This window comes from Lampris incognitus, chromosome 15 (assembly GCF_029633865.1).
Source record: "Lampris incognitus isolate fLamInc1 chromosome 15, fLamInc1.hap2, whole genome shotgun sequence".
Lineage (NCBI taxonomy): Eukaryota > Metazoa > Chordata > Actinopteri > Lampriformes > Lampridae > Lampris > Lampris incognitus.
In genome coordinates this window covers 22,909,881-23,043,565 of record NC_079225.1, presented here as the reverse complement: position 1 = coordinate 23,043,565, position 133,685 = coordinate 22,909,881, and the positions used below count along the sequence as shown (strand labels likewise).

The window sequence follows — 133,685 nt, the reverse complement described above, 5'->3', positions numbered from 1 at the left end:
TGTTACATGGCCATGAACTCGTTTTTTCTGTATTTCATATTTTCCAAACTCAGTTGTTAAAGCAATAGTCTCCGACTGGTCTACATAGAATTTGTGTACTGTATATTGTGTGAAATTGCACTGAGCGGGAGGAGATTGTCAAACATATTCTAATATTCGTCCTCAATCTCACCGAATCTGTACCCGCTATGGGTATGCGAGATTCTCAAGTTCCTCGTAAAATATTTACCTCGTAGTAGCTTCGTCAATTCAGCTGTTATAGTCAACTTGGTGCTTACAGGAAGAAGATGTTTGGCTATAAAGCATTAGCTCACAGAGCATCTGGACTCTATAACAATGTGGCAATAATGGGTTTTTGTACTTGCAAGCTCTGTTTGTCTGTCAGTGATTACTGTTTATGGAAAACTAACACCAAACCCCCTCACCCCTCGGCCCCACCCCACTTTCATTCTCTCCCTTTCTCTTTGTCTCTCTGTCTCTCTTTTTCTGTCTCTGTGTGCAGAGTGTGGGCCATATTCAGTGTGCTCCTGAAACACTGGCAGCTAAAAGGGCCGTAAAGAATACATCCCAAATGATGAGCTATATTAGATTTATGATGACATATAATTGTGGAAATATATCCTTGTTACGTGGTTTATCAGTATATGTAAGATACAGTATTCTCAAAAGACAAGTGTCACTACTTTTGGTCACCATAGATGCTAATGGCATCCTTCCTCCCATTTATTTTGGGTCGTATTTCACCATGTCCACATGGGTCGTTCAAGTACAGCTAAACCAAGTCAGTGAATTTTCTTTTTAATTCTTTCTCAAAACTTTATTTGAGGCTCTTATATCTCGATTGTAATTTTTTTTAAGCGATCACAGAAAGTTGATTGAATCAGTTCATACAGGCACAACGTTTATTGAGAGAACTGTTTCATCACTCATCTGACCTCTTCAGTCTAAACTGGCTGCAGGTATCCCCACCCTTATAAACAATACAGTGGCATAACGACCGAAAACAACGACCAGTTTCATATACAGATTGCTGTGACCATTAATTAAGAGTTACAATGGCCATGTGTACTACTCACAGAGGATTGGGGTATATGTCTGTGAATGTTCTCATTCATCCAGGTCACTGTTATCCAAAGGAATTGAATCAAGTGCAACTGGACTTGGTATATATCCATGAATATAAACCATATATATACCAAGTCCAGTTGCACTTGATTGGGGTATAGTTGCAATCACAGCATCGTAAGATGGAGGCAGATGTACACTCCCCCCCCCCCCCCCTGGTTCAGGGATGTCGTTCCCTCTTCAGATAGATGGCCTCTTTGACTTCCTGTTCAAACCAGCGTTCCTCCCTATTAAGGATGTGCACATCCTCATCCTTGAAAGAGTGGCCTGTAGATGGGTGTAGACTGGAGTCCTGACCTGATGTGTTAGCTCTCCCGTGTTGTGCCAGCGTCTGTTTGGTTTCCCCGATGGACATGTGTCGCCATCTTACAATGTTGTGATTGCAACTATTCTCCAAATCCTCTGTGAATAGTACACATGGCCATTGTAACTCTAGTTATTTCTCACAGTAATTAGCATAGAAACCGATCGTTGTTTTCTGTCGTTATGCCACCGTATTGTTTATTAGGGTGGGGATACCTGCAGTCAGTTGGGACTGAAAAGGTCACTTAGATGAGCGATGAAACGTTTCTCTCACAATAAAACTTGTGTCCAGATGAACTGGTTCAGCTTTCTGGGATTTCCTTCCCTTTATTATTGAGCATGCATAAATACATTTTTTTAAGATAGTGTTATATTCATTGTTGTTTTTACTTTTTTATTAGTCCAGACAACGTGATTGGCTAAAGACATAGACACTGAGAGAAAAGAAAACTAGAATTTTAGAAATTTTAATTCAAATTACCCCTTTTTCCATCCAAGACTCAGAAAGAAACAAAATCACAGCCTGATCAACGGTGGTCAATTTTGCAGTTAAATGAGTCATACCTGTTGCGGCCCATATTACAATTTGTTTTATCATAGATATTTATTGTCTGATGAACATCAAAACAGCTGACTATTTTTATTAATCTGATGATTTGATTTGATTATTTTTAGTAATTGAGTGTTTAATTCCCTAGTTCTCGTCCCTAGTTGCTTTTGATTTAATATAACACCTTTTCAATTTATTTGGGTTGAATTTACTTGTACTTCATATGTGCAGCAATAATTATGACACTTGTCATTTTGAGAATAATCAATCAATTATAAACTAAAACTCTCGCTCAGTAATAACTATTGAAAAGGGTGTAGCATAGAATATGGCTAATTATAGCTCTAATACAGTGTTTTTGGTCATTTTTATTGGTGGTGCTACAAATAATAGAGACTGGCACCTTATGGGCATTTCACTGTAAATTGACCCATGGACACTGACTGAGGTACCCAAACTAACCTTATACATCCAGATATTTAACCCATAATTTACAGTAGGATTATAGAGCATAATGTCTAATCTTTAAACCACGTGCCAAAATATTCTCCAAAAAAAGCAGTCCGGACAAAGTGATTATTATCAATAACTGTGGCTTGAAGTAAGTCACGATAACCTGAGCAGGCTAGATAGATGGTATTATAAGATCCAAACGATACGCCAGTAGCCGCTTTTAGGATTCCCCCCCCCCCACACACACACACACATTGTCCCTTATGAACGCGTTTAAGTGTCAAGTGCCATTAGACTCCTGTTGCCAGAAAGTGTAGACAACCAACGTAAAAACGGGCAATTTAAAAACTATAGACTCAGACCAATTTCCCCACTTTATCCCGTCCCCACAGGAGGAGACCTGGAACATATTGACTCACTGTAATGTAATGCATAGATAATTATAACTCAATACAGTAGAGGATACAGTTCCCACAATGCACCTCCCCTAAGGTGTAACCAGCTAATCCGTCCCCGTCTGGAATTAGGGATGTCGTCACCTCTGTACATTAGCAAACCAAACCATTGTCTCCAAGCACTGTTGCAATGAAAGGCAGTCGAAAATGTGAGTGAGAACTCCTTGCTAGTAATTCCGAGAAAAGACTTGGATATAAATATATGTGGTGTTTTCAGCCAGCCGTCGAATTTAACGTCTCTTTCAGCATTGTGAATATGTAACGTCATTTATATTAATTCTACTAACTAGCATGGTTGGAGCGTCATCCTGCTGAGCGCCTAATTTCGTTTTTATTGAATCCACTGTCTTGATAGCTTTTATCTGCTACGTTCAGTCAGTATTTGCATTGATTGAGCGTTGACCATCTGTTTTCTTGTCGATATCAGATACCGTGTGAAGTCTCATCCTCTTCCTGATAGCTGAAACAAGTTAGCGTCAAACGGCTCCGTTGTAGCCTGACATCTGCAAACACAAGCTAGCACAAGCTAGCATGTCAGTGTGCTCCATCAGCCGACGTTAACCGATGGTGGCTCCGAGTGAGACATACAACAAATATGTTGAAAACTGTGGAGAAAAACAAAACCAAACAAACATTGAAAACAAAATGCAAACTAAAACGGGGAAAAAAACCATAAAAGTCCTACCTCTGCAGTTAGCTCACACATACTCTGCTCATTTAGAAGTGACAGCAGATAATTGTTTCCCAACTTCCCCTTCACTCAAATTAATATAAGAAAATAAAAGGAAAATGCTTAATTTATTTTAAGAGCCTAAAATGGCTCTAATACATCCAATTAATTCTAATTGTCTCCTAAGTTGAAATTCTCAATAGAAATGGAGCAATTAAATTTCTGCATTGGCTCTACCTTGGGGACAAGAGACATTTTAGTTCGGTTGAGGGTGGGGAGGGTTTGTCTAAGCTGTTACAAAGGCGATTTCACGCGTTGTCTTTAACAGTTTCAAAACAGAATGATCACTGGGCTATGCAAGGCAAACATGTCCATCTATGTACCTTGTGTTTGTGGAGCATCTGAGAGAGATTTCACTTGCGCTTTGTTTACACTGTGGACATAGTGCTGATACTTTGGCAAATGTATTGTGCATTTTTCACCATACTATCCTGTAGCTGCTGGGCATTTATACGATTATGGTCTGAAATTGAACTTTTACTTTTCTTTGAAGGTGTTTTAACTTATCTGATTCTTTGTTGGCAAAATGAGCATAAGTGAAACCCAGGGCCCGCCTGAGCCCCTTCATAATTTCAACCACTTTCCTTGAATGAAAAGGGTGATTAAACAAGTGGCCATAAGTCAATTATATTTTGTACAAATGGAGCGAGTGAGCTCCACTTGAACCGTCATGGGTTTTTTTTTTTTTTTTTTTTTTTTGGTTGGTTGGTTGGTTGGTTGGTTTTGTATGTTCTTACTTGTCTCAAAATGCTGGACGATATGCTTTGTCTTATAGATTTTGGTTGGAGCAGCAGGACGTATACAAAGAGAAGTAGTCTAGACCCTATACCTCACTTCATATTTTGAAAATTACACTGGGTTTGGAAGCGGGCCACGGGGCTCCCTTGGGAATCAGTGACACAGAAATAAAGTGACATCACTGACTGGGTATTAAAAAAAAATGTAGATGAACCTTCTGCAATTGGGGAACACATTCCTCGGAGGAGAAAGCTGCTTATTCGCTGTTCCATTTGTGGACTTATCTTATCTCTGCGCTCTCTGAGATGACGAGATTTACATAAAACATGGAGGAACCTCCCTGGCCACTGTGGTCCACGGTGTATAAAGGAACCAGCTAGGTACATGCGCCACAGACATTTGATTACCCAAGAGGTTTACGCCCCTCCAAAGCAATATGTTAACAGTTGTGATATATGAATCAAGTTAAAAGGTAGCTTTGGTTCGTTTTAATTATGAACTTGCCCAGTTCTCGGAAAAGAGCGGGGTAGCTATGCACACACATCCGCCGCTCTTTAGGAAAACAAATGGAATAATGTGAATATGTTGGAACTAGAACCAGTGATGGTTGGCTCCTATTTGACAGTATTATGTGGCATTTTCTTGTGTTTTGTTTGTTGTGTTCTTGCCTACTGTATGTGTAAATATATGCTTTTTTTTGGAGTGGGTCGATCTAACAGTACACTGAATGTACAGTGACAATAAAATCACATGGTTTATGTAATCACACTGCATTTTTCTTGCCATCTACAGAAAACGAACTACACAGCGATGATGTCATGAAATCAGGTTGAAACCAAGTCTTAACCACTCGTTTTTGGTCCAGTATAGTCTAGTTAATGAGACTAAAGAGGAATGAGCAATAGATGAAATTATTGGATCAATTACTTACAGTTTAATGAGAGTTTATGGATTACTGTAATTGCTGTACTTGGTTTAGAGTTTTTGAACATCACCTGCTAGAACAAGTTGGAAAAAAAACTGCTATAGCATAATTATATTTTTTGGTAAAGTAGGCGCCATACACAGTTTAACAGTTTATTTTAAGGTAATGTGGTTTTTAAGAGTATAAATGGGCAGGCCTTGAGCGCCTATTGGGAATATGTTGAGAAATATACTGTGTGTGTGTGTGTGTGTGTGTGTGTGTGTGTGTGTGTGTGTGTGTGTGTGTGTGTGTGTGTGTTAGACTGAGAGTGTATTTGTATGTCTAGCAAGACAGTGCCTTAAGGGTGTAACGGCATCCTCCTGCCCTGACTGTCAGCTGGTTAGCTGTCTACACAATGTCCCGTTTGACCTTGCAGTGGCTGGAGCACAGGTTGAATGCACATCTGACGCACTCCCTTCCTTTGTGGTGCAATCCTGTGGAAGTCATTTCATTTAGCGGGCTTTCAGCTTCAGCCAAAATGGGGGAGGCGAGTGGGTCTATGTTTAATCAGCATACCACAAACCCTTCCCCCAAATAAAATCCACTATGATGTCCAGCGAGAAGTTCTCTTTGAAACAAAAGATTGAAAAAAAAATCCCGAAGGATGGCTTCACTCACTCCATACGCCACTGTCGCCATACCATCACAGAAAATTACAACTCTGCATCAATGTGCGGGTACGATTATAATGAACGTGGTGTTAGGATGTTCTTTTGTTTAAGACAGCCACTGAAAAACTGTTTATGAATAACAGTGAAATGATCACTTATGACAGTAGCAGCTTGCACAGTGAATGATGCACAAAAATGGAAAAGCCATTGGAACGGACGTTTTTATCATCGACTTTGCCGGTCGCTGCTGAGTGCAAGCTTGTGTTCACTCTGTTGTGTATGCATAGAGGAGATTTAGGACATGACCCACTGTCCTCAGTATGTCCACCCAGCTTATAAACTACTCTTTTTATATATATATATATATATATAATTCTCGTTAAATCATCATCGGTTGTCAGGTCTATCTATGCTTTGGAGTGGCACTGACTTGTGGTCCGGTAATTAGGGGTTGCAACCTTGGGCTTTTCACCACTGGGTTCAGCTACAGCTCGCGCGGCCACGCCGCCTCAGTAGAGTAGATGAGGCTTATTTAGTAGCTGAGGTGAAAGTCCGGCGAGAATAGGCTGTAAAGTGTCAGTCATGGTTTGCTAGAGTGGTGTTGTCTCGGACGATGTAACTGGGTGAAACTGAGTGAGGGAGATAGGAAACCATCAATATGCTCCCTGTGTAAATTGAAGAAGGTCATGATTTATGGCTCCCAGCTACAGCACCACATACATGCTGAATCTACTTTTTTTTTCTCCCTTTCCCTCGCCTGGCTCAAGGACAGGTAAGGGTGCCTTTCCCCCCAGCCCATCCCTACTGAGCAGTCAGTGGCGCTTAGTGATGGACAGCCTCAAAAAAAAAAGGGGCCTGTGTTTTTCAAAATGAGTTGAGTGCCATCTATGGGTAGCCTGACACTATATGAGAAAGCTCAGCTGTGTGCACTGTATGTAACACGCTAAGCTAAAGTTGTACAAGACGCTGAGAGTGCATACAGCACCGTCATCTAAGAACGAAGGAACGAAAAATTATTTTCTGAATTGAAATGAATGGAGTTTACCTTTGATGACAGCCTCTTATGCTTTTTCTTCACCCCATCAATCAAATTGGTCTCTGTGTCTCTGTTTACTGGGGCACCGAGATAGAGACGGGGCAGCTGTGGGTTTTCTAAGGTTCCGCAACAGCTGCAAAAATGCATGGCATTGCATCTGCTGTAGTCCTGTTGCACTGCGGCCTGTATCTCGAGAGAGGAAGTCGAGTTACAGTTCTTGATGGCGTCCTCACTTGTCTTACCCTATCAACCAGTGGGCAGATGGAGAATATATGGCGGCAGACTGGGCTTGAAAATGGACTTGCAAACACCTTCCTGTCACCAGCGGGCACTTAGAAATAGGACAAACTTAAGAAGAAAAAAAAGAAAAGAGGTGCGCTTGAGAGAAATTGGGACTTGGTTATAAAGTCGCACCAGGTGGCACACACACAGCATTCAGTGAAATGCTCTTTCAAACTTTTTTTTTAATTAATAAAATTTTTATTTAATTTTTGTAATTCAATTTCATTTTAAAGTTTTAATTTTTAAATATTTAAAAAAAAACTTTTTTTCATTTATCAAGTTTATTTATTTTGAAGATTTATTATGGCCGGCTGCCTCCGATGTTGTTACTTTGCCATTTGAAGAAGCCATACAGTGACAAATGGAGCTTGCATTAGCATTTGACCCCTACATCGTGCGTTGTTTACTTGCCTTTCCTCACCTCTATATCTCCTCAGACAAAATGGGGGCCCTCACAGAAGGCTGGGAGCGTGACACAGTTTTGCTACTGGGCGGTAAGTAACACATTTGCATTTCGAAATCTCTCAAACATTTTGAGCGTGCAGAAACAAGGTGCCGGGGGGGGGGCTGAGGTGGGGGGGGGTGCTCGACTCCTTTGGGACATCACCAGTCGCAGACACTGCTGTCTAAGGCTCTTGAGTCCTGACAGCTGCTCAGCTCCCCAGAGATGATCGAAAGAAATATGAACAAAAGTTGCGTTGAAGTCACAGGCACTTTCTATTATTCTGGGTAAAAGAGGGCGTTGCTGTGTCAAAGCTGAGGTTGTCTACCACTAATCGTTAGAGTCAGATAAACTATGGTCCTTGGTGCATCATATTACATTTCTCATGTAAGTTAATTTTGCTTCGTCTGGTAAAAGGTTTTTGTTTCCTCCCTCTCTCTCTCTCTCTCTCTCTCCCTCACTCTTCCTCTCTCCCTCTCCCTCTGTCTCTCTCCCTCTCTCACTCTCTCCCTCCTTCCCTCTCTCTCTCGCTCTCTCTCTCTCTCTCTCTCTCTCAGTACTTTTGTAGTGTCCCTCAGATCACAGGGAGTCCTTCATCCCAGTCATACATGAGCAGCAACACACAAAGGGTCAGTGTCGCACAGTAACAGTGTCGTTACCAGTTCAAACTCTTTTTGCATTTTCTTTACAGATTTTTACGTCTCAGAATTTTATCGTCTTTTTGAATCATGAAGATTCATTTCAGTTGTAAGACTCCAATTACCTAATGTGTTCGAATGGTAGGGACAATAAAAATGAATGTAGAATTTGTTTTTTTGTTTTTTTTGTAAGGTTTCATGGGTAGACGGGTTGTGCATGAACCATCGAGGAACACAAATGCAGTTGATTCTTACCTATGTTATGGTTTAAAGGGACAGTTCACCCCAAGAACAAAAATACATGTTTTTCCTCTTACCTGTAGTGCTATTTATTCATCTAGATCGTTTTGGTGTGAGTTGCCGAGTTTTGGAGATATCAGCTGTAGAGATGTCTGCCTTCTCTCCAATACAATGGAACTGGAGGGCACTCGGCTTTTGTTGCTTAAAGCAGCAAATAAATACATTTTTAAAAACTCAACAGCAATCATGACCCGGTTACTCAAGATAATCCACAGACCTTGTTGTGCGCAGTTTCATGTAGGTGTAGTTCGGTCTAAGAAAATAGTTCCTACATGAAACTGCTCCCAACAAGGTCTGTGGATTATCTTGAGTAACCGGGTCATGATTTCTGGAAAGAGACATTGTTGTTGAGTATAAAAAAAAAAAGGCATTTGGAGCAACTCAAGCCGAGTGCTATCTAGTTCCATTGTATTGGAGAGAAGGCAGACATCTACTATACGGACGATATCTCCAAAACTCTGCAACTTGCACCAAAATGACCTGATGGTAAATACCACTACAGGTGAGAGGAAAAACAGGTATTTTTCATTTTGGGGTGAAACGTCCCTTTAGATTAAACCACACACCCCAGACACATATATTTCATATGAACCTGTGAATAATGGAGCTTTCTTGAATGCTCACCGTGTCCCTTCATTTGAGAAAACACATCATGCACCTTTTACCCTGTGTTCTTGAGTGTTTGCAGCAATCTTAGATATCTATAAAATGTCTTTATAAAAGGAGAGCTTGCCATTATTTGATTAAAAGCCAAAACTTCCCTAATATTTAAAGTCTCACAATTTATACTACTTTACTTCCTGGATAACCTGTAAATTACGCAGCAGTGACTTGTGCAAGAAAGAGCATATTTACTATGCATTGTGGCACTTAGCTTGCCACAAAACCTAGCCAGATGATGAAATTTGTTTTATTTTTCCTTGCTTTTGAGTAGGACATTCTGAAACAAGTTAAAATCAACCAACCAATTAATCAATCAGTCAGACAATCAGCTTGATATCATTTCACTGCTGTTGCTTGAACACATTAAAAGGCTCAGCTACGCATTCTCCTTGGCTAGAGAGGTCAAAATATTCAGCACGGGTGACTCAGTGAATATACAAACAGGAATCCATACAGAGGGATCTGAATTTCCAGCTGGACTAATTTCGCGTCTGACTTTCCCTCTGCAATTACCACTTCAACAATACGCTTTAGTTTCAGAGAAGCTTGTCAAGTGCTAAGGAATATGCGGTATTTGTTACAGTGTCAAGCAAGGAACTACAGTTGTAAAGAGGAATTTTGCATGAAAACTGATCTGTGTGCAACTTGTGATGGCTTTATGCTTGCCTTCCCTTCCATCGCTTGGGATTTTGGTAATTCTGGTATTAAACATTGATTCTGCTTTTACATTCAATGTAAGTCACCCTGAATAAGAAAAGTCAGCCTATAATGTTTAAAATGTAAACTCTCTATGCAAATCTTTAAAGTTGCATTACGTGTTAACTACTTCCTCTTTTTTATTCTTTTATAAATACGGTAGACAGTTAAAGCTTAAATGACACTCTAAACAGTATTTAAATCATACATTTTTGAGTTGACAAAGAGGTGAGCTGACAGGTACATTGTAAATACCGTTCTGCTTCTTTCTGATAACATTTCATATCTTAGTGCAGGAGATTGTTCCTCTTTCAAGCGGCACGGTGGCCCAGTGGTTAGGACTGTTGCCTCACAGCAAGAAGGTCCTGGGTTCGAACCCCAGGCCATCCCAGGTCCTTTCTGTGTAGAGTTTGCATGTTCTCTGTGTCTCTGCATGGGTTTGCTCCGGGGGCTCCGGTTTCCCCCACCATCAAAAAGACATGCATGTTAGGGTTAATACTCCTGTCTGTGCCCCTGAGCAAGGCAATGGAAAGAAGAACTGGAGTTGGTCCCTAGGTGCTGCAACTGCCCACTGCTCCTATACAATAGGATGGGTTAAATGCAGAGAACAAATTCATTGTAACCTGTACAATGACAAAATTAAATGCCTTTCTTTCAAGTCAAGTCAAGTCAATTTTATTTGTGTAGCCCAATATTACAAATTACAAATTTGCCTCAAGGAACTGAACAGAATTATAATTCTTTTTTTCTTCTCTTCTTTCTTCAAAAAAATGTCTTGACGCATGCTCAATAATCCAGGTAAGGAAATCACAGAAAGGTGAATCAGTTCATCTGGACACAATGTTTATTGAGAGAAACATCTTGGTGGATGCTCAATAATCCGGGTAAGAAAATCAAAGAAGGGGCGTACGGGTAGCATAGCAGTCTATTCCGTTGCCTACCAACATGGGGATCTTCAGTTCGAATACCTCTGGCTTGGTCGGGCGTCTCTACAGACACAATTGGCTGTGTCTGCGGGTGGGAAGCCTGATGTGGGTATGTGTTCTGGTCGCTGCACTAGCGCCTCCTCTGGTCGGTCAGGGCGCCCGTTCAGGGGTAAGGGGGAACTGGGGGAAATAGTGTGATCCTCCCATGTGCTTTGTCCCCCTGGTGAAACCCCTCACTGTCAGGTGATAAGAAGCGGCTGGCGACTCCACATGTATGGGAGGAGGCATGTGGTAGTCTGCAGCCCTCCCCAGATTGGCAGAGGGCGTGGAGCAGCGACCGGGATGGCTCGGAAGAGTGGGGTAATTGGCCAGGTACAATTGGGGAGAAAAAGGAGAAAAATCCACAAAAAAAAAATCAAAGAAGGTTGAATCATATCATGTATCCAGATGAACTGATTGAATCTTTTTTGATTGAGAGAAACGTTAAATCACTCATCTAAGTGACCTCTTCAGTCTCAACTGCCTGCAGGTATCCCCACCCCTTATAAACAGCACAGTGGCATAACAACCGAAACCAACAATCAGTTTCATATGCAAATAGGCATGACCATGACCATTAACTACAGTTTCAATAGCCATGTGTACTATTCACAGAGGGTTGGGGAATAGTTGCAGTCAGAGCATTGTGAGGAGGTGACAGATGTACTCTTAGCCCCCCTCGGTTCAGGGATGGTCGTTCCCTCTTCACATAGATGGCCTCTTTGACTCCCCGTTCAAACCAGCATTCCTCCCTATCAAGGATGTGCACATCCTCATCCTTGAAAGAGTGGCCACTGGCCTGTAGATAGGTATAGACTGTGGAGTCCTGGCCTAGCGTGTTAGCTCTCCTGTGTTGTTTATCCTCTTGGCCAGCATCTGTTTGGTTTCCCCGATGTACAAGTCACGGCAATCCTCCTGGCACTTAGCAGCGTACACTATATTGCTCTGTTTGTGCCGGGGGACCTGGTCCTTGGGGTGCACCAATTTTTGGCACAGCATGTTTTGGGGCTTGAAACAACTGAGATATGGTGTTTGGCCATTGAGATGCGTCTCAACTGTTCCGACACTCCCGCCACATACGCATCACCACTGGTTTATGCTTAGGCAGCTGTTGTCTTTCTCTCTTCAATCGGCTGGTGCACTGTTTGGGCATCCTCCTGGCTTTGACAAATTCCCAATTAGGATCACTGGGCTGATCCTAACTGCATTTACTACTGTGTACTATTCACAGAGGATTGGTGAATAGTTCCAATAACAGCATTGTAAGATGGCGACATGTACATCGGAGAAACCAAACAGATGCTGGCCAAGACGATGGCACAACACAGAAGAGCTAACGCATTAGGCCAGGACTCCGCAGTCTACACCCATCTACAGACCAGTGGCCACTCTTTCAAGGATGAGGATGTGCACCTTGATAGGGAGGAACACTGGTTTGAATGGGGAGTCAAATCTATGTGAAGAGGGAACAACCATCCCTGAACTTGGGGGTGGGGGGGGGGCTAAGAGTACATTTGTCACCATCGTACAATGCTGTGATTGCAAACATTCCCAAATCCTCTGTGGATAGTACACATGGCTATTGAAACGCTAGTTAATGGTCACGCCTTTGTTTGCATATGAAACTGGTCGTTGGTTTCGGTCATTATGCCACTGTATGGTTTATAAGGGTAGAGATACCTGCAGTCAGTTTAGACTGAAGAGGTCACTTAGGTGAGTGATGAAACATATCTGTCCATAAGCGCGGTGTCCAGGTGAACTCATTCAACTTTATTTCAAAAAAGTTTTGTTATTTTTAAATCGTAGTGATTGTGCAGGGGGAAGCCCTACACAGATGAATGTTCAGTTCAGTGGAAATAATTCTTCATTGCATTGTGTGTGTGCACTTGCATGTGTCTGATTATCATCAAGAACTGTATCTAGATGTACCTGCTCCTGTACAGCCACAGGAAGTTGCCACTTGATGCTTAAAAACTAAAACCTGAGTCCGCGGTGGTGTAGCAGTCTAAGCATTGGCTTTGTGTCAATGCAGTTGCCCACTGGGGACTAGGGTTCGCACTCCGGTCTCATCAGATCCGACTATGGCCGGACTCGATGAAGCAGCAATAATTGGCAACGCTGTCTTCGGGAGTGGGGCGGAGTCAGCTTGTGTTCATCAAATGAATGCGTCTCTGGGTGTGTCGGAAAAAGCAGTGGTTCGGCCTGGATTCGCCTTGTCACAAAAGTGGCGAGGCGTCTCCTTCGAGACTGCCGGCCGGAGAGATGCAGTTGGCGAATGCATGCAGTTCGAGGGTGGGTGTTTGAAGTAAAATAGGGATTGATTGGCCACTAAATTGGGAGAAAATCAGAAATAAATTAAAAAAAAAAAAAAAACTAAAACTTGATGCCAATTCCTGATCCTCAAAACAGCCTCGATGTAGTCTAAATATGGGATTCCAGTTAACATCTCTTCTTGAAATTGTCATTTCTCCTTGGTTATATTCCTATCAATTTCACCAACTACATTTTCAACTGAGAGACTCCAAACCTCCTTTTTTCCAAATGTATTGACAGCAATCAATACTAGACTCGATCAGATCCTACCACAGCAGGCAGGCACCATCAATGGGCGAAGCATCCTCATCGGTAGGATCTATGGTCTCTATTTAAACAGTCCATCCTCTTTAAACTGTGCTATTGATCTTGGCCTAGGTCATAGAGCTTTGGCATTGGGGTCAGGGAAGGGCTAGGGAGGGCTTGGAAAAAAAAGAAGGGGGGACGGAGACAAGGGAGGAGAAGGACAGAGAAGAAGAAGCTTCCTCTTCATGTCCCATGGTGCCAGTTTCCTCTTATTTAGCATTTGACCCTGGTCTTGGCTTTACTACTCAAAGCAGCTGGCCTTCTTTCCAGCATATAGTCAATGGCTGCCAATACTTTAAAATGTATTCAATGGAGGCTTGTCACTGGTTATCGGCCCGAGCTTTAAAGTTCTGTAAACAAACAGATTTTTTCCATTCAAGGACAGGGGCTTGATAGATGCAAGCCACTCTATTCTTTACAGATTACCTTCAGAACTGGCTGACAAATTGTTGACGAGGGACTTTGAATTCGATATTCAATGTTTGTTTTTTTCCCATCATTGGCATTTTATTCCTTTTTACATGAACAACAGGAAACCTCCCTTTCAAGTAGGTTGTCCTTGTGTGTGTGTGTGTGTGTGTGTGTGTGTGTGTGTGTGTGTGTGTGTGTGTGTGTGTGTGTGTGTGTGTGTGTGTGTGTGTGTGATGACACAACTTTTCACGGTGTGACAGGTGCTCTGTACCTCCACAATTACTTTTCAATTAGTGCAATGAGCATTTCTCGTCGTTGCCTGCTGCCGATGTTGCTCGAGTGCTCCATACTTTAGCCCATTAGCGACACCACAGCCGGAGCGGAGGCGATAAACCATCTGGCCGGGCTCCCTGAAAAAGATAGCACCCACTTAATGGAGTGAAAAAGTAAAAGCAATTAATGTCACATTAGCACATCACTAATAAGGCCTGCCCTCCAGTATGCTGCTGCAAGAAGAATCAGGTGGTTGTGGCTGAGACGCATCCCACCGATACTGACGGCTGGCAGCACTGACGAAGAGCTTAGAGAATGTTTTTTTTTTCCTAAGTTGTGTTGACCCATATGAAAAACATCATGATCAGCTCATTTGGACAGCCTGCAGAAATATGATGGGATTACGTGCTGTAATGTTGACACTTAAGTATGCCGCTGCAAAATAAAGACAACCAACTGCACAAATCAAATTTCTGGATTCGGGGACGTCTGGGTGCCGTAGCGATCTATTCCGTTGCCTACCAACATGGGGATCGCCGGTTCGAATCCCCGTGTTACCTCCGGCTTGGTCGGGCATCCCTGCAGACACAATTGGCTATGTCTGCGGGTGGGAAGCCGGTTGTGGGTATGTGTCCTGGTTGCTGCACTAGCGCCTCCTCTGGTTGGTCGGGGCGCCTGTTAGGGGGCGAGGTGGAACTAGGGGGAATAGCGTGATCCTCCCACGCGTTACGTCCCCCTGGCGAAACTCTTCACTGTCAGGTGAAAAGAAGCGGCTGGCGACTCCACATGTATCGGAGGAGGGATGTGGTAGTCTGCAGCCCTCCCCGGATCGGCAGAGGGGGTGGAGCAGCGACCAGGGCAACTAGGAAGAGTGGGGTAATTGGCCAAGTACAATTGGGGAGGAAAAGGGGGGGAAATCCAAAAACGACAACAACAAAAAAATTTTAGATTTGGTGCCGGTGACGTGTGCCTAAAGTTTTCTCCAGCTCCGTGTGTCAATGTTGCTCATCGATCTCCAAGTAGCGCATAATGTTCACACCATTAAAGCTTGCAATGTTTTTTTGTTTTTTCAGTTCCACGGACCCAACAAGGCCTTTGGGACTCAGTGGATCCCAGGCGTTGCTTGCATGACCTCTCTCACTTTCAGCTCTTTGCTTTGAACTTTTTTCCATCTGTTTTACAGCAGCAACAGCCTCAAGAGATTATTCCAAAACAATGCATGCCCGTTCTGGCTAGAACGGGGCCGGGGTTTTAAAATCTGGCTTAGTTGTTGCCTTCTCAAGTGTTTAATCATTAAAGTACCAAAGCACTGTCACTCCTGCTTTCTAATTCCACTACGTTCCGCTAATTACGTTGTGTTAATTGAGGTTTTTCTATTATGGCGTCACACTCATTAACTTAGCGGTGACACCAGCCTTGATTGCGTAAGAGGTCATTAAGTCAGTTTTTTTCCCCCCTTTGATTAAAGTTATTCCTTCCTGATAAACATCAACCCTGACAACAGCTGGTTATAAAGACACAACACACAACATAAGTCACCGCATGCGGACCGGATGAACTGCCCTTCCCCTCCAGAGCAATGATGCATTCTGGGACACATCAGTGGGCTGTGAAGTACTGAGTCAAGCTAGGACAACGCCGGTGATATTTCCAAATTTCTGAGTTTGCCTCACTGTACATTCTCTGCACTGTACGTTCAAACTCCAGCCCCAACGAAAATCATTGGTTTAGATACAGTATGGCCAGATACCCCCACCCCCACCACCAACAACAACAACAACAACACAAGTTTACTGTCATGACTTGACTTATTTTCTATCAAGGGAGAGGTACCACTAACTATAGTGTATTCTGTTGTTGCAAATACAGCCCGAGTCTGCAGGTTTAATAAGCATCAGTCTGAGGAGAGAAGCTCCACAAACCTTTGAAATGTCAGACACTGCAGTATCATCACTCACTCTAAATGGGTTTCTTCTTTGGTCTCTCGCTTTGTCTTTTTTTTTTTTTTTTTTGGTGTGTGATTCTCTTGGGTCTTAGGCACAGCAGTGATGCTGGGAACTGATATGCAATTATTTAAAGCAGGTTGCAAAATACAACCCTGGCTATTTTTCCTCCTCATTTCAACTGAAAGAAAGAGGAAGAGATGACTCTTTTAGTGACCGATTTGGTTACTGTTGTGTGACAGAAATTCAAAACTTTTTTCTTTTTTTTTTTGCAGTTGCATTGTACAGCTTTAAGCAATCCCATCTTAAAAGTTGAACCAGCTCAGGCCCTAAAACCAGACGAACCATTCTGGTTTCAGTCCAACCTGTGTGACACACACTCTGTACAGCCCAACGTTAACGTTTAGCAGATCTCCATTTAACATCAGGCCCAAAATAGACAGAAAAAAGACTGACACCACCCCTGCCTTCCAATCCTCAATACCCCTGTTCCCACACCCAAACATGCCCTCAATTACCCTATGAGCACCACATGTGCAACACATTAATAAGATCCACTAATAATTGCGGTGGGCTTCATTGGTCGTGAGTGCGATTTAACTAATTACTGTAATTGTATTGGAGTCATGCTCATTAAATATGAAAATTGTGTCCTGTGAAATGACTGGGTTTTCATGATCAATCTTGTATGAACAGGAAGGAAATAAATTAGAGAACAATTTCTCATTGTGCAACTAACTACACACCTCACAAGCACGAGCACTTACCAGACTCGGGTGTGTGTGTGTGTGTGTGTGTGTGTGTGTGTGTGTGTGTGTGTGTGTGTGAGAAAGAGAGAGAAAGAAAGAGTTTGTGTGTGTGTGTGTGTGTGTGTGTGTGAGAGAGATGGCGAGAAAGCGAGCGAGAGTATGTGTGTGTGTGTGTGTGTGTGAGAGATGGCGAGAAAGCGAGAGAGAGAGAGAGTGTGTGTGTGTCTGAGAGAGAGAGAGAGAGAGAGAGGGGCAGAGAGTGAAAGGGGGGGGGTAATTACACCTGTTTACCATTGCTTGTTGCTTATGAAGGAAGAATGGATTTAGGCTGTAGGCTATTTTAATGCGTGAAAACTGTGCAGTGTCTGCATGCTACCTCAGCTGCAGAGGTTTAGTCATAGTGTAGTCCAAATCTATGGTATTACCATAAAAAGTATTTCTTTACAAATGGGTCCAATATATTTTAGGTTTTTTATTTGCATAGACCATTTGAACAGATTACACCGGGGTCCAGTTTCCGGGACAGAGCTCACACTTGACCTTTGTGCAGAGAATTTCCATTCAACGTGCAGTTTGACAGAGGCCTGAGTTTCATGTGTGTCCGGGAAACCGACACAAAGCCACGCAGCATTTCGGCATCGTTCTTGTTGTTTTGCTTTCAAAAGGAAAACAATATTCTCCGACACTTGTGTGCCTTGTATTTCAGACTGCACAGCTTTAAACATAGAATGTACACAAAATTTATGATGCCGCTTATCTCAAGATGCGTGACAGCTCACATGTTTTTGGTCTGTATATGAATCCACTGCCACCTCTTTACGTTTCATGCAACAACACAATCCGGTAAACTTGGAGTCAGCCATTAATCAAGCGGTCAACTTCTCTTCATCACAAAGAGAAAATGGTCATACCTGCTTTTTTTTTATCAGTCTCTCCGTTAGCAGGGACTTTACATTGACACTCATGGTGGGACAAACTCTAAAATATTGTCTTCATCATATCAAATGATAATTTCTTCTTCATGGGGATCGTTTATAACCAGAGGACAGCTTGTTGCGTGAGGAAATCGGCTTGTGGGATCTTCCCCTTTATGTATCTTGCATTTACACATGGTTATGTGTATTTGTTTCCAGCAACTCATATATACACACACACACACACACACTCATACATATACGTACATACACACACATATATATACACACACACATACATATATACGTGTATATATATGTGTGTGTGTGTGTGTGTATATATATATATATATATATATATTTGTAGTTGTTGTAGTGACAACGAATTTAGAAATAATATTTCAGGCGTGCAAGGCAATGACTGCTATATTGTCATATGGCTGTGTTTGTATAATAGTAATGCACAAGTTACTGTTAACCGGGCGGTCAGTTACTGTATCAAAAATAGATATTATACAGCGTCCTGGTGGCATAGTGGTCTATTCCGTTGCCTACCAACACGGGGATCGCCGGTTCGGACCCCCATGTTACCTCCGGCTTGTTCGGGTCCCTACAGACACAATTGGCCGTGTCTGTGGGTGGGAAGCCGGATGTGGGTATGTGTCCTGGTCGCTGCACTAGCGCCTCCTCTGGTCGGTCGGGGCACCTGTTCGAGGGGGATGGGGAATTGGGGGGGAATAGCCTGATCCTCCCACGTGCTACGTCCCCCTGGCGAAACTCCTCACTGTCAGGTGAAAAGCAGCTGCCGACTCCACATGTATGGGAGGAGGCATGTGGTAGTCTGCAGCCCTCCCCAGATCGGCAGAGGGGGTGGCACAGTGACCGGGACGGCTTGGAAGAGTGGGATAATTGGCCAAGTACAATTGGGCGAAAAAAAATGGGTGGGGGGGGGTAAAAAATATTATATAGATACTATAATTGCAACAGTAAGTAAAAAAATTTAAAAAGTAAAAATAACATTTAGCTGGAAAAAATCCCCGCATCCATTTTACGATCTAATATTTACATCAAAAACTTTGCATATGTCCCTCTATGTGGTGTATTTCACATCATGTGGCCTGTGAAAAACATTCAGATAAGAGATGCATTTTCAAATGCAAGAAATGTTATGTTATGTTATGCTATGTTATCAATTAAGTGTGCATGTTTGCATGCTTTTGACAACGCTGCAGTGCATTCTTTAAAGGTATAACGGGTAAAATTTGACATTATGACAGACCTCAGCACTGTACACTACACCCTTTAATTTGGGACGCCTTTTTGATTCATTAATTAATATTCGTCTCTCAAGGTCTTTTTATAAACCTCATCATTAATAAAAGCAGACATTCAATTAGCACCAAAATTTGATTGCCAATTTTACTACAACAGTCTCCCTTTCTCTGCCTTTTTTTTTTCCTTCTTGGGTTCGTTATAGTTGGAAGTATGGTGTGGGTAGGAAAAATTAACTAATTTCATTAATCTAATTGTCATCACTTTCACCCATCCCACTAATAAGTACAAATTAATATGATTAATCAACTTGACGACATAAACTCATTCAATTACAGTTTTTCAAAGGCGAGTGGGTGTGTTGGGGTGATAGGGAGGTGCGTCATGAGAAGGGAGGTGGGCAGTGGAGCAGCTTGCTCTGTGCAGAATCCAGCCCACCGATTTGAAGTCAAGTCAGGCAATTAGTCATTGTGAATGATAAATAAATGGTGATGACATGCAGAGGGCAGATACAGCACTGCCCATAGGGCTTATTTTGATTCACCGAAGTCTGTTAATTTTTGAAAATAACTGACCTACTCACTGTTAATGCACTGGTCCAACAAACTATATATATGTGTGTGTGTATATATGTATATATATATATGTGTGTGTGTGTGTGTGTGTATATCATTATATATTCAGTATATGTGTGTGTATGTCATTATATATATATCCATCCATCCATCCATGAGCCATGCCACTTATCCCAATTGGGGTCGCGGGATGCTGGAGCCTATACCAGCAGTCATTGGGCGGCAGGCGGAGAGACTCTCTGGACAGGCCGCCAGTCCATCAAAGCGCCCACACACACACACACATTCACACCTAGGAACAATTTAGTATGGCCGATTCACCTGACCTACATGTCTTTAGACTGTGGGAGGAAACCGGAGCACCCAGAGGAAACTCACGCAGACACGGGGAGAACATGCAAACTCCACACAGAGGAGGACCTGGGATGACCCTCAAGGTATATATATATATATAAGTGCAACTTTGTTACACAGTATAACAGATTTAATCAGAGACTTCATCACCTCAACAACTAGCCACTGCAGCTCATATTAGAAAAGCATCACAGCTGATGAAATACTCTATAACTAGTATTCTCCATTCAGACCTGTCAAGGACATGAATCTCTATTTCTTTTGGTGTTTATCTCAAGTTAAGGTCCATGACTAGATTATTTGAGAAGTACGAATTTGAGTAGTAAGACAGGCTGGACTAAGCTGAGGGTTATGACCTAAACTGGTGGTCTGAAGTCCGCCTACTTTGTGCAGCTCCTGCAGCTCTGATGTGCATAGTTCACATCTTGTCTGCTGAGGGGAGATGTGCTGGCACGGCGATACGGGTGATGTCCTTTAATTCATTTCATCTTATCAAGCCAGCACCGACCTGTTCAAACCAACGTTTGATTAGTTGTGTGTTTTTGTTTGGGCTTTACGCGGGGAATAGTTTCCAGAGACAACCTTCTCTAATTTGTGAAGTGGGGTATTACAGAGGAGACAATTAGACTCAAGTTCGATTGGCGTATAGAGGCTTGGATGCTGACAGTCAAGAGAAGGCTTTCAAATGTCATACCAATTAATCTATCCAGCCATCAAACAATATTCTGAAAACAAAGTCAGGGGGGGCGATCAATCCGCATCACTTTTCCCCTCACCGGGTTATGGGAAAATTGATTTGTCAAACAAAGCATTTTGGAAGCCGCGCATGGACTTGTTCGCAATCCATTAGCCTCCATTGAGCATTTTGTTTAACATAGGATTTTCATCACAGAGAAAACGCAATGTCCTCAATATTGTCGGCTACAACTTTACGATTTCTGATTTCTTTTTTCTTGCTTGGATAACTTTAGAAAGTGCTGATCAAGATCAAAAAAGGTGACCTTCTAATGTAGTTGACTGACACTGTTAAGGTCATTTTTTTTCCATCTGTGACGTGTGGATATTTTTAGTAAAACAAAAAAACAAAAAAACAAAACTTATTAGTATCACTGTGGGGTATGCCCACCATCCCTACCAAAGCAGGTGTCTTGATGGCAGAAAATAGGCCTACTCTGCTATGACAACAAACACTTTATTCCTCGCCTAATGTATTTTAGTGATATACCAAATAAACATAAGGTTTATTCTGTAGCCTACTGATGCAGGGAACGATCGATTTCAGCCCTCCCATCAACAAAGCACGAGGCATTAGGGCCCTAGTACCAGTGTTATTGCACGCTATGGGGCTATTCTGCCATGCTATACAGAATAGTTGCCTTAAACTGTACCATGCAATTCCCCATGCAGTGTATTGTTCTAAGACAGAACTGTATCACATTGTGCCCGTCATGCTGTTTTAGAGGGGCGAGAGCTTCCTCTATGGGATTTCTCCCACCCCCATCCCCCTGATAATGTATCTCTCCCTAAAGGCTAGGCCTTTGTGACCTTGTCTTATTCAGTTAGGGCGTCTTGAGCAAAAGCTGAATCCTGAATGGGCCATTTCCCCCCTTTTAACACCCCTTTAATGTCATCAGTGAAATATGAAGTCATTAGGCGATATTAAAACACTGCTGACAAACTAATTAACGGGAGACATTAAACAGGACGGGCTTGATTAATCCGCTTTAACGATTCTTTTTAAGTGGTTCTGGTCAAAATTAATACAGATTTACTGGTGATCTTAAGGGAAAAAAAATACTCTTATGTGTACCAGACCTCAAGGGCACTCTAAAGTCGTTGGCCTTTTACCTCCCAAATGTTCTTACTCCCTGACCATGCATTCTTTGTCGCCAGGATCGCTGACAAAGTCTTGTCATACAGTTAAGAACTCACACAGTTGGTTATTGGTTATCTGATAACATGCCACTATAGATGGTAAATATGGTATCTCTTGTGATCATTATATTAATCAAATTCTAAAATATATTACAATGTCATTTTGGGGGTATCAAGTTGGAATGGCAACTTTTTAGTACGACGGTAAGTACTGCAATCAAACTTACATTACTATTGTTAATATTGGCAGTAGTAGTAGTAATAGTAGTGGTGGTTGTAGTAAGAGTTTTAAAAGTAGTGATAGTAGTGGTAGCTGCGATGGCAAAAGCATTTCAATTGGGATAGTGAAATCTATGAAGCAGAGACGCTTCGATGTTAACTGAAAATGTCTTTATATATGTCTCCCTCTTGTGAATAGTAATGGTATTACAGAAGGGTGGTCTACAACATCCCCAGTCAGACGGATGGGACGCAAATCTCAGAACCCAGAAGCCAAATTGGCATTTATCATAAGATCTCTTCTGTGCGATCTTCTTAATGTCACTGTCATCACGAAAGATGTACTGTAAAGCAGGGTAAATTCGCCTTGCCCCCCCCTCACAATTTTTGTTAAACAGTTCGTCCACCCATTGAAGATAATATAAAAAATGACATAAATTCATAATGTGAGAGATACTGGGAAGTATACAACTAATACGAGTGATAAAACAATTTTGTTCATCTTTTCAAATTGTTTTTTTATTATCTATTAATGTTCTTAGTTCCAAAAGTTTTACTCTAGACCTACAGATAAATATGTACATACAACTTCCAGTGGCAAAGCAAATTCGCATCTTGGCTTTGCAAAGAGTTCAACTTTCCCACAGTGCTACCGCCTGAAATGAGTAACTGTCCCTCTTATTTAAACAAATCCCCAGAAGAACTCTAAAGGCAGAGAGGGATAAGATGAGGAAGTACAACAGCCGGGTACTGACAGTAGAAAAGGAATCTTTTACGCCCCTTATATATGGCACCTATGGCGAATGGGGTCCTCCTCCAGCTACTAAGTATAAGCGTCTGGCAGAACTCCTATCGAAGAAGCGCAGTGAGGAGTACGCAAAAGTTCTGAGCCATATGAGGACCAGAATACGGTTCTCAATACTTCGCAGCATATGGATTTCAGTGAGAGGTGAACGTGGGAGAAGACCACCACCAGCAAAGCCTCTTTCGGAGATATCGTTCAATCTGATCCCGGAAGCAATGCAATATGAATGTTGTTAAAACATTGGAGGTAGCTATACGTTTAATGATTTTTGATTGTGGTGTGTTTGTATTGATTATTTTATTTGATTGTTTTTATTGATTCTGTGTTATATATTATTGTAAATGAAGTTCCTTTTCAATTCTGGTAATACGTAACTGAAATGTGCGTTTCAAGCAGGGATGGGCAGCATGATCCAGAAAGGGCCAGTATGGGTGCAGGTCTTTGTTCCAGCCAAGCAGTTATACACCTGAGTCTACAAATCAAGGTGCTTAGAAAAGACTATTGGTTGACTAATAGAATCAGGTGTGTAGCTGCTTGGTTGGAACAAAGACCTGCACCTGCACCCACACCGGCCCTTCCTGGAACATGTTGCCCATCCCTGGTTTATAGCGTACTTCAACATAAAAATTGGGCGTCCGGGGGGCGTGGCGGTCTATTCCGTCGTCTACCAGCACGTGGCTCCTCGGTTCGAAGCCACGTGTTACCTCCGGCTTGGTCGGGCGCCCCTACAGACAGTTGGCCGTGTCTGCGGTCGGGAAGTTGAATGAGTATGTGTCCTGGTCGCTGCACTAGCGCCTCCTCTGGTCGGTCGTGGTGCCTGTTCGGGGAGGACGGGTGGGACTTGGGGGAATACTGTGATCCTCCCATTTTATTGGTTGCTATGTAGGCTACAATGCATTTTATTTGTGTTGCAATGTACCCTTTGATTGGATTAAAATGTGAATGTGTGCTTTACTTGACCTAATTTCTTACGGTGGACGGGAACGATTGAAACGTCTTTTTACCGTAAGTGTTGTAATATAGCAAGAGTAGCTGGCTGCAGACAAAATGGCGGACCTCCGCAAGAGGCACCTCCGCAGTTGACAGGAGCATGCGCAGCCAGATGCATCTCCAATATAGGGGCATTAATGGGGATACAGGGATTCCTGACTTTAACAAAATGTGGAAAGAGGGTAAAAGTGTGTGTGGGGGAGAATTGCCCCCTGCCCCCCCCCCCATTCTGACACCCCTGGTGTCACCAGGTCGACAGAGGGGGTCGGGCAGCGACCGGGACGGCTCGGAAGAGTGGGGTGATTGGCCAAGTACAATTGGGGAGAAAAACGGGAAATATCCACAAAAAAGGGAAAAAATACAGTATAATGGGCGTCTTCCTCAATGGTATGTTTGGTTTTTATTTCTCCTAGCCTACATACACATAAATTACACATATAACATTAGCAATAAAACTCTTTTCGCCAGGCTCTTACTTGGAGAGCCTTGAAAAGAAATCAGAAAAACAAGCCTCGCGTTTTTCCTCCCCCAAATCGAGGATAGGGGTGCCATACATTGCTGTTCATTCTATTAATCTGTTGGTGTGTGAAATAACGTTTTAAGGGCCGATATGACTACTTTATTATCTACTACTACTACTACTACTACTACTTTCGTCTGCTCCCGTTAGGGGTCGCCACAGTGGACCATCTGTTTCCATCTCTTCCTGGCCTCTGCTTCTACCTCTGTAACACCAGCCACCTGCATGTCCTCCCTCACTACATCCATAAACCTCCTCTTTGGCCTTCCCCTTTTCCTCTTCCCTGGCAGCTCCATATTCAGCACCCTTCTCCCAATATACCCAGCATCTCTCCTCCACACATGTCCAAGCCATCTCAATCTTGCCTCTATTGCTTTGTCTCCAAACCACCCAACCTGAGCTGTCCCTCTAATATACTCATTCCTAATCCTGTCCTTCTTCGTCACTCCCAACGAAGTTCTTAGCATCTTCAACGCTGCCACCCTTAGCTCCACCTCCCGTCTTTTCGTCAGTGCCACTGTCTCTAAACCATAGAACATAGCTGGTCTCACTACCATCTTGTAAGACATCCCTTTAACTCTTGCTGGTACCCTTCTGTCGCAAATCACTCCTGACACTCTTCTCCACCCACTCCACCCTGACTGCACTCTCTTCTTTACCTCTCTTCCGCACTCCCCGTTACTTTTAACAGTTGACCCCAAATATTTATTTAAACACCTACACCTTCGTCACCTCCACTTTTATCCTCACCATTCCGCTGTGCTCCCTGTCATTCACACATATGTATTCAATCTTGCTCCTTCTGACTTTCATTCCTCTTCTCTCTAGTGCATACCTCCACCTCTCCAGGCTCTCCTCAACCTGCTCCCTACTCTCGCTACGAATCCCAATGTCATCCATGAACATCATAGTCCACGGAGATTCCTGCATGATATTGTCCATCAACTTGTCCATCACCACTACAAACAAAAATCAGCTCAGAGCCGATCCTTGATGTAATCCCACCTCCACTTTGAACCCATCCGTCACTCCTACCAGACACCTACCACTGTCACACTGCCCTCATACATATCCTGCACCACTCCTACATACTTCTCTGCCACTCCCGACTTCCTCATACAATACCACACCTCCTCTCTCGGCACCCTGTCATATGCTTTCTCTAAATCTACAAAGACACAATGTAACTCCTTCTGGCCTTCTCTATATTTCTCAATCAACATTCTCAAAGCAAACATTGCATCTGTAGTGCTCTTTCATGGCATGAAACCATACTGCTGCTCATTAATCATCACCTCTCTTCTTAACCCTGCTTCTATTACTCTTTCCCAAATCTTCATGCTATGGCTGATCAACTTTATACCTCTGTAGTTACTACAGCTCTGCACATCACTCTTATTCTTGATAAATTGGCACCAGTATGCGTCTTCTCCACTCTTCAGGAATCCTCTCACTGTACAAAATTGTGTTGAACAATCTAGCTGAAAACTCCACTGCCATCTCTCCTAAGCACCTCCATCCCTCCACAGGTATCTCATCTGGACCAACTGCTTTTCCACTCTTCATCCTTTTCATAGCTGCCCTCACGTCTTCCTTGCTAATCTACCACACTTCCAAATTCATTATCCCCTCATCAACCAACCTTCTCTCTCTCTCATTATCTTCATTCATCAGCCCTTCAAAGTACTCCTTCCACTTTCTCAACACACTCTCCTTGCTTGTCAGCACATTTCCATCTCTATCCTTGATCATTCTAACCTGCTACCTACACATCCTTCCCAGCTCAGGCCCTCTGCCTAGTCAATTGGTACAAGTCCTTTTCTCCTTCCTTTCTGTCTAACCTCTCATACAACTTATCATACGCCTTTTCTTTTGCCTTCGCCACCTCTCTCTTCACTTTATGCCACATCTCCTTGTACTCCTGTCTACTTTCTTCATCTCTGACTATTCCACTTCTTCTTTGCCAGTGTCTCTCTCTGTATATTTTGCTGTACATCCTCATTTCACCACCAAGTCTCCTTGTCTTCCTTCCTCTGTCTGGATGACACACCAAGTGCCTTCCTAGCTGTCTCCCTTGCAGTAGTTGCTCAGTCATCCGGCAACTCTTCACTACCACCCAGTAACTGTCTTAACTCCTCCGTGAACGCCACACAATAGTCTTCCTTCTTCAACTTCCACCATTTGATCCTTGACTCTGCCTTCACTCTCTTCCTCTTCTTGGTCTCCAAAGTCATCCTACAGACCACCATCCAATGCTGCCTAGCTACTTTCCCCCCTGTCACCACCTTGCAGTCTCCAATCCCTTTCAGATCGTGCCTCCTACATAAGTTATAGTCCACCTGTGTGCACTTTCCTCCACTCTTATACATCATCCTGTGTTCCTCCCTCTTCTTTAAGTATGTATTTACTACAGCCATTTCCATCCTATTTGCAAAATCCAGCACCATCTGTCCTTCCATTCCTCTTCTTAACACCATACCTGCCCATCACCTCCTCATCACCTCTGGTCCTTTCACCAGCATGCCCATTGAAGTCCACTCCAATCACCACTCTCTCCTCCTTGGGTACACTCTCCACCACTTCATCCACCTCATTCAAAATCGTCTTTCTCTTCCATCTCACACCCACATCTCACACCCGATTTACAGCTTCATACTAATCACTCTGTCCGACACTCTCTTCACCTCCAATACACTCTTGACATACTCTTCCTTCAGAATTACCCCTACCCCATTTCTCCTCCCATTCACACCATGGTAGAAGAGTTAGAACCCACCTCCAATGCCCCTGGCCTTACTCCCACTCAACATGGTCTCTTACACACAGTATAACTACCTTCCTTCTCTCCATCATATCAGCCAGATCTCTGCCTTTGCCAGTCATTAGTGTCAACATTCAAAGTTACAAGTCTCACCTCCACACTCCTACCCTTCCTCCTCTCCTGCTGCCTCTGCACATGCCTTCCCCAATAGTAGCATAGTTTCCACTGGCACCCAGCTGGCCAACAATACCGGTGGGGGTCGTTGGTAACTCGGGCCTCGACCGATCCGGTATGGAAATCTGATTTATGAGCCACATATTTGATTTGGCAAAGGTTTAACACCGGATGCCCTTCCCAATGCAACCCTCCCCATTTATCCGGGTTTTGGATTGACGCTAAGAACGCACTGGTTTGTGCATCCTCAGTGGCTGGGTTGTGTGGGAGAATTTCTTCTCAGCACTGTTCAAAGTCAGTCACTCAATGTCCAATGCAATTACCCAATGTCAAATGCCTTTAAGTCTGATGTAATTAGGTTTATTGTATTAGCACACAAAAGGTACATCAACAAACCAAGCTGGTCCTAAGAGCAACTGAAGCAACCTGTCCAAAGCACACTCATTTATAAGTAACTTAACCCCAACTATTGTGAAGCTTATCCTTAGACCACACCTTTGACTCTAGATCACGTCCCACTCTACACCATTATTTTCTTATCAAGACATTGTTTTGGTTTCCAGAATCTAATGGCGTCTCAATTCTTTTAGGTAATGTGACCTCATGTGGCCCTTTAAACAGACTGCCATCTAGTGGTATTAACTGTATACAACAATCCTTGCTGCTGTAACCGGGCGTTATGAGTGCGCCTTTACTTATTAAAATGGGAAAATAATAACATGGAGTTTCCGAAGACTGAACCAGAACGGCATGTGTATTGCTCTCACATTACACATTGTCCACTCCCTGCATGAGACGCCACTTCAGTTTATACCCTTCACAATAAGAGCCCCTGACTTAGAGGTAACAATATGTAACCCTAATTTCTGCACTGGTAGCGTTCGGACTCTCCAGTCTCTCCGGGGGAAGGTGGTGAATTCCGGGAGAGTGAAGGGATACTCTGTACTGTCTTGCCGTGTTGGTGTAAGTCGAAGATATTGAATAAAATACAGAAAAATAAATTGTAGCCCGCATATTAACCACACGCCAGGAGAACTGGGGGAAAAAAGAAAATAAGGGTTACAAATAAAATGTTTTACACATATCTAATACAAATAAGATATGTTTTACACATATCTAATAACAAAAACTGATTGCCTGCAATAGTTACCATTTTAATCCAGCATCTCATTCTTGGTTAATAAAAATTAATCATACATTATATAGAAATAACTATTGATCCTCAACAATAAAACTAATTATTTTCCACCGTTGACTACTGTATTATGGACTATGCAAATAAATAAATTCACAAATAAAACTGACTTGTCTAGCATTAAGGTGGGAATTGTTGAACTGTTGTGTGATCGCCTGTTTTTAAACTACCCATCTAATAGCACGTTCTCTACACATTATAGGCGCTTAACTTTATATTTTCATTCATTCCCAGCGCGACGGAACCTTTACCGGAAGTGACGGTATATCTCAATTCCTATTCGTGTGTGCCCTCATCTAACGCTGGAGAGGAAACCACTTCGCGTTGTTATCCCAGACAATTTCTCCCCCTTATTATTTACCAAACAGTTTAATAATTGTGTCACACACAGGTAATCTCAATAATATTTATTTACGTGCTACCTGGTCATCTGACGAAAATATATTGCATTTTATGAAAGGTAGGTCAACTTTAGCTGACTAGCTTAGCTTTGTTGGGCACGTAGGCCCGTCCGTATGTGAGCACAAAGGCCTTTCAGGCCGCTTTTTCAAGCATGTATCCCTCTTGGGGAAACTATGGAGGCCATCAACCGCAGAATTTTAGCGGCCCCGGTCCCCGAAAGCAACAGATCGGCGGTGCGACGCCTCCGACGGGCGGCTTCGGGGGGTTCGATGCTCCTGCGGGCGGCTCCCTTTTTTCCAGTTTGCAGGAGCAGCACCGCCAGCAGATGCAGCAACTGCAGATGCTCCATCAAAAACAGCTCCAGTCGGTGTTGCATCACAACAACACAGCGAGAGAGTTTAGCGGCGGAGCCGCGGGCGGACCGTTCCCTGGATCGTCATGGAAGCCCGAGGGACCCGGCAGCACAGACGCTGGTTTCGGTGCTCCATCGTACTTCAAACAGGGCGATGCTCAGCCTTTACGAGGCCCGCAGGCCCCTCAATCCGACCAGCCACCTCCCCCTCCGCCGCAGCCCAAGGACGCGCAGCCGAAACCTCCCCCGCCAGAATCGGCCTCGGCTAAGACGTCCCCGGGTGATGGTACTCCGAAATCAAAAGAGGTAAACGAGTTAACCCTGGAGAACGAAAAGTCCTTTATGTGTAAAATGTGAACTGTTTGCTATTGATATGTTGTTACACGTGCTGCTGTAAAAGTATTTTATTTACCAAATCAGAATTGATAAACCCTGTTTGTTTAAAATCCCACTCTAGGCATGCAAGACTAAATACTGTATCTTCATTAATGCCTCTGAGCTTAAGTGAAATGTGATCAGGTTTAACCAGCTTGATTCTAAAACATGGAATGCAGTACCAATTTTTGCGACCCCTTTTCTGGCAAATGCAATTCGAGATTTACTGATTGTCTTTAACTTTAGGCAGACTTTTAGTTATGAGACTGGTCTAAATGTGAAACCTTTTTTTATTCAATCTCACAACATTTGACTATGTCATCTCAGATCGATAATTTCTCATTTTCTATTCATGGGAATTAAAAGTAAGCATTTATGAATGAAGAGCAAACTGTCCTTGTTTGGAAGGAACATTTTGTTTCATGTAGCTCACTGTAATCCGCTTTGAACTCCGTACATGTATTTGAAAAACTAAATGACCCATCATAACCAGGCATTACTTACATCTATAGTAGCTATTATTGGATAATAATCTATGAAGATTAGGCAAATAAGTACTGATGTATGAAAAAGCAGACTAGACCAATTTCTCTGTCTGGTTATTCTGTTCTTCTCCTACTCAAACATTTGGATGATTGTGAGAACAAAGATAGCTTGATATTGGGTGGCATTTGCCCCGAACTCTAAAAGCTGTTTTCAATGGAGTTTAGTTTAGTTTTTTCCTTATGACAACAGACAGGTGACGACAGATCGTGCAAAAATGTTTGTGAGCAGAGCAGTACATCACAACACAAACACAGTACCTTTTAATTATTAATTAGGGAAATATGCTCAGTATATCAAAGAAGTGTGAATCAGTTCATCTGGATACGACATTTATTGAAGGATACATTTCATCACTTGGGGCGGCATGGCTCAGGAAGTAGAGCGTGTCGTCTAATAATTGGAAGGTCGCTAGTTTGATCCCCGGCTCCTGCGGAGAGCATGTCAAAGTGTCCTTGCAAGACTTGGAACCCTTAACTGCTCCTGATGAGCAGGTTGGCATCTTGCATGACAGCCTCTGCCATCAGTGCATGAATGAATGGGTGAATGTGAGGCATACACTGTAAAGCGCTTTGAGTGGTCAGTAGACTAGAAAGCGCTTTAAATATGCAGTACATTTTACCATTTACTCATCTAAATGACCTCTTCAGTCTAAAGGCCCTGACACACCAGGCCGACGGTGAGTGTCTGTGACCCTAGTTTTTGTGGTGTGTCCCGCACCGTCGGCACTAATTGGAACCCTGTCGGCAGCTTTTTGGCCGATTCAGCATGTTGAATCGGTGGAGCCCGTCAGTGAGAGAGAGAGAGCACTCTGATTGGCTGTTCAGCTTAGCGAATCAGTGCAGAACGTACATGCTAGTTAGCCGTCGGCTGTAGTCTTTGCGGTGTGTTCAAGTACTACTTTTTGGCCCAGACGGCAGGCGACGTAAGGAGACGCAAAAGTCGGCCTTCGTCACCGCTAGTTGGTTTGGTGTGTATAGGCCCTAAACTGACTGCAGGTAGCCCCACCCTTATAAACAATACAGTTGCATAACGACCGAAACCAACGACCAGTTTCATATGCAAATATGGGCGTGACCATTAACTGCAGTTTCAATGGCCATGTGTACTTTCGCAGAGGATTTTGAAATGACTTAATGCATGCTCAATAACCCAGGTAAAATCAAAGAAGGTTGAATCAATTCATGTGCGTACAATGTTTATTGACAGATACGTTTCGTCTCTCAACTAAGTGACGTCTTAAATCTAAACTGACAGGTCAGTCAAAACTGGCCCATATTTACATATGAAACTGGTCATTGGTTTCGGTGGTTATGCATCTGTTGCCATCTTACAATGCTGTCATTGCAAACGTTCCCAAATCCTCTGTAAATAATACACATGGCCATTGAAACCATTTAAGTAATGGGGAGTGCAGTAGAGAGGTAAAGAAGAGAGTGCAGGCAGGGTGGAGTGGGTGGAGAAGAGTGTCAGGAGTGATTTGCAACAGAAGGGTACCAGCAGGAGTTAAAGGGAAGGTTTACAAGATGGTTGTGAGACCAGCTATGTTATATGGTTTGGAGACAGTGGCACTGACGGACAGACAGGAGGCGGAGCTGGAAGTGGCAGAGTTGAAGATGCTTAGATTTTCACTGGGTGTGACGAAGAAGGACAGGATTAGGAATGATTATATTAGAGGGACCGCTCAAGTTGGATGGTTTGGAGACAAAGCAATAGAGGCAAGATTGAGATGGCTTGGACATGTGTGGAGGAGAGATGCTGGGTATATTGGGAGAAGGATGCTGAATATGGAGCTGCCAGGAAAGAGGAAAAGAGGAAGGCCAAAGAGGAGGTTTATGGATGTGGTGAGGGAGGACATGCAGGTGGCTGGTGTTACAGAGGAAGACGCAGAAGATAGGAAGAAATGGAAACGGATGATCCGCTGTGGCAACCCCCATATTTACATATGAAACTGGTCATTGGTTCTGGTCGTTATGCAGCTGTATTGTTTATAAGGGGTGGGGTACCTGCAGTCAGTTTGGACTGAAGATGTCACTTAGTTGATTGATGAATCCAGATGAATTGATTCAACCTTACTGAATTTTCTTACCTGGATTATTGAGCATGCATCAAGACATGAAACGTATCTGTTAGTGAATGTGTCCAGATGAATTGATTCAACGTTCTTTGAGGATTTGGGAATGTTTTCAATCACAGCATTGTAAGATGGCGACAGATGTACTCTAGGAAACAAAAATCAAACAACCTCCCCAGGCTGAACAATCACACACGAGTCCTTAAAAGACTGTAGAAAATCTGAACAAAGATGGAAGGTCAAACAAGTCCGGAATAGCACATAACACCCTTAGAAACCACATGTTAATATACCAGAAAGCAGTTAAGGATGCGAGATAATCTTAGTTCTTTGAATTGATATGTAGAAATAACCACAATCCTAAAGTTCTCTTAAGGGTAATTGATTCTGTCATTAATGGTCCATCCACTTCTTTTTTTGAACCTGATGTTGAGCTGTCTGAAAAATCTCACTCTTTTTGTAAATAAGGTAGAAAATATCAGGTCCCAAATCCAGCCTGACCCTTGCATTCTTTGCATTCCCCATGTTAATTCTGCCTCTTTTACCCAGTTTCAACCCATTACAATTTCACCGTTGAGACTACACGCTCCCATATGAACTCTTCCTCCTTTATCTTAGACATCATCTCCACTTAGCTGCTCAATGAAGTATTTTCTACTGTTTGCCCTGTTATTCTGCAAATTCTTAATAATTCTCTGGCCTCTGGTTCTTTTCCAGGCAGTCTTAATTATGCCATTGTTCACACATTACTAAAGAAACCTAATTTGGATCCCCTGTCCTTAAGTAAGGCGGCACGGTGGCGCAGTGGTTAATGCGGTCGCCTCACAGCAAAAAGGTCTTGGGTTCGAGCCCCGGGGTAGTTCAACCTTGGTTGGTCATCCCGGGTTGTCTTCTGTGTGGGGTTTGCATGTTCTCCCCATGCCTGCATGGGTTTCCTCCGGGGGCTCCAGTTTCCTCCCACAGTCCAAAGACATGTAAGTCAGGTGAATTGGCCATACTAAATTGCCCCTAAGAATGTGTGTGTGTGTGTGTGTGTGTGTGTGTGTGTGTGTGTGTGTGTGTGTGTGTGTGTGTGTGTGTGTGTGTGTGTGTGTGTGTGTGTGTGTGTGTGTGTGTGTGTGTGTGTGTGTGTGTGTGTGTGTGTGTGTGAGAGAGTGTGTGAGAGTGAGAGCCCTGTGATGGCCTGGCAGCCTGTCCAGGGTGTCTCCCCACCTGCCACCCAATGACTGCTGGGATAGGCTCCAGCATCCCCGTGACCCTGAGAGCAGGATAAGCGGCTAGATAATGAATGGATGTCCTTAAGTAATTCCAGACCAATCTTCAAATTGTCTTTTCATTTTTATCCAAGTTAATCGAAAAAGTAATTTCATCAGAATTGATATCTTTTATGAATACTAATAGTTTTTTTTTTTTTAAAGAATTTCCAGTCTGGTTTTAGAGCACTTCATAGTGCCGATTACCCTGTCGCTCAGAGGCCCCTGCTGCCGATCGACCTGGTCACGGCTCTTTCCTGTCCTGGCCCCACAGTGGTGGAATGAACTCCCCACTGATGTCAGGACAGCGGAGTCGCTGCCCATCTTTCGGCACAGGTTGAAAACTCACCTCTTCAAGAACTACTACCCTGTTACTTGCTCTTAGCACTTATTGTGTTCACTCATTTAAAAAACAAAAAAAAATCTCTTTCTTGCACTTTTACTTTAGCACTGGTTTTGCTCTTAGATGCTTGTTTAGATGCAATTATGACCTCTGATGACTAGTAGTTTTCCTGATTTCCTATGTTAAATGCACTTATTGTAAGTCGCTTTGGATAAAAGCATCGGCTAAATGACTGTAATGTGATGTAATGTAATGTACTGAGACAGCTCTAGTTAAGGTTATGAATGACCTACTGCTGATTGCAGACAGAGGTGACTGCATGATTTTAGTTCTTTTAGACTTAAGTGCTGCCTTTGACACAGTCGATCACAGCATCCCCTTATATCACTTCAAGATCTGGGTTGGCATCAAGGGCTCGGCTCTTTGCTTATTACGCTCTTACCTCACCAACAGAACTTTTTCTGTTGTTCTGAATAACTACTTCCTCGATGACTCAGTTGAGTTGTGGTGTCCCTCAAGCCCTTCAGTTCTCTATATACATGCTTCCTCTTGGCCAGGTTATTTATAATCATGTGTTTTACCATTCTAATGCTGAACATACTCGGTTATACATGCCACTAAAACCCAAAGATCCTAGCGCCCTAGCAAATCTCACAACTTGGCTCTCTGATATTAAATACTGGATTTCCCAGAATTTTCTCAAATTTAATGATAAGTCTGAGGTTATTCTGTTTGGTTCCCCAAATTCCATCAGTCCTTTTGGTACTAATCTTGGTGGTCTGTCAAATAGTCTTAAGGAGGCTGCTAGGAATCTAGGGGTAATATTCAACGCTAACCTTTGTTTTGATAATCAAATCAAACTGTTGTTTATTCATATTTTCTCCAGTTCAAGGTAATCTCTAAAATTAGGCCATTTTTATCAATTGTTGATCTACAAAAATGTGTACATGCTTTTATCTATTCTTGGCTTGATTATTGCAACACACTTAACTCCAGTATCAGCCAGGGCTCCCTCCACCATCTGCAGTTGGTACAAAATGCCATTACTTGAATCATTACCGGGACAAAGAGGCATGATCATATTTAAAGCTCCATATTCAGAGGATAAAATGTGCTATTTAAATAAAGTTATTATCATTATTACAAAGTTATTAAGAGTTAAATACTGGCCTACTTCCTTGTTTAACACCTAATAAACTTTAATAATTACTGGTCAATTCTGTAATAGGACAATGGTATGCTAAGGCCATGAATTTAAACACACCAATTCAGATACTTGTTTTAATAATTTGTTTGAAGCTAGTGAGTCAAGCAAACGGATAGAGATAATTTGCATAGGTTTATTTCCACAATGTCTCTAGCACATTAAAAAGTTATATTTAACATTCAAATCTAGTTTTAAAAATGCAGCTGGAGATTTTTTCCCCTACTTGTATAAGTTAAAAGTTATGCTGTTTCAAATTTTGGACTGGTGAATGATTTAATGAATTTGCACAGTTTAAGAATATATAGCCTGGTTGATTTTATAAAGTAACCTACTGAACCACACATCCAAAACATATCAGTTTTACTCTTCCTCACTAATTTTCCTTCTCTGTTTGTCTTTCTCTCTTTCCCTTTGTTTCCGTTTGTCACATCTATTACAACTTTTGCCCGACTTGCAATTTTCCTATCATCTAGTCAGGCTGATAACCCAAGTATTGTCATAAGAGTTCAATAATTAAACGAAGTCCTCTCAAAATTTGGGTGCACATATCCAGTCTAATAGTTTTCTGGATCCCTGTTAATCTGGCAACATTGCTATGTTTACTTCACCATTAATGCAAAGCCAAGTATATTATGTTTTCACCTAGTCTTATCTATTATTTTACTATCCAAGGGCACGTAACATTTTAATTGTCAACTCCTCAAGTACACCACTGCCAGTTTACCATTTAATTACTAGTACCCAATCTATCTGCTATTGTCCGATTAATCCTCTTGTTTTTATGATAGGATCAACAACAATATTGGTACCATCAACACCTTCAAAATCTACAGAAGCTGAAGCATGAAAAAGCCAAACAGAATCAGGGGGATGGTCCTATGCTGCTGCCACCTCCTATCCAGCAAACTCCCCCTCCTCCAACAGAGTCTCCAAAAAGTGCCCCACCGCCACCTCCCCCTAAAGAGGAACCTCCAGTTCCACCTCCACCCCCTGAGGAGGTAATTATACCCAAAACTGCGAAAGGACATGTGAGTGTCACTGTTTTAATGTTGTTATAATCAGTAACAGAAAAATCTTCTTAACGATTCCTACGGTGTATTTCTGTCATCCTCATGTGAGTGAGATGCATTTAGAAAAAAAAACAAAAAACTACTCAACCTTCAGGGCATGTGAGGATCTCACATTAAATCACTGGTTATGTGGTTGTTTACTCTAGTTTGTCTGTGAACACACCACTCTCTCCCTGCACTTTGTGGCTCACTTTGAGTGGCGAGTGGTGAGATCGCCTGAGCTAAGGACATTTCCTTTTCTCTGTTGGCTGACTATTTTATATGTTTTTCACTTTTAACATCGTTAGCTCTGTAGTTTTTGTATGTTATGTCTTTTTAGTTAATGTGATTGTACTCCGTGTCAGAACAGCTTCTCTTATGCTAGATTTCCACTTGGAGAATAAACTCGACGGATCCCGTTCATTTAGTTGGCCGTATGGCGAGAAAAGTTGAAGATAATTTAATGCAAATGAATACCAAATTCCATCGTACTGACTAAGCTCCTATCAGTACTGTAGTCACGCCAACATCTTTGGATGAGCTATGCTAACTCTCATTATCCAACTTAAGCAGTTCTAGAAAATTCCACAATAGTCTAAGGGCATGGTCGGTAAAACAGTGCTTGTTGAACAAGTGTCACACATTTTACAAGACAAGGAGTGGACATGTAGCATTACAATGAAATCTTAAAATGTTAGATAAGTTTGACTTCAGTTAGCTCTCTTTTTTTGCCATACATGTTTGCATCCCTGAGTTCAGGTTCATGTTGGCTCATTCCTTTTTGTCTATTACATTCTGACAGATGTTGCTAATGTAACTTCACAATGTGGGGGTTCTGTGGGCATTTCGAGCTCTTTGAGGTTTGTTTGTTTGTTTGTTTGTTTGTTTGTTAGCCGGAAGTCCCTAAAGATCCAGAGGAGGCTGCCCGTCTGCAGCAGTTGCAGGCTGCAGCAGCCCAGTGGCAGCAAGTTCAACAGCAGAGGGCTGGTATGCAATACCAGGCACTCATGCAACAGCATGAAAAACTACAGCATATCCTGGAAAAGTATCAACAGTTGATTCAGCAACCAGCAAATATACAGGTATTGCAACAGTTTTTTCCTTGAATATTGTACTTGCACACACTACTACTACCTTCAGCTGCTCCCGTTAGGGGTTGCCATAGCGGCTCATCTGTTTCTATCTCTTCCTGCCCTCTGCATCTTCCTCTTGTCATGCCAGCCACCTGCATGTCCTCCCTCACCACATCCATAAACCTCCTCTTTGGCCTTCCTCTTCCTCTTCCCTGGCAGCTCCATATTCAGCACCCTTCTACCAATATATCCAGCATCTCTCCTCCACACATGTCCAACCATCTCAATCTTGCCTCTCTTGCTTTGTCTCCAACTGTCCAACCCGAGCTGCCCCTCTACTATACTTGTTTGTAATCCTGTCCTTCTTCATCACTCCCAATGAAAATCTTAGCAACATCAACTCTGCCACCTCCAGCTCCGCCTCCTGTCTTTTTGTCAGTGCCACTGTCTCTAAACCATAGAACATAGCTGGTTTCACTACCATCTTCTAAACCTTCCCTTTAACTCTTGCTGGTACCCTTCTGTTACAAATGACTTCTGACGCTCTTCTCCACCCACTCCACCCTGCCTGCACTCTCTTCTTCACCTCTCTTCTGCACTGCCCGTTACTTTGAACAGTTGACCCCAAGTATTTAAACTCTCATACGCCTTCGTCACCCCTACTCCTTGCATCCTCACCATTCCACTGTTCTCCCTCTCGTTCACACATATGTATTCCGTCCTGCTCCTACTGACTTTCATTCCTCTTATCTCCAGTACATACCTCCACCTCTCCAGGCTCTGCTCAACCTGCACTCTACTCCTGCTACAGACCACAATGTCATCCATGAACATCATAGTCCATGGAGACTCCTGCCTGATCTCGTCTGTCAACCTGTCCATCACCATTTCAAACAAGGGTTCAGAGCTGATCCTTGATGTAATCCCACCTCCACCTTGAACCCATATGTCATTCCAACCACACACCTCACCATTGTCACACTGCCCTCATGCATATCTTGCACTACTCCTATATCCTTTTCTGCCACTCCCAACTTCCTCATACAATACCACATCCCCTCCCTCGGCACGCTGTCATATGCTTTCTCTAAATCCAAATAGAAAAATTGTAACTCCTTCTGACCTTCGCTATACTTCTCCATCAACATTCTCAAAGCAAACATCGCATCTGTAGTGCTCTTCGTGGCATGAAACCATACTGCTGCTCGCTGTTCGTCACCTCTCCTCTTAACCTTGCTTCTACTACTCTTTCCCCATATCTTAACACTAGAACGACCAAGGCGGTCATTTTGACCATTTTGGGTTTTCAAAGTTTAATAACTTGTGGGGGGAAAAAGGTGCAGACCTGCCGCTCCCTGAATACTCCTAAAATTGTATATATTTGCATTAAAATGAATTTAGATCAATTGCACAAAAAAAAAGTTATGATAAGCTCTACCTAAGTTCCGGTCATTGTTTGGGGCTGTTTCAATGGGTTTTTTTTCAGTTCTTTTTATACATTTCACTTTTTATAGGCCTTGTTACGTTTGTTAGATTAGCAGATTCACTATCCCCTCATCCAACCGTTTTCTCTCTCATTTTTTTCATTCATCAGCCCTTCAAAGTACTCCTTCCACCTTCTCAACACACTCGTCTCGCTTTTCAACACATTTTCATCACTGTCCTTGATCGCCCTAACCTGCTGCACATCCTTCCCAGCTCGGTCTCTCTGTCTAGCCAATTGGTACAAGTCCTTTTCTCCTTCCTTAGTGTCTAACCTCTCATACAACTCACTATACGCCTTTTCCTTTGCCTTCGCCACCTCTCTCTTTGCTTTACGCTACATCTCCTAGAACTCCTGTCTACTTTCTTCATCTCTCTGACTATCCCACTTCTTCTTTGCCAACCTCTTCCTCTGTATACTTTGCTGTACTTCCTCATTCCACCACCAAGTCTCCTTGTCTTCCTTCCTCTGTCCAGATGACACACCAAGTACCTTCCTAGCTGTCTCCCTCACTATTTCTGCAGTGGTTGCCCAGCCATCTGGCAACTATTCACTATCACCACCCAGTAACTGTCTTAACTCCTCCTTGAACTCCACACAATAGTCTTCCTTCTTCAGTTTCCACCATTTGATCCTTGGCTCTGCCTTCACTCTCTTCCTCTTCTTGGTCTCCAAAGTCATCCTACAGACCACTATCCGATGCTGCCTAGCTACTTTCTCCCCTGTCACCACCTTGCGGTCTCAAATCCCTTTCAGATCGTGCCTCTTACATAAGATATAGTCCACCTGTGTGCACTTTCCTCCACTCTTCCATGTCACTCTGTTTTCCTCCCTCTTCTTGAAATATGTATTCACCACAGCCATTTTTATCCTCTTTACAAAATTTACCATAATCTGTCCTTCCATATTCCTCTCTTTGACACCATACCTACCCATCACCTCCTCATCACCTCTCTTCCCTTCACCAACATGCCCATTGAAGTCCGCTCCAATCACCACTCTCTCCTCCTTGGGTACACTCTCTACCACTTCATCCAACTCACTTCAGAATTCTTCTTTTTCTTCCATCTCACACCCAACTTGCAGGGCATATGCGCTGATAACATTCATCAACACATCTTCGATTTCCAGCTTCAAACTCATCACTCTGTCCGACACTCTCTTCACCTCCAACACACTCTTGACATATTCTTATATACCCCTACCCCATTTCTTCTCCCATTCGCACCACCATGGTAGAAGAGTTAGAACATACCTCCAATGCTCCTAGCCTTACTGCTCTTCTACATGGTCTCCTGCACCCGCAGTACATCTGCCTCCCTTCTCTCCATCATATTAGCCAGCTCTCTCCCTTTGCCGGTCATAGTGCCAACATTCTAAGTTCCGACTCGGATCTCCACACTCTTACCCTTCCTGCTATCCTGCTGCCTCTGGACATGCCTTCCCCCTCTCCTCCTTCACCCAACAGTTGCATAGTTTCCACCGGCATCCTGCTGGCCAACAGTACTGGTGACAGTCGTTAGTAACCTGGGCTTTGACCGATCCAGTATAGAAATCTGATTTATGATCCGTATATTTGATTTGGCAAAGGTTTAATACCGGATGCCCTTCCTGACGCAACCCTCCCCACTTAAATGGTGTTGGGACCGGCACTAGAATGCACTGGCTTGTGTCCCCAGCCCTCAGTGGCTGGGTTGCACACAGTTTTTTGTTAATTTATTTAGGTCAACTTTAAACTCGTTGGTTATCTCAATAACCCTTGTAATAAAAACCTATCATTAGGGCTGACTCGATTGGCAACAGGTATGGGCACAAGTCCATCAATACTGGGATGACATCCAGCGCTTTACCTATACCCCCGTCCATAGGGTTAGTGGTTTTGTCAGGAAGGGTATCTGACGTAAAATTAAGCCAAATCATAATGCGAATTGACAAGACCATACCGAATCGGTTGAGGCTCCATATGGGATCGGTTGAGGCTCGGGTTAACAGCGGCTGTCATTGTTGCTGTGCCCTCACAAGGGGCAGTTTTTTACAGTTTCTGATGAAAACTGTAGAAGCCGCTGTGGCGACCCTTGAGAAACAGGGAACAAGCCGAAAGAAGAAGATTAGGACTGACTTGAATGCTTTAAAGCTTTGATTCTTTTTTTTTTTGTATTGTGTATCGGAAGATTGAAACAACGATTTTCTCCTACTCACCAGAAGCTGCGTTGTAGCCAACATCACTGATGGCAACATTTTGCAAGCTATTGAACTCCATCATATTAAAAAAGAAAAAAAAACAACAGTTTAACCAGGTCTCAAGAGCTAAATCCTTATTTTGGCCAGCACAATTCATCACTGTGAATTGTGGATGACGTGGGCATTGTGGTTTTCTCTGAATGTATTCTCAGACTGCCACGACAACAAGTTTGTTTTCTATGTAAACAAGATACTGCGCATGCTCAGGAACTTGCCAGCGCACCAATATAAGAGCGAGCACTAACATAGGCAGGATTTCAGGTTACAAGTCACGCCGGCTTCACACCGACTTGATGGAGTAGCGCCTTCATGTCCTTAAACTCCACTCTGCGTCAGGCCAACGCTGTAGAGAAGTCTGGGAATATATGGATCCTTTTCCCCATGTATGACAGCTGTCCACGTTCACGGGATGCATGGATAATCAGCTCCTTCGTCTGGTAATAGTGCAGCCGCACCAGCATGGCTCTCGGAGGTTTCCCTGATGGCGGTTTGGCTGTGAGGGTGCAATGTGCTCTGTTTGTAACCGGCGAGTTGGCGAAAGTTTCCTCGCCCAGGATTTCCTTCGAAAAGGGGCCCGAGAAGGCAGTCGGGTTGGTGCCCTCTTCGCCCTCAGATAAGCCAACCACACGTATGTTCTGTCGACGGGAGCGATTTTCTTGGTCATCCACTGCGGCTTTGAGCTTGGTGTTGTCTGCAGCCTGGGCGGCACAACGCTTCTCCAGCTCTGACAGCCTGTCTGTCACTTCATTTTGGGAGGTTTCCAGGGCAGCGATTTTATTTGCGTGGTCAGTCACTGATGTCTGTAGTGAAGCTATTGTGGAACGAAGTTCTTCAACTATTTCTTTGCGCATAGTTAGAGCTGTTGCATGAAATTCAGCCATAATCTCGGCCTGTAGCGCTTTCACCTCTGTGCGGATCAATCAATCAGTCAATCAAGTCAATCAAGTTGCATTTTATATAGCGCTTTTCTAGCTGCAACAGCCACTCAAAGTGCTTTACATTTCTGGTCAAATCTGAATTTCAGACACCTGTTACAATAGAACACAAGCCGTTTTCTGTACAATTGCTACCTATTTCGTTTGCATAAGGTCACCGAAATGTGATTTACAACGATTAACTTATTCACACGTGTAAAAGATTTGACATGGGCCATTTGAGACTATTGATATTAAGCAGACCAGTGACAGACCGTAGTTGGTATGTGAAGAATGGATCGTCGATAGCAGTGGAATGGTCACCAGAAACTACAAATTTATTTTCCTGCACCTAACATTGCCATTTCCATTATTACCACGTGGGATGAATCAGAGTCTCTGAATAGCACACAGGCGTTTGCATATCAACACAGCCGAATGGGTCTCCATGTTAACTGTTCGAATAGATTTAATCATTTCAGCGCATGCCAGGCTAACCACATGCATAAACATCAGTTGTCACTCAACAAGTCAAACAGACTGACAGATGGTGGTGATCATTTCGTCCTCGGTGTTCAGGTCTGCCATTTTATCTGTTATTTAGCTAGCTAACAGAGAGCTGTCGGTCAGCTTTGTTGATTTGCTGTTTCTCATGCGGTTCTTATTTCTTCTGGACATTAAGAATTAATTAGTAGCAAATTACAGCAACAATGTGCACTGTTTCGAGAATTCAATTGCTGTATTTGTAGGAAATATATGAAAGTTCAGTGGACAGACTTTGGAACACGTCCTCACTCAGTCATGTCAAAACTGGAAGTCAGCATTTATTCTTAACCCATTGGTAGGTAGGCAGTACTGACCCTGAGGTTTCTTCCTATTTTTTTCTCCCTGTTAAAGGATTTTTTTTAGGGATTTGTTCCTTATCCGATGAGAGGATCTAAGGACAGGATGTTGTGTTGCTGTAAAGCCCACTGAGGCAAATTTATAATTTGTGATATTGGGCTATACAAATAAAATTGACTTGACTTGACATCCAGAACACTATGGATTTTGTGGATTAGGTGAGGGACATCATTAGGTGGGTGGATGAAAGAATAGTCTCGTATGATGTTATGTCCCTCTTCATGTGCGTTCCTGTTGCTGAAGCAGTGGAGATAGTCCATATGAAATTACAGGATGACCCCACCTTTAGCAACTGGACTACCCTTAACACTGACCAAGTGTGTCTGCTTTTGCAGCTGTGTCTTCAGTCCACGTACCTCACATACAGAGGACCGTACTATAGGCAGAAACATGGGTGTGCTATAGTTTCCTCAGTTTCACCTATAGTTGCCAACTTGTATTTGGAGGGGGACTCCACCTAGCCATTGGTTCAGATATGTGGAGGAGACCCGTATTAAAATTAATATCAGGAGGTACCACATTTCACTGACCACATTAACTCGGTGGACAACTACATCATTTTCTCCAGGGAGGATGTGGAAAAAAGGCTAGTCTTAGACTGAAATTGCAATTGGTGATGGGGGACATTTGATGATGTTTACTGTAAGCCAACACATACTGATCAGTACTTTATTCTAGTCAAGTCAAACTTTATTTTTAAAACACATTTCATACACAAGCAACACAATATGCTTTACATAAAGTGACAATACAGTCGAAACAATCATAAAAGTGCAAATGTAGAAAATAAATATGCACATCAAGGCAAGGCAAGGCAAGCCAAGTTTATTTGTATAGCACCTTAAAAAAAGCATAAAATAAGATAAATAAAAGTACAGGCAAATTTTATAAAAGTACAGACAAGTTTAAAACTGAGTTAGTAAAATAAATAAAAGTGCCATAAAAACTGATTAATTAAAAGTAGCAACAGTCGGGGGAGAATATATAAAAATAGCAAAATGTACGAAACATACACACACACACAAAGAACTTAGCCATAGACTGTTTTGAAAAGTAAGGTTTTTAACCTGCTTTTAAATGTGTCCAGTGTGGGGGCCTCTCTCAGGTCCTCAGGCAGGGCGTTCCATCTATTTGGGGTGTAAATACAAAATGCAGCTTCCCCTGCTCTAGACCTAGCACGAGGGATGGTTAAAAGACCGCTGCCATTGGACCTGAGAGTTCTTGCTGGTTTGTAAGTAATTAGCATGTCTTATTGTATAGTGTGGTACAAGGCCATTTAGCGCTTTGTATATAATTAACAGAATTTTAGAATTGATTCTAGTTATGACGGGGAGCCAATGCTGTGATCTAAGAACCGGTGTAATGTGTTCATACTTTTTAGTTCCAGTGAGAACACGTGCTGCCGCATTTTGAATTAACTGTAGTTGGCGCACGACTGATTTTTGGAGGCCGGTGAATAGTTCATTACAGTAGTCTAGTCTGCTTGTTATAAATTCATGGATTAATTTCTCATTCTTATTTTGATAGAAAGCCTCTTAGTTTTGAAATGTTAAGATAGTAGAAGGCTGATCTTATGATTGATGTGGCACTTAAAATTTAGATCACTGTCTATGATTACACTGAGACTTCTAGCTTCACTTTTGTACTCCAGAGACAGAGAGCTGAGATGAGCTACAATTCTCTGTCTCTTGAGTCTTTGCACCAAAAATAAGTATTTCTGTCTTTGTTCAATTGTAAAAGGTTCTTTGACATCCATAGATAATATCGTCAATATACTGAGTTAGGGAATGTATGGGATCTAGGTCATCAGGAGACAGGGATATGTAAAGTTGTGAGTCATATGCATAATTATGGTAATTTATTTTGGGTTTCTGTATAACATGTGCAAGTGGGAGCATATAGAGATTGAATAGTAATGGTCCAAGAATCAAACCTTGGGGTACCCCACGCATTATACCCACTTTGTCTGAGGAAAAGTCACCAATAGACACAAAGAACTGCCTGTCCTGTAGGTATGTTCTAAACCAGTTGAGAACCAAGCCAGAGAGGCCGACCCATTTTTCTAATCTCTCTGGCAAAATATGATCAACAGTGTCGAAGGCGGCACTGAGATCCAGGAGCACAAGAACAGATAATTTTTTTAGAATTCGTGTTCATATGCAGGTCGTTCACAACTTTGATAAGTGCTGTTTCTGTGCTATGGTGAGATCGAAAACCTGATTGATAAATGGCTAGAAGGTTGTTTGATATTAAATAGATATTAACTTGAGAATAAACTTTTTTTTCAGGTATTTTGCTGAGGAATGGTAAATTGGAGATGGGACTGTAGTTGGCAATAGCTGTCGCATCAAGGTTGCTCTTCTTCAGAAGAGGTTTAATGACAGCTGTCTTAAGTGCTGCAGGAAATATACCTGCCTGAAGAGTAGTTAATAATTTCTAAAACATCATGTTTTGTCCTTTGCATTTCCTTTGGATGGCAGGAGAAATATGCCAAGTCGAAAGTGCCAAAAAAAAAGACCAACTTTAAAGTAGTTACACCCAGATTAAAATGGCCATTTTCCTGGAAATCAATTCTCTTTTGCCTCTCTAAAACAGTAGCATACACAGCAAATTGCGCTGTGTTGCCACTGGCAACAACTGTTTTAGGGCGGCAAAGAAAAACTTGTTTCTGGTGTTATGCCGAGTTCTGCTTGTCTGCCGACAATTGCTTGCACTTCGCAAGAGCGTGAATTACTGTTTAAAAACAAACCGATATATCTTCTTTCTCAGGTTCATCAATGGTGATAAATAATCTGAAGTCTATAGTTTTTAAATGTTTAGAGTCATCAGTGTTTTATTAGACTCAGTAGTAATACGTAACATTTCCTTGATGTGATTGGTCTGAAATTTTATGTTTTTTAAGCATAGGATTTCAGATGGTTTTACTAAAATTAAGTTTTTAAAACCGGAAAAATTAATGTGGGGTGTCATTCACTCTATCAAACACGATCAAATAAATATTACGCTAATAAAACCATTTGATTCGTAACAAAATTTGATTTGAAGTGTCATTACTGAGTGTTAAGGAGTGCATGCATTATACAGCAGAACTGATTGTTGCTGCCGAGTAATGTCATTGCTGAGTGTTAAGGGGTGCATGCATTATTCAGCAGAACTGATTGTTGCTGCCGAGTAATGCATCTCCTATTATTTCAGCTTGGGTCATTATTAGACATATGAAATTCACACTGCCAAGCTAAAATGACCCAAAATATGTGCTGGTAAAACCATTTGATTCATAGATCTCCAGAAATAAATTTACAGTGTGGGTGGGTGCATTATTTGGCAGAGGTATATCCTGTGAGGTACATGCAATTCTCAGCAGGCAGACAGAAGTCGGCATTTAGTGTTAAATTAAATACCTTATTTTACTAAATTGTGGCTGCACTTGGTCCTGGGTTCGAACCCCAGGCCATCCCAGGTCCTTTCTGTGTGGAGTTTGCATGTTCTCCCCATGTCTGCGTGGGTTTATCCACGTGCTCTGGTTTTCTCCAACCATCAAAAAGACATGCATGTTAGGGTTAATACTCCTGTCTGTGCCCCTGACCAAGGCAATGGAAGGAAGAGCTGGAGTTTGTCCCCGGGCGCTGCAGCTGCCCACTGCTCACATACAGTAGGCTGGGTTAAATGCAGAATACAAATTTCATTGCAACCTACAATGACAAAATAAAGTGGCTTTCTTCTTCTTCTTCTTCTTCTTCTTCTTCTTCTTCTTCTTCTTCTTCTTCTTCTTCTTCTTCTTCTTCTTCTTCTTCTTCTTCTTCTTCTTCTTCTTCTTCTTCTTCTTCTTCTTCTTCTTCCTTAAACTTTTACTATACTATTTAAAATGGACATGTCTTTTATTTTACTAAATTGTCACTGCACTTAGTTATTTAAAAGAATTATTATTTATTTGTGTTCTTTTTCAGTGTTGTGTTGCTGTAAAGTCCCCTGAGGCAAATTTGTGATATTGAGCTGTACAAATAAAATTGACTGAATGTGATTTGACTTATGACTGACTGTCAAAACTAGATAAAGAAAGTTATTTGGCATTCATTCTCTGTATATATTTGTTTATGTTTTACAAACTGTTTAACCTGAGCCAGTAATGAAAAGAACAAATGAACAGCTCGCACACTGCTGGGCTCCAGCTTTGACTATTTATTACAACACCGCTGTGATGTTTTGAGCGCCACTGGTCTTCATCAGACTCATCTTTTCAATGTTGCTCATTTTTGGCCCAGGATCTGCCTTTTTTTTGGTTTGGATGTGCATGTACATTCCTACTTTGTCTTAATCTGAGCCAGGCCATACAACAATGATAGCAATCATCACATTCATACAGGGTTAGTATACAGCTGTTAAGATGTATATAAAATTTAATGCACTGTTATCGGATCGGTATTCGGTATCGGCCGATATGCAAGTTCAGGCATCAGAATCCATATTGGGAAGGAAAAAACGGTATTGGAATATCTCTAGATACAGCTCTGTTACCTGGTTAAATCAGTTTTTGGAATACAGTGGAGTTCAGTGGCTTGAAAAATGTCAGCATCTCTGATGTTGGCCACAACATGGCTGCTGCTGAGCAGGACAAAATCACTGTTGGTTTCAATCTTCTCGGATCATGTCAACAACACAAAAAACATGAAAATACACTGGCCTTATCCTTAAATGTTTAAATGAAGATTGCACAGTGTGTCATGAGGCTTATTAGATCAATAGTCTAAAACAAAGCTGGGAAGACCTCTTTCTGTGAAGTACTAAGATTATATATGTCAGACAGGTTTCACATTCTGAATCAAGCGTTCTAGCAGTGGTCTGCTATTCAGAAATAATGGACCGTAAAATGTTTTAATTGACCAAGCAGAATGGATTATTACAGTGTGTAATAAATAATTACTCAGATCAAATGTGAAGAAAGTCAGTTTGTCGTGCTTTTGTTTCCTGATTGAAGTATTAATTTGTTGTTCATTTATACCAAAGCTTCAACCCCCCTCCCTCCCCAAAAGCATTGAGGACAGCCCTATTTATTGTTGTTATTACTCATTATAGATATTTTAATCATCTTTATTCTACTATTTTTTTGCAGTCGATGTCTACTGAAATGCAACTCAGGCATTATGAATTGCAACAACAGCAGTTCACCCCATTGTTTCAAGATTGGGAGCACACTTTCAAGCTCTGGTATGAGCAGTTCCAAACCTATCCCCACAAGGATCAGCTTCAGGACTATGAGCTCCAATGGAAACAGTGGCAGGAACAGATGAATGCCACCCAAGCCCACTTGCAAGAGCGGGTTACCACCCTCCAAGCCATGGTACCATATCCCTCCAGCCAGTATGGTAGTGGTGTGGTGGGACAGTATGGACAGTACTCTGGACAAGACGTGCAAATGCAACAGCAGATTGCAAGTCCAGGTGTGCAGCATTCGCCAGGTGCTGTTGGTCCAAGGGCCCAAGGTCCTCGGCCTCCTGGTTTTGGGCCTCATTCAGAATCACCTGGTGGACCCCCTGTTAGAGGAAGCAGTCCTGCCGGTAGAGGAATCAGACCATTAGGCCCTCCTCCTGGCCCACCGCCGCAATATCAAGGCCCCATGGGCCCACGGTAAAGCACTACTTTAAGATTTGTAGTACTACTGTGTGGAAAAATGATGAGGATGTTTCACTTACACCTTCCCAAGCTTAGAATTTTCAAGTTTGAGAATAGTTTTATAAATGTATAGTCCTGAATTTTTTTTCCCAGCAAAAAAAATGAGCACATTCTTGAAGTTGAAGTTCAGTCTCAGTGTTTGTTTGCTATGACATAAAATTGAATCTTGATTGGTTTTCTAGTTATTGCCCACTGAAAACACTGTAACAAGTTGATTGATTGATGAAAAGTTCATTATCTCATATTGGTTGTTTTTGCGAAATCATTGGACTAAATTATATTGGCCATCTGCAAATTCCCAATTTTATGTTTCGCATGTGAACGTTCATATTCTTATGTTATGAGCGTCCTTAAAAAGTTTATTATCTTACAGGCTAGATGGTCCCAGAGGAAATAAACCAAGATTTGACGGGCCCCCAAGGTTTGATCAACCACAGCAGCGCTTTGATGGACCCCCCAGATTTGATCCACCACAGCAGCGCTTTGATGGGCCCCCCAGATTTGAGCCACCACAGCAGCGCTTTGATGCCCCCCCCAGATTTGATCACCCACAGCAACGCTTTGATAGCCCCTCCAGATTTGATAAACCCCAGCAGCGGTTTGATGGTCCCCCCAGGTTTGATCCACCACATCATCGTTTTGATGGGCCCCCTAGATTTGATCAACCACAGCATCGCTTCGATGGGCCCCCCAGATTTGATCAACCACAGCATCGCTTCGATGGGCCCCCCAGATTTGATCAGCCCCCAAGAGGGAACCAGCCTAGGTTTGGGCAACAGCCTAGATTGGAGCAACCCCATAGGCAAATCGGGCCTCCAACTCCTTTGGAATGCCCCGCTGGAGCTCAGCTAAGAGTAGAGCCAAGTCCCCAGCCTAAGACTGAACTTGTAACTACACCCCAACCATCCCATAATGATTCCAAAACACCAGTTAAACTGACTGAGCAACCGCCATCTACAAAAGAAAATGAATCAAAATTGGATAAGATAGAAGAGGACTTAGCAGATGACAACCTTGACAGCGCTGATGGCTTTTTTGTTCAGAGTGACCCCATTCCGCAAACATCACAAACAGGCGAGAAGACTGCAATACCAGATGTCAGTAATGATTCTACTAGCAAGGATAAAATTAATGAAGTGAGCATCAAACCCTCTGGAACAGTTCCCAAGCCTTTGCCTCCAAAAAGTACAGCAACAGCACAGAATATTTCAAAACCAGGTGGGCAAATGGCAAATGACAAGAATACACCTCAGCAAGGCTTAAAGTCCTCTGGAATCAAACAGGAGTCACAGCTTCCTGGGAAAGCTCAATCAAGACTAGAGCCTTCAGAGCCTCTACCTGCAGTAGCACATGGCAGGGGTCGAGGTCAGCCCCCGATACCCATCCAAGGGCGAGGACGTGGGCAGAGGGGCCGTGAAGATTTTAGGGGTCTAAGCACTTTACCACCTGCTGAAGAAATTCATGAAATGCCCTACGATTACATGCCACCACAAGATGACATGGAGACAAATGAAGAACAGGAGCAGTACCAATGGCAGGATACTTCATATGAGGAGCTAAATGACGAGGAAACAGAGGTGCACCCTGAACAAGACATCTGGTTACCAGAGGAACATCACTTCCCAACAGATGAGGAGGAGTACTATGAAGAGCCAATGATGGAAGGCATGCCAAGGGGGAGAGGTGGGCCGCCATTAGGGAGAGGCGGACCTCCTAGAGGGAGGGGTGGACCTCCTATGGGACGAGGTGGACCTCCTATGGGGAGGGGTGGACCTCCTATGGGGAGAGGAGGACCTCCTATGGGGCGGGGTGGACCTCCTATGGGGCGGGGTGGACCTCCTATGGGGTGGGGCGGACCTCCTATGGGGCGGGGCGGACCTCCTATGGGGCGGGGCGGACCTCCTATGGGGCGGGGTGGACCTCCTATGGGGCGGGGTGGACCTCCTATGGGAAGAGGTGAACCAATGGATAGGCACTGGGAAGACCCTGAGACAGCAGAATACTGGGATGAAGAGGAGCCTTATTGGGAAGAAAGGAGACCTCCAATGAGGGGTATGAGGCCCCCTTTCCCACTTGGTCGTGGTCGCCCCCCACGAGGCCATCCTGGTTTTATGCATCCAGGGCGAGGACGGCCCCCTCACCCACCTCATGGAGCTGTAGACCATGATCCAGTAGGTCCTCCAGTTGACCCAGATAACACAGAGATGGATTCAATGAAGCCCCCAGTGCATCGTGATCTTGAGCCACATGGCCATCCTATGCATCCTGATATGATAAGAGGCAGGTGGCGTCCACCACCCCCTCATGACATGGTGGATCCCATGGGGGAGCCATTGTATGATGAAGGCATGGAGAGAGAATCTGGCTGGAATCGCCCCCCCCACAGCAGAGGCCCTCCTCCCCCTCCACACGAGATATTAGAGAGGGGAGGGATGAGAAGACGACCTATGGGTCGAGTCATGGGGCGGGGGATGCGCCACCCAGGTCCACCTCATGAGGAATTTGAAGAAGCATACAGTGAGGGTTTTGTTGAGGATTATGGTCATGGAGATTACGGGTATGGCTGGCGGCCACAGCGGGACTATCCCCACGATGAATATAAAAGAGAGGACCACTGCTTTGACCTTGAGTGGGACAGGGAGCGTGCTCTGCCCGAGAGAGACTACCCTCCCCGCATTCCACCGCCAGAGCGTATCAGAGAAGAGTTGTGGTCAGAGGACAGGGAAAGAGGTCGCCCATACCTGAATGAAGATGATGGAAGAGGGGAGCTGCGGATACACGAGTATAAAGATGAGCCACCATATAGACGTGAAGGGCCACCCTACCAACCAGTCCCCACTGGATGGGATAGGCCAACCAGACCACCACCACCAAATCAGAGAGGGTATCCTTCAGATTATGAGGAACGTAGATCCTACCATGAGGATCACAGAACAGAGCCTCCCATGGATATCCCACCTCCACCAACCCTAGCAGCACCTGCTGCCAAGGCACCAGAGACTCCTGTTGATCCAGCTGCTCAAGGAGCAAGTGGAGGTAGTGTACTCGCACTCTCTCAACGTCAGCATGAGATCATCCTGAAAGCTGCTCAAGAACTTAAATTGATAAGGTAATTTACAAAACAATTTTTATGACATCAGCTCAATAACAGTTTGAAATTAACATTCAAATTTGGCTCATGTATTTCTGAATTTTAAACAAGGTTCAGTTTGAAATATAGAGTTGTTCAACCTTAGTTGAATTTGAATTTACTTTTCTGTAAATGGTAGAGAAATTTAAAGATGCACTGATTGGAATTTTCTTGGCCAATTCCCCCTTTTTTCTTTTTTTTTTTAAAGTCTGGCATGTCGATTCTGATTGCCCCCTAAAACTATAATTGAACGCATGCACAAACATTTTTGTAACAGTTCTTCAGTCAAGATTTTAATTGTATGTTTATGATAAAACATTGACTATTATAAATAACTTAACACATTTTCTCCAAAACTGCACAAGCTTACAGGACCTCCTCTCCCTCAAACAAATCTCGAAATAAAAAAATGCTCCAGGTTACTGGACAGAGCTTTTTTGTACAAATAAAATCTAACTGAAAATGAATTGCAGCATAGCCTACTTTATCTACCACATTTTACTTTCCCAAAGTAATCGACAGTTTTTGATGAATTGGACATATCTGACACTGACCAGTCAGCCACCTGTCATGGCCGATCAAGCTGAAATCAGCTGATTGCGGTCACCAGCCGATCGATCAGTGCATCTCTAGAGAAATGTTTAGTAAAGTTAAAGTAGCTGTAGACAACTTTTCAACCCCCCCCCCCGTGTTTCCAAGTGTTTTTATTGTTTGTGCCACTGTCGCAAAGACAACCACATCACTTTCAGTTTATTAGCAGCCTGGCTATCGTCCAAAGCAAGAAACAACCGTTGTTTGATCAAGGTCTTTTTATTTTTATTTTACATTATATCAAAGTCCAACAGAAAGAGAAATCTCACTAACGCCCCCCCCCATGCCAGACATATACATCTAAACATTATAAATAATCAGACATCCATAAAAAGAAAATAAATAACACAAGTAGAAGAAATGACAAAAACATAAATAAAATAATAATGGTTACATTGCCATGCTGTCAGCTTCTATATCCTCAACAAAGGTTAAAAAAGGCTGCCAAATAGTATGAAGTTTCCTAGTAGACCCTCTGACAGTACAACTAATCTTCTCCAATTTAAGATGGTACATGACTTCACTGATTCATTGAATGTATGTCGGTGGAATTGGGTCTTTCCATTTAAACAATATCAGTCTCCTGGCCAAGAGAGAGCAGAAGGCCAACATGTTGATTTCCCATCTGCTAAGAGGGGTGTCCACCGGGGCCACACAGAACAGTGCAATGAATGGAGACGGTGCTACAGATTTTCCAAATATCTTAGAGAAGGTCTGAAAGATGGTTCCCCAGAACATGTGCAGCAGAGTGGCTAGAGCCTGCCTGCATCGATGACATGTGGGATCTATGCCGGTTTTGATCTTAGAAAGTCTTAATTTAGACCAGTGCAGATGGTGTACAATTTTGAATTGAATAGCTGCATACCTAAGACATATGAAGAGGGGGAAAAAAATCCCTGTATTATGCCAAGTTGGTTCATCTAAATCTGTTTCCCATTTATTTTTAAGGAGGTCTAAAAGCGTCAAATTGTATATGTAAAGTAGTTCGTAAATTGTACTTATAGACTGTTTTGTTTTTGTTTTGTTTGGGTTTTTTTTTCTGGTTTACTGTTAAAAATTAAATCTGAGGGAGGGCATGATGGAAAGCAAGCCAAGTTTGAGGCTACAAAGTTCCGGAGCTGCAAGTACCTATAAAAGTGTGATCTAGGAAAATCACATTTTTTAACAACAATAATAATAATAATTTTATTTATATAGCACTTTTCTAAAACAATGTTAAACATGCTTTACAAAGAAATAAAACCAGACAAGGCAAAAATAAGAGATTTTCTGTACTAATTGTTCGAAGGAGGCAAAATTGTGGTCAATATAGAGATCAGGCAGAGACCATACCCCTTCTGGACCAGGTACCAAAACCTCATCAATCACTGATGCGATGAACGTGTTTGTTTCTGTTTTTTGTTTTTTTGCAATTGGTGCAGCCTGCAATAGGCCCCTAAGGGAACACGATCTTCTAAACTGATTCCAAATTTTAACTGAGTGTACAACAACTGGGTTAGAAGTGAAGCTAGAAATAGGCTGTGTGATTGGCAGTTTAGAACACATGTGATTGGCAGTTTAGAACACCGTAAGGCTGCTAAAGAAGTGGACCCAACGGACGCCATCTCCATAATTGTCCATCCAGGGACAGTGACATCGTTCCTCATCCAGTATAGTAATGCTCTTATGTTGGCTGCCCAGTCACTGGACAGCAAATTTTTTTCAAACATTTTGCATCCTGAAAAAAAATGAGAGATTATGATAGACAATGTCAAGCTGAACACAAAAATGATTTCAGACTTTTGTTGTCTCATGTAGGAATTTGGAGAAACATTAAAATAACTTTTATTGAATTTTAACATTTTTAATCGCATAATGATGCTGACACATTGTGTTAGTTCAACTTAGCTTAAAATGTTTTGCAGCTGATTTTCATTTGTACACAGCTTCTGGTGCCTCTCATGTCAGTGTATAACAATAGTCAGCCAGCATTGATGGATTCCAGTTGCCCTGATACCTCTTTTCCATGGTTGCAATGTCCTGGTGAAACCTTTCACCATGTTCGTCACTGACTGCACCAAGATCAGCAGGGAAGAAGTCCAAGTGTGGATGCAGAAAATGAATTTTCAATGACATGTTGCACTTCATGGTTTTGTATGCTTTAAGCATGTTGTCAAGCAGCTCAATGTAGTTTGTTGCTCTGTAGTTACCAAGAAAATTCTCAACAACATCCTTAAATGCCTTCCATGCTATTTTCTCTGGCCCAGATCCTCTAACTCCCTGTCATTGATGACCTGTATGATTTGTGGACCAACAAAAATGCCTTCCTTAAATCTTGGCATCAGTTATTCTTGGAAACATCGCTCTCAAATAGCAAAATCCATCACCTTCTTTGTTCATTGCTTTCACAGAATTTTTCATCAATCCGAGTTTTATATGAAGAGGAGGCAGAAATATTTTTTGTTGGGTTGACAAGTGGTTTATGCGCCACTTTTTTCAGCCCTGGAACTAAATGCTTACAGAGCGTCCAGTTCTTTTTAATGTAATGTGACTCTAGCATGGCTATCCCATTCACAAAGGAAACAGCAGTGCTTTGTATGTCTGAGCTGCATTCCTAGTAGCAGTGCCAATACTTTTAGATCACATCAGATATTCCAGTCGTAATTGTTGTACTGTATGTGTTTCAACAACAGTTCCATGTTATTGTAAGTTTCTTTCATGTGTACTGCATAGCAAATAGGTACTGAAGGGTGGATATTACCATTGTGTAACAGGGCAACTTTCAGGCTTAACTTTGACGAATCTATAAAAAGACACCGTTGTGGGTCATGCACACATGTTGCACAACAAATGTGAGGAGCCCAGAGTTTCTCTTGGTCACCAGTTTTACATCCGAAGTAGAGCTCAATAGGCTTTCTTGATAACTGCATTCATGCTGCATCTTTGAGCCTTAAGCGTATACTTGCCACAGATGTAACAGAATCTATCGAAGCTGTTGCCACATTGACGAGACATTTCTACCGTATTAAATCTTCCTGAAGACAATAAATCCTATTGTCAAGAATATGCATTATGCTATTGCCAGAAGAACATGTACATCAGCATGCGTCCAAACAGCATCTCTAAATGTTAGCAGCTTTTATAGCCTGTCTGCCAGCATCTAACCTGACTAAGCATGCCCAGCCATGCCTAATACAACATTTGCATAGCATCTACTCTGAGTGCATGCCCAGACATGCTTGGACTGACCAAACAGCTTGCTTTGTTGGCACTATACAAGTAGACTTAAAATATGATGGGAAATCCCCAAAATAGGTTATATCTACAAAACGGTATGTGATAGGAAAAATTTAAGGTAATTTTCATCATCAGCAGACCAAAATCCATAAAATACACCCAAAAGTGTTCAGGAAGCAAAATCTTCGTTGCCCAGTGACATGAAGTTTGGGGGCACCATCGCGCCGATTATACGAGGTCTCTGAAGTATACCTCTTTTAATTTGGGATGTTTTTTGTTCCAAATAAAAGTAGATATGAGGGCGCCCGGTTAGCGTAGCGGTCTATTCCATTACCTACCAATACGGGATCACCGGGTCGAATCCCCGTGTTGCCTCTGGCTTGGTTGGGCGTCCCTACAGACACAATTGGCTGTGTCTGTGGGTGGGAAGTTGGATGTGGGTATGTGTCCTGGTCGCTGCACTAGCGCCTCCTCTGGTCGGTCGGGGCGCCTCCGGATCGCCAGAGAGGGGGTGGAGCAGCGAACGGGATGGCTCAAAAAGAGCTGGGTGATTGGCCGGATACAATTTGGGGAAAGAATTGGAAGAAGAAAAAAAAGTAGATGAGTGTTTTTTTGTTCTAAATAAAAGTAGATATCTGATTATTTAGTTTGAAAAAAAAACAAGATGTTAAAAAAGACCGGAACACACTGGGATCTACTACTACTTTCAGCTGCTCCTGTAGGAGGGCGCCAAAGCGGATCATCCATTTCCATCTCTTCCTGTCCTCTGCATCTTCCTCTGTCACACCAGCCACCTGTATGTCCTCCCTCACCACATCCATAAACCTCCTCTCTGGCCTTTGTCTTTCTCTCTTCCCTGGCAGCTCCAATTCAGGATCCTTCTCCCAATATACCCAGTATCTCTCCTCCACACATTTCCAAACCATCTCTGTCTTGCCTCTCTTGCTTTGTCTCCTAACCGTCCAACCTGAGCAGTCCCTCTAATATAGTCATTCCTAATCCAACTTCGTCACTCCCAATGAAAATCTTAACATCTTCAACTCTGCCACCTCCAGCTCTGCCTCCTGTCTTTTTGTCAGTGCCACGGTCTCCAAACCATATAACATTAGCTGGTCTCACTACCATCTTGTCAACCTTCCCTTTAACTCTTGCTGGTACCCTTCTGTCGCAAATCACTCCTGATATTCTTCTCCACCCACTCCACCCTGACTGCACTCCCTTCTTCACCGCTCTTCTGCACTCCCCGTTATTTTGAACAGTTGACCCCAAGTATTTAAACTCTCATTTGCCTTCGTCACCTATACTCCTTGCATCCTCACCATTCCGCTGTCCTCCCTCTCATTCTCGCGTATGTATTCCGTCTTGCTCCTACTGACTTTCATTCCTCTTCTCTCCAGTGCATACCTCCACTTCTCCAGGCTCTACTCAGCCTGCACCTTACTCTCGCTACAGATCACAATGTCATCTGTGAACATCATAGTCCATGGAGAATCCTGCCTGATCTTGTCCGTCAACCTGTCCATCACCATTGCAAACAAGAAAGGGCTCAGAGCTGATCCTTGATGTAATTCCACCTCCACCTTGAACCCATCTGTTATTCCAACCACGCACCTCACTACTGTCACACTGCCCTCATACATACCTACATACTTCTCTGCCACTTTCAACTTCCTCCTACAATACAACACCTCCCCTCTCGGCACCCTGTTATATGCTTTCTCTAAAAACACAAAGACACAATGCAACTCTTTTCTGATCTTCTCTATACTTCTCAATCAACATTCTCAAAGCAAACATTGCATCTGTAGTGTTCTTTCGTGGCATGATACCATTGTGCTGCTCACTAATTGTCACCTCTCCTCTCACCCTAGCTTCTATTACTCTTTCCCATATCGTCATACTGTGGCTGATGAACTTTATACCACTGTAGTTGCTACAGCTCTATACATCACCCTTATTCTTGAAAAGCGGTACCAGTATGCTTCTTCTCCACTCCTCAGACATCCTCTCACTTTCCAAGATTGTGTTAAACAATCTAGTTAAAAATTCCACTGCCATCTCTTCCAAACAATCTTCCAAGCTGCCCTCACTTCCTCCTTGCTAATCCACCGCACTTCCTGATTCACTATCCCCACATCATCCAACCAGTGTTGTAGTATTCGAGTCCAGGACTTGTGACTCGACTTGGACTTGAGCACTAATGACTTGGACTTGGGCTTGGAAGTTGGAGATGAGGACTCGGACTTGTTAATTGATAAAGACTTTTTTTTTTTGTAATAGGCCCTAATAATTTGGCAAAAGATATTGATAGCTAGGGTTGAATTTCGTTTGAAAATTTTCGATACCGATGCCAAAACCAATACCTCCAATTCGATATGATACCTAAACAATACTTTTTCGATGCTATATATTATGAATACCTTATAGTATTATCAGCAAACTGCTTTTCTATACAGCAAGCACCATAATTCATTGACACATCGTGTTATTTTGGTTCTGTACTCTAGCACTTTGAGATTGAAAGTGAAGTCAGCAATGACAATGAGGTCAACATGCAGACTGACATCTTTAATGTATGTGAGCCTATTTATATACATCATCATAACCATCTTTACCTGTTTCATCATTGCTAGCAGTGGCACCAGAAGCAGGCCCGGCAGCAGACGTCCCAGAGCTAACGTTAACCTTGGTAGCAGCACGGACATTAACGTTATCAAACACAGAGCAGTTGCCCATTCGTAAATTTATCCCATGCGTGATCAGATGTTTCATCATATTCAACGTATTCCCAGACTTGCATTTGATGATCACTCTACAGCGGTTGCATTTTACAGTGTCAGGTTTGCTGTCTACTCTTACAAAGTGTAACCACGCTTTGGAACGCATAGTAGCTCACTGAATCTTGCCCGCCAGTTTTCAACTCCAATGCAGTCACGAGACACACACGCACACCAAATAGCTTCATGCTGATTTGTCGGTCAGTCGCCTGTGTACAACAACGCTGGTAGTGATTGGCTGGCTGCGATAGCGTTCACGTCGTCCACCGTAAAGCATTGAAATTTGGCAACGTTTTTTTTCCAAGTTGAACTGGGATGCGCAGTCTTCTTCTTGCAAGCAAAGCTTAACTCGGTTTTCTCTTTAGCCTTTAACATTAGCCATATTTATTCAGGCAAATACAACAGGTCTCTTGGCTCTGTACTACCGAGTACCAACTCTTATAACAAGCTTACAACACACTGTTTCACACAGAGAACGTGGCGACGTCACATCTGAATGTACTGTAAAGCCTTAGACGGAACAGTAATACGGCTGGTACCGTAATACAATGAGTAAGAGCGCCATCAAATAACAACACTTAACATCCAGACTTGCATTTGATGATCACTTTGCAGCGGTTGAATTTTACTGTGTCAGGTTTGCTGTCTATTTTTACAAAGTGTAGCCATGCTTTGGAACGCATAGTAGCTCACTGAATCTTGCCCGCCAGTTTTCAACTCCAACGCAGTCATGAGACGCACACGCATACCAAATAGCTTCATGCTAATTTGTTAGTCAGTCGCCTGTGTACAACAACACTGGTAGTGATTGGCTGGCTGTGATAGCGCTCACGTCATCTACCGTAAAGTATCGAAATTTGGCACCATTTTTTTCCAGAGAGTTTGATACTCGATAGGACCGAGATATTTCGGTCGGTGCCATATGGGCACCGTTTTCGATACCCAACTCTGTTGATAGCTATATTAATACCGTAACATTATTCAATTTTGTGCAAGGGCAGGCAAGTGTGTTCCACCTACATGCGGATTCATGTGCATACCCTCGTGTTGGAGGGTATGAGCCCATCTTCAACTCAGACTCAACCTTGATGACTGGGACTCAGGTAATGGGGACTTGACTCGGACTCTTCTTTGGGGACTTGGACTCGGACTCAAACACTGGAGACTCGACTCGGACTCGAGGTTTAGTGACTCGACTACAACAATGCATCCAACGTTCTCTCTCTCTGATTGTCTTCATTCATCAGCCCCTCAAAGTACTCCTTCCACCTTCTCAACACACTCTTCTCGCTTGTCAGCACATTTCCATCTCTATCCTTGATTGCCCTAACCTGCTGCACATCCTTCCCAGTTTAGTCCCTCTGTCTGGCGAATCAGTACAAGCCCTTTTCTCCTTCCTTAGTGTCTAACCTCTCATACAACTCACCATACACCTTTTCCTTTGCCTTTGCCACCTCTCTCTTCACTTTACGCTGCATCTCCTTGTACTCCTGTCTACTTTCCTCATCTCTCTGACTATCCCATTTCTTCTTTGCCAACCTCTTCCTCTGTATACTTTGCTGTACTTCCTCATTCCACCATGAAATTTCCTTGTCTTCCTTCCTCAGTCGGGATGACACACCAATTACCTTCCTAGCTGTCTCCCTCACTATTTCTGCAGTGGTTGACCAGCCATCCAACAACTTTTCATTACCACCACCCAGTGTCTGTCTTAACTCCTCCCTGAACTCCACACAAATCCTCCTTCTTCATTTTCTGCCATTTGATCCTTGGCTCTGCCTTCACGCTCTTCCTCTTGGTCTCCAACATTATCCTACAGACCACTATCCGATGCTGCCTAGCTACATTCTCTCCTGTCACCACCTTGTACTCTCCAATCCCTTTCAGATCGCACCTCCTACATAAGATATAGTCCACCTGTGTGCGCCTTCCTCCACTCTTATACGTCATCCTGTGTTCTTCCCTCTTGAAATATGTATGCACCCCAGCCATTTCAATCCTTTTTGCAAAATCCACCACAATCTGTCCTTCCACATTCCTCTCCTTGACACCATACCTACCCATCACCTCTGTTCCCTTCACCAACATGCCTATTGAAGTCCACTCCAATCACCTAGCTCTCCTCCTTGGGTACACTCTCCACCACTTCATCCAACTCACTTCAGAATTCTTCTTTCTCTTTCATCTCACACCCAACTTGGGGGGCATATGCGCTGATAATTCATCAACACACCTTTTATTTTCAGCTTCATACTCATCAGTCTGTCCAACACTCTCTTCACCTCCAACACACTCTTGACATACTCTTCCTTCAGAATTACCCCAACCCCGTTTCTCCTCCTATTCCCACCATGGTAGAAGAGTTAGAACCTACCTCCAATGCTCCTGGTCTTACTTTCCTTCTACCTGGTCTACCTGGTCTTCTACCAGCGCCAACAGGCATCAGCTCGCTTTTCTGAATATCAACTTTGTAGCCAGATATTTTGCCAAATTCTGTTAGTAAGACCATTAACTCAAAACTCGAAATGGGCTGCGATATATCCAACAACATATCGTCCGTGTAAAACAAAACTTTATGCTCTTGTCCTGCTCGCTGGATTCCCTTGATATCGGGATTTTCCTTCAGAGCTAGAGCAAGTGGTTCCATTGCAACCCCAAATACAAGTGGGAACAAAGGACACCCTTATCTTGTGCCACATTGTTGCTCAAAGTAAGTGGCAAGATTATTGTTAGTGCACATGGCAGACGTTGGAGATGTATATAAAAGTCGAATCCATGATATTAATTAATGGCCAAGTCCAAACCTCTCCAGTGTGTCGAAAAGATAGCCCCACTCCACCCAGTTGGCCTGCTTGGCTGCTGTGAAAAATTGGATGTCACTAAATTTCCTGCTTTTAAATTTGGATAAAAATGAGATGCTGGTCGTTGGCCCTTCTAGACACAGACACCAATCTGATCAAGTAACTAACAATCGACAACTCTGATTTCACAAAGTGTGGCAGCCAAAAATCTTGGTGGTACGTTTGATCCCAGCTTTTCCTTTGATGAGCACATTAAAGAAATCAACAAGACTTCCTTTTTTCACTTATGTAACATAGATAAAATTTGGTGTTTCCTGTCTATGGCTGACACACAGACTCTTAATACATGCATTTGTTTCATCCTGACTTGGTTTTCAGCATTAAGACAGCACTACCTCTGGCACGTCAGGTGAGAAGGGCTATAAGCGATATTCAAAAGGCGTCTTAATGTTAAAAAAAAAAAGAACGACGGTTCCTAATAAAACCCATTTGGTCCGGTGATATGAGGGGGGAAGAACCCCCCCCCCCCAAACGGCGTCCCAAAACTTTAGCAAGGATTTTAGCATCAGTGTTTAGAAGAGAAATTGAACGGAATGCGCCTTCAGCGACTCGCATATAGTTAAAGAAGGTATTCCTGGGGTTTGATTAATATCAAGGAATAATGTAATCTGGGACATGATGAAATTAGGGAAATCTTCTGCTGATAGAAGCAGAGGATTGAGTCTCCAAGGGCGGTAACTGGACTGTTCATAAGGAATACACATTTTCATAGTTAAGGGAGCATGATATGAAATAACTGTAGCTCTGGAATCACATTTGGTTACGAGGGAAAGCAGCCTTTTATCCAGAAAAAAATTATCTATACGTGAATAGGTCTTATGAACTGAGGAGAAAAAATTGTATACTCTGGAAGTAGGACTACGAAACTGCCACATATCAGCTTTGCCATATGATTTAAGAAAAAGCTGGATTGAATGTGCTAATTTAGACAGGGATGTCTTTTTGGATGAACTGCAGTCTAAGACAGGGGAGAGTATACAATTCATATCATACGGTGGTGTGATGTCATGTTTGGTAAACAAGAAAAAAAATTGGAGAAGAACAAAGGGTTATCCCAGTTTGGTGCATAAATATTGGTCAAGATGACCGAAAATGTGCATAAAGATGCCCAGCCACTGTAACGTAGCACCCTGCGGGGTCCGAGTCTGTCTACACTTGTTGTCATAAATGGTGTGTTTTTATCAATTAGTTTGACTGCCTCTCTAGCCTTTGAGTGGAAATTGGAGTGATAAATTGTCCTGCTCATCCTCCTCTCAGTTGAAAATGGTCTTTAGTATGCAAATGGCTCTCCTGAAGGAATTTAATATGTATTAAGCTGTTTTAAATGTGTAAACACCTTTTTACACTTCACTGGATGGTTAAGTGATACAAAGTTGACTGAGCAATCATTCAGCCCTCTGGTAGTATTGGCATTAGTCATGCTAAAGGAGAAAATTGTTAAGGATTCTTTTATTTTATAGTATTGTTGTTTGTATTGTTATTTTTTAATATAAAACATTTTCCAAAAGGTTTGGTGTGTTTTATGCGTGTTTCTAATCCTGAGGGATTTAGTTGAACAAGGTTCTATCTATACACTTTTTGTGACAAAACAGCTTGTGACAATTTTTTCTTATCATGGATAAATTATAGATCTGCATAAATGCTCATCATAATAGTCTCCGAATCCGAGACGACGCCCAAGAAAGCGCTGTGAAATAGAAATGGCATACTAGTTCCGACAAATTTAAGATTTGAGATTTATATTTATAAGCTTTATCTTTATTTATAATTTATTTATTGTAATTTCTCAGTACTCGCATACATTGAAATGAAATTTGTCCTCCACATTTAACTCTTCCTATACACTAGGAGCAGTGGGCGGGGACCAACTCCAGTTTCAGATTCCATTAGCTATTAACCTAAGTCTTTAACATTTTATAACCTGAACCCAACAAGAGTCAAACAGAGATACAAAACAGGCTTATTTCTGTTATAACAACAGTATTTTTAATGAGATAGCCATAACAGTAGACTAAACAGTATAATACTCCGACATTTTTCTGACAATGAACGAACTGTAATAAATAGAACAAGATAGTGCAATTATAATAACAGCAGCATACCTTTTAATAAACTATCAATTTAAATGAAAATAAATGAATGGCCTATATATAGAATAAAATGAACTATAATAAATAGAACAAGGTAGGTAGCACAATTAGTGCAGTTATAATAACAGCAGCACAGCTCACATTTTAATGAACAATTTCTTTCCAAACATTAAAATAAAAGTAAATAAAAAGCTACTCGCTTGCAATTTGGAATGGTGAGGGCGTCCGCCACTTCTCCAAGCTGTTGTGCAGTGTTGACTCCCGTATGGCTCACCTATTACTTTGGTTTCCATTAGGAAGACACAGAGTTCCCACTCCTGAGTAATAAAGTGACAGGTGACAGCCATGTATGCTTCCATACTTGCCGAGGTCCAAATATCCGTTGTGAAACTTAAGGCAGTTAAAATTTCGTCTCGTACATTGCTGTACTCCAGAGATAGAGTGTGTGAAATACTTGAGCGTTTGGGTACAGTGTATTCGGGCTCCATCGCCTTCATTAATTTTCTGAAGCCTTCGCCTTTGACTATGTTAATGGATCTTATATCCATAGCGATGAGCTCTACTATGGCATTTGTTACGTCTCTCTTTCTTACCCCATTATTGGTTTTTGTAACTGTAGGGTCTGCTGTGTAGTTTTAGGTGTGGTTTAGGATGTTGATGGCTGTAATGCCAGTGGATGCACCTATGGAACAGTTATTATTAGGCTTTTTTATGCCAATACTTTACTTAGCTCCAGATGTTCCCACATTACTCCTTATGTTTTATTTTAACTATTGGGATCATTTGCAGCGACACTATATGGACAAAAGTATTGGGACACCTGGCCATTACACCTACAGGAGCTTTTATGACATCCCATTCTAAATCCATAGGAATTAATATGGAGTTGGTCTCCCCTTTGCAGCTATAACAGCTTCCACTCTTCTGGGAAGGCTTTCCACAAGATTTATGGAGTGTGTCTGTGGGAATTTTTCCCATTCATCCAGAAGAGCATTTGTGAGGTCAGGCACTGATGCTGGACGAGAAGACCTGCCTCACAATCTCTGTTCTAGTTCATCCCACAGGTGTTCAATGGGGTTGAGGTCAGGGCTCTGTGCGGGCCAGTCAACTTCTTCCACACCAAACTCACCCAACCATGTCTGAATGTACTTTGCTTTGTGCAATGGGGCACAGTCATGCGGAACAGAAAGCGGCCCTCCCCAAACTCTTGCCACAAAGTTGGAAGCATAGAATTGTCCAATAATGTCTTTGTATGCTGAAGCATTAAGATTTCCCTTCACTGGAACTAAGGGGCCTAGCCCAACCCCTGAAAAACAACCCCATACCATTATCCCTTCTCCACCAAACTTTACAGTTGGCACAATGCAGTCAGGCAGGTAACGTTCTCCTGGCATCCGCCAAACCCAGACTTGTCCATCAGACTGCCAGACAGAGAAGCGTGATTCGTTACTCCACAGTACACATTTCCACTGCTCCAGAGTCCGGTGGCAGTGTGTTTTACACCACTCCATCTGACACTTGGCATTGTGCTTGGTGATGTAAGGCTTGCATGCAAAGCTTGGCCATGGAAACCCATTCCATGAAGCTCCCGGCACACAGTTTTTGTGCTGATGTTAATGCTAGAGGAAGTTTGGAACTCTGCAGTTATTGAGTCAACATAGCGTTGACGACTTTTATGCACTATGCGCCTCAGCACTTGTTGACCCCACTGTGTGACTTTACGTGGTCTGCCACTTCGTGGTTGAGTTGCTGTTGTTCCTAAACACTTCCACTTTTCAATAATGCCACTTACAGCTGACCTTGGAATATCTCGCAGGAAAGAAATTTCACGAACTGACTTATTGCAAAAGTGGCATCCTATGACAGTACCATGCTTGAATTCACTGAGCTCTTCAGAACAACCCGTTCTTTCATAAATGTTTGTAAATGCAGATTGCATGGCTAGCTGCTTGATTTTATAAACCTGTGGCAATGGGTCTGAATGAAACATCCGAATTCAATGATTAAGAGGTGTGTCCCAATACTTTTGTCCATATAGTGTATTTTCCAAGGAAAGTAAGTGCACATTTTTATCACGTGTAATGTTACTGTTTACATGGCAGATAAAAGCAGCTTGATAATGGCCACTGGAAAACAGACATGAGTTAAGCTAAGTTTGGTAGCTAGTATTGTCTCGTTTTTTCACGCCGTGAAGAATAGATTACGACATACAGCATTCACATGATTTAGCATGCTTGTTGTGCCACTGTGATAGGTCAGTTTAAAATTGCATATCTGTATATAGGCTGTGCCGCATGATAAAATAGAACTGGTAGCATTGACAAAAACAGTGATAATATGCATAAACAAATATTGTCCTGTCAAAGTTGGCCTTAAAACGAGACAAAGTATCACTGGCCTATTTCTGAGGGTGACACTGAAACCCCTGTTGTAGGAACGATGTACTTCTTAACGTAGCCCATTCCTTTGTCTGCATCTGTGAATTCCTTCTCTCCGTTATGCGTGTTGTGGGGTTAGGCTGGGAAAACTATGCTATACTGGACATCCTGACGGTTGTAGAGCAGCTTCCTAACCTCCGTGAATGCAGCCCTGGCCTTGGTGATGCTTGCAGTCTAATCCAGAAAGATAGCAATTGTCTCCCCGTTGAACCAAAGTGGAGCTCAAGTGCTGCATGGCTCAGCACCTCGGCACAATCTTGATAGTAATGGAGTTTAGCTATGATGGCATGTGGTTTCCCATCTAGTCCCTTTGGCGCCGGGCTTTTATGCAAGTGGTCTACCAGCACATCTTTATCCAGCTGTAGCACTTCTCTCAGCAGCTTTGAGGCCGAAGCAGTTTATGAGTTTTACCCATTTGTTTCAGCTACCCCCTGTATCCTGATGTTGCATCTCCTTATTCTTCCCTCCATGTCCTCACACTTCTTTGTAAGCCCTGCCACCTCTACTTTTAAATCAGTTACCGTAGTCTGCAAAGCTGCCACCTCATCTGACCACGTTGATAGCCTACCTTCCACCTCTTTGATTGTCGCCTTCATTTGGTTGATCTCGAATGGATTTTCGCCGTATTATTATTTCCTTTTTTATCACTTGTAGCTCACTTTTAAGAGTTAAGGTTTTCGACAAGGGCATTTTCAGTTCTGATTTTATCAAAATCAGAATACTTTAGTCATCCCCGAGGGAAACTGGGTATCGGTTATCACCGCCGAGATGTCTGCTGATTTCAGGGCTTCAGAGTCTGTCTTTGGGCTTTTAGGCGGGGATGGGGTCATGGAGCATGAATTCGAGGCAGCATTGGGTCTAGTACTGGATTATCCGCAGTGTTTATATTTGCGCAGGTTTGTCGCCATCAACCCACATACACACTGTCCTCTGAGTTAAAAAATGTGTTGGGGCAGATTTCTTGATGTTTTGTATGCAAAGCACTTGTTAACTTTAAATAAAACAAGAAGTGCGGCGGGAGCGCAAAAGAACACATCGTATTCTATTGGCCAGCTCAGCAGCGCCCCTCAAGAATCTCAATTTGAACTAGAAACTCTGATCTCAGTGCTATGATAAAGGCAGAGTAAAGCATCCGGTAGTATTAATAAGTTGGCAGGTTGTGTTACTCACTAATCCAGTAGAAAGAATGACAACTGAATGTCGCTCTGGAACCCTCTCAAGTCCTAGATGTTGTATTGAACTCTGTTTCCCCGTCGAGATCTTGTTTCCCCCTATCCAGAGTTCGATACAACACCGGGGGCACTTGATTAACCTTAACCTAATCTCAACTAAAACCTAACCTTAACCTAGCTTCACCCTAACCCTAAGCGTACCCTAATGCTTACCTTGACCTAATTGTAACTGATAGCTAGCCTGTTTCCATGTGAATACTTTTGTCTGGCTAGGGGGAAACAGATCTCGACGGGGAAACACTCAACAGGGAAACAGAGTTTGATACAACACCAGAGCTCACTCCATGGAATGAATGCCTGTCCGAGGTTCACTTTTTTACCTCTTCCTGTCACACTCCCGTTTCGCCTTCTTTACCTCCTCCATCAACAGGATTCTTTTTCTTTTGCTGGGTAGAGTTTCCACTGTCATTTGGGGTTGTTCCACCATCTGCCATCTGTGCTACTGGGGATAGCTACTGATAGCTACTGGGGAAAACAAAGGCGCCACCCTCTTCCTATTTTGATAAATTGAGTCTTAATTTTCCCGCGAGATTATACCCAGTGGCCAAGAATTTGGTTCCCTATAAGCCTGAAAGTAAGGTTTATAGTGAACCAACATAAACGATGATGGTGTCATTATTCTCTAGCCATTACACTGTGCAATCAACATTTACATCATAATGATAAGTTAAAGCAAAAAAGTTGTCTATCACTACTTAAATGCAGGTGTTCTGTGACTTAGCTACAAAGTAATGTTTATTAATGTTAATGCAGGTGTTCTTTTACTTAGTTTTATAGTTTCTTTTTAACAGCTGCTGTCAAAAAGAACGGCTATGTATGTCAGTAAAAAAATAAACTGCACATTGTTTCTGTATATGTGGGCCAGTAAATCGGAATAACGAGCTCAAGACAATAATATTACAGCCTTTTGATTTGTGTATTTCTTAATCACTATCATTGGTTCATTTTGGCAACCAATTTGTTAACACATATGTGTTAGGGCTTAGACTTTTGTATGACTATTGTTTCAGGGTTAAAGATGTATTTGTCGATGGTTTTTAGGGGTCTTTAACGTCCATTACTTTGTTCAAGTTTATCAAATGCACAACAAGACAGCGGTGGCAGACATTGCTAGCAGTGAAATGCTTAAGCATCAGGCTAACCTGAAAAAGCTAAAAATATGAAACATAAATTTAAAGTTAAACTAAAATCTGAAATCTGGTCCTCAGAGAACTGCAGGAGAGTAAACCTCCTGCACCAGAGCCTCAGCCTACTGTGCCTGAAGTCAAATCAGATCTTGCTGTTGGTCTCCTGGGGTTGGAGATTCCTCCAGAAGTGAGGTCTGCTCTCAAGGTAAATGATGGCTTTAAAATGACTACTTTTGAAAATTATCTCACTGCATTTTTTTTAACATTGTGTTCTAAGTTGTATTTGTCCTTTGCATCCCCAGGGTATGGCTACATCTGGTCAGCCAGCTACTAGTGATCCAGGAGCTTGGGATACCAAGCCTGCTTCTGCCAGTTACCAGACACCTTCCTCTACTGCACCCACACCTCAAGTGATGCCAAAGACTGTAGATTATGGGCATGGGCATGGTGAGTATAGTAAACATATATGGAGTATAGTATTTATGAATGCACCATGTTTCTTTTTTCACACAATTATGGTAAAATTAACTCTTAATATTTAGAACCTGGCGCCACTGTTGAACGGATCTCATATGGTGAGAGGATTGTGTTGAGGCCTGACCCTATACCATCAGAAAGGGCATACCAAAAAGGTTTGTTTTCTGTAGTAGACTTCTGCAAATAGGTTATAAAAAACACAACTTAATAAAACAAACAGAATTTTCTTTATAAAAGTTTTGTTATACCCTTTAGTCAGGGCGGTATTTCTTTAGCCATGTTTTTTGAGTAATTAATATTCTTTCTCTTAGAACCCCTGGGTGTGAGAGACCCATACTATGAAAGACGATGGCCTGACATGGATCGACGGGAATACAATAGAGACAGGGAGATGTACAGAGACAAGCCCCCACTTGATTATGAAAGAGAGCGATTTGAGAGGGAACGCTACTCCTCTAGAGAGGACAGGTATTTTATATCCTCTGCAGATTTGACACCTTCTTATTCCCCTACCTGTCGGAGCAAAGGCTGCATCCGTACATTTGACAATCTTCCTTTCTCTTTGTCCTTTTACTTCAAGCACACAGTCCATGGCTGTTGAAGAAAGGTAGTATATCACATTGTGTCCTACATTGTGATAAGACATCGGCCATTTGGGTGTGCTCGTGTGAAACAGAAAAACATCGTGGATGTGAAAACATATGTCCTGTCTTTTTTTCTGCACAGACCCCCACAGGGACCCCCTCCCCGACCAGGCTACAGGGAGAGAGAAAGGGAGGGAAGTCTAAATCGTGATCGAGATGAGCATTATGGGAGGCCTGGCTATGACCGACCCTCATATGAACGCGTTGGGCTTGATCGTGGTGGACCGGAGCGTTACGGCCATGGCTCCTCACCCTACAGTATGTGAAATCCCCCTTATCCATTTTGTGATGTTAAAAAAATTAAATCAAGATAAATCATGTCAGAACTTTTTCCACTTTATAATGTGAAATTGCACAACACTCCTCAGGTCAACCCACAGATTTTCAATTGGATTCAGGTCTAGGCTCTGACTGGGCCATTCCAAAATGCCGATCTTCTTTTGGTGAAGCTGTTCCTTTGTTGGTTTGGATGTGTGCTTTGGGTCGTTGTCATGTTGAAGGGTGAAATTCCTCTTCAGCTTTCTAGCAGATGCTGGAAGGTTTTGCACCAAAATCGACTGGTATTTGGAGCTATTCATGATCCCCTCTACCTTGAGTAAAGCCCCAGTTCCAGCTGGAAAAAAGTGGCCCCAAAGCATGATGCTGCCACCACTAGGGCTGAACGATTAATCGAATTCTAATCAAAATTGCGATTTGAACTAACGCGATTGGCTAACCGCAAAGACTGTGGTTAATTCTGCCGCTTGTGACTCTGATGCGGTTGTAAATCAGTTGTATATGGTTTAAAAATTCATGTGGGCCTGTCGACCGCATGGATCAGTCTATGTGTCGTTCTTCTTGTGTGACAGTCATACTCACCAATCAGTGCTCCTCACGTAGGAGACACACTCACCTATCAGAAGTGACCCTACTTACAGTGATCGAGTACGCTTACCAAAAAAAAACAAAACGTGTGTGAGCGTTTAGGAAACTTGTGCTGTAGGAATCACAGATATAGCTTGTTTGCAGTCACATGGATGGGCAGGAAGTGAAAAGCAGAATTGATGAGATGGAGCTAGTTTAGCCGGAACTGTGCTAGTTTAGACGATATTATGAGAGAAAGGTATTAACAGAAAGTAAGATATGTTGGACATGATCCTTATGCTTTGAAAAGTGATTTATTTATTTATTCACTGCACACACGCACGTTATCCGACTCCGCTCCTCCCGACCGCAGACGACGGTTCGCAAGCTATTTTTTCTGCCGTTTTCGGTCAATTTCTTGCATTTTTCCCCCCTCATGAACAACAACTTTTGGTACTCAATAAAAACTCCTTGTGGTTTCTCAGTTAATGATGTCAAACATAGGCATTTTGAAAGTTTGTGATACTGCTTCCTATGTAGAAAATCACTTCCTGCCCTCCATCTGTAGTTCGTGACGTCATATGCAAACAAAAGAGATTAGAAATGGCTGCCAGTGCCGCGGAAGGAAAAGCACCTGAAGAGTTAGTGCCAAAGAAGGGTGGCACTTCGATTATTTGGGACTTGGGAGTATTTTGGATTTTCCAAAAACAATGTGCAGCAAACGACGGTGCTCTGGAAAACCTGCCGTCGAACAGTGGCTACCATCCGAGGCAACACAACAAACTTGTACCAGCACTTGAAAGGCCATCATAAACACTTATACGATGAGTGTTAAAAAAAGAAGACTGAGGAAAGCTGTGCTGCTGCCACCCCAACAAATAAAAGTAGGCAAACTACAATTTTGAAGTCTTTTGTAGCTGCTACCCCATATGACAAGAGTTTGCGGAGACACTACAAGATAACAAGCGCCATCACTCATTACCTCGCCAGAGACATAGTGGCAAGAAATACGGTGTCCAAAGGGGGCTTTCGAAATCTCATAAAAACAATGGACAAAGGAATGTTAACTGAAAGGAATGTTTACACGGTGTTTACAAAATGTAATATTTTCTTAAATTACTTTATACATTTTCTTATATTCTGGAATTGTTTACTTTCATTATTGTTTTTTGTTTATTTAAATTAACAGTCAAAGCTTTGTGATAATTGTTCTATGTGTCTTCATATGTGTATGTTCTATACCATTTTTTGTTTCAATAAATACATTTTGAATCTATTCATATATTTTCACTCTCCTCCTTGGAATATTATAAAGAGCAATTAATATTTCAGTGTTCTCAAGTGGTGAGGCTCCATCACGTTTTAAATTTATTATACAGTGAATAATGAACTGAAGTTTGATTTTCAAAAATTATATCGCAAATCAAATCGCAATTGCAGTCACACTATCTGTCAGATACCTGTCAGAAAAATCGCAATTAGATATTTTCCCCCAAATCGTTCAGCCCTAGCCACCACCACCATGCTTCACTGTGGGTATGGTGTTCTTTTGGTGATGTGCTGTGTTATTTTTGTGCCAAACATACCTTTTGGAATTATTGCCAAAGAGTTCAGTCTTGGTCTCATCAGACTGTAATACATTTTTCCACATGGTTTTGGGAGACAGGTTGCATCTTTTTGCAAAATTTAGCTGGCTTGGATTTTTTTTTTCCCCATGTGAAAAAGTTTCAATCTTGCCACTCTAAACCCATAGGCCAGATATATGAAGAATACAGAAAATTGTTGTCACATGTAGGGAGCAACCAGTACTTGCCAGAAATTCTTGTAGCTCCTTTAATTTAGCTGTAAGCCTCTTGGCAGTGTCCCTGACCAGTTTTCTGCTTGTCTTCCCCTCAATTTTGGAGAGACATCCTGTTATTTGTAATGTCACTTTTATGACACTTATTGATGATTGTCTTCACTGTGTTCCATGGTATATTTAATGCCTTGGAAATTCTTTTGTACCCCCTCTCCTGGTCGATACCTTTCAACAATGAGATCCCATTCATTCTTTGTAAGTTCTTTGCGGACGTGGCTTTTGCAGTTGGATGCAACAAAGATGTCAAGGAATTCATACTGGAGCAGTTGAACTTTATTCGGGGTTAATCACAGTCACTAATTGATGGAAGGCGTATACTGACTACTAATTAACATGACTTTGAATGTGATTGGTTCATTTTGAACACAGCCACATCCCTGATTATAAAAGGGTGTGCACACTTATGCAACCAGGTTATTGTAAGTTTTGTATTCTTTTTCCCCCTAAAATGTTTTGGGTTGTTTTTCACTTTAATTTTATAGGCTGTAATTTTACATTAAGATTAGAAAATGTTCTGACATGATTTATCTCAGTTTCATTTTTTTACATCACAAAAACCTACCATTTTAACGGGTGTATAGACTTTTGATATCCACTGTAGATATACAGTAAATGATGTTTTGGGGCACGCACACACACACACACACATACACACAAATACATACATATAAATCTCCCTCTCACTCTTTTGGTGGTGTGTGTCTTCCTCAAGCAGCACTGGTCCTCCACTAGAGACCTGGGAGTTTGAGGGTTCTGCACAGTATCTCAGCTGTTTCTAGGACTGCACTATTCTGGACAGAGACCTCAGATGTTGTTCCTGGAATCTGCTGGAGCCACTCTCCCAGTTTGGGGGTCACAGTCCCTAGTGCTCCTATTGCCACTGGGACTAATGTGGATTTCTTCTCCTATACTTCCTATACTGCTATCCATCCTATACCACTTCTGGTTGTCAATCCAGGGGAAGTATCTCATGGATCACCACCCTACCGTGGTGGAGAAGCTTGTGTGTATCAATAATCCCAAGAGCTATGCCACCCAGAGCTTGGCTCCCATTAAGGTCACCCAAGGCAGATTGGTCAAGGTGGAGATTCCAGACGAAGTGTAATCCAACAAAGACCTCAATGGCAGAACTGGCGGAAGATGTCTCCAGGTCACAACGGCAGTGAAGGTGGATGAAGATTGCAACAGAGGGTAGTCCCCAATCATCTTGGTTCTCCATGCCATTGGACCCTGGCCCACCCCCTGCCAAGGACCATGTGGTAGCTACAGGCACATCAGCCACGCCACGTAAAAAGCTGTCACGGGCAGATGTTCTTCTATTAAGCAGCTACAGGATTGGCCTCTACACTCACTTGAGGACTCAGAGGGAGGACAATCATACTCAACCCTGAGTGACCGCCAATGACTGTGGATTTCACCTTTCACATTCAGTTTAGTTCTTCCTTCAGTCTTCGGTATTTCTCTAGCATCTCATGCTTTTCCTTCCTGATGTTGCTGTCACTCGGATTGCCGCATCAATCACTGCTACTGTCTTCTGTTCCCTGTCAACCACCAGAAACTCTGGTTGGTTAGCTAGCACCTGCTTCTCAGTCATGAACTTGAAGTCCAGCAGGATATTAGCTCTGCCATTCTCAACCACGTTTGGCAGTGTCTCCCATTTGGACTTGGGGACTTGGGGACTTCCAGTCTTTATTCAGTACAGATGTTCCTGTACACTATCCCAGTCACTTGGCTATGCCTTTCATTGTATGCTTTCCCAGGTAGCATTTTACACCCTGCTACTAAGTGCTGGATTGTCTCAGGGGCGTCTTTGCACAGCCTGCATCTTCGGTCTTGTCTGGTGTGGTAGACACTTGCCTCAACCGATCTGGTGCTGAGTGCCTGTTCTTGTGCTGCTATAATCAGAGCCTCTGTGCTGTGCTTCAGTCCAGCCTTTTTTCTAGCCCCTGGTAGGATTTCTCTTTCTGATGTACTCGTGGATGTTCCTTGTTTCATCCTGGATAGTGGCTCTGGCACTCACTAACCCTCGGCCCCCATCTTTTTGCTTATCATATAGTCTCAGGCTTCTAGACTTCGGGTGGAACTCTCCGTGCATTGTGAAGAGATTCTGTGTCTTTACATCTGTGGCCTTTACATCCTCCTTATATCTGTGACCTTTACTTCATCCTTTGGTCAGCTTATTATTCCAGCTCGGTATCTGATGACTGGTTGATGGCTTGCATGTTATTCTTCCCACTGAGCTGGTTCACTCTCTGGAAGTATTTGACTGTAGCTGACCTCTTTACTCCCTCTTCAGGATTTTCATTTGCCGGTGGAATACCCTGGTACTTGTAACTGTCCTGTGTGTCTTTTATCCCGCTATCTGGTAAATCAACCCCTTCAGTCCTCACCAACTTTCGTCTTTTTGCCACCATTCGACCGCATTTGTCCAGTCCGAATGACATCCCGATAGCGTCGCTGTAGGTCCTGTTGAGGTGGATCAGCAAGTCAATATCTCACTCATTCCTAGCTATATAGCTTGATATCATACATGTATAGAAGTACACTTCTGAACCTGTATTCATATCAACTCTTTGTGATGATCTGACTGAGGGGTTGAGGCCTATGCAGAACAGCAGCGGAGATAGTGCATCACCTTGCTGTATGCCACATTTGATGGTTAGCTGTGTGATTGTCATTTTCCACTGCTGCATTGAGTTCTTGATGAAGGCTATTAGTGTCCTATTGGCTTTGTATAGTACCAAGCACTCTATTAACCATGTATTGGGGCAATGAATCGTAGGTTGTCTTGTAGTCAATCCAGACTGTGCTCAAGTTGGTCTGTCTGGTCTTACAGTCTTGTGTGACTGCTCTATCAACAAGTAGCTGATGCTTTGACCCTCTGGTGTTCTTCCCAATTGCTTTCTGAGTTTTTCTCATGTATTGACTTATGTGCCCTTTCAGCTTAGCTGCTATGACACCTGACAGGATCTTCCATGTTGTGGAGAAGCAGGTTATTGGCTGGTAGTTTGAAGGTAATGTACCCTTGTGGGGATCCTTCATGATCAGTATTGTTCTCCCATGTTAGCCAATCAGGGTGAGACCCTGATGTTAGCAGCTGGTTCATCTGTGTCGCCAGGCATTCATGGAGTGCTGTTAGCGTCTTCAGCTAGTAAACATGAATCATGTCAGGACCTGGTGAAGTCCAGCTCATGTGTATATATCTCCCTCTCACCCTTTTTCGGGTAGTGTGTGTCTTCCTCAAGCTCGGATCCTCTTCAAAAGGCCTGGGAGTTTGGGGGTTCTACAAAGCAGGTGCTGGCTAACCAACCAGACATTGTGGTCGACAAGGAACAGAAGACAGCAGTAGTGATTGATGTACCAATCCCTAGCGATGCTAACATCAGGAAGAAAGAGCATGGAAAGCTAGAGAAATACCAAGGGCTGAAGGAAGAACTATATCGGCTGTGGAAGCTGAAATCCGAAGTAGTCCCAGTGGTAATAGGAGTACTTGGAGCGGTGACCCCCAAACTGGGAGAGGGGTTCTAGGAACAACATCTGAGGTCTCTGTCCAGAAGAGTGCAGTCCTAGGAACAGCTAAGATACTGCACAGAACCTTCAAACTCTTAGGCCTCTGGTAGAGGACTCAAGCTTAAGGAAGACACACATCACCCAAAAAAGGGTGAGAGGGAGATTTTTTGGCCTTTATTTATATATATATATATATATATATATGTCTCCTGTCTGTAGATGTTTGGTTGATATATAGTCAGACAATTTAAGAAATACCTGACTGGCATATGATATTCAGTGGACAGGAGGAGTTACCCAGAAGAACGAGGGCCCAGTCCTGCATCATCTCTGCCACCTCCACCTCAGCCACCCCCACGGGTGGAGAAGAAACCAGAAATCAAGAATATAGACGATCTCCTCAAACCACCTGGCAGATCAACGCGACCAGAAAGAGTACGTAGTCCATGCAGCATTGTTTCTGCAGTGTCAGTTTTCATTTTATGTAATTCTTAATTTGTTAAAAAAAACCTCATGTTTACAGATTGTCATCATAATGAGAGGGCTCCCTGGAAGTGGAAAGAGCCACGTTGCAAAGCTTATACGAGTGAGTACAATCAAAATAACACATGTAAAATGTCAAAGGAAATGAATGCTGCTTTTTTCCAATAATGTGAAATTGCTCAAAGTATTTCTGTGCATCTGTCTGCATGTGCGTGCGTGCGTGCGTGCATCTGTGTTTAAAGAGGCCCTTCCTAATGTTCTTAGTTTGCAGAGCTAAACCAAAGACTGCAGTCTCACTTTCAATACCCAAAAAGACTAATGGTGGCACTTTCAAGACAAGACAGACAGTTCTCTATTTCACCAATTTATCTAGGCCTCATTAAGAAAGACAGGCAAATATTTCAGCCTAACATAGGCCGAACATAATGACCTTTTTACTGGTTTAAAAAAATGTTTCTAATAACAATTCATAATTCATTTTCTGAGAAAACATGGTGGTAACATTCATGCACGAGTGATCATTAAGCAATTCTACCTATTTATTGTTTCACCGGAAATAAAAAAAACTTGAAATATTCTGTGATTGTTAGTGCTAATGATCATGTGGCTTTTTGCAGCCAACCCCCTGTTAACATTGGTATATCTATGAAAAGATATTTTCTTCTCTCCCATGTTCTGATAAAGGCCATTAAGGCTGAAACATCTATATGTCTATATTGACAAGGGCTAAATATATTTGTGAAATAGAGAAATGTCTATCAAGTCTTGAAATCATGTAAGAGCTATTTTGTGGCATAGTGACAGTAATTTTATATGAAATTGCTTTGATATAAAAAGTGTGTATGTTAATGAAAGCAATGCACAACCCTATCTTCTTTTCAATTATAGTAAACCTTTCTTTTGGAAGATCCCAGTTATCATTACTGTTTTTATAACAAAGTTCTTTTATGTAAACATTGATTTACAATGTTACTTTCTATGTTAAGGACAAGGAAGTAGATTGTGGTGGTGCCCCACCAAGGGTTCTTGTCTTGGATGACTACTTCATGACGGAGGTTGAGAAAATTGAGAAAGATCCAGACACTGGGAAAAGGGTCAAAAACAAGGTGTGTTCAGCTTCATGTTAATGGAAAGTAAGAGTAGAATTGCACTATGGCATATGGTTAGATAATTCAGTTTGTGATGGGAATATTGATGGAGAAAACTTTGATGGTACAATTATATTTTGATGAAAAAGTATATAAAATGAAATCCAATTTTACAGGTTCTTGAGTATGAGTATGAGCCAGAGATGGAGGACACATACAGGAGCAGCATGCTTAAAACATTTAAGAAAACACTGGATGATGGCTTTTTCCCCTTCATTATTATCGATACGATTAATGACAGAGTGAAACATTTCGACCAGTTCTGGAGTGCAGCCAAAACCAAAGGGTTCGAGGTGAGTTGCATTTGTTATTAATTTAAGTATGCATCTATTTTATTTATTTTATTTGTGAAAGACAACAATGTATCGCCTAGGTGTATGTGGCTGAAATAACTACAGACAACCAGACCTGTGCAAAAAGAAATGTCCATGGGCGCACATTGAAGGATATCGCAAAGGTCTGTATTTTCCTTTCGTTCCACATCTTAAGAAATGTCAAACACATTTCAGATATAATTGAGAAACCAATCACCATTTTGATACCAGCTCATAAACGCAGCAAACAGTTTTCTGTGGAATAATCTTTGTTCAGATGTCCAGTAACTGGGAGCACTCACCACGTCATATGGTGCGCTTGGATGTCCGGTCGCTGCTTCAGGATGCTGCTATTGAAGAGGTAAGGTTCTAACAAAAACACCTGACACTTTCACAATGTCAAAGCCTTCCAATAAGATAGATGAGTGGAGGGCGTCCGGGTAGTGTACCGGTCTGTTCTGTTGCCTACCAACACAGGGATCGCGGGTTCAAATCCCAGTGTTACCGCGCCGGCTTGGTTGGGCATCCCTAACAGACACAACTGACCGTGTCTGCGGGTGGGAAGCCGGATGTGGGTATGTGTCCTGGTCGCTGCACTGGCACCTCTGGTCGATCAGGGCTCTGGTTCAGGGGGGCGGGGGAACTCAGGGGAACAGCGGGATCCTCCCATGCACTACGTCCCCCTGGCGAAACTCCTCACTGTCAGGTCAAAAGAAGTGGCTGGCAACGCCACATGTATCGGAGACAACACGTGGTAGTCTGCAACTCTGCCTTGATCAGCAGAGGGGGTGGAGCAGAGATCCGGACGGCTTGGAAGGGTGGGGTAGTTGGCCGGATACAATTGGGGAGAAAAAGGGGGAAAATCCAAAAAAATAGATGAGTGGACATGGTTTACTGTGAATGTGAACTGATGCAAAAAGGAATTTAAACTAAAGTGGCTGCTCCTGTTTGTAGGTTGAAATGGAAGACTTTAATCCTGACGATGAGCCCAAGGAGCCCAAGAGAGAGGAGGAAGAAGAGAGTGATCTGGTAGGACTTGAAAAGCTTGCATTCGTGGCCACTTAGCTGTCAAACTCATTTCACATGGATCTGTGCTCATACCTACCACACAAGATTTATTCAAGGCACTTTCCCAGTGTCACTGCCATTTTCTCAAGCTAGGCATGTTTCAGATTTTTCTGGAAGATGTGGTTTTTGTGCTTTGTAGTCAAATTACTAGCCTCCCACTGAAAAAACACTTAAACCTTTTCATAAAAGCATAGTTGTTTTGGTAAGGTTCAACTGCAAATTGAGGTGAAATTCTCACAAAAGACACAAATTATTAATTTGTATTTATTATTTTTGGTTCTACATTTTTTTTCTTTGGTTGTTTTTCATATATACATGACTTTAACCTGCTGAAATCAGGGACCTCTTTTATAAGGGATACCTGGCCAGACTAACAGCAATAGAGAAAAGCTAGTACATTTTATACATAATCTTAGAAATAAGGGGGAGGAGTGAAAGAAAAAGCAGTGAGACTGCCTCATTAAAATTTAGTCAGTTTTGACCTTCAGTTTGAACTGTGTGTACCAGTTCTTCCAGTTTCTAATACTTCCTCTGGCTGTTTCAAGCCAGAGGGACTAAATATTTCAAAGGTTTTCTCCTACCCATCTCAGCCTGAGCCCTGGGGACATTCAGTAAGAATGACTCTTAACTCATTTGACAAATACTATCTTTCGAATATCTGTTATATTAATGGTACTACAGTGTAATTATTTGCATAAAATAGTAGTTTGGCAACAACAACCAGCCACACTGGTGACTGAGCCGATGCATTGACCGAGAAGGCCAGTCAGTCGGTGGAACATGATACATAGTGGTGAGTTACAGCATACCTGGCAGTCTAACAATAATGGAAATGGGGAGATGGAAAACCTGTCAATATCTCTGTGACCATACATCGGTGTGTATTGAAATTGTCCTGTCCACTGCAACGGTAATTAGGGAGCATATTAAGGTCGTTTGACCACCCGCTCATTATCTATTTTGCTAGCTTTAGCCTGTCTGCATCCACAGTAAACCTCAATATTCTAATTAGCCGTCACTCAACGCTCCCTGTAAAGAGCAAAAGAGCAGAAGCCAAAGAGGGTTAATAGGGTGGCAAACCCTCACATTTTTTTTTGTTTCACAGCATGAAAGGGAAAAACAAAAAAATTGAGTGTCGTAGCTAAAACGTGGGAATTGATGAGTATGTCATAACCTCACTGACTGTGAATCTATATACACTATGGTAAAAGGTATATCCAAGATGCTGATGAAGATCACTGAGGTGATGCGTTTTTACGACACATCACAATCACGATAGTCAAGTATGAATGCTTGGGATGTTAATTCTACCAACTTTTTGCTAGATTAAAGAATCAACATCGAAAAAAAAGCCAAATTTCAAAAGGATATTTCTGGATTGGAACAAAAGTCATAAATGATTTTCATTAAAAAGCTCTTGAAAGAATTTCCTCAGTTTGCCTACTTTGCAGTCAAAATGCTTTTGAGAATTTGCTAATTTTTTTTCTTTCATTAAACGAACTTGAATTGGCTCCATTGAGATGTTGCAGTGTGAAAAGCCAGTTGTATTTTTTCAGTAGCCATGCTGTGGATCCATAAAATTAAAACATTTCGTGGTTCTTCACTTGTCAAATTGGTGATAAATTCTGCTTAATACTTTTTTAACTATTGCCATTTAATATTAGGATATGACAGGAGTAATTAGCTGGACATTTGTTTTCGCCATGAAAAAGTTACCAAAGTAACAAAAAAAAAAAACGAAGGGATTATTCACAAAAACACACAACTGGTACCCTTGACCTAAAAAAAAAACATAAGATACCCAGACATTGGATTTACATAAATACAAGACACGATTAACCAGGTAAAGATGATTGTTTCAATAGGTGTTTGATTTTCTTAAAGGTGATCACTGTAATCATATAAATTGTAAGATGGGATACCGATGCCAGACAAACAACTCTGGTAGCTACCTACCTGAACTGTCATAATCCACATTACCTCACATTTTGTGTTCCCATTGTACATACAGTGCATCCGGAAAGTATTCACACCCCTTCACTTTCCCCACATTTTGTTATGTTACAGCCTTATTCCAAAATGGATTAAATTCCTTTTTTTTTCCTCATCAATCTACACACAATACCCCATAATGACAAAGTGAAAAGGGTTTTGTAGAAATTTTTGCAAATGTATTAAAAATAAAAAACTGAAATATTGCTTGTACATAAGTATTCACACTCTATAGTATGACACTCAAAATTGAGCTCAGGTTCATCCTGTTTCCACTGATCATCCTTGAGATGTTTCTACATCTTGATTGGAGTCCACCTCTAGTAAATTCAATTGATTGGACATGATTTGGAAAGGCACACACCTATCTATATAAGGTCCCACTGTTGACAGTGCATGTCAGAGCAGAAACCAAGCCATGAAGTCAAAGGGATTGTCTGTGGACCTCCGAGACAGGATTGTATCGAGGCACAGATCTGGGGAAGGGTACAAAAAAATTTCTACAGCTTTGAAGGTCCCGAAGAGCACAGTGGTCTCCATCATTCATAAATGGAAGAAGTTTGGATCCACCAGGACTCTTCCTAGAGCTGCCCGCCCAGCCAAACTGAGCAATCGGGGGAGAAGGGCCTTGGTCAGGGAGGTGACCAAGAACCCGATGGTCACTCTGACAGAGCTCCAGCGTTCCTCTGTGGAGATGGGAGAACCTTCCAGAAGGACAACCATCTCTGCAGCACTCCACCAATCAGACCTTTATTGTAGAGTGGCCAGACGGAAGCCTCTGCTCAGTAAAAGGCACATGACAGCCCGCTTGGAGTTTGCCAGGAAGCACCTAAAAGGACTCTCAGACCATGAGAAACAAGATTCTCTGGTCTGATGAAACCAAGATTGAACTCTTTGGCCTGAATGCCAAACGTCACGTCTGGAGGAAACCAGGCACCTCTCATCACCTTGCTAATACCATCCCTACAGTGAAGCATGGTGGTGGCAGCATCATGCTGTGGGAGTGTTTTTCAGCGGCAGGAACTGGGAGGCTAGTCAGGATCGAGGGAAAGATGAATGGAGCAAAGTACTGAGAGATCCTTGAAGAAAACCTGCTCCAGAGCGCTCAGGACCTCAGACTGGGGCGAAGGTTTACCTTTCAACACAACAATGACCCTAAGCACACAGCCAAGACAACGAAGGAGTGGCTTCGGGACAAGTCTGTGAATGTCCTTGAGTGGCCCAGCCAGAGCCCAGACTTGAACCCCATTGAACATCTCTAGAAAGACCTGAAAACAGCTGTGCAGCAACGCCCCCCATCTAACCTTACAGAGCTCGAGAGGATCTGCAGAGAAGAATGGGAGAAATACCCCAAATATAGGTGTGCCAAGCTTATAGCTTCATACCCAAGAAGACTTGAGGCTGTAATCGCTGCCAAGGGTGCCTCAACCAAGTACTGAGTAAAGGGTGTGAATACGTATGTACATGCAATATTTCAGTTTTTTATTTTTAATAAATTTGCAAAAATTTCTACAAAACCTTTTTCACTTTGCCATTATGGGGTATTGTATGTAGATTGATGAGAAAAAAAAAGGAATTTAATCCATTTTGGAATAAGGCTGTAACATAACAAAATGTGGGGAAAGTGAAGGGGTGTGAATTCTTTCCAGATGCACTGTATGTTTATTGTTCACTGAATGTACAACAAACATCTTCAGATGGCAAATTTTGCACTCACTTTGTCTGTGTGATATTTAATTGGTGATCAAAATTCACCTTACTTTGACTTGAATTGGTAACGTACTGTAATGGCTATAACCACAAATTACTTGTGGTAATAATCATGACAGAACAGCTATCGAAATGCCAAATTCTTAACAGAATCTTCTGAGCTCAAATATCTGTTTGGACTACTTAGCTCTAATGTCATGTCCACTGGAGTACTTACATGCGGCAGTATCTTTAGGTCCTTCCTCATGGGCCATTCTACTTTAAAAAAAGATTAGGTAAAGTCTAATTGAAATCAGAAATCACATCCTTTCTGTACTTGAAAGTACAAAGACCAACAGGGGTCACATGTAATCTGCAATTTGTGATCTGTTTAATTTTAATCCTTACCCTCTAACCAGTAATCTATGCTGAAAGATTACTTTTTATTTTACTTTTTTTGGGGGGGGGGTTCCCCCCCCTTTTCTCCCCAATTTTATCCGACCAGTTATCCCACTTTTCCGAGCTGTCCCGGTCACTGCTCCACCCCCTCTACCTATCCCGGGAGGGCTACAGGCTATCACATGCCTCCTCTGATACATGTGGAGTCACCAGCTGCTTCTTTTCACCTGAGAGTGAGGAGTTTTGCCAGGGGAACGTAGCACATGGGAGGATCATGATATGCCCCCCCCCCCCAGTTCCCCCTCCCCCCTGAACAGGTGCCCTGACCGACCAGAGGAGGCGCTAGCGCAGAGACCAGGACACATACCCACATTCAGTTTCCTACCCGCAGACACTGCCAATTGTGTCTGTAGGGACACCTGACCACCGGAGGTAACACGGGGATTCGAACCGGCAATCCCTGTGTTGATAGGCAGCAGAATAGACCGCCACACTACCTGGACATCTGTGCTCAAAGATTAACAAAATTCACCTTTGAATTAATAATTCCTGTCCTAAATTTGGTGATCTGTCCACCTAATTTTGCAGTACAATTGTACTCAGTTACAATTGTTGAGGGTGCAGTGTGTTAATGTGTGCATGGAATACTAATTTGACCACGAATTTTAAAGCTGAAAAATAATTTCAACTTCTCAGTCTTGTTCTCATTGCCTCTATTTGCAGGCTGCAGCGTCTAATGAATACTCAGCATCTTTGAACAAATCTTAGCAGGCTGTTTGTATAATACCAAACATATTACTTTGTGTTGGCTCTGCGTGCATATAGGACATTGTCTTTATATTTTTGAGGCACTCAGGCATTTAATGCACAGAACATAAGATTCTCAGTTCAGGCACAAAAACAAGCCTGACCGACAGCACTGGAAATACTGCTGTACAAACCTACACAGTCATGACCCAATCAAGAAACATGTCTAAATCTCCCATCATTCGTTGCTCTTATTCATAAATCCCTGTTTATCAACTGGCTGATCAGGATAGAAACCAACTATCTGTAACCACCAGGCACACTGTCTGTCCCTGTTTTGGCATATTGTCTGTCACTTTTTTCCCCCTCATTATTATTAATGCATACGTTATATTCTGAATGAAATGTTGTGAATAGTCAGGAATTGTCTATGTCCTTGGATCTCAAGTACAACACCTTAATAGAGGCAGAAGTAGTTGACTTTTTTTTTTTTACAAATAGGGCACAAATTATCCCAAAAACATGGCAAACATACTGTTGTAACAAGAAATATTCATTTCAATCAGACAACAATATTATAGTTTTTGATTGTTTCCAAAGTAAGCTCATTGTAAATGACTTAGCAAACCTATAAACAATAATAATGAAAATTTAGCAGAAAATGCCATATGTTGGAAAAATCTAAAATGGTTGTGAAATTACAAAAAGAGTTGGCATAAACTGCAACGACAGTCAAGGATTCATCTTTTTCTACTTAAAACTGAGAAGTATAACACGCAGCTGGCTGAAATGGCCTTCTTTTTTTCTTTTTTTTCTTTCTTTTTGTCCAGTATAATATCAGTAATAGAGCTCAAGACCACCAGAGAGCTCTAAAATCCCTCTGTGAGAAAATATGATGAGTGCTGGAGTCCCCTGTCTTTGACTTCTGTGAAGTAACTTGGCATCAATTTAAGCATTTGACATCTTCTGTGATAGCTCATTTTAATCGGGATTTGACTGCCAATACAGTTTTTGTATCTGTGCTGTCCTTGACAAAATATTGCAAGCGTGTCATTTCTTGACAGAAAAACGTGTTGAATGCATCTTTGGAGCTTGTCTTTTTTCCATCTTTTGCTAGTTTCCCTTGCTATCTGGAGTAGAATTTCACAACAGAGATCCCAAAAAAAAAGAAAAAAAAACTACTACCAGGAGCAATTTGAGTTCAGTGGCTGAATAGAGCTTTTGTTTCAATTTAAACAGTCCACACTAACAATCATATAACATCTTTTCACAGTTTTAAAGTGCTGATAGCTTGAATCCATACTTTCTAGGCTCTACATTTGTACTGCACAAACTTTATAATCAGTAAAAATAAGTAAACCTTTGAAACGTTTTTGTTATGTTTTGCTTTGTTATAAAGTTGTTTTTTTTCTCTTGCTGCTGCCGTTGAGTCCCAAGTAAACTGTAAATAATTACTGAAGATTTCACTGAGAGTCTCTGTGTCTCTCTTGTCTTTGTAATGTCAGAAGGGATGTCCATGGAATTCCTGACAAAATAACACTTGGTTCAGTTGTTATTCTAGTATAAAAACAAAAGAGTACATAAGAAACCTTATGTTGATGAGGTTCAATGTCTCAGCAGTTAATATAGCTTACAGCATGAATAGACATTCAAAGTCAAAAATGAGAATTCCCGAGGCAAAACCTTTCCTTGTTGCTGTCCCTGGACAAGAGAATATTTTGGGAACACCTAGGTTCTGTGTAATACTTTTCCACTATATTAAACTACCCCACTGAGTTCATATATTTCATATATGCCGGCAGCCATACCAACATGTACCCTGGCTCTGCCAAATGACAGAAGCTAAGCAGGTATTGGCTTGGCTAGTACTTGGATGGGAGCCCTCCTGGGAAAACTTGAGTTGCTGTCAGAAGTGGTGTTGGTGGGCCAGTAGGGGGCAGGCTTCCCTCTGGTCATAATAAAAACAACAAATATCAAATCCCAGTGCAGTGACAGGGACACTGTGCTGTCGGAGATGGCGTCCTTCGGATGAGACGTTAAACCGTGTTCCTGACTCACTGTGGTCATTAAAGATCCCATGGCACTTATCGCAAAGAGTAGAGGGTTCCCTGGTGTCCTGGCAAAATTCCCAACCTGACTCTCTCTAATCCCCCCCCCCCCCAATGTAACTGGCTGAATGATTCCTTTCTCTCCACCTCAAGCTGATGTGTGGTGAACATTCTGACACAAAATGGCTGCCGTGCATCACCAAGGTGGGTGCTACACATTGGTGGTGGTTGAAGTGAGTCACCCCCTTCAACGTGAAGCGCTTTGGGTGTCTAGGAAAGCGCTATATAAATGTAAACATAATAATTATTATTATATAGCAAATGTCAACTTTTTTGCAAGTTTAACCCAAAGACCATACCTTTTAATGGTTAAACATATTGCTCTAATAACAGTGAAAACAAATCCGGCTAAAGGCACCTACTATTTTTAACATGGACAAAAATGGTCAAGAAATGTAAAATTGTCATGTTACTCAATTGTGATTGCATCCACATTGCAGTAACAAAACAAAAAAAAACAAAAAAAAAAGGCCTTCTCTTCACGGACAATCCAAGCAATTAAATCATAGCATGCCTGGCAAAATGTCCTTTATTTCCTTCCAATACACCAAGAAGCCACTTTATTCCACACTCATATCTAATAGTGCTTGTTCATGCATCGTTATAATCATAAGCAAGAGATCACAACATATACATTCTTATGATTGTCTGCATTCTTTTTGCAGCTTCATTTGCCTGTTATTCAGCTCACCTTTCAACTTGTCTAATTCTTGCCATTTTCCTCTGTCTCTCAACAAGCTGTTCTAGCCCATGTAGCTTAGTTAATTGCAAATTGGTCCAACAAATGTAATGCCTCATTTCCTGTTTGTGACCATTATGTGGCAGATCACAACCATGCACCCCACTTTGTGTAGGAATAATCTACTTTATGTTGGTGTGCTTAGTGAACTGATTGTGTTGTCATAGTACACCATTTGAGAAAGCTCCCACCAGATGGGAACTTTTACAGCAATGAAGGATGCCAGCAAGAGGTCTACTTGTCATCAGATGAAGCTATGCAAGATTCGTGGAATATAAATTAAGTCCACAAAATAATAATGATTGTGATAATGACGACAATATTGCTTTGGAAAACGCAGTAATGAAGAAATGAGTGAGTTCTTGCCATACCAAGCACATTGGCTACAAGTTGCAGAAATACATCTTAAAAACTAAATGTGTTTCAAAATGTGCTATAAATATGTAAATACCAGTATAACAGAGTTGTAATTTGTGATCACAAAGTCCAAACATGTAGTTGGTAAAAATTTAAGTGTATTAACTTGTAAAAGTTAAATATTCATCCAATGAAATGAACAGATACATTTCCCTATAACTGTTATTGAATGGGGCTGCACTGTGGCGCAGTGGTTAGCGCAGTCGCCTCACAGCAAGAAGGTCCTGGGTTCGAGCCCCAGAGTAGTCCAACCTTGGGGGTCATCCCAGGTCGTCCTCTGTGTGGAGTTTGCATATTCTCCCCATGTCTGTGTAGGTTTCCTCTGGGTGCTCCGGTTTCCTCCCACAGTCCAAAGACATGCAGGTCAGGTGAATTAGCTGTACTAAATTGTCCCTAGGTGTGAATGTGTGTGTGTGTGTGTTGGCCCTGTGATGGACTGGTGGCCTGTCCAGGGTGTCTCCCCACCTGCCACCCAATGACTGCTGAGATAGGCTCCAGCATCCCGCGACCCTGATTGGGATAAGCGGCTTGGATAATGATGGATGGATGTTATTGAATGGCCATAACAGCCCAGACAAAATAACTTCCTTGTAAATGCTAGAGGATTTTATTGGTTCTGTGTAAATTCTTTGGTAAATTGTGAAGATGTTAATGTTACTGCTCTTGGTAACTGAACTTTGTTGCTAACTGTTGTATTGTGCATTGCATTTGCAAGAACGGGGGACCATGTTAATGCAGCCGTGTTACTGAAGATCCAGTTGACCAAATGATTTTATAGAATAAAGAATTATTTTTACATTTTAACAAAAAAGGAAAGCTACCACTAAAAACCAAAAAAGTCACTGAAAACCTTTTAAGATTTCATACCTACTGGTGTCAACATTTGCAGAACTCTAGTTGTAGTAATACGGCAAAAAATAGGTTCAGTGCTTTCACTCTTGTGATGTTAATAACTGGTTTATCAACAGGAATTCTAAAGTTGTTTTTGTTTTGTTTTTGTTTTGTTTTTTGCTTGTTGGTTGGTTTGTTCATTTCTTCATTTTAATTTTACTTGATGAATAAATGTACAAACTGGAGTTTGGAAAAAAAAATCCTAACTGTATGTTATTTAGCTAATATAGGCTTATTGGCATGTGTTTTAATTAAACTGGGTTAAATTTGACCTCAATGCAAAAGGGGTTTCCCTCATCTGGGCATTATGGCACTCTGTGCCTTAATGTCCTTAAGCCCTGACCATAATACCACAGCATTGTGGTGCAGAATTCAGGTTCTGAAAGGCAGAGCCAAGACTCTTGTCTATGCTTTACTCTTTTTTGCATGTAGATGAGAGGCCTGAAACTAACACACAAGTTAGGAAGATGTCATTACATTAAAATGTTTGCATGCCATTGTCCAATTGAAATGTCTGTCATGTTTCATGCCGTATCATTCCTGCAGTTGTCCTAGATGACCTTTGCTCTTCAAACCTCTAACCCTTTTAAGCAGTTTTCTCTTTTCAACCAACCCCTCTCTTCTTCCTACATTCTCTCCCTCTCCTGGTCCCTTTGCTACTCGGAGGTTTAACTGTTGCAGTGTTTCTCTATAATATAGGGCTACATTCCAAAAAGCAAATGGGAGATGGACACTTCTGAGGCAAAACTCGGTAGGTATTCCCTTTATCAGCAGGCTCTCTTTACCGTCTTAGTTTGATTGTGTTTTCTTGTATCATAGAGGATTCAAAGGTTTCCATTTTTCCACCTTAGTTCTTGTACATGTTCTATTGATCTCCATTTACCGGTTTGATTCTCCATCCTGACATGAGGTCTATGCATTATGCAAACACTAAGAACAGGGTGCAAGCTAAAGCCAGTGCCAGCTCAGCAGTCAAAAACAATTTGCTTGTGTTTGCCCCACAACCATCATGTATTGTATAATATCTACAGTGGATATAAAAAGTCTACACACCCCAGTTAAAATGGTAGGTTTTTGTGATGTAAAAAAATGAAACCAAGATAAATCATGTCAGAACTTTTTCCAGCTTTAACGTGACATTGCAACCTATAAAATTCAAGTGAAAATCAAACGAAAACCTTGGGGTGAGGGTGGGGTGGGGTGGGGGGGGGCTTAATATGGTTGCATATGTATGCATGCCCCTGAACTAAAACTTGATTGAAGCGCCTTTTCATTTTATTAGAGCACTCAGTCTTTTTGGGTAAGAATCTTATCAGCTTGGCACCTTTTTGTGGATTTTTTTTTCCTCCCCAATTGTATCCGCCCAATTACCCTACTCTTCTGAGCCGTCCCAGTCGCTGCTCCACCCCTTCTGCTGATCCGGGGAGGGCTGCAGACTACCACATACCTCCTCTGATACATGTGGAGTCACCGGCCTCTTGTTTTCCCTGTCAGTGAGGAGTTTCGCCAGGGGGACATAGCACATGGGAGGATCACGCTATTCCCCCCAGTTCCCCCTCCCCCCCGAACAGGTGCCACGACCAACCCGAGGAGGCGCTAGTGCAGCAACTAGGACACACACCCACATCCGGCTTCCCACCCGCAGACATGGCCAATTGTGTCTGTAGAGACACCCGACCAAGCCAGAGATAACACGGGGATTCGATCCAGATGAGCTTGGCACATCTTGACTTGACTATATTTTTCCACTCTTCCTTGCAGAAACATTTTAGAACTGCTAAACTGAGGAGGCATCTCCTGTGCACAGCCCTGTACGGGTTACCTGACAGATTTTCTATTGGATTCAGGTCTGGGCTCTGTCTGGGCCTTTCCAAAACATTGATCTTGTTTTGGTGAAGCCATTCCTTGGTCGATTTGGATGTATGGTTTGGGTTGTTGTCGTGCTGAAAGGTGAAATTCATCTTCAGCTTTCTGGCAGATGCCTCAAGGTTTTGCATCAAAATCAAGTAGTATTTGAAGCTATTTGTGATTCCTTCCATCTTGAGTAAAGCCCCAGTTCCAGCTGAAGAAAAGCAGCCCAAAAAGCCTGATGCTGCCACCACCACCATGCTTCACTGTTGGTCTGGTGTTCTTTTGGTTATGTGCTGTATTGTTTTTGCACCAAACATAGCTTTTGGAATTATGGCCAAAAAGTTCAACCTTGGTCTCTTCACACCATAACACATTTTCCACATGTTCTTGGGAGACCAGCAGAATTTAGCTGGGCTTGGATATTTATTTATTCCTTGTGTGAAAAGGCTTCCATCTTACCACCCCACTCCATAGCCCAGACATATGAAGAATACAAGAGATTGTTGTCACATGTAGGGAGCAACCGGTACTTGGCAGATGTGACTGCAGCTCCTTTAATGCTGCTGCAGGCCTCTTAGCAGCCTCCCTGGCCAGTTTTCTCCCTGTTATCTCATCAGTTTTGGAGGGTTGTCCTATTCTTGGTAACAACACTGTTGTGCCATATTTTCTCCACTTGTTGATAATTGTCTTCACTGTGTTCCATGGTATATCTAATATCTTGGAGATTCTTTTGTTCCCCTCTCCTGATCGATACCTTTCAACAATGAGATCCCGTTCATGCTTTGTAAGTTCTGTGTGGACCATGGCTTTTGCAGCTGAATGCAACTAAGAAGATATCAGGAAAATCCTAAAGGAACAGCTGAACTTTCTTCTTTCTTGATTGTTTGTCACTTTATTTTTATAGGTTGCAACATCATATTAAGAGTGGGAAAAGATTTGACGTGATTTATCTTGGTTTCATTGTTTTACATCGGAAAAGCCTGGCATTTTAACAGGGGTGTGTAGACTTTATATCCACTGGATGCAGTACACTTACTATGTTAATGCAGTATTTATAAGTGTACAGTTTTATATGAAACAAATCTCATGTAGTTTTTCATATCTTGATAATGTGCATAATTAGAAATGGTCCATTTCTAAGTTGATGGACTCTTTCTAATCACTTGACGATTGTCTGTCCAAGCCTTTTTCTCAATATGCCTGATGCACAGTATTCTTTTTACAACTTCAGTTGACTTGACCTAAAGAGGGTCACTTTGTAAAATATCCCTTGTTGGAGAACGTAAATGAACTTGGAATTCATTAAAGCTGCTGTAGGTAACTTTTTCTTTTAACATTAATTTGCCCTATTTGGTGAAATTCCCATTATATACCGACTGGTATCGATCAAGTAAATATATTGTGAGAAAAAAAAATCTTGTCTCTCTGGCTTACCCTGGGGCTGTACTCAGATTCACAAAAAACATTTGTCTTGAATAAAATCAGTGGTTGCTAAGGGGCACCCCTAACTCGGTACCAGTCATGTTGTGTGCACACACACAACATAGGACAGCCAACACCCCCTACCCACCCCTCAGTCAAGCACTGTTAGTCAAAAAAGTGTTTTTTCGTGAACAGAGATTTGCTGAAAAAATATATTTTTTAAATGCATAGATTATCAAAGACTATTTGAATTTTGCCACTTATGGGCAAACTCAAGCACATGCATCAACGTCGTTTGGAGGGAGGGGTTACAGGAGGGAAGTGAATGGGGGAGTGTGTGTTTTGGAGGGTGTTAAATGCTCACCTCTCCAACGTTACCTAGAGCAGCTTGAAGCTGAACTTGCATTCGCAGTGTAAATATAGACTACAGCCAGTATCAAATGTTAACCGAGACCAAGTTTTGAACTTTGCCCATCATTGTGTAACCCCCCCACATGAGTATATAAAGGTTTAAATTTCATATGCTAACTTTATTTCTAGGTAAAACAGCAAAGTTAAAACAGGCCTCTGTTTCCACCTGGCTATCTGTAATCAGCAGTAAAATGTTACCGAAGTAGTCATCGGCATGAATACTAAGCTTAGAAAATGGATGGATATATATACTACCTTAACAGCCATTGAGGTACAATCCAGTAAGACATTAAACCTCACTATAGATCTGCTCGATGACCATTCGTACTGAGCTGCATCCAGATATGAATGTAGTTAACTTGTAGAGAGTAGTGCAGGAAGAGGACCGTGTGTGCTTAGGCCAGCCGCTCCGGATTGCCTAAACCTAAGGCTTAAAGAAATCTGGATGAGAGATAGAAGTGACATGGACAGCATTTTTGGTTTTTATACAGACAAGTTGGATGGCCTGATGGGTGGTGGGAAGAGGAAGCGTGAGGGGGAAGGCATGGCAGATATTGAGGACTTCCTTCAGCTGCCAGATGACTATGCCACACGCATGTCGGAGCCGGGAAAGAAAAGGGTAAATTGGCATGCCATTGGCACCACAGGCCCATTTCTTTGGTCATTATGAAATGATTTGCCAAAGAGAGGTGCTGCAGCAAGAAAAGAAAATGAATATATCCCTAATGTTTTAAAGTTAGTCTTTAATTACATAAGTAAACATGTCTTACCATTGAATAGTACCAAAATCATCTTGTGAAGGTTAAAGCGATGTTTACTTGTCCATTTCCTACTTGTGACACAACATCCTGGTCTATATCTTTTGTTCAAGGTTCGATGGGCTGATCTTGAAGAGCAGAAAGATGCTGATAGAAAGCGGGCTATTGGATTTGTAGTGGGTCAGACTGACTGGGAGAGAATAACTGATGAGAGCGGCCAGCTGGCACAGAGAGCTCTCAATCGTACTAAGTATTTCTAAGAAGAGAATGTCACTGTCCTATTCTTGTCCATTCATTAACAGGTGTGTATCTTTGCTTACTGCATTACATTTTTCCATGTAGGCTTTTGATGTTATTTCTTGCAAATGAAGGTAGAATAGTAAGCATATCGATTCTGTGGAAGGAAATCGTTTTTATTTTTAGCTTAGCAGCTAAATATTGCCATTCAGATGGTCTCCCAAGTGTTGCACTTTTAAAAAGATAATGAAGACATAAACTTTCCTCCTATATATCACACTACCATCATGATACCAGTAAGCATTCCACGCTACCTTGTTGATAAGAAAAAAATTCTAAAAATGATATCAGTTAACTGAAAGCTAAATGACTCGGGCTCATTGGGCTAAAATTGATTCACCCACACAATCTTACCCCATTTACTCTGTCTAGGAAAGCAGTAACCCTGAAACGAATGTGCTCTTTTTTCACATATTTTACAAAATAGATTTTGGCTAAAACTGTGTGCATGAATCAAATATATGCAGAGCAATACACAATAGGTCCATCTATTTTACCGCCTCTTTATTTTTTGATACTCCATAGTTGTTGTTTTTTCTAAGACGTATAAGAAATCTCACAAACTTGAATTTACAAAGCTTTATTTTGTTATGAACAGTTAGACTTTTTGTGCTAAAATATTTAAACTAGTGATTGAGGCAGCACAAACATATGTTGGGGGAAACTGTTATTAATAACTTTTTTTTTTGCAGGTTCACAATGTGAAAACCCCAAGTCTCATCTTTGCTGAAACGTCAAACGAAGATATTACTGTACCCATTATTGTTCCCAGAGATAGGGTTAAAATGCAAGTTTCTTTGTGTTTTGAGTATTCTTGATAGATGGAATTGTAGTATTTCAACTGGTATGTATTTCGTATTTGTTTGCTTTGCTAAGGTTTTATATTATTCAAGTTCTGTGTATACCTGTAGCTCTCGCACCGTACAATTTTGAATTTGAACAGAATAAAAGAATTTCAGTTATTATCCATTTGTTGAGGCTTAACTGAGTTATTGTTTTGAGTTTGAATAGTTAATGCTTTGAGAAGACTTAAGCCGAGCACACACCGGTGCAGAAGGAGCGCATAAATTCAAAATGATATGTATCACATGCCATTTGTTCCACGAACCAGAAGAACAAGCCAACAAGCATCACATATGAAAAGCGCTGCTTTTAGCACTACTCTTATCACCATTCATCACCTTTCTCTCAAAGAAATTATGAATCTGTTGGAGCATCGATGCAGGACAGTAGGACAGTGTTGTGAACAATGACACATGTCAACCTGAGGCTAGACGCTGCCCGTGTATGAATTTTTTTTATTGAAATGAGACAATGAGCGTCTTCCGTGACATATGTTGACCACTACCACTGTGTTCTGGTCTTAATTCACAATATAGAAAGTCCAGCTGGAAAGCACTCTCACTTGTACTCAGAAACCTCAACTATTCCTTTTAAAACCTTTTGGGATGTCCATATTTTTTTTTTTAAATCCAGAATAATTCCAGAGAATTTAGTCTGTACAGCATTTTACAGGGTGTGATTGAAATACACTCAACTTTCACTAATGTGAAATTTTACTGTGGCTTGAAAAAAGACCCACTACATGATGCACTACTTTAATGTGGAGCAGTGCTTTCCAGGATAGCAATGCTCTCATCAACTGACTGTTTAATTAGGCATTTGAGGGACATACTGAAATGAGAACCAGTATGCATTTGTCCCCCACAGTCATGAAAATCAGTCCAAATGTAATACATATAAAGTGATTAGTGTTTACCTTGCTCTTTAGGACATTAGTGGAGAAGAACCATGACAGAAAAGGTGTTGTTCAGTATTATAAGCCACTATCTCTGAGCAAAGTGTTATAGAGGGTCCTTCTTATTTTGACAAAAGCCGTAATTGGCAGGCACACTTAAAGCCTGGTTTCTTGTTTTAAGTTGGTGCCTGAAATGGGTTGTGGACTTGAATGACATGAACAGCATTTCTTATGACCTGTGTGCAACACTGAATTTCTCAATTGAGTCCTGTATAAGAACTTAACAACAATAATGGCATTTCCTCTCAATGTTAAACTTATGCAAAAAAATGAAGCGAAGAATATTAACCTGTGCTAAATTTACATTGAAAACAATCACTGCGGCAGTATACATGACTAAAATGTAGGATCAACAATACCAGCAACATAACACCAGTGATTATAAGACAGTACAGTGCAAATTTTCTATTTGTGTACAAGTCTATTATTAGAAGAAGCAAACAAGAAAACTCAAACATCAAAGCTGGAATCCACAACTTTTCTCCATTAATAAATTATTTTATCCATCTGCACCATACAGTTAGTTTACATAATATGAAGTTGTAGCTCTACCATAGTTGGAGACATGCTTCAGTCTTCATATACTGCTGTGGAAATGTTCACTCTCAGTGGTGCAGCTGCAAAAATGTGCATGTTGGAAACAATTGAGGCAGAGAAAAAAGTTAAAACTTGATGCAGATGTGGAAATGATTCTGTTGGACAATCGATATTGCTATAGAACAGTGTTTTATATATATATATATATATATATATATATATATATATCCTCCCACCTTTTTCTTCCTCCCGGCCACTCTTCCAAGCCGTCCCGGTTGCTGTTCCACCCCCTCTGGGGAGGGCTGCAGACTACCACATGTCTCCTCCGATACATGTGGAGTCTCCAGCCACTTCTTTTCACCTGAGAGTGAGGAGTTTCGCCAGGGGGATGTAATACGTGGGAGGATCACGCTATTCCCCCCAGTTCCCCCTCCCCCCCGAACAGGCGCCCCAACCAATCAGAGGAGGCGCTAGTGCAGCGACCAGGACACATATCCATATCCGGCATCCCACCCACAGACACGGGCAGTTGTGTCTGTAGGGACGCCCGACCAAGCCAGAGGTAACATGGGGACTTGATCCGGCAATCCCCGTGTTGGTAGGCAACAGAATAGCCCGCTACGCTACCTGGACGCCGGTTGTTATGATAAATTTTGAAGTTTGTTATACATGAGACTGTCTGTGTTAGCTTTAATTCAAGGGTCCTATTTTTACAAGGGTGGTAACACGGGGACTCGATCCGGCGATCCCCGTGTTGGTAGGCAACAGAATAGATCACTACACGACCTGGACGCCTGTTGTTATGATAAATTTTGAAGTTTGTTATACATTAGACCAGTGTTTCTCAACCCAGTCCTCAAGGAACCCCTATCCTGCAGATTTTCATTGTAACCCTGCATAGGTAGCCCTGCTTGTACTTACTCGACCAATCATCTCGCAGCACTTAATTATGCAAGGTGTGTAACATCTGACAAAATTCATTGCTGATTGGTTGAATAACTACAAACAGATACCTATTCAGGGTTGCAAAGAAAATATGCAGGATAGGGGTTCCTTGAGGACTGGGTTGAGAAACACTGCATTAGACTGTCTTGTGTTAGCTTTAGTTCAAGGGTCATATTTTTACAAGGGTGTTAACTGTTTGCTGATGAGCTGAAGGCGCACGAGCATCAATGGCTCCTACACCTTTTTTGTAGTCCGAATAAATCAGCATCAACAGTTCTGTTTCTGTCCCCTACATTGGAACTATATCACAAAACTGTTCTATTTTAATATTGATTTCCTGTCCAATGGAATTGCCGTATCTTCATTATGTTTCAAATGGATTAAATAAAGCTTATTAATGGGGGAAAGTTCCGAATTGTAGCTTTAAATAAACCAAGATAATCAAGTATCAAAATTGTGATAGGTGAATTATCTGCAGATAAATATATTTTCTCATGTTTACCTGAGTTTGATTTCTCTGCACAGAAGATTTGGGACTTGCTTGTTGTAACAGTCTTGTAGTTGTCTTATTGTAGTATCATTTTTCAAACACCTTGTTGGTTTGTTGTTCAGACCTTGTGAGCATAACCACTATTTTAGTGTATTTGTGGTGTTGGTTATGAACCTTTCACTGTGTATGGGTATACATATTGTCCAAACATCACACTGATAAGCATTATATAAATATAACAGGGGAAAGCTTTAGATCACTTGTCTGTCATTCATCTCTCCCTAATGTTGAGAGCTTTTTTTAGTTAAAAATAAGCAGTTACTCCATAGCATTTTGTGAAGTATGCCATACTGAAAAGGTGGCACTGCAGTTATCTTAGTTTTCTGTGGGATTTCATTTCACATAAATTCTTTATTAGGTAGCAGTTTGTTCCATAGTAATCCTTAATTCAGTCATTCAGCCATTACATTTAATTACTCCAAGGAAATGTACCTACCATACTGACTGGCATACAAGCACAGAATAAAGAAATGCGTTTTTTGAACGTCCAGAAATCATGCAAATTGTTGACTTTGGAGCCAATAGTTTGAAAACCAAAGATTCAGAAATGCATCTGCATTTGATCGGCTAATCAATTTTTTAACTGGAATGATTGAAGACCAGATGAAGAATCAAGGAATTGTCAGAAAATTGGAAGTGAAAACCAAGACTCATTTTATTTACCTCTGGGATTGTGAGCCGTACTGTTTTTAACAGGAAGGATGGGTGTTTATGGTAAGTATGGGAGGGAAAAGAATCACTCAGCAGACACCAGATTTTGTAAGGTGGTTTTAGATTTACTTGTGAATCTATGCAATAATTCCTTCTGTATTCCTTCTGTAATAGACGCTTATGTTCATAATCTGTCATGTACTTGCAGACTAATAATGAATGATATGAAGAAATTGCTATCTGATATTAAATAACTTCAATACAAGGTGTGGACTTCATTTGTCTTGTTTGTCAAAGGAAAGCTGCCATTGAAAACCCCCCAAAAAAACATCTGTATTATCAGTTGCTCTTTGTGTCTTCACCGTGTCTATTAAATAAAATTTAGGATATAGCAACAATTCTATTGTTTTGCTGATTATGTGCTTTGAATAAGTCGGTTGCACCATTCTATTGCACACTAAACATTACTGAGCTGTGATGTCTAAAATGTTCACCCAAAATGTGGTGCCTCCTTATATAGGATTTGATTGCTTTTTAGAGCAATTAAACCCTATATAAATTTAGTGAAGCTGCTGACATCTACAGGTTAAAAACCCATCTAAAGATTATAAACATGGCAGGCTGGTTTTGGTACTCTGTGATGTAAGCATAGCAGAATAAACACAGCTTGCAGCTAATATTAATAGTGGTTGTACCAGCACATCTATTGGCAGTGAGAGAGAGAGAGCACGAAACAACTGTCAATAGTACTGTCAATGCTGGTTCTTTATCACACCTACATCCCGACAGAGCCATTATTAATGTTATTAGCTGCAGCTGTGTTTATCCTGCTATGCTAACATCACAGAATACCAAGACCAGCCTGCCATGTTTTTAATCTTAAGATGGTTTTTAACCAGATGTCAGCAAACTCACTAGAAGGGTTATAGGTTTAGTTACTTTTTAATGCTGCTATCTTATTAAGATGTGTACATTTAAAGCATTTTGCTTTTCTATCAAAGTTCACACAAAAAGAGATGAAATCTCCCTATTGATGCTCTTGTTTTTCAAATAGGTTCAACAATATGCAGGTTGAATTTCCATAAAATATGTTTGCACATCAGGGTTAAAAAAAAACCATTTACACAATTCAAAGCTACCTGTGTCTGACACATAATGCAATAACACATGAAATGCACTCTTGCCTGACTTTTATCCAGTGTGCTGAGTTTTTAATCCAGCTGGCACATCACTGTCCAATTTACATATTACCTTGTATATTGCCTTTTTCCAGGATGGGTCATTGTCTTTGCCCATTGAAATGGCAATATAAAACTCCTTCAGTGTAATTTCTGCTACCTCGAGGAATCTGTCAGGGACCTGTTGATCATCAGAAAAAAAGAATCAAGACCATATGACTAGATATTAACATGTTATTCTGTGTTTGTTCCAGTGTGGATGAAAGAGAAGTTGAATGAGAGTGCTAAATATGTAGTCTTATATTTTGAATGACCAAATTGTGAATTTCCAAATAAGGTAAGTCATATGTGGAAAGAATGCAGAGGGATGCAAACTTCTCAAAGAGAATTTGTGTTTTGTTTTTATTGCGTCACTACATTCCTGTCAGTTACAGCAAGCCTATGATTAATTAAATAGTAGCATCTTTAACCCATTTTCGTAGAAACTGCACCTGTGAATTCAAGTAAAAATTCAAAGACCCTAACTGATGTATGACAAATTAACCTCGAGAACTGGTGACCAGTATGCATACCAGTGTTGACAGGATATGCTGGTATGAGTACGTTCCAATTTTCCGTTCAGTGTCGTCTTTAGGTGTTTGGAGAGGTATTATTGTGTGGTTTAAGTGCTGTAAATTTTGTAAAAAGCTTGCACGTCTTCCCAAGTCCTACAAGGAACAATTGTATTGGCATTTTCATCAATCTCACTATTTGGTAGAAAGAATTTGAAGTGAACCCATCACTTTTTCTGTAGGGTTTACTCACATAATCTACATATTTCAGTATGGGCCAGTTGGCGTGCCTGACCCTGAGACATTTTTTCACGACACCAGAAATTTGATTACATGAAAACATACAGCTGAAAGCTATTACTGTGGGTCACATAATATACTGTCCAACAGTTTAGCTTTTATAGCTGAATAAGATGCAATCTAAAGGAGAAAGCATGCTTATTTTCGAACAGTACACAGCAAACTCGTGTTTTCCTTTTTCACTGTAGTTTTGGAAACGAGGCACTTGGTGTAGCCGCCAATAAACAGGATAGGCACTTCACACTTAATCGGTCTTTGAACAACTGACGAGGTAGTCTTAAATCTTGATACTCAAACACCGTTCATCACACCTTCACAAGTATTTGCTTACCTTTGTTAACTTTTCCTTAAGTATCTAGGGACACACATGGATGACAAATTGAGTTTCACGTACAATGTTGATTCTATATACAGTGCATCCGGAAAGTATTCACACCCCTTCACTTTCCACACATTTTATGTTACAGCCTTATTCCAAAATGGATTAAATTCCTTTTTTTTCTCATCAATCTACACACAATACCCCATAATAACAAAGTGAAAAGGGTTTTGTAGAAATTTTTGCAAATTTATCAAAAATAAAAAACTGAAACATTGCATGTACATAAGTAGTCACGCCCTTTGCTATAACACTCAAAATTGAGCTCAGGTTCATCCTGTTTCCACTGATCATCCTTGAGATGTTTCTACATCTTGATTGGAGTCCACCCGTAGTAAATTCAATTGATTGGACATGATTTGGAAAGGCACACACCTGTCTATATAAGGTCTCACTGTTGACTGCATGTCAGAGCAGAAACCAAGCCATTAAGTCAAAGGAATTGTCTGTGGACATCTGAGACAGGATTGTATCGAGGCACAGATCTGGGGAAGGGTACAAAAAAATTTCTACAGCTTTGAAGGTCCCGAAGAGCACAGTGGTTTCCATCATTCATAAATGGAAGAAGTTTGGATCCACCAGGACTCTTCCTAGAGCTGGCCGCCCAGCCAAACTGAGCAATCGGGGGAGAAGGGCCTTGGTCAGGGAGGTGACCAAGAACCCGATGGTCACTCTTGACAGCTCCAGCGTTCCTCTGTGGAGATGGGAGAACCTTCCAGAAGTACAACTATCTCTGCAGCACTCCACCAATCAGGCCTTTATGGTAGAGTGGCCAGACGAAACCCTCTGCTCAGTAAAAAATACATGACAGCCCGCTTGGAGTTTGCCAGAAAGCACCTAAAGGACTCTTAGACCATGAGAAACAAGATTCTCTGGTCTGATGAAACCAAGATTGAACTCTTTGGCCTGAATGCCAAACGTCACGCCTGGAGGAAACCAGGCACCTCTCATCAATCAATCAAGTTGCATTTTGTATAGCGCTTTTCTAGCTGCAACAGCACTCATCACCTTGCTAATACTATCCCTACAGTGAAGCATGGTGGTGGCAGCATCATGCTGTGGGGATGTTTTTCAGCGGCAGGAACTGGGAGACTAGTCAGGATCGAGGGAAAGATGAATGGAGCAAAGTACAGAGAGATCCTTGATGAAAACCTGCTCCAGAGCACTCAGGACCTCAGACTGGGGCAAAGGTTTACCTTTCAACACGACAACGACCCTAAGCACACAGCCAAGACAATAAAGGGGTGGCTTCAGGACAAGTCTGTGAATGTCCTTGAGTGGCCCAGCCAGAGCCCAGACTTGAACCCCATTGAACATCTCTGGAAAGACCTGAAAATAGCTGTGCAGCAACGCTCCCCATCTAACCTTACAGAGCTCGAGAGGATCTGCAGACAAGAATGGGAAAAATACCCATAAATATAGGTGTGCCAAGCTTATAGCTTCATACCCAAGTAGACTTGAGGCTGTAATCGCTGCCAAGGGTGCCTCAACCAAGTACTGAATAAAGGGTGTGAATACTTATGTACATGCAATATTTCAGTTTTTTATTTTTAATAAATTTGCAAAAATTTCTACAAAACCTTTTTCGCTTTGTCACTATGGGGTATTGTATGTAGATTGATGAGGAAAAAAATGAATTTAATCCATTTTGGAATAAGGCTGTAACAACAAAATGTGGGGAAAGTGAAGGGATGTGAATACTTTCCGGATGCACTGTATAAGAAAGTTCAAGAGACTTTTTTTTTCCAGATTATTTTTTCGGCATTTTCTGCTTTATTGTGACAGTGGGGAGCGACAGGAAAGGCAGGGGACAGAGAGAGGATTACATGCAGCGAAGGGCCCAGGCCGGATTTGAACCCAGGCTGCTGCAATAAAGACATGGCCTTATGTGGTACTCGCTCTACCAGGTGAGCCACTGGGGCCCCCCCAGAGACTGTTTTTAATTAGGAAATTGAAGCGGTTTTGGGTCAGCCATAACATTTTGGTAAAAGTGTCAGCCTGATATAGTATTCTTGTGTTTAATATCTCTGGTATAGACATTTGACACTAACAAACATAAACAAGCTTGCCAGGATCGTCAAAACAGCAGGAAAGATAAGCCGCCAATAGAAATCAATGGATGACCTTTACAGTACAGCTATACATAAGAAAACTTTGTCCATCATTGGCGACACTAAACACCCCCTCCATACTGTTTTTGAGTTTCTCCCCTCAGGGTAACGCTACAGAAACAAAAAGATCTAGAAGCGATCTTTTGTTCCTGTGTGTTAAATTTCATTAACAAACTGCATTAATCTGCTCTCTTCTGCATTGAATGTATGCTGTACACTGTGTGTATGTTGTATGAATTGTTGTATAATTGTGTGATGTGATGAGATTTGCTGTGTTGATTTAATGTGATGTTTTTATTGTATCTAGTTAGGCCAAAGGTGATTTTCCGGCCTCGGCTGGACAGTGAAGTTCTATTCTATGATATTCTATTCTATTCTATTCTATTCTAAAAAAAACAGTTGGAGGAACAGTCTCATCAAGTCTACATTTTTGTTCAATTTTACTTTGAATCCCAAGTACATAATTGAGATTTGGCACACCATGCTGAAACATGTTCGATGGCATGTATATTTGTTTACATTTTGATCCTTTCAATTACCGCTACAATCCTGAAGATTGCCGTTTTGACGATCATGAAATCCTATGTGCTATCATTTTTCCCTGAAGTCCTACCAGACAGCAAGTATAAAAGCGTAATGTTTGGATATCCATGGTCGGGGTATTGTCTTAAAGAGAAACTAAACCTGAGACCATTTTGATGAGTTGGCTGATGTCTACAGGTTAAAATCCATCTAAAGGTTTGGGACAAGCCAGGCTGGTCTAGGTACACTGTAATGTTAGCCTAGCAGGATAAACACAGCTACAATTAATTAAATTAATTATTGGTCTGTGTGCCAAAGAACCACCATTGACAGTACTATTGGCAATTGTTAGTAGCTGGCTTTGTAAGTCTGTCAATGCATAAAGGTGTGCTGGCACACCTAAATCAAACAGCCAATATTAATGTTATTAGCTGCAGCTAATAACATCAGCTGTGTTTTTCCTGCTATGCTAACATAGCGTACCAAGACCAGCCTGACATGTTTTTAACCTTTATATGGTTAACCTGTAGATGTAAGCAAACTCACTAAAATAGTGTAGGGTTTAGTTACTTTTTAAATATGCCATTGTTAGAAAGTATCAAAAATTACTTTTGCTTGCATATAAATCTTCAGGATTGTAGCTTTAAAGACCTTTAACACCCATTGATTATTGTCACTTAAATTTACTGATTAAATTAATACAACACAGCAATTGTTTAAAATTGCAGTAAGTTACATTCACTGCTTAACTCAGTGGTACCCAATCTTGTGCAATTAAGAGCCGAGGGTATCAGGTGGTTTGGAGTCCCATTGGAATGAAAGCCTGTGTACTCTTGGCCCTTCATGGCACATGGTTGAGTACCATCTGAGCCAAAACATTATGACCACCTGCCTAATATGCTGTTGGTCCTCTGTGTGTCGCTAAAAAAAGCACCGACCCACCAAGGCACAGATTTTACAGGACCCCTGAAGGTGTGCTGTGGTATCTGGCATCAAAACATCAGCAGAAGATCCTTCAAGTCCTTTGAGTTATGAGGTGAAGCTGCCATGGATCGGACTTGTTGGTTCAACAGTTGCTCAATCAATTGAGATCGGGAGAATTTGAAGGCCAGAGCAACACCTTGAACACTTCATTGGGTTCCTCAAACCATTCCTGAACAAAGTGTGAAGTGTGGCAGGGCGCATTATTCTGCTGAAAGAGGCCACTGCCATCAGGGAATATCATTGCCATGAAGGAGTGTACCTGATCTGCAACAATGTTTAGGTAATTGGCACATGTCAAATTGACATTGTCAAATTGGCCCCATGAATGGCTGGACCCAGGGTTTCCCAGCAGAACAATGCCCGGAGCATCACACTCCTTCCACCGGCTTGTCATCTTCCTACAGTGCATCCTGTTGCCATCCCAAAGTACACAGCCATCCAAGTGATCTAAAAGAAATCAGGATTCTTCAGACCAGGCAACTTAATTCCATTGCTCCAAGGTCCAGTTCTGATGCTCGCCTGCCCAATGTAGTTGCTTTCAATGGTGGACAGGGCTCATCATGAGCACTCTGACCGCTCTGCAGCTACGCAGCCCCATACACAGCAAGTTGCATTGCACTGTGTTTTAACACATTCCTCCTGTAACCATCATTAAAATTTTCTGTGACTTGTGCCACGGTAGACCTTCTGTCGGTTCGGACCAGACGGGATAGCCTTCTTTGCCCTTATGTATCAATGAGCTTTGGGTGCCCAACACCGTCACCAGTTTGTGGTTTGTCTTTCCTTGGATCACTGTCAGTAGATACCATTGCTGAGCAGGAACACCCCACAAACCTTGCCATTTCAGAGCTGCTCTGACCCAGGCGTCTGGCCATAACAATTTGGCCCTTGTCGAAGTCACTCAGGTTGGATACGGGAGAAATGGGCGCCCATTTCTCCCGTATCCAACATGTTGACTATGAGATCTGATTGTTTGCTTACCATCTATCTACCCAGATCTTGACATGCGCCCTTGTTTGGAGATGATTGTTATTCGGTTCACCTTTGCGAAAACATTACCACCTGCCTAATATGCTGCTGGTCCTCCGTGTGCCGCCAAAACAGCGCTGACCTGCCAAGTCATGGACTGTTCAAGACCCCTGAAGGTGTCCTGTGGTATCTGGCACCAAAACATTAGCAGCAGATCCTTCAAGTCCTGTATGTTGTGCGGTGGAGCTGCCGTAGATCAGACTTGTTGGTCCAGCGCATCTGTCAAAGTTGTCAAATCCAACAAACTTGTCAAAGTTGCTCATGTCTTTACTTCTGCCCGTTTCTCCAGATCCAACATGATGACAACAACTGATTGTTTGCTTACCATTTAATGTACCCAGACCTTGACATGTGCCCTTGTTTGGAGATGATCGTTATTTGGTTCACCTAAGCGAAAACTTTATGACCACCTGCCTAATATGCTGTTGGTCCTCCGTGTGCCGCCAAAACCGCACCGACTTGCTGAGGCACGGACTCTACAAGACCTCTGAAGGTGTCCTGTGGTTTCTGGCACCAAAACATTAGCAGCAGATCCTTCAAGTTCTGTAATTGGCGAGGTGGAGCCACCATGGATCACTCTTGTCAGTCCAGCACATCCCACAAATACTTAATTGGATTGAGATCCAGAGAATTTGGAGACCATCGCAACACCTTGAACACGTAATCATTTTCCTCAAACCATTCCCGAACAATGTGTGCAATGTGGCAGAGAATTATCTTGCTGAAAGAGGCCACTTCCATCAGGGAATACCATTGCCATGAAGGGGTGTACTTGGTCTGCAACGATGTTTAGGTAGGTGGCACATGTCCAACTGACGTCCACATAAATGGCTTGACCCAGGGTTTCCCAGCAGAACATTGCCCAGAGCATCACACTCTCTCCACTGGCTTGTTGTCTTCCCACAGTGCATCCTGGTGCCGTCACTTCCCCAGGTAAACAGCTAACATGTACATGGCCATCCGCGTGATCTAAAAGAAAACGGGACTCATTGGACTAGGCTAACCTTTTCGACTGCTCCAAGGTCCAGTTCCAACGCACGCGTGCCCAGTGTAGGTGCTTTTGATGGTGGACGGGTCATCATGGGCATTCTGACCGGTCTGTGGCTACGCAGCCCCATACACCACAGGTTGCAATGCACTGTTTCGACACATTCCTCCTGTAATGATCATTAAAATTTTTCTGAGAATTCTGCCACAGTAGACCTGTTGGTTTGGACTAGACGGGATAGTCTTAATTGCCCTCACGCATCAGTGAGCCTTGGGCGCCCATGACCCTGTCACTGGTTTTTAGTTAGTCCCTTCTCGGACTACTGTCTGTAGGTCCTCACCAATGCTGACCGGGAACACCCCACAAGCCTTGCTGTTTCAGAGATGCTCTGACCCAGTCGCCTGGCCATAACAATTTGGCCGATGTCAAAGTTGCTCATTTCTTTACTCCTGCCCATTTCTCCTACATCCAACACGTTGACTACAAGAACTGATTGTTCGCTTACCATCCAATAAGCAGCAATAATTGGCAGCGCTGTCTTCGGGAGGGGGCGGAGTCGGCTTGTGTTTGTCACATGAATGCGTCTCTGGGTGTGTCGGAAAAAGCAGTGGTTCGGCCTGGATTTGCCTTGTCACGGAAGTAGCGAGGGGTCTCCTTTGAGACTGCCGGCCGGAGAGATGTAGTTGGCGAACGCATGCAGTACGAGGGTGGGTGTTTGAACAAGAATAGGGAGCGATTAGCCACTAAATTAGGAGAAAACGGGAGAAATCATAAATAAATTATAAAAATTACTTGATTTTAATGGTTATTTTACAATTTGTGTAAATATTGTGAAAATTCATTCAAAATCTAGCATGTCCATTTTTCAACATCAAACTTATTGTTTTGTATAAGATTATTAAAGTGACGATGTGGTCAAACAACTGCATTGTTGCTGTTGGTTTCTGTTAAACACCACTGATTTTTCAATATGAAGACGGGCTTTTCATATCAAGGTCTGCGATCAGCGCTAATTGATGACTCCTAGCAGTCATGACCAGCCATATTCTCTAGCCTGACCCTACTGTCACAACCCCATCTGTATCTCCGGCTTAATTTGTATCGCACATGTCAATTTTTTTTTTTACTATTTTTTAATCTAAGTCAGAACACGGCAACCGCTATGGCAAGCTTTTCATGTTTAATCTGTTATCTGTCAGAAAGTACTCTCAAAGTCCAACAAATGATCAAATCCCTGGCCATAGTGTCAACAATGGAATCAAAATCAACTTTATTGGCCAAGTGTGCATGCACACAAGGAATTTCACTCCGGTACACAGCAGCTTCAAGCACTTGGAGACATCACTCACAAAAAGAAACTACAAAACAACAAAAAACAAACGGAACAACAATAATTCCACAAAATTTTCAAAAAAATCAATAGACACCAATTTCAAAATTGTAGATCTTCAGAAATGGGTAAGCCTGTGAGTGCATGTGGCGATTAAGTGAATGCATTTTCTTCTTTCATCATTTAGGCCTGGGGCACTCGCATACTTTTGGCCTATGCATGTTTCTGTAACCTAAACGCAATAAGTGGAGAATGACTGCAGGAGAAAATGGCCATCTGTGAGATCAAAACCGTTGACCCTTCAGGCCATTTTAAATCAAGCACCTTTTTTTTTTGGTACAGTTTATTCACACATCACTGAATAACTTAATAAGGAGGTATTACTGTATGTTACATACATACAGCACAAAATTTTGCTCTGCATGAATGGGGCGTTTATTTGCAGGGTCGCGGGGATAGGCTCCAGTATCCCCGCGACCCTGAGAGCAGGATAAGCGGTTTGGATAATGGATGGATGGGTTCATTTTTGACATTTAGTGGGAATATCAGACGAACTGCGTGATATACTTCCCCCGAAAATGTTTAGTTTCAGAGACTTTGTTTCCTGTATTCTGGTGATTTTAAAGAATGAAAATAACAAAATAGTAATTTTAAAAAAAATACACTGCAACATCATTTTAATGTTAAATACTTTTAATTTTAAGAATCTCAGGACAGAATACAGAATAATTCGCCCCGATACAGTTGCCCACTGGGGACTGGGGTTCGCGCCCCGGTCTCGTCAGATCCGACTATGGCCGGACTCGACGAAGCAGCGATCATTGGCAACGCTGTCTTCGGGAGGGGGGCGGAGTCGGCTTGTGTTCGTCACGTGAATGCGTCTCTGTGTGTGTTGGAAGAAACAGTGGTTCGGCTCGGAGTCGCCTTGTCACGAAAGTGGCGAGGCGGTCTCCGAGACTGCCGGCCCGGAGAGATGGAGTTGGCGAACGCATACAGTGCGAGGGTGGGTGTTTGAATTAAAATAGGGATCGATTGGCCACTAAATTGGGAGAAAAAAGGGAAAAATCAGAAATAAATTTATTAAAAAAAAAAGAATAATTCGCCCCTCTGGTGAGAATCACTGCCTTAGAGAGTGTGCACGCCACTGCCCTCTGTGGCTACTATCAGCAAATGTTTATTGCAGTTAAAAGTGCAACGCTTTGCAGCCTGCAGCACCATCCTTGAGGGAGCATAGGTCTGGGCCAAACCTGTGACATTCAATTTGCAAGAAAGGAGTGAGCAAAGGGTAGAGTTGTCCATCCTCATTCTATTCTGTCAGTATCTTTCTGTCCATGCTGAACACCCTCTGACAATGCAATGCTGTGTGGTATACACAAAAGTGCCTTGCATCTCTTCCAATAATAGCCCAAAACCTGTCAATTTTTGCTTTCTTGGGAAGTTGTGCCCTGCCAACTACCTTGTACTCCACCACTTCTTCCCAAAGACTATTCAGGTCCAACCTGAGCTGTGGCCATCTTTTCCCTAGCTCTATCACTGCAAATAAAAATTTAAAAAATTGGTACAACTGAGCTGAATATTATTTTTTCTCTGTAATCAACTCGTGTAACTTCTGTAACCAATTATAAAAAAAACGAATGCCGAAAAACAGAAGTTTCTTTCTCTTCGAACTCTCAATTTATTTCTCCATCAACACAATCACTCACTGAGGATGACGAGACAAGCAGCTCTTCACGTGCATGTCATGGAAAACTACATTTGATGTATCTGTGTTGTTTTCCAGGTGGAAACAGTATAATTTTAGTAGAATTTATACAAGCTGTACAGTTCCAGACACAGGTTGTGATAATGAAAAGGAAAAGGTTGGCATGGAGCCAACATAATTGTGCCCCACAGCTCATTATTTGAAAGCATGTTGAACATGGGCACATTGTTTTTAACTGCTCACTTAGTTAAACGAATGCTTTTGTTTAGGTCTGTGAAGTAAATTTTGCTTTTAATGCACTTTTTGTTTTTAATATTTATTGTGTGTTATTTGTTTTTATGCGACGCTGTGGTCCTTGTGAAACATAATTTTGTTCCCTTGTATGTATGAGACATGCATATGAGGCAATGACAATAAAAGTAGTCTAAGTCTTTGTCCCTCCAGCCGATCCTCAGGATCTTTTCTTAAGGATCTTTGGTGGTATTGTTCCAGGGCTCTCAGGTGCCTGCTGTAGGTGGTCCATGACTCTGCTCCATACAGCAGGGTGGAAGGAACAACAGCTCTGTAGACCAGGAGTTTTGTTTGAGCCTTTAGGTCTCGGTCTTCAAAGACTTTTCCTGAGTCTGGCGTAAACGCCGCTGGCACAACTCAGGCGATGGGTGACCTCAGAGTCGATGTCAGCTTTTGAGGGGAGAAGGCTGTGGAGGTATGGGACGTGATCAACATTTTCAATAATTTTGTTTTCCACTTTTATGGCGGGCTGTGTAGATGGCTAGTTGGGTGGAGGTTGATATGAGACCTGTGTCTTCCTGATGTTTAATGCTAGACCCAAAGCTCTGTATGCCTTGGCAAAGGCATTCAGAATGTCCTGGAGGTCTTCTGTGGCATGTGCTGCGCTAGCGTTGTTGTCTGCGTACTTGCGCTCCATGATGGTGGTGTTGCAGACTTTGTTTTTGGCCTTGAGCCTATTAAGGTTGAAGAGCCTGCTGTCAGTTCTGTATAGGACTGGGATCCCCCGTGGCAGCTCTTCGCCAATGAGGTGGAGTATGGCAGCAATAAAGATGGCAAACGGGATGGGTGCAATGAGCATCCCTGTTTGACCCCTGTTTCCACAGTGAAGGGCTCTGACTCAGAGCTGCTGTTGCTGAGCACTGTGACTGACATGCTGTCATTTAGAAGCCTCAATATTCTGATGGATTTGTCAGATCAGCCATGTCTTGATAGTATGTGCCACAGAGCCTGATGGTCTACTGACACAAAGGTCTTTGTCAGGTCTATGAAAGCTCTGTACAAAGGCTGCCTTTGTTCACAGCATTTTTCCTGGAGTTGGCGTGCTGTAAATATCATGTCTGCTGTACCTCTGGATAGGCGGAAGCCACACTGAGATTCTGGAAATACTTCCTGAGCCAGTGGTATTAGTCAGTTTGTGAGGATGTGAGTGAGGGCTTTGCCTGTTGTTGACAGGAGTGAGATGCCCCTATAGTTTCCACATTCTGCCTTGTCCCCTTTCTTGAATATCGCCACTAGTAGAGCATCCCCGGGCTCTGAGGGAAGTTCTTCTTTTTCCCAGACCTTGAGGGGGAGGGCATGGAGGTGGTACAGGAGCTCTGGTCCACCTTTCTTTAAGATCTCAGCTGGGATCCTATCAGGGCTGGTGCCTTTGTTGTTGTTAAGGCTCCTGATGGCATCGAACCTCTGTCATGGTGGAAGGTTCCCCAATGTCTTCTACGATGGGACTCTGGGGAATGTGGCTGGCAATGTAATGTCTGGTTCAGCTTTGCTGTTGCGGTTAAGGAGTTCCTGTAAGTGCCCCCTCCATCGGGTGTTAATGGACTCATTGTCCTTCAGCAGCTCCTGCCCATTCTTTGAGTGCAGAGGGGTTTAAGCCGCGGTTGTTTGGACCATAGATGGCCTTAGTTGTGCTGAAAAAGCCTCTGGTGTCACCCAAGTATGCCAGTTGCTGGATTTTGGGAGCCTTTTCTGTCCACCAAAAGTTCTTAAGCTCTCTCACCTGTCTCTAGACGTCCGCCTTGGCTCTGGAGTGAGCCACTCTTTTAGCCTTGCAGGTTACATCATTTTTCCAGGCATGAAAGGCTTCCCTTTTCTTGGAGATGAGCTGTTCTATCGCTGTGTCATTCTCATCAAACCAGTCCTGGTGTTTTCTGGACTTGTACCCAAGGGTGCTTTTGCATCAGGATCTTCCTGTTGGAGAGTTTCCCCAAGAGAGGCCTGGAATCACTGCTGGGTGGCAGTTTCATTCAGGTTTTCAAGGTTCAGTCTTGAACCCTCCTCTTCCTCTTGACTTTGATGGACATCGTGGAGTGGGTGAGGCGATCCGTCCAGCAGTCATCTGCATCAGTCATGGCCCTTGCGATGTTCACGTCACGGCAGTCCCTGATTTGTACAATGACATAGTCAAGGAGATGCCACTGTTTGGAGCAGGGCTGTCTCCAAGATGCCTTAAATTTGTTTTTCTGGTGAAACAGAGTGTTAGTGATGGTGAGGTCGTACTGAGCACATTTTCTAAGAAGCAGAACTCAATTGGAGTCAATGTTCCCAATGCCTTCCTTTCCTATAGTGCCCTTCCAGAGGTGTTGATCCCGGCCAACCCTGGCGTTGAAGTCTCATTGGAGAATAATCTTATCCTCAGGGATTCTTGACTGTCGCGTCTAAGGCACAGAAAGTCTCTTTTACTTCCTGTTCAGAGTCTATAGTAGGGGCATAGGCATTCAAAACTGTTGCCCTCTGGTTGTTGACAAGCCTTAGATGGATGGTCATGAGATGCTCACTGATCCTCACAGGAAGTTCAGACAGGTGGCTGATGATATGGTTCCTGATGGCACATCCAACACCATGGATCCTGGGCTCATTAGCAGCTTTTCCTTCCCAGAAGAGAGTGTAGCCGCCCTTCTCCTCTTTCAGTTGTCTTTCGTCTGCCCGTCAGGTTTCAGAAAGAGCAGCTATGTCAGTCCTGCATTTCTTCAGTTCTCTAGCAATGATTGCGGTTCTCCTCTCCGGTCTGTCACTGGTTGCACTATGCCGCCTTGGTCGGCAACGGAATAGACCGCCACGCTTCCTGGACGCCCCCAAACCTTTTACATTTCAGACTAATCACCCCGCAGGAGAACAAGGCAAATAATCACATGTTCCTTTAATTTTATAATGGACATTTGTGTTATATCTAAACAAACCATCCGTCAACAGGGAAATAAAAGCCTCTGACCAACGAGACCAGTCTCTTGAGAGCGCTCCAGCCAGCTCACAGCGGGGTCTGCGAGCGTGACTGGTCTGGCCGGCAGGTCACCAGTTTTTGGAACTTCTCAACTCCGAAAACGTTGGAGCAAATTTTCGATTCACCATCAATTTTAGTAAAACTACCAGTATTGCAAATCTGCATACTAAATTTGACGCCTCAAAAATTCATAGATGTGAATTTAATGATGAGATTAGCATACGAAACTTGTAAAAAAAACACCTTGAAATCTACAGTTGATTTCTCAACCCATCTTCGGAGACATATACAGTGACGTAATGACGTAGCTCTCGTGCCTTCTCTGACCCGTGGAAAAGCAAATCGGTTGTTAGAAGGTCCGCAAGTTGAACCAACTGCAAACCGGCACTAGCATCGGCCCAGAGCTAGAACTAGCTTCGCGTTGGTGAAAAGGGGTTATAACCGTACCTAAAGGTGCTATGTGAAATTCTGTAATAATTCTGACCGCTATTTAGTGACGTGAATAACAAATCACTGAACACTAAAATGAGTTTTTTACTTTCTCACTGCCGTTCAGCAACCCATGCTGACGTTACCAAATCATTTTATGCTCCAGAAAAGCGAAAATATTAAATGTTGTGGGAGCGCTGGAATGAGGAGACGGAGAGATCGAGTCGAGTCAATTCCGTTAACTCGCCACACAAAACAACATCGATACAGCACAATCTGTCGTGGCAACCTGCTAACCACTACTAGGCTGCTGCAAACATGGCTCTGTCCAGTAAATTTGTTCCGGCCAGGGAAAAAGTTCCGGATGACGCGACAATGGCGTTCTAATCAGCTGTTCGATGGGTTCGGTATGGGTTCGAATTTTCAGTGGCAGCGTTGCTAGGGCGGTTACTATGAAAGGTGGCTGGTGAGCGCTCGTGCATTAACGTGGTTTTTTGCTTGTCACGAGACGTAATTTCGCCTCAGACTACAAGAGCGCGAGTTGGACAGACGCGTATCTCCCACCTCTGGCTATATTGCTGTTTTCAAAGACCACTGCATTGCTTTTGTGGGCATACTCCTCATCAGTTCTACTGTTATTTCTATTATTGACAAGCGATTTAAATCAACGTTGCTTTCTAATACTTTAGTGTCTGTAAACTTAACAGTTAGCTAGTCTCTACCGATCGCATTAGCTATAGTCAGACATTAGCTTGCTAGCAGCTAGATACTAGCTGGACAGATATGCGTCTGTCCAACTCGCGCTCTTGTAGTCAGGTGAAATGACGTCTGTGACAAGCAAAAAAACCGCACGTTAATGCACGAGCGCTCACCAGCCACATTTCATAGTAACCGCCCTAGCAACGCTGCCACTGAAAATTCTAACCCATACCGAACGCTACCCGAACAGCTGATTAGAACGCCATTGTCGCGTCATCCGGAAGTTTTTCCCCGGCCGGAACAAATTTACTGCGACACCTCCATCCCGGAAACCTCTGCAGTGCCTACGTCAGCACTCCGAATGTCCGCCTTAAAGGAGCAGCAGCCCCTGGTGAATCTACCCTCATTTGTGTATCACCACAATGTAACACTTTTGAAATTCACGTCATGATATGATTATAATTAAGTAAATTTGAAGGCCATCTCGATCTGTGGTATTTGCTTTTGCCATGTTAACACGTTTAGGTACATTAAGCCCATGTACGGGGTATAGGTCAGTGATTCTCAACCCAATCCTCAGAAACCCCCTGTACCATGCAACATGATATCACGACATTTCGTTCTTATGTTGACGAAAATTAATCTATTGACTCGTTCACCAGTGGACGATTGTTTACTTTTTTCGTCCTACACTGTGGGGACTGCAGCTCCCCCTAGTGGTGGGTGCAGCCCCCCCCCCACTACAGGTTTTCTGTTCCATCGGGTAATTAATTACAGTCACCTGTCGTGATTAGACGGCTGGAATACCTGACACAAAACGTGAACGTAATTAGCTACTCGGTAGAATAGAAAACCAGCAGTTGGGGGTTCCTCCATGGTCAAATGGTTAGGGTTGGTATCACATGGTGGCAACCGTTGCAGGTTCAAATCCAGCCGGTGACCTTTGTTGCATGTCTTACTCTCTCACTCCCCATTTCCTGTCTGCCTCCATTGTCACTGCCTAATAAAAGGTATAGAAATTTAAAAAATCCCCCCCCCCCAAAAAAAAAGGTACCTGAGGACTTGACTGAGAAAACCACTGGCATAAGTTAATCATGAAAAATAGAAATGCATTCTAAGATTGAAAACCACTGGGTTCTGTTTTACTGGGGGGGGGGGGATTGCACTTTGGAAATGACTAATAGACTCCCAACCTATTAGTCATTTCCGACTTCAGTTTATGTTGACTATAAACTGCTGCTCATGTATGTGAGCCAAACATGACTGCTCTATCACAGTGCCACTCACATTATAATATTGCTAGCATGTTTCATATTTTATTTCTTGAGACTGAAGTGAAATATTTCCAAGTCCAGCTGATACTAAACAACCACATAAACTTACTCAGTACTATCAAATCTGAAAACACTATTTCCTTGTAGATGTTACTAATGTTTGATGTCGCTAACGTCTACCAATTTATCTGCTAAGTACGGACGAAATCAGTTTTGTAAATCTTTCTGCTAAATGAGGAAATGTAAATGATAGGCCCTCTAACTGCTCTGCAGCCCTGATAATACCTCTCAGTTTTTCTCAAAGACAAAAAACTGATATGAGATCAGCAATGCTGGTCCTGAGAACAGAAACATGCATGTACCTGTTTGTACTGCAAAAGATGTTATTAGGAAATGGGTCTTGGACACACTTAAAAACCCGGTCTTGGGGCATCTGGGTAGCGTAGCAGTCTATTCCATTGCCTACCAACATGGGGATCGCCGGTTCGAATTCCAGCATTACCTCCGGCTTGGTTGGGCGTCCCTACACACACAATTGGCCGTGTCTGCGGGTAGGAAGCCGGATGTGGGTATGTGTCCTGGTTGCTGCACTAGTGCCTCCTCTGGTCAGTCAGGGCGCCTGTTTGGGGGGGGGGACTGGGGGGAATAGCGTGATCCTCCTACGCGCTATGTCCTCCTGGCGAAACTCCTCACTGTCAGGTGAAAAGAAGCGGCTGGTGACTCCACATGTATCAGAGGAGGCATGTGGTAGTTTGCAGCCCTCCCCGGATCGGCAGAGGGGGTGGAGCAGCGACCAGGATGGCTCAGAAGAGTGGAGTAATTGGCCGGATACAATTGAGGAGGGAAAAAAAACCCGGTCTTGGGTTTAACCTTCTTGTCTTGAGCTGGAGTAAACAACTAATCACTACTACTCCAACTCCTGTCTGTTAAATACAACGAAAACAACACTAACTGGCTTCCTAGCACAATCCGGTCTCTACTGTTAATGCATCATTTTGGAATTATTCTGAAATGTGCCTACGTGGCTGCAAGACCTCAAGCAGTCAATCGACAAGGCATTCGCCTAAGAATACTCTTAAGTCTCTTCCTCTGGACTTATGTTGAGCCAGACATACAGTAATTGACTCCTTTTGTTTGTGTCACAGAGATGAAAGTATACTTATGTCAAGTTACTTTGTGGTTTCATCATATACTTCACCTCAAAGTCGTTGGCTTTGTTGTAGTGCATGTTGAGAGCCCTGAATAGTTCCGATTCTCTTCCCACTGACAGGTCCCTCACATCGGGTACTCCCTCCATGATGGCATGCCGAGCGAACTTCTCCATCTGGATGTAGTAGAACTCCCTGAAGTTACTAAACCACTTGATGAGCTGAGAGGTGATGCAACGTGTGAACTGGAGACGAAACAGAGGAAAGGTGAGTCACAGCAATGTTGCCTGGTGCTAATGAAAGCTACTATATGTTTGAGTCATTTTTTTCACAGTATAATATTTTGTGTTTTGTGTGTGTAACATTGGAAAAAAGGTTAAGTAGTTCACAGAATGTGTTTGTCAATTTACTTGAAAAATTAATAAAGTATGTTTTAACACATCTGTTTGTTTTCATCTTTGTACTTTTGTGGGTTAAAGAGGTGCAATAATGAGGATACTGTAGTTTTGTTAATCATAATATTTACTGGGTCTTCATAATGCTGTGGCTCCGATAAGACGGCTTGCCAGGAAGTGGGGTGAAAGACCCTTAAAATTATGAAATTTGAGCTATACAGCAAATTTTCAGTTGATTCAAGAGCCCCCGGCAGATGAAATTTGATTAAACCTTAAATATTATGAAAAACAAAAAAGAAGAAAATAAGTTTTTTCCACATGATGGCAGCAGTTTGCATTATCAACTTGTCATTTTTTGGTTAATGCTGTTAACATGAATCACACCACTTAATAAAGATTCCTATATTCCTAACTATCCATGAGAGGATATAAGGATATATTGTACTTGATATTTTAAGATCTTACTTACTTATACTATTTAAGGTAACAAAAGTGTTCATAATGTGCATTTCCTCACCTGTACATCGTGGAAAAAGGTTTTCAAGACAAGTGAGCTTGGGTAGCGGGTGTAGAAGAACATGAGCTTTGCTTTTTTCAGATGGTTTGTGGTCAGACCCTTCTTGATATACCAGTATTAAGGACACAATATGCATATCTTACACATCAGAAAAATCATATCCTTTCTTTTAATTTTCACAAACATTTGCCCTGCCAGAAATCATTATGCCCCAAGATAGATTGCAATTTTCTCTGGAGTTGTCCACAAGATCAAAGGAAACAGTTATTGGAGTCTGTAAGCCATGCTAGGCCTCAAAGTTATTGGCCATGTTTAAAAGGAGAGAAAATTGGTATTGATGAACAGACTCCTTTTGTAACAAATGTCTGCAGTCATGGTGGGGTTTGTGAGCATAGGTCTCATTATTCACCACTAAGACCTCAAAGAAGCAAAGATAGATAGATGCCTAAGGTGCAATATCTATATCTAAAGCCAATTGCACCAAAAGGTATATGCATTTTTAACTCCAAAGAAGCCGTCTTTTAAAAATGAAGTGCCACCACCTAGTCCAAAACAATGCCATCCACTGGTCTGAAAGGAACAAGTGAAAGCTAAATATTCAACACTGATTCCAATATATCACACAAACAATGCATGCATTTTTCCAAGGGACATATTTGTAGAAACTCAAAGGATACATTCAGCACAAACAAGCTGTTCTTCACCACACTCTGCAGACCAGCAGACTCCATCTTGAGGTGAGGAAGACACAGACTTTCCAGAAGCATTGGATCTACTGCCATAGAGTGAGCTTGGGAGCTCCTGATCGATCTAGAGTTGACCTTGGACCTCACTTTGACTGAGCTCCAAGGATATGTGTCCTGGAAGCCTCTGATAGTGGTGACTGGGGGACTGTTGTGCATGTTAGCTGAAGTGTGACCTTCATACAGAGCACTGTGATGGCTGAAGGGGAATGGTGGCTTTGGATGTTGCTGATGTCCTATTATGGGCAGCAGGTTAACCACACTAGGTCTGGCCATCTGAGGCTTTTGTATGACCAGAGAGAGAGCTTCGCTTTGAGCCTCTGGTACTTGGACCACTGTCCTCTCAGAGCTTGAACATCTTGATTTAGTATCTTCACCAAAGGATGCTTGTTGATCAAGATTAAGGGGAGACTTGTCTGTTTCTTCACACCCGTCCACATTTGGCCACCTCTGAAAAAGCGGCATGTTTTTGAAAATCGAGTCAATACTCTGGCTGACAGATTTTGTCAATTCATACTTTAAAATATCTGCCATCCATTTATTTATTTTGTCAGGTTTGGAATTAAAGAAATTCCTCAGAATTGATGTTTTCCACCCATGGCACTTAGCACACTCATCATCTACTTCTGTAAATGCATCACTGGGTAATGGGTCAGGAGAATTATTCCAAGTGGCACAGTACTCTTCCACAATACTTTCATCACTGAAGCCTTCAGACTCATTTTCCTCATCATCCTGAGTAAACCTCATCTGGAGTTGTTTAAATAGCTTGTGCTTTCCATGAAGCTGCTTCCTTGTTGTCTGGTTCTCTGAACTCAAAAGACTGGCACCAGCCGCTCCACTTTTCTGTGTGTGATCATTACAGTGAGGTGATTCCTGTGTCTTTTTGTTTTCCTGCATATTTCCTAATTTCTTCTGCTGTCTTGCCTCCATGGTCACATCTGTGGGATGTATACTAGCAGAGCCTGTCATGCCCTTAATGATGTTTTCAACTCTAGCACGCTTTGCTTGATGACCAGTACTCTGGGGCCACTCATGAGGACATCTACCATTGGCCCCTGGTAATGAATACCTGCTTGCAGACACCTGTCCCATATAACTGCCCCTGGATGGTTTGCTGTTGAACTCTAGCAGACTTGTGCTGATCAAACATGATCCAAAGGCTTTGCTGCTGTAATAAGGACTTTCTGGTTGAGTCCCTGTGTTTCCATTTTCTCTCTCTCTGAGCATGGAAATTCCTGATTCAACTGAATTTGAGGACAGAGAATGGTCAGGTTGAAAAGACTGGAGATGCTCTGCACTGCAGTTATCAAGGAAGATGTTGGAGGAATGCATGGTCTTGTCAAGAAGCCTGGGATTCATGCTTGCTCAGATAGAAAGGATTTTCACTATAGAGCACAACTGTTGTAAAAAAAATAAAACCCAAAAAAAAGTGCTTCAATAAGTTGTTCATGCTACAACAAATTTGCAAAACAACAAAATTTCGTTGCGTTCACACAATGACAATAAAGTATCTTATCTTATCTTATAAAAATTTCTTCTGCCCAACTTAAGCATTTTGTATTTACTGGAAATTAACTACAGACTCCTTGTTGCAAGGCACTTTTAAGGAATTTAATTTGTGAACTGCGCATTCATGACCAACTTGAGTAACATTTGAAGAGACATGGCGTATTTCTGCATTTATAGCTGTCTTTATAAGGAGCTTATCATATTGATAGAAATTAAGTTTTATAAGATTTTCCTCATCTTCCAGATATAAATACGATGGCTTGCAACTTCTTGTTGCGCCTCCTCAGTCAGCTTTATCTTAATATGTTCAGATGTATTCTTAGTATTGATTAAAACCATCTTTTTTATGTTGCTGCTTCATTGTGGAATAAAATAACTATATAAACTCAACTTCAAGTGCATTACACAAGGTAAAAAGTGATACCCTACCTGTTGGTTGTCGGTGGGAGAAACGGACCTCTGAAAGCTGGTTGCCTGCTGAAGAGGAGGAAAATTTAAGTAATTCAGTTGCCAGCAACAGACGAGGAGGTGTGGTTATTCGGTTATTCTGCAGCCCAACCTACCCTTTATCTCCCCCTCCCCTCTTTTTCACCAGCCCACCTAGGATTAATGCCTGACCCAAGTGCTGAAAGTTTTTAAGTTCAAGTTTAATAGGCCTATAGATCGGTTATGGCAGGTTTAATCTTTAAAAGAAGATTTGAGGCTATTACATTGCAAATTCTTAAAAGCACTGGCTGATGACTTGGGCAGTTTAAAACAATCATGTAAGTAGCCCAGGTACAACACCTTGCCAACTCTCCGACCACTTGTTTATGGATAACGATAGGGCAAGTGGGTTTAAACTGTCAAAAAATAAAATGAAATGTAAATTCAGCAGTTTGTTTTTTATATATCCATCCATCCATTATCCGAACCGCTTATCTGCTAAAATAACCCTTTGTAAGAAAGTATGAGATACAAGAGCGTTTTTAGAAATATTTTCATTTTATTTACTAGATGAAATCGCTCGCATTGAGAATAAAAGATCACTGAAACATGTTGGGCAGAAACAAACTACATTTTCCAACTCGTTCCATTTGTGGAACCTCAAACATGGTCAAGTCGGCCCTATAGCCTTCAATTCCTAAAATAATATGCCGTTCTATGTTACGTTGTTTGTTCTTTAACAGTGTATATTAAAATCTAACAAATAATTTGAAAAAAAAAGAGACTTGGAGTCAGAAAATTTGCCCGCGTTTTACAGATTTTGCAGTCAGAACGTCTCCCCAGCCATGTCTCCCCCTACCGCAGTGGCACATCCCACGTTCTTCTTCCTGTCGGTAGACCCGCCCACACTTCTCGAAGGGGCGAACTTCCTCGGCGCTCCGATCGGTTGCAGCCGGGCAGCACCAATATAGACTAACTATGTTAGCGCATTCCCGATGTCTTTGCCGGACACTTGGTCGCTCCCTGTCGGCGCTGAGCCAGGTAGGACAGAAACTTGAAAATACATTCATGTCTAGTGAGCGCTTTGGCAATTTGATTAAGTAAAACGAGGCCAAAGTTAGCCGTTTTGCTAATTAGTTAGCTCAGGCCCCGGGTCCACCAAGGGCAGGATGACACCGGTGGTCTGTCAATATGCGCTACCTGTCGAGATGTGCTACTTAGCGGTTCTGTTGATGGTGGCGAGGTTTGGATTGACTGATACGGTAGCATTTTTTCGACAAGGCAGCATAAATCCTCGCAGCGTGTCAGCTACTGGGTCAGTGGGTAGTAATAATAATAATAAATTAAACTTATATGGCGCTTTTCTTATACTCAAAGTCGCTTTACAATAAACGGGGTGAAACAAGACGTCAGATAAATAACACAGACATACAGGGGTGGATGGGAAGGAGGGCTATGAGAGGGAGAAGCGGCGGCCACACACGACGCCAGCAGTACTCTCCGACTTGGGACAGATACAAAAGGGAAAGAAAAACAAATATCGTAAATCACATAAATCACAGATGAAGTCTGAAGAGGTGAGTCCCGACCAATGACTCGAATGTAGGCAGACTGCAGCAGTGTCCGATGCGCTTGTAGTGGGAGCTGGGGAGGGAGTTGCGGGAGGGAGCAGGTCGAGCGCTCGGTCCCCAGCCTGTCCCAGGCCGGGGGGGGGGGGGGGGGGGGGCAGGAGAAGGCAATGGAGAAAAGGTGTGTCTTGAGACGGGATTGGAAGAGTGGGAGGGATTCTGAGTCATGATTTGAGGAAGTGATCTCTAAAGAACCGGGACGGTACAAGAAGACAAGACTTTGGACACAGGGTTGTTATAATTGAATCTGCAGGTTAATTATGTGCGGTCGTTGTCATGATTAATTCATCCTTCCGAAGCCGGCCAAACTAACTAGTTAACTTTTTTCGTGAATAACCTCAACCCCCCCCCCCCGCCAGTTAGTGATGTAAAAGCCCAATTTATTCAATTGTGACTTTATACAATCCACGAACGTATTGACCGTCTGCAGAACAAAGTAATTTCTTGGATAAATAGCACAAGTATATTGTGGTGATTCATGAAGGCTGTGGCTGAAGTGTGCATGGCGGCTCTGACAGCCAGAAATAGCCCCTGTCATATTTGTCATGCATGCAAGTTCAGCTATTTTATAGTTAGTTCCTTTCAAGAGGTCAGCAACTGCAACATGATCACAAAAGCCATATGTGTGTCTTGCCAGAGTAGTGTGGCTTTTCTTGATTATTTTCAGTTGATGTCTATCTTCTAGTGGGGGTTTGGTTGTATATATATATATTGCCAACACGGTGGGTTTTAAAAGCATTTGAGACTTAATGTAGTCCTACACAGTAATGTTTAGAAAAAGTATAACATGGTTTGAATCCGCCTAGATGCTTTAAACGTGAAAGTGAGTGTGTATAAGGTAAACATGTAGATTACGTAATTCACTTGGCTATTTCTTCCAGCTAAGTATAAAACAAATTTGAGTAAGGAAAAAAAACTCTGGATCCAAGTTGTTCGGTTGCTTGCGTCAAAGTCTTTTTGCTCTGCTGACATTTTAAGAATTCGTTTGACTTACTCAGGCAGAAGTTAGCAATTTGCTAATAATTGTACTGTTTATTAACTAACTGAATACACCAGACCAAAGCTTGTCCGGGATATCAGAAAAGCATGCGCCCTCAGCCTAAGTGCCAAATAAACTTGGCCCATATTGTGTACCACACAGTGTAATTAATATTAGTATGGTGACCACTTATCTTTTTTGTAGTCATTTGCTTTTCAAGGTGGGATTGAATTCCACACTATTATTTAATTATCAGATAATCCTAACGCTCACACTTTTAAACACTTTTGTGTGTTTATAAGGTTTATTAGATGTCTAGTCTAATGTTTTATGAACCTGTCACACCAGCTCTATATTTTTGATCATATTTAATATAATGCAGTTACAGTATATAAGGGCTGCCTGCAAGCAGTGCTGAATGCTTTTCATTTGCCTCTTATTTTGCCTGTATATAGTCAATCCTTGTGTAGACGTATATCTGAAGATCGTTGTGTTGTTATTCTATGTTAAGTACACTGAGAGAACCACGAAACCACAGTCAAATTCCATGTGTGTGCAAACCTACATGGTCAATAAACATGATTCTGATTCTGATTCTGATTTGGATGTAGCTTTAAGCAAAATCTTTAAAATGATCTCTAATGGAACACTTTATTTAATGTGCATTTTGTGAGGAAAGTAAATATCTAATACATCTAAACGCATTGTGACAATCATTTACAGGGATCTAAATCAGCCTGCTAAGCTTGAGTTTTTTTAGGATCATTGTGTGCTCTTTCTGTTTTTTATTCTTTTGGTGTGGACATCTACATCTATATACAAATCCATGACTTTCATTTCCAAACATGCACCTGGCATGTGTTTTTTGTTTTTTTGTCGTTTCCTTTACACACTGCTTTTTATTGACAAATCCATGCAAAGCTTTAATATGTTTTTGCTATGGTTGTCTGTTAAATGTTCTGTAGAATTAACATGACAACATACCGTGACAGTTAAGCCATCTCATTAAGGCCAAGAGGTTTTATTTAGTGAGTTCGCTGCACAGCGTGTCAGAGAGAAAACACAAACTATTTTCTGAGCTTCACCCATTGTTTCACTCGTGGCATTACAGTAGTTGTTTAACATTTTTAATCTAACCCATTTTATCTAGTTGAGGAAGCACAATGGATCTGAAATATGACTTTAATTCCAGAGGTTGAAAACTCATCCAAACCAACATAAATAAATAAATAAATAATGTTTTGCAATTTTGATACCCAACAATACCAACAAAGCAAATCCATAAATAAGTAACTGAATGATTTTGAAAATAAACTGATTGTACACGTTTCCATCCTCTGCAGGGTAACAATGTGTTGTTTCGACGAAGTTTATCTGGTAAGTGTGCTGTCAGCTAAGTAGCCCCCTTGTTGTCCTTGAGCTAAAGATGAGCATCTCAAGATGACTAATGCACCAAGATCCCTGCCTTTGTTTTTCATGATTAAACAGGTTTTCAACATGGGTCATTTATACACTGAGTGGAATGATGCCTGTTGACGAGCAAGAGTTTTCTTGGGGGCTTAAGTAGTTAAACATATCTTTCAAGGAGATATACTTGTGTGTGACAGGCCCTCTAGAAGACACTCAACTGCAGCTGCTTCTGCTATCACAAGGTTAATAATAGCGCATTTTCTTTTCATTTTTCTTCTTCTCCTTCAAGGCCTTTCTGTCTGCAACTGGATTGTTTACAGGAACACTCGGTCGTAAGTGCTCTCTCCCATTCTGTTTGGGTTGTCTTTGTATGCTTGGCTCCACAATAACACCCTTATCCAGACACCGTTGAGCACAGTGCAGTGCTGTTCGTATGACATCCTAGGTTCCTGTTCGTGTGTGTGTCATATGTGCTGAGATGTAGTCCCCTAAGACAAATATTGACTTAACATAGCCTTGGTCTGGTTTAACCACAGAGTCAACTCAAAATGGGAACTGCAATTGTATGTCAGTCGAATGAATCACCAAAACATTTGTTGGTATGGTGTCTTATCTATTTTGTTTTTCAGAAATAATGTGTTGTGTAGAAGTGCATTTGATTATACACATCTAAAAAGAAGTGCTTATTTTGTCTTCTAGATGTGAATCTGCTTCATCAGCTGGTGTCTTCCACATCAGATACTTCAAAACATCTGCTGCCCGCAGTATGTACTAAATCACATCTTCTCAGTTACTAGTCTGATATATGTAACTCAAACCTTTTGTTTAATGTTTTATTGACTTCATGCCTTTTGTCATGATACAGGGGATGAAGTACTCACCGTCAAAACACCTGCATTTGCAGAATCTGTCACAGAGGGGGATGTGAGGTGGGAGAAAGGTGGGCAAATCAAACATGAGCACAGTATGAAATGTCACATGTAATCTGTTGGAAAAGAAATATCAGGTTTCTCGCATGATTATTTTCCATACTGCATCAATAATCTCGCTGCAGCTAGCTGTTACAAAAAACTGAAATAGTAAAAAGCTTGATATTATCCTCTGATACCAATATACCCATGTTACCCAACATGCACATGTTAGCGATTGAGTTACGTGGCCATAGCATTAGCTTCATTAGCACCATTATTGGTGTTCGGCAAGCTATTAATATGCCTGAGCACCGAATAATAGCGCAGGCATTGTACCAAATGCATACAGGTATGCAATCGGCACTAACTAGCACAACCATGAAAATCATCCTGCTTATTGTTGCCCTTGTTTTACCTTAAGGATTGTTCTGTGTGATATAGCACACTAATATTCTGATAATAATATTGATATAGCCTACTGACAAAATCCATTCAGATTGCTTGTCAGAATATGTGATCATTAGTTGTTTTTGTCTTCTAGCTGTGGGCGACTCAGTGAGTGAAGATGAGGTGGTTTGTGAAATTGAGACTGACAAGGTACGACAACAGCAAAAAGACTAAAAAGCCTCCAAATGTGAAATATACACTACCGTTCAAAAGTTTGGGATCACCCAAACAATTTCGTGTTTTCCATGAAAAGTCACACTTATTCACCACCATATGTTGTGAAATGAATAGAAAATAGAGTCAAGACATTGACAAGGTTAGAAATAATGATTTGTATTTGAAATAAGATTTTTTTTACATCAAACTTTGCTTTCGTCAAAGAATCCTCCATTTGCAGCAATTACAGCATTGCAGACCTTTGGCATTCTAGCTGTTAATTTGTTGAGGTAATCTGGAGAAATTGCACCCCACGCTTCCAGAAGCAGCTCCCACAAGTTGGATTGGTTGGATGGGCACTTCTTTGAGCAGATTGAGTTTCTGGAGCATCACATTTGTGGGGTCAATTAAACGCTCAAAATGGCCAGAAAAAGAGAACTTTCATCTGAAACTCGACAGTCTATTCTTGTTCTTAGAAATGAAGGCTATTCCATGCGAGAAATTGCTAAGAAATTGAAGATTTCCTACACCGGTGTGTACTACTCCCTTCAGAGGACAGCACAAACAGGCTCTAACAGGTACTATTTAATGAAGATGCCAGTTGGGGACCTGTGAGGCGTCTGTTTCTCAAACTAGAGACTCTAATGTACTTATCTTCTTGCTCAGTTGTGCAACGCGGCCTCCCACTTCTTTTTCTACTCTGGTTAGAGCCTGTTTGTGCTGTCCTCTGAAGGGAGTAGTACACACCGGTGTAGGAAATCTTCAATTTCTTAGCAATTTCTTGCATGGAATAGCCTTCATTTCTAAGAACAAGAATAGACTGTCGAGTTTCAGATGAAAGTTCTCTTTTTCTGGCCATTTTGAGCGTTTAATTGACCCCACAAATGTGATGCTCCAGAAACTCAATCTGCTCAAAGAAGTGCCCATCCAACCAATCCAACTTGTGGGAGCTGCTTCTGGAAGCGTGGGGTGCAATTTCTCCAGATTACCTCAACAAATTAACAGCTAGAATGCCAAAGGTCTGCAATGCTGTAATTGCTGCAAATGGAGGATTCTTTGACGAAAGCAAAGTTTGATGTAAAAAAAATCTTATTTCAAATACAAATCATTATTTCTAACCTTGTCAATGTCTTGACTCTATTTTCTATTCATTTCACAACATATGGTGGTGAATAAGTGTGACTTTTCATGGAAAACACGAAATTGTTTGGGTGATCCCAAACTTTTGAACGGTAGTGTATGTTTATGTGTTTTTGTTTTTTTGTCAGTATGATATGCCAAATGTTTCAGGCTCACATCTGATTTAGAGTTTTGATTAAATTTCATGGAGGATGGGAATTGATTTCGTGATTTCTACCCCTAGACCTCAGTACAAGTGCCGTCTCCTGCGGCTGGTGTGATCGAGGAACTCCTGGTGCCCGATGGAGGGAGGGTGGAAGGAGGAACTCCCCTTTTCAAACTTCGAAAAGGGGGTACTCACTCTTTTACCTGATTCTTTTCATTTAATAGCAAAACCTCTCGCATTAACAGTAGAGCCAAATCACACAAAATGGTGTGATTGGGCTATACTGATATGTGTATATACTCTGTATGTCTTTATGCATGCTCAATAATACAGGTAAGAAAATCGAAGAAAGTTGAATCAGTTCATCTGGATACGTTTATTGAGAAAAACTTTCTCTCAATAAACATTGTGTCTAGCTGAATTGATTCAACTTTCTTTGATATACTCTGTATATTGTTTCTGTGCAGATCTCCCATTTCTCTTACATTTCAGATTCAAGAGTTTGTGAAATGGAAGGGACTGCAGAAACACCAGTACTTGACAGTCATTTGTTTACCTTTGTATAATGACTGTACACCACCAATAGAATTTTAGAGCACTGGAAAACTGTCTCGCTTTCTTTCCTCCCATCTCTCTAGCTGGTGCTGCCAAAGCTGCCCCTACCCCAGCTGCAGAAGCCCCTGCTGCAGCCGCTGCAGCCCCTCCTCCACCCACACCTCCCCCCACCGCTACTCCCATCCCTACTGCCATGCCTCCAGTCCCCCCAGTGCCAGCACAAGCTGCTGAGGCCAAACCAGGTATGTTCTCATGCTCCAGCACATAAATCTATTTGGTTGAATTTAAATGGCTACCGTTAAACTGTCATTTTACACATGGTTATAAAAATAAGTATCGGAGAAGCACAGCGCCGCTTTTGTTCACTCGTATGATTTGTTAGATTGTGTTTTTGAGCAACTTCTGTAGCGCTTCTGTCATTCCCTCTCCCTAAATGTAGTCTCTGCCATAAAGCCCACTTCTGCAACTCCAGCTCCAGCATCTGTCCCTTCAGCAGCAGGAACCAGGGGAGAAAATAGGGTAAAGTACATGATAGCAATGCTAACACATTGATCCATTTGATTTTTCATTTTGCAACATGTTCTGTATCTTCTCTTGTATTCTATTTTGAGATTAAAAAAAAACAACAGAAAAGACAGTTATTACAGTTATTACCATGCAGGTTCAGTAGCATGCATTTCCTTTCCACGTCCTTAGGTGAAGATGAACCGTATGAGGCTGAGGATTGCCCAGAGGCTGAAGGAGGCGCAGAACACCTGTGCAATGCTCACCACCTTCAATGAGGTTGACATGAGGTGAGCCACAGCTGCCCCAAAGTCAATGGATGGGGCTGCTCCCTGTAATTCACTGTACAATAGTCTAGATTAGTGGTTTTCAATCCAGTTCTCAGGGACCCACAGTCCTGCTTGTTTTCCATTTTGCCAGTTCATTCCATTCACCTCTTGTGTCAGGTATTCCAGTAGACCAAAGTGTTTTTAAGACCTGGCACAACAGGTGAATGTAATGGACAACCTGGTAGAATAAAAAAAAAAAAAAGAAATCTAGGTGCTGTCCAGTAGTTTGTATAACGTCTACTTATAACTAAACTAATGCCCCCTGGATATTATAATCACTCAGGCATTTATTACCTCCATTTTCACATAAGTAACATTCAGGAGATGAGGAAAATCCACAAAGATGCCTTCCTAAAGAAGCACACCATCAAGCTAGGCTTTATGTCTGCGTTTGTGAAGGCTGCTGCACACGCTCTGACTGACCAGCCTGCAGTCAATGCTGGTATGCCTCCCAATTTATGACTTCTCTTAACTGCATGATGGAAACATACCTCTACTGTTTTTATTTGGCGTCAGCTGGCTTTAGTAATGCTTGAACATTTTCTTCTGCCACAAAAAAAGCATATGCCCCTTATGTTGTTTGAATTGCTTTGAAAACTACACTCACCGGCCACTTTATTAGGCACACCTGTCCAACTGCTCGTTAACGCAAATTTCTAATCAGCCAATCACATGGCAGCAACTCAATGCATTTAGGCATGTAGACATGGTCAAGACGATCTGCTGCAGTTCAAACCGAGCATCGGAATGGGGAAGAAAGGTGATTTAAGTGACTTTGAACGTGGCATGGTTGTTGGTGCCAGACGGGCTGGTCTTGAGTATTTCAGAAACTGCTGATCTACTGGGATTTTCACGCACAACCATCTCTAGGGTTTACAGAGAATGGCCCGAAAAAGAGAAAATATCCAGTGAGCGGCAGTTCTGTGGGCGAAAATGCCTTGTTGATGCCAGAAGTCAGAGGAGAATGGCCAGACTGGTTCGAGCTGATAGAAAGGCAACAGTAACTCAAATAACCACTCATTACAACCGAGGTATGCAGAAGAGCATCTCTGAACGCACAACACGTCAAACCTTGAGGCAGATGGGCTACAGCAGCAGAAGACCACACCGGGGGCCACTCCTGTCAGCTAAGAACAGGAAACTGGGGCTACAATTCGCACAGGCTCACCAAAATTGGACAATAGAAGATTGGAAAAACGTTGCCTGGTCTGATGAGTCTCGATTTCTGCTGCGACATTCGGATGGTAGGGTCAGAATTTGGCGTCAACAACATGAAAGCATGGATCCATCCTGCCTTGTATCAACGGTTCAGGCTGGTGGTGGGGGTGTAATGGTGTGGGGGATATTTTCTTGGCACACTTTGGGCCCCTTAGTACCAATTGAGCATCGTGTCAATGCCACAGCCTACCTGAGTATTGTTGCTGACCATGTCCATCCCTTTATGACCACAGTGTTCCCATCTTCTGATGGCTACTTCCAGCAGGATTACGCGCCATGTCATAAAGCTCGAATCATCTCAGACTGGTTTCTTGAACATGACAATGAGTTCACTGTACTCAAATGGCCTCCACAGTCACCAGATCTCAATCCAATAGAGCACCTTTGGGATGTGGTGGACCGGAAGATTCGCATCATGGATGTGCAGCCGACAAATCTGCAGCAACTGCGTGATGCTATCATGTCAATATGGACCAAACTCTCTGAGGAATATTTCCAGTACCTTGTTGAATCTATGCCTCCAAGGATTAAGGCAGTTCTGAAGGCAAAAGGGGGTCCAACCCGGTACTAGCAAGGTGTACCTAATAAAGTGGCCAGTGAGTGTATTTCATTATTTCTCAATCTGTTTCGTCTAGAGAAAAAAAATTATTTTAATTTTGTTTTGAAGTTGGTGCTTTTGTCTCCTCGCTAAGCTCATGTTGATTGTGCTTTCCTCAGTTATTGATGATACTACCAAAGAGATTGTGTACAGGGATTATGTTGACATTAGCGTGGCTGTGGCTACTCCAAAGGTAAGATTTTCTGGATTTATTTATATGACTTTTTTGGCACTTTGTGCTCTTATAACAGTGGTCACTAAATGGTAGGATGCACCGATCTAATATCATAAATAGACATTTAAGGCACTTGATGTTGCCATCTCATAAATTTTCTTTATAACCTCTACTTAGGGACTTGTCGTACCAGTGATCCGTAACGTTGAGACCATGAACTTTGCTGACATTGAGAAAACCATTAACGCGTTGGGAGAAAAGGTAAAAGGCTTTTAAAATGTTTACAAGTGGCACCATCTACTTAATGAATCGGTCTCTGCATTTTGATTGTGGTCTGCAGTCAATCCCAGATATTCATCTGGTTCTTGTTCTCAGGATAATTGAGGGAAAAAACATGACATCATAAGCCTTAATCAGGAAGATCAAAGTGAACTGACTGTAATATGATTCTGCTGTGTGCCGCAGGCTCGTAAAAATGAGTTGGCTGTTGAGGATATGGATGGAGGTACCTTCACCATAAGTAACGGAGGAGTGTTTGGTTCCATGTTTGGGACACCCATCATCAACCCCCCGCAGTCTGCCATCCTGGGCATGCATGGCATCTTTGACAGGCCTGTTGCAATCAATGGCCAGGTGAGTCACAGACTTTCTCTACTAGTCACAAATCTTCTAAACGCTTCCCTCTAATAAAGTGTTTGGTCTCTTCTCAGATGGCTCAGATATTGTCTTTTTCTCAGTATGTTCATTTTTATGTATCGGCTTTTTCATTATCTTTATTTATTTGAGGCCAGAAATTAATTCTGTTCTGAATATCAGCTTGGTATACTCGTCTTGGTTGTTGGCCTTTTATGAAAATGAAAATGACCCCACTTGAGTGTAAGGGTGTTTTCACATCTAGTTTGTGTGGAGCCTTTATTCAAACCCAAGAGTGTTTCCTCCCTAATTTCAGTTTGTTTGGGCGTGTTTACACATTCCCAACTGTAACAATAAGGTGAAGACCAAAACAATCAGATCATTGATAGAAGCTGGTCTCAGTACACTTCCAAGCCAACACTGGAGCAGTTCCTCTACATTGAGAATGCAATCCAACCCAATTCATATTTGAGGAGTATGTTGCTGTAGGCATTCGTTAGGGCATTCTGCCTTCCTCTGAAGAATCTGGAGACAGCATGTCTCCGTCTACTAAGATTCAGTTGCATAAAAGACAGTCTAATTTCCACTCCATTCTGACCAATGAGGAAATGGCCTGCTTGCACGTTTGTTAACAAATTCTAGGTTTTCTTGGAAATATTGCTGCATGAAACAAAACAAAAACCAATGGGTAACTTGGGTAGCACGGTGGCCCAGTGGTTAGCACTGTTGCCTCACAGCAAGAAGGTCCTGGGTTCGAACCCCAGGCCGTCCCAGGTGCTTTCTGTGTGGAGTTTGCATGTTCTCACCATGTCTGCCTGGGTTTCCTCCCATCAAAAGACATGCATGTTAAGGTTAATAGTCCTGCCTGCACCCCTGACCAAGGCAATGACGAAAAACTGGAGTTGGTTCCCGGGCGCTGCACTGCGACTGCTCACTGTTTCTTGTGTGTGTGTGTGTGTGTGTGTGTGTGTGTGTGTGTGTAGAGGATGGGTTAAATGCAGAGAATGAATTTCACTGTATGTTTGTACAGTGACAGTAAAGTTGACAAAGTATCTTCTTATTCCTCTTCAACAACATAACAAATTAGCCCCTGATTAACCACAGGTTTTAAAACCCCATTAAACATGCATGCTTTTTTATTTATTTATTTGTTGGTTTGTTTGTTTGTTTGTTTGCAGCTGCTATTTGACCCAAGTCTGATGTTTTTTGGAAATAAAATATGGCAACTTTTTTTGCTTTGGCAGGTTGAGATCCGGCCCATGATGTACGTGGCACTGACATATGACCACCGACTCGTTGACGGTAGAGAGGCGGTCACCTTCCTGCGCAAGATCAAAGCAGTGGTAGAGGACCCACGAGTGATGCTCCTGGACATGTGAAATGCCAACCACAACTATGGTCTCTTTTAAGATGGCTTGCCCGTATAGAATGGTCCACACACACATTCAAAAGAAGAACCGCACAAGAAATGCCTATAAACCATTGTCTGCTTTTAAGTGTTTGATTGGAAGCGACTATTGGGAGATTTGAACAATGGTCACTGAAAATCATGTGAAGCTTAATTGAAGTTTGTCTGAAGACATTTTCGTGTAAACTTTCTATGAGCCCATAAATAGGGCTTACATGCCCTTTGGTTAAACCAACCACACCACAAAGATTTCTTACTTGTCCATTTCTGAGGCTTGCACATTCAATATGAAATGTAACAGTTGGTTCATATAGTCTTTTTTTTTCAACTCTAATCCCTCTGTTTTAGTAATTTCAGCTTCAGTTAAAACATGCAAAAGAAACACGTCATGTTTTAAATCCTTTGTATATGTTGCAGCTCTTGTGACTAGAACATGAATCTCTAGATGCCATACAGACAGCCATAAACATGTTGAAACTAGCATATGTTATGTAACGATAGCTTTGTGCTGCTCTGATGAGAATAGGAATCGGACAGACACCAACTACACCCTTGTCATGGTTGTGTACCTTGAGTTTCGGAGGGATGGAGATGGCGGTCTGATCGCTGATCTCTTCCGTGCTTGCCAGTAGTCCATATGAGGCACTTTTTCCACAGCAGGGCCAAGTTGAGCTTGCTCAAACTAGTTCAAGATGTTTCTACATTAACACAGGACTGAAAGTATTCCTTAATTTATTCAGAAGTCTAGCTGATCATCATTGCTGGCAGCAAGATGTAAGAAAAGGATCACAGCACTTTTTGGTTTGGTTTGTGTTTGGTGGGGTGGGGTGCAAAACAGTGAGTGACTTCATTATTGCACCCTGATTAACCCCTTGGTAGAAATCAGGCTTTTGTGTGGAAGACATTTCTACCAGCTTTATGTTTTTAAATTTGTGTTAGAATTAGAAAAACCTTCTTTGATTTAATGAGCATAGTCATATTTGTGGCTGGTAGTCATTCTGTTTTCTGTCTCGGCATCAGCCACCATTTCTGAAGTGACAGTCCAGTAAACATAAAAATGCTAACTCTGAAAATGTTGATCAAAAAAACGTGTCCCAATACATAAACTCACTGTTCATCAGTAGAGGCTATACATGACCACATGCTTGTCTTGGTCAGATTTTTTTTTTTTTTTTACAATAATCAGCAATATATGTAATGTGGAGGGAGTCATATTCAAGACGCACAATTTTTCAGCATGTATTTTCTCTTGATCTCTCCAATACCTGGGGAACAGATTGTCAATCTACTATATACATGTATGTATTTAAAAACAGTTTTGAACATTAAACATCCTAGAGCTTTATGTACTTTAGCTTTTATTGAATGTTTCTTTGTCAGAGTGGTATAAACATCGGCTGTCGGTCTTTTCAGTCCCTGGAAATGCACCACAGCAGCGGTCCGTGTAGCTCGGTGTGTTGGAGAAACCGCACAGTCATCTTGACTGGTATCTATTAATAATGAACACCATCATCCCTTTGAGATGGATGCAAAATAATTGGCAAGCAAAAAGACAAGCCGGGGCAAGTCTTAATGGATAATCTTGACTGAAGCATTTTATCTTGTGCCAAATGTATTTTGTTTTCAGAATTCACCGCTTGGACCACTTGTAGATGAAATCAATGCCAAACATGGATCTTCAAAGCCTTATTAGCTAGCCCGCAGCTCAGCCCTTGAGATCCTCCACAATAATGGTATCGTCTCTGACAAAGTCTTGAGGGTTGCTTGGTCCTTCCACCCACTTGACGAACACTGGCTTCGAGTGTGTGCAGCTGTGTGCGATACCCCCTCAGTATTTCTGTTTACTTTAATAATCACAGAGGACAATGGCTCCTAATGTAAGTCTTTGTTTCCCTGCCAGCACCTACACAAATGTCTGAACAACACCGTTTGGAGGAAAAACACAGAATTCATTACAGGAACACAAAACGCCCCAAACATTACATTATCATGAGAATACTGGAGTTCCTAATGGGCTTGAATACAGCCAACGATAATACAAGGGTACCTTTTAATTAAATTATTTTTCTTTCATTACCACTCAAGATGCCATTAGCGCTTTCTAGATCACGTTAATTGGCAACGTGCGCCTCTGGGTGCATAGATATCTGAAGGGGCTGTTTGTTGGCCGGTTTTTGTTTTCTCTTCAAAATTTGGCCAAATCTGTGAATTTCCAATTGCACTGCTCAATAAGATGTGGGTTTAAAGTCTTTGTGTCCATTCAGATGAAAGATGGCCCATTAAAAATTTGCCGGCTAGCTGTTTGTTTTCATTAAGCCACATCAGAGGGATAATTTACCTAAATTATTCTCTTATTTTTTTCCTGTCTATCAAATAAGAGGTTTATTTTGATATACTTAATCAAAAGAGAAAGCTTTTTATTTTTATATATTTGATATTGGACTCAGGTAAAACTTGATCTGCAACAAAACAAGTCAAAACTGGACAACTTGTGAACTGTTTATTCATTCTCAAACACCAACATGCACATGAGAAGAAGTGTTATATTGAGACCTTTCATGAGAGGGTTTTTGTTTTGAGTAAACCTAAAAAGTTTGAGTGAAAACTTTTACTTTGGTATAACCTTTTTTTAAATTAGGACTAACCTGTAAATATTCTTTTTATTTTAGCTTGAGATCAAACATGGATAGGATGAAATGAAAGCCACTTTATTTTGTCATTGTACAGGTTACAATGAAATGCATCCTCTGCATTTAACCCATCCTATTGTATAGGAGCAGTGGGCAGCTCCAGCACCTGTGGACCAGCTCCAGTTCTTCTTTCCATTTCCTTGCTCAGGGGCTCAGACATGTCTTTTGATGGTGGGAGGAAACCGGAACACCCGGGAAACCAACACAGACACGAGGAGAACATGCCTACTCCACACAGAAAGGACCTGGGATGGCCTGGGGTTCGAACCCAGGACCTTCTTGTTGTGATTAAACGGTGCTAACCACTGGGCCACCATGACCATGACCATTTTTTATGATACAACAGACTCAGCTATGGTTTTGCAGGCTCTCCAGTTGCAACTCATATTGTTTGAAATTAACTTTTTGTCATCCATCCATCCATTATCCAAACTGCTTATCCTGCTTTCAGGGTTGTGAGGATACTGGAGCCTATCCCAGCAGTCATTGGGCGGCAGGCGGGGAGACACCCTGGACAGGCTGCTAGACCATCACAGGGCCAACACGCACATTCACACCTAGGGTCAATTTAGTACAGCAGATTCACCTGACCTACATATCTTTGGACTGTGGGAGGAAACCGTGGAAACCCACGCAGACACGGGGAGCACGTACAAACGCCACACGGGGCGACCCAGGATGACCCCCCCAAGGTTGGACTACCCCGGGGGTTTGAACCCAGGACCTTCTTGCTGTGAGGCGACCGTGCTAACCACTGCGCCACCATGCCGCTTTATCATTCCCTCAGACTCTAATGAGCTCATTGTGGCCTCAGAGGCT

At 42.1% G+C, this 133,685-nt stretch overlaps 3 protein-coding genes across 5 annotated transcripts; 2 read left to right on the top strand and 1 right to left on the bottom strand.

Moving 5' to 3' along the window:
* Positions 1-28,897: 28,897 nt before the first annotated feature.
* On the top strand, positions 28,898-92,973 carry ylpm1 (YLP motif containing 1). Of its 3 annotated transcripts, XM_056294383.1 has the most exons (21): positions 28,898-29,660; positions 35,938-36,147; positions 37,092-37,280; positions 47,923-48,437; positions 48,856-51,591; positions 68,026-68,149; positions 68,247-68,391; positions 68,487-68,576; positions 68,733-68,889; positions 69,148-69,323; positions 75,557-75,711; positions 75,800-75,862; positions 76,746-76,865; positions 77,024-77,200; positions 77,281-77,364; positions 77,499-77,582; positions 78,176-78,250; positions 87,971-88,022; positions 91,447-91,574; positions 91,827-92,015; positions 92,703-92,973. In XM_056294383.1, the coding sequence occupies exons 1-20, from the start codon at positions 29,154-29,156 to the stop codon at positions 91,971-91,973; spliced, it is 5,934 nt and encodes a 1,977-aa protein (XP_056150358.1). In that variant the 5' UTR covers positions 28,898-29,153; the 3' UTR covers positions 91,974-92,015; positions 92,703-92,973. The 3 variants fall into 3 exon arrangements, 2 of the variants coding, with proteins under 2 accessions (XP_056150358.1, XP_056150360.1); XR_008811405.1 differs by lacking the exons at positions 87,971-88,022; positions 92,703-92,973 and having other exon boundaries at positions 91,827-91,845; XM_056294385.1 differs by lacking the exons at positions 75,557-75,711; positions 75,800-75,862; positions 76,746-76,865; ... (6 more) ...; positions 91,827-92,015; positions 92,703-92,973 and adding an exon at positions 74,710-74,742.
* Positions 92,974-97,682: 4,709 nt separating this feature from the next.
* On the bottom strand, positions 97,683-117,364 carry LOC130124818 (prospero homeobox protein 1-like). Its single transcript, XM_056294167.1, has 4 exons — positions 115,937-117,364; positions 115,260-115,361; positions 114,398-114,592; positions 97,683-97,850 (listed from the first exon to the last, which is right to left on the bottom strand). The coding sequence occupies exons 1-4, from the start codon at positions 117,362-117,364 to the stop codon at positions 97,683-97,685; spliced, it is 1,893 nt and encodes a 630-aa protein (XP_056150142.1).
* Positions 117,365-118,857: 1,493 nt separating this feature from the next.
* Positions 118,858-131,653, top strand: LOC130125103 (dihydrolipoyllysine-residue succinyltransferase component of 2-oxoglutarate dehydrogenase complex, mitochondrial-like). The gene is made up of 15 exons (XM_056294556.1): positions 118,858-118,981; positions 121,891-121,924; positions 122,247-122,289; positions 122,657-122,721; positions 122,823-122,897; positions 123,410-123,465; positions 124,835-124,943; positions 125,395-125,553; positions 125,751-125,830; positions 126,008-126,105; positions 126,456-126,586; positions 128,080-128,153; positions 128,313-128,396; positions 128,601-128,768; positions 130,013-131,653. Exons 1-15 carry the CDS (start codon positions 118,919-118,921, stop codon positions 130,145-130,147), a joined length of 1,374 nt encoding a protein of 457 aa, XP_056150531.1. The 5' UTR covers positions 118,858-118,918; the 3' UTR covers positions 130,148-131,653.
* The last annotated feature ends 2,032 nt before the right edge of the window (positions 131,654-133,685 follow it).

Coding starts and splice junctions, on each gene's coding strand:
- ylpm1 (XM_056294383.1), top strand. CDS start 29,154: ATGTATCCCTCTTGGGGAAACTATGGAGGCCATCAACCGCAGAATTTT. Junction 37,281..47,922: donor AGCAACCAGCAAATATACAG/GTATTGCAACAG, acceptor ATTTTTTTGCAG/TCGATGTCTACTGAAATGCA. Junction 75,712..75,799: donor GATCAACGCGACCAGAAAGA/GTACGTAGTCCA, acceptor TCATGTTTACAG/ATTGTCATCATAATGAGAGG.
- LOC130125103 (XM_056294556.1), top strand. CDS start 118,919: ATGTTAGCGCATTCCCGATGTCTTTGCCGGACACTTGGTCGCTCCCTG. Junction 118,982..121,890: donor CCCTGTCGGCGCTGAGCCAG/GTAGGACAGAAA, acceptor CATCCTCTGCAG/GGTAACAATGTGTTGTTTCG. Junction 126,587..128,079: donor CCAGCCTGCAGTCAATGCTG/GTATGCCTCCCA, acceptor TGCTTTCCTCAG/TTATTGATGATACTACCAAA.
- LOC130124818 (XM_056294167.1), bottom strand. CDS start 117,364: ATGAATCCCAGGCTTCTTGACAAGACCATGCATTCCTCCAACATCTTC. Junction 114,593..115,259: donor CCTTTTTCCACGATGTACAG/GTGAGGAAATGC, acceptor TTTCGTCTCCAG/TTCACACGTTGCATCACCTC. Junction 97,851..114,397: donor ACAAAGCCAACGACTTTGAG/GTGAAGTATATG, acceptor GATGATCAACAG/GTCCCTGACAGATTCCTCGA.